This window comes from Macrosteles quadrilineatus, unplaced genomic scaffold (assembly GCF_028750875.1).
Source record: "Macrosteles quadrilineatus isolate MER2022 unplaced genomic scaffold, UCM_ALF_1.0 Scaffold_1__1_contigs__length_201487025, whole genome shotgun sequence".
NCBI classification, from domain to species: domain Eukaryota; kingdom Metazoa; phylum Arthropoda; class Insecta; order Hemiptera; family Cicadellidae; genus Macrosteles; species Macrosteles quadrilineatus.
The window spans coordinates 183,321,347-183,465,525 of NW_026542594.1; the positions used below are offsets into that span (position 1 = coordinate 183,321,347).

Genomic DNA, 144,179 nt, shown 5'->3' on the forward strand with positions numbered 1-144,179 from the left:
TCCTGCCATAGGACTTGGATTATAAAACCATGATATTGACAATGTTAAAAGAACAGAATGTTCAAGTGAACAAAATTCTAGAGCATAAAATTTGTCAGTTGGTTGATCGTGACCCTGATGAACATATGGCAAAATGTGATTCAAATAAAAATATGTCACCGAGAAAATTGATCAATTAATTATTTATGAAATAGACCTTTTAACTTTTAGTAGCTAGCAGACCTTACTTCCAGAGAAGTTACTTCTGACTAAAATGAGTATCTTACCTATCTTGCTTATTTTGTCCGTAAGTTTATATTTTTATATTTAGCCTATTCTAACTAAACAACAATGTTGTAGTTTATTGTAACTTTATTGTGTAATTATAAGCATATTTTTGAATGAATGGTATAATTTGTTTCAATAATCATTTATAAAACTATCAATTCATTGTTTAAAACATGGTTTAGTTTTTATAAATAAAACCCCGTTTGATAAAAAAATTACTAAAAAGTTTCCAATTTTATTTTTATTTTATTTTTTCACTGATTACAGGAACATAACAGCTCTCCATTAAGTTATGTAGATTATTATGCTGACTTAGAAATAGTTAAGTTTGTTATAAATATCAAAATTTTAAGTCACCTAATAAGCTAGGGAGATTATTATTTCAGCTTTATTTTTGAAACTCCAAAAAGGAGAACCATAATATTGTTAAATGTTTTGAAGTGTAATTTTGTAAACTGTTTAAGAACAAAAAACTTTAACAATTTTAAAAGTTATAATATTCTTTTACAGACATTCACGATTTGTGACGCCATTGGTAAGTAGTCCTAGAAACATTTAATTTTAATTTTTAATTTAACTTTTAAACATTTAACTGCCGATAGAAATTGTGGGTTTTGAAGCGGGTCCTAAACTTCAATTATATTCAATTCAAATTATCTTTATTCATCAAGTACATTAGGAATATATACATGAATAGTGTCACATTTCTTAATGATAAAGCTATAATAAAATATACATGCTTATAGTAAATAGGAGAAAAATTGTAAAAGAACAATGAACCAACAGAAAATGATATAAATAAAGTTAAAACATACTTTGATTAGAGGAGAAAGAGAAGTCAATTACAGTCCATCAAATGAATAAATATAGCCCTGCTAATGAGAAATCTCTTAAGTTTGTTTTTTAAGTTTTTTATATTTTCTTCTGCTTGTATGTCCTTTGGAAGTTTATTATAGAATTTTGTACTGGCGTATTTAGGTTTCTATTCAAAAAGGTGCAATTTATGAGGACTTAATGCTAAGCTGCCTCGATTTCTTGTAAGATAATCATGTTTCTATCCAACCACAGCTCTATTTCATGTAATCTGTTTTAACTGATACAGTACCACAGTTTCAAAAACATAGATAGGTACCGAAAACTGTCATTATATTTTCTGATTTAAACTTTCTCTTAACAGAAGTTCTATGTAGAAGGTTTAAAATTATTCTTATAGCTATTTTTGCATTCTTAATGTAGATTTTAAGTTTCTCTTATTGGTTGAGCCATAAATGGAAATCCCAAATGAAATCACTGAATGTATGTATGAAAAGTAAACAGTAAACTACCTTCAAAGTTTCTCTTTCGCAATAGTTTTTAAATCTAATTAAGGCATATAATCCGGAAGAAACTTTTGAAAGTACTTTTTCAACATGACAGTTCCAATTTAGTCTTTTATGTATTACTAATCCTAAAAATTTAGTACTACCCTTAACTTCAATGGTTTTAGGCCGTCGACACACGGGAAGACTGTTCAACTGAAATCGGCAACTAGTTGGACAAACTAGTCGCCTGCGTCCCGACCAATGTAGTTAGGTGGGACAGTGCACACAGTGCACTTTTTCAACATGACAGTTCCAATTTAGTCTTTTGTCAGTAGACAAACTGCCGAACATTTAACTGTGGGTTTTGCAGTGGGTCCTAAACTTCAATTCAAATTATATTTATTCATCAAAGTACATTAGGAATATATACATGAATAGTGTCACATTATTCATTCAAACTGATATTTATTCATCATGAATTAATAAAATAATTCATATTATTGAGTTTTTTTTGCAATTTTTTTAATTAATTAAAGCATAGTTAAAGTTCTTGAGCAGCATTAAACTTATAAGAGCAATAAATTTCTTCTGCTCAATATATATATCCAACGGTATTAGGATTAGTAATAACTAATCCTAAAAATTTAGCACTTCTCTTAACTTCAATGGTTTTATTGTTAAATTCAATAATCGGCCAAGGTTGCTTTCTGGTTGGTCGAGTTTGAAAATTTATGATACTTTTTTTATCAACATTGAGATTTAGATTTTGGGAGTTTAAAAAATCATTTAAAACTTATATGTCTGATTTTGCCTTTCTTTCTAATTGTACATTGGTTGGGGCTACGATTTTCAAATTGGTATCATCAGCATATGAGCAGAGTTTACTTAAATTACTGAGTTGCAGAAAATCTCTTAAATAAATGACAAAAGAAGGCCCAGAATGGATCCCTGCGGAACCCCATATTTAAAGTCAGTGGTATAAGATTGATATGGAATTTTTATAGTTTTTACGGTTATGATAGATAATTTCAACAAACTGTCTTCTGTAAGAGAGATAAGATATAAGCAAATTTAAAGCAGTCCTCTCTATACAATAATAATAATAATACTGTAATAATAATTAAAACCTGTCGAAATCGACGGTTACTTTCAAGGCTTACGCTAATTCATCTAACTGCGATAAATTGAGTGAAATTATACATATTTTGAGCATTTAGCATTGTTTAAAGAGTAATAAGTGTAAAAACAATAATGATATTAATTGCGTTAGTTACCAAAAATGGTTGATTAATCAATGAATAAAATATTTCCTATACCGTACGTCATCGGAGTTATTATTAGTATGTTATCTGGTACCTCTTCCTTTGGAAGAACCTTTAAATAGTATTAAAATCGTATTGGTGGATCTTTTGTAGTTAAACACTTCTGTGATTTCATCAGTGTAATGCAGATTAATCTATGATTTTATTTGAAAAAAAAAATTTGTTTGAGTTTGTTGGGCAGACATGTTCTAACTTCAATGGGAGGTACATATATCCGATACAGTGTACGTTTGATTTTTCCTTCATCACGTTGCGTCAGTTCATATCGTACTTCTGTGCCAATGAATAACCCTCTAGCACAGTTTTGAGAAATTGGTTGTGGGGTTACTGTTCAAGCTGGAATTTCTTGACATGGGGGATGCCAGTTAGTTGTATCAGCCTTATCAATTTCATAAAGTAGTCAATATAATCTCTCTACGGAACGTTAGGTGTAGTGGAATATACTTGAAGTGAAGTTGGCTTTTATTCTTGAACTGTTAGGGGCCTCCTCGTTTATATGGTCGTGCGGCTTCATTGACAACAAATAATGCAAATGAAATAGCAATGTGGCATTTCCAAAAAGCAAAAAATAATGTAAATTGGCTGATACGTAAATATTGACGTTTACATGCATTATTGTTAATCAACATATCTTATAAAGGATGATGTGATCTAGTTTAAAAGGAATATGACCTTTCTGTCATGACAGTAGCTGCTTAAATAGTATTTACTCATTGGGCAATTTTTTACAGCCAAAATGTCGTGTTATTTTCAATAATGTTACCAACCCAGTGGGCCACGGTCCGTAGTATAGGCCACTGCAAATAATTTGTCAAGATAGGTACCATTTTAGGCAAGGTTTCTGTGTTTGGATGTTATTAGACATGGTAAGAGCACAATAAATTTCTTCTGCAGATGAATTATCTGTTGGAGAAATATAAGCCGAATTATAAATGTCACAATGCGAGTTTGAGCATTTTTTTAGGCTGCTGCTCAGTGCACTTTAAGAATATATTTTTTTGAGATAAATGAAATGGTTTTTGTTGCCGAGTAGCGCTAGTAAACATGCAGAAGACTTTTCGTTTGTCTAATAACATTCAACGGCTCTCTAAGAGTTCAAGTTCTTATTTGTACATACCTATCTATATTATGTTTTCACTTTGTCAGTCACCTCAATAGATCTTGTCTACTCAAAACTGTTGTTAGGAATTGCTTCAGTGGTGAGCAATTGAAATTGGCCTTCATTTTCTTTAGCAGTTGTACATTCAAATACATTTTTTTGCGAATTGAAATAGGTGAGAATCCTTTTCCCATTATTATTTAGGTGCATCCCGTGGCGTGTGAAGTGCTGTCTATCAAAGAGGTCAAAATAAATAATATGTCTGTTGTTAATGGGAGCAACCAACTCCCGGATGTAGTTATTTGCCAGAGGTATATGTTGTAGTGTATGACGTCATCAGAAGATTTATCATAACGAGTAGGGAGGGTTGTTATAAATACTGGTCTGGTTTTACTAATTTTTTTAAATTCACCTTCCATTTTTCCATATACAATGCGAGGAGAGTTCACTGATACATCAATTGTACCAGCCAACAAAATTAAAGGTCTCGTCTGAGATTTAGCAGCTTGATTGTATATGAATTCAATTCCCCGCTCCTGGTTTGACTACCCCATCCATCAGGACTTTACCCTGGCTGCACTTAGCAACAAGCTACGAAACCCCTTTTCCTTGGCTGTCCGCATAAAAAATAATTTTTTTTCTTGGCAAATTTATTAATTTTATACTAAGCTATTAATATTTTACTAAAAACCCCACTTTATTAGTTTCCTTGTAGCAGCAAACCTAGGTACTCGTTAACCATAAATGTTAATTTTATAGATTAATTGAAAACCAATCCAGACAAATAGAAATTTTCTTAGTCGGCAGGTTTTTTGCCGGGGGGGGGGGGGGGGTATTGTTAAGGTTATGAACTAGCGGAGAGAGACACGAATAGTAACTCAACAGGAAATTAATTCCCTTTAGGGCTTCGCCCCTCCTTGCGTTTGATTGATTTCTTGAGTTCGCTTTCAATGATTCAGTGATGCTGACCCACTTTCTTTATATCATATTCTTATATTAGCAATGTTTGCTTGTATATGTATGTATGCTTGCTTAAAGATCTTAAAGAAATTATAGATATTAATTCAGAAAAAGTGGACTTGGTTTTCACATTGATTTACTCACTCAACTCATATTGTATTTACATTTTTAAGTAAACTCTAACATTTTTTAATAATTAGAAACACATGATTTAAGAAAGAATTGATGGTAAAGTCTAACCATTCTCCGCCCCTTGAGATACCCTGTATCTCAAGATCAGTCCGTTGGAATCACAATCAGTTTTGAGATGGATCGTTTGATTATTCCACTTGTTGTTTTTAAGGTGACCACACGTACTATTCCATCAGATCCTGGATGTACTTGTTCTACGAGGGTTGTTTTTTTTTTCAACCTCCGATAGGCTATGAACAAAAGACAAGTTCATATAAAACATTAAATTTATTACCAAAAGTTTGGTCCATTTATGGTTACTTTTTGACATAATCACCAGAGAGATTGAGACATTTGCTATATCTGTGCACCAGCTTTTTAATATAGAAAAGTGGCCGCCAGTACATTCAAAAACCAAAAAATTCAAAAAAATGTCAAAAAAATAAAAAAATCAATAAAAAATAAAAAAAAGACTTTAAAATTTCTAGAAATTCAGTAAACAAAGCAATAATGGTGAATCTGTGGTTTATTTAACCATCCTGTCAAACTGTTTAACCAAGTCATCTGAAACGACAGTAATGAGCTGGTTCAACAAGTTGGCAGAATGGTTAAATAAACCACAGATTCACCATTATTGAATTGTTTACTGAATTTCTAGACATTTTGAAGTCCTTTTTTTATTTTTTCTTGATTTTTTATTTTTTTTTACATTTTTTTGTTTTTTGAATTTTTTTTTGTTTTTTGGAATGTACTGGCGGCCACTTTTCTTGAAGAGGGTATTAAAAAGCTGGTGCACAGATATAGCAAATGTCTCAATCTCTTTGGTGATTATGTCAAAAAGTAACCATAAATGGACCAAACTTTTGGTAATAAATTTAATGTTTTATATGAACTTGTCTTTTGTTCATAGCCTATCGGAGGTTGAAAAAAAAAAACAACCCTCGTACTCTTGCAGTGTGCCACTTACATGGAGGAATATTTTCTTCCTTGACGATGACTAGATCTCCGACCTTTAAATTCTTTGTTACCTCCATCCACTTGCTTCTTTGTTGTAAATTATTTAAATATTCTAGGGACCACCTCTTCCAGAAATGTTGATTCATTTGTGTTACAAGTGTCCATCTTTTTACGTGATTAATTTTATCACCAGTCAAATCTCGGTTAGGAACTGAAGTTAAAGGAGCAAAAATAAGAAAATGCCCAGGTAAAATAACATTTAAGTCTCTTGGGTCATTAGACATAGGGGATAGTGGTCTTGAATTAAGGCAAGCTTCGATTTCAACCAGTAAAGTGGAAAGTTCTTCGAAGTTTAACACTTGATCGCCGATTACTCGAGTTAGGTGAATCTTCATAGATTTAACTGCTGACTCCCACAATCCACCAAAGTGTGGAGATGATGGAGGAATGAAGTGCCAGTTGATACTTCGTTCTTGAGAAAATCTCGAAATTGAATCAGACTTGACAAATTCACGGTGTAGTTGGTTATAGGCACCTTTAAAATTGGTTGCGTTGTCAGAATACATGTCGTTAGGAAATCCTCTTCGACCAACAAATCAGTTGAAAGTGCTCAAAAGCCGGGTTTCCCTAGGCGCGGAGTCGGTGAGCGGAGAGCGGACTCCACTTTTCTTAGGCGATTTAATGTTACTGTTTTCCTAGAAGCGGAGCGGAATGCCATGTTAATTTCAATTCCGCTCTCCGCGTTGCTCTCTCCGCTCGCCGACTCCGCGCCTAGGAAAACCCAGCTAAAAAGGCATCTGAAGTTAAATCGGAAACTAACTCAATGTGGACAGCTTTGGTAATCAAACAAACAAAGAGTGCAACATAACTCTTTAAAAATACTTTTACTCTTCCTCCCATCCTTTTTGTAGTAATAGGACCGGCAAAGTCTATTCCTGTTTTACTAAAAGGCTCTTCCAACATTGACTCTGGAGATTGGTAAATTACCCATTATATTGGAAGCTGTTGACGATTTGTACCTGATACATGTTGTACAACTCCGAATAACTGACTTTATTTCATTCTTGATGTTAATAATCCAATACCTTTGTCGTATTACATTCTGAACCAATTGACTGCCAGCATGTAGATGTCTGATATGTTCATTTCTAATCAGAAGTTTTGAGAAATGATGCTTTCCTGGCAATAACAATAATTGATGTTTCATGTCAAACGGTATATTTGCATTTGTCAATCTGCCTCCAACTCGCAAAAGAACCTCCTCGTCCAAAAATGGGAATAGATTTTTCAGTTTACTCTTGTTTTTGACATGTTCATGTTTTTTTCAGTTGCTTTATTTCATCCTGAAAACATTCTTCTTGGATAAGTTTGAAATTTTTTTTCGTAGACTTCTCAATTTCACTGCTGTTTAAAGACTCCTTTTCTCTTTCTTCTACAGGTTTTCTTGTGTTATTTGCAAATCTCAAGATATAAGCAACAATACATATGATCTTGAAATAGCTTGAGAAGTTCATAAATTTCTTAAGCAACGTTGACTTTTCTTGGGGAAAAAAAATTTGAGTGGATGGTTTTTGTAACTCTGGGATTTCCTTTAAGTTAATATTCATGTTATTTTGAGGCCAAATTGATTTCTCTTGCCTTAGCCATTCCGGCCCATGCCACCAAAGACTAGATTGCTTCAGATGATAACCAGAAATGCCTCTAGTAGCCAAATCAGCTGGATTTTCAAACAAACTAACATGATTCCAATTTGAAGACGGAATAGTGTCTTGTATTTCTGACACCCTGTTAGCAACAAACGTCTTCCATTTATTTGGCAACTGAGACAACCAACACAAAACAATTGTGGAATCAGTCCAAGCACAACACTTATTTACATCAACATTTAGAGAAAAGGCTACCTTACTTAATAATTGAGAAAGAAGCAAGGCACCACAAAGTTCTGATCGTGGTAAGGAAATTTGTTTGGTTGAGCAACTCTTGTTTTGGAACAAAGCAAATTAACATTTACCTCATGATTGGTTGAAATAGATCGCACATACACGCAGCTAGCATAAGCTTTCTCGGATGCATCACAAAATCCAATAATTTCAATACTTTCACGTAATTAATTGTGAGTTGTGACTTGTCTTGGAATGAACAATTTATTGATAGTAAACAGCTCACCTTTGATTTGATCCCATTGTTTTGATATGTCTTCACTCACCGGCTCATCCCAAGTTAGTCCAGTTAACCACAGTTGTTGTAGCATGATTTTTGAAACTATCACTTAAGGACTTATTAGTCCCAGTGGATCAAATACACTTGAAATAGCCCTCAGAATTTCTCGTTTGTTTAAACTGTATTTATTTTGAGTTGTGACATTGATGTTTACTTGAAACATGTCTGATTTGGGATCCCAAACAACTCCTAAAGTTTTAATAGGTTTACTCTCTTCTAAATCTAAGTTCATAGAACCAACCTCTTTGTCCTCTTTTGGTATCCTGTCTAGTACAGCAGAACTATTGGAACACTACTTACGTAGTTTGAAACCTCCTGAATTTAAAAGTTGATCAAGTTCTTCCTGCAACTGTAGAGCAGCCTTCTCATCGTGACACTCGGTTAGTAAGTCGTCCACATAGAAGTCCGTGCCTGCAGCAGCGCAAGCTGTAGGGAATTGTGTCTTCTCGTCTTCTGATTATTTTTTCAAACACCTAGTAGCTAAGAAGGGAGCACTAGCGGTGCCATATGTTACTGTTTTCAGTTTATATACTTTGACAGGCTCATAACTGTTTGTCCTCCACAATATTTGTTGAAACTTACAATCATTTTCATCAACTAACACCTGGTGATACATTTTCTCACAGTCAGCAACCATAACTATTTCATGTAATCGGAAACGTGTTAGGATGGAAAACAAGTCCTGCTGGACGTTTGGACCTACCATAAGTGTATCATTCAAAGATACCCTTGTGCTTGTAGGACAGGATGCATTAACAACCACTCTCAGTTTGGTTGAAGAGCTTGACTCCTCTATTACTTCGTGATGAGGTAAGAAACAATTTGTTACGTTACCTGTGGTGGTTACTGATTCACTGTAATTTAGCTTCCCTGTTAGTTCCATGTGTCCTAGGTTCAGATACTCCTGTAAGAAACTATTATACTGCTGTTTTCTCTCGGAATTTAATGACAATCTTTGTTCAACTTTTTTGAAACTACCCAAAGCTATAAGTTGTGATTTTCCTCATTTAGACGTTCATTGAATGGTACCGTAGTTTTACAATAAAGCGTCCAGATTCATCTCGTTTGACATTTTCCTTGAAATGCTGCTCACAATATTGTTCCTCTTTAGTGAGAACAGGATCAGTAACAACTTGCTCGATTTCCCAGAATCGCTTAAGTTGACTCTCAATAGTCAAATTGCAAGTTGACTCAGTCTCATTTGGGCACTGCCCACACCTGCCAGCAATAATCCAGCCCAAAACACTATTGTGAAGAGTAGGTGTTTGTGTGGCACTTGATATCTTTCCTTCAATGATAAGGTCGAAGTAAACTTCTGCTCCCAATAGCAGATCGACTTCACCTGGTTTGTAGAACTCCGGGTCTGCCAGGACAAGTGTAGAGAAGTGAGACCAGTTGGTGTGGTTAATAGTCTCAGCAGGTAGTTTAGTGGAGATGGTTGGCAAAACTACTGCTGAAATGTTGGTAAAATACTCACTAACTCTTGAAAAAATATTTAATGATACTCGTTTTGTTGCTTTTGTTTTCGATTGTCCTATATCATTAATAGTTATTGAAGAGTTTAAAAGTTTTAAGCCAAGTCGATCAGCGCATGACTTTGATATAAAGTTAGATTGTGCACCTGAATCAAGTAGTGCACGCACTCTTACACGTTCTCCTTTATTATTCTCGATTAGGACTAGCAGTCGACAGCAAAACTTGTGATGATGACATTGGGTCCTCTGCATTACTTAGATCAACAGATTTAGATGCAAGGCCTTGTTCATACGCATTATGACTAGCAGAGTTAGATGTTACCTACTTTATTCTTGTCACATGTTTTGCCAATTTCCTTTTTCAATTCAATATGAATCATTGTGTCATGGTTTCGGTTACACAGTTTGCAAGTAGAACCATTGCAATCAGTAGCAGAATGGTTGGGTTTTAAACAATTAAAACGTAATTTACGCTTTTTGACAAGATCTATTCTGTCAGATACACTCATGCTACTAAATTTGTCACACTTATAAATTGCATGATTAGGTTTTTCACAGATTACACAAACATGAGTAAAAGAAGACTTTCCCTTTGCTTGGTTAGATGACCCTTTACTTTGAATACCTCTATTATTAGAATGACTAATGTTGGATGCAGATGTCTTAGATATGCTTGAGGATGCCAAGGCATTAATTCTTTAGATAAGAAACGATTTTAGCTGCTCAAAATTAGGACTATCCTGTGTAGTTAAGGACATTTCCCATTTTTTTCTAGTCTCACTATCTAATTTGCTTGTTATGTACACAAGTATATGCTATTCCATTCACCTACATATTCACCTGACACCTAACGACTTTAGAGCCCTAATATGGGTTTCAGATTCATGTGAGGACTCATTTTGTAAAGGTACTTGACTGAATAATCCTTTTAGGTGAGAATTTACAATTAGCCTTTTGTTGTCATACCTGAGCTTTAGAATGTCCCAGGCCTCAAAATAGTTTTGATCTGTAGACGGAAGTGACTGCAATAGTTGGTGTGTCTCCCCTTTTAGACAAGATTTGAGATAAAATAGCTTTTGGATATTTGGAAGCGACTGGCTGTCATGGACAATAGATATAAATAACTCGCTTAATGAAGGCCATTCCTCAATAATATTCCCATTAAATGATGGTAGATGTAAATTAGGTAATTTGACTTGAGGAATAGGGTCAACCGAAACACTTTGTTGAATAGAATTAGTCGCATGAACGGGAACTAGATTAGGGACATTAGTTTGATATTCACCTAGTAAATTTAATAATTTAGCTTTAGTTGCAAAATAATCATCTTCAAAAGCTCCTAAAATGTCATCATTAGCTTGTACCTCATCTATATTGATAATTGCTTCACGAATTTAAAGATACCAATCAAATAGTTCATCTAACTTTTCTTGCCTTACAATCAGGTTTGCCCTATCTGTGTATTGGTATTACTCACATTTTCTATGTAGGTTTTGATTCTGGTAAGGGATGATTTCACTGTACTCCTCTGTTTTAATAATGTTGTTACTCTCTCTTGGCTCATATCGCGTGGCGTAGAAGGACCATAAAGAAATTATAGATATTAAATTCAGAAAAAGTGGACTTGGTTTTCACATTGATTTACTCACTCAACTCATCATATTGTATTTACATTTTTAAGTAAACACTAACATTTTTTAATAATTAGAAACATATGATTTAAGAAAGAATTGATGGTAAAGTCTAACCAGGGGCCCTATTTTTGAAATGGTTGACAGTTGAGTTGAGTGTCGAGTCATTCTATTTCCAATCGTTTCGTATTTTTGAAACGATTGACGGTGGACTATACAACCAAAACTACTCAACACCTATCGAGCTGTTGAGTGGAGGTTGACTGCATTTTCTTCTTCCTCTCTTTCGGCAAAAATTGCTGTTTTTGAGTCGACGCCATATTGTTTGTTATTGCTTTAATTTACTAACTGCGATTTAGAGGTCATGTATTTTGTTGTCAATGTATTAGCACCCAATACTTTATGCGATTGTTTTCTGTAGAATAATTGCATTTTAATTTTATTATTAGACTACTGTGTCAATACTAGACTAATTAATCAAGGGGTTTATCCTTGTTGGTATGTTTGAAATAGACTAGGCATACTAATTGAACTTATTATAAGATAATTATTGTTATTAGACCTATGATTTAAGGTATTAAAGATTGTGGTAGAGAGAAACAATATCATAGTTTGTTTCAAAACCATTCACCTACTAAAGGGATCAAATTAATTTAAGTTACGGTATGCTTTCAGTGCAATGGCAAATAGCCGCTTTAACCTAAATAAAAACACAATTAAAAATAACATCAAACAAACCGATGAAGGAAACTAAAATAAGGTGATATGTTTCAAATAATAATGTATTTAGGATATGCCTAAACTTATAATTAGCTACACCTTAAAACAAACATCCATAGTAAATTTTATTTGTAATTCTTAAGTTTATTTTATAAGTTAAGGTACTTTTGCAATCACTAAGATTGAAGATTAAGCAAGACATAACCTCAATCTCTCAAGAACGGAGTTGACAGTTTACCTCAGCTCAGTGTCTCGAAATATGGTAGATTGAGATTAGCTGCCAGATTTTAAGAAGAGGTTAAATCGAAGATCGCAAAAACTCTGCATTGTGATTGGTTGAAAATGACGTCATCTGAATTTCGTGCGGTCGTATGCTCTACATTTCCACCACGAGTCACTCAACTAGTGATTCCCAACTCGCTTCCCAACTGTTGGGTTTCAAAAATACCAAATCCTGTTGTTGGTTGAGTTGAGTGCTGACGATCGACTCAACTGTCAACCATTTCAAAAATAGGGCCCCAGATCTCAAAAACGGCTTTAGAGATTTCCTTCAAATAAATGCTGTAAATAATTTATATTTGGTCTAAAAACGTGTTTACTGCAGTTAAAACTGCCAACTAAAATCTAATTATGTAAAAAAATTAATTGAAATTCAAAATTTAACATATTGGCCTTATAGGTTGCTAAATAACCATGTTGGCTGAACAAAATAACAAGGAAACATTCAACAAAATACTTCAAACATGTGTTTATAACAATCCATCCACCCATCCACAGTTTCTATAGCAAATTACAAAATGCAATACAATGGGAAAAACATCAGTTGTTACTATTGAGCAACGATTACACTAAAGATCACTCGATATAGTGGTACAATAGGAATAAACTATACTTAAATACTTTAAATTGAAATGGCGACCATACTAATGTAGGTATTTTAAGCCAAGTATGAATGGAGATGAGTGTTCGATGAGTGCTCTTGTAGTCTTGTTACTAAGGCCGATATCTTCCCATTGAAGTAAATATAATATATTTACTTCAATACATGCTCCTTTAGACAGGACTGTTAATTAATATCCCATACAGCCACAATGACAACTAAGGGACCTACAATTTATAATGGAATCCGAACCACATTTTTGCCATGTAATTTACGAATTGGTCTAATTATCAGGATAGTACTGTGGATAGTCGTAGTACCGAGCCATGGCTCGGTCCCCAGGTACTAAAGGTTTAAATGCGAATTGTAATTCAATATGATCGATCAGTTGAATGTTTGACCACAGCCAGAATGTAAATAAGAGACAAACAAGTTTATGAAAATGGGTATTAAAAGCTAGTTTCTTTATAATTGTAACCTGATTGTGGTAGGTAAATGGTATAGATCTTTATGGTAGCCTAGACAGGGCCGTCCCTAGGGTTGGCGGGGCCCCTAGCAAACGTAGTCGTGGCACCCCCTTCCCCCCAGTAATAGTTGCATTCGCATATTTTAATACTATGTAAATACAATAATAGCCGCTTCGTAGCGCCCCCTCTGCTACGGCGCCCGGGGCAGCTTGCCCCGGTTGCCCCCCCCTTTGGACGGCCCTGAGCCTAGATATAAAATGAACAAATTAAATTGATTGTAAATTACTGTAGTAGTTTTATTCAGATTAGGCCTATGTGGTTGACTCAGTAACCAAAAATTCATTGGGGGAGCGGGACTCCGGTTCCTGGGGTCCCGGGTTCAAATCCCGCCAAATTACCAATGGATTTTATCTAAGTGATGATGCCGTAACCCCTAGGTCTAGCCTGAAGTAATATGAAAAACAATTCCGGGCTCGTGCCTAGCGTCCTAGGACAAAAAAAATTTGGTTGACTCAGCTACCACAGAATAAAAATTGTATCGAAAGTAATTAAAATTTGATCTTAAGTAATTTTAATTCTGTCCTTGGTGGGTTAACTGTCTTTGCCTTGGAAGTCCTGCAGCAGCTTTTGAGTAAAGCATATAAATATGTTATTTTTGCAAAGCTCTTAAAACGTCCAACAGCCTTTTCCATAGGTTGTTTCTGATGTGTATCAACAAAACGGTGTTAACAAAAATAACACATAAATATTGAAAATACAGGTTTTTGTCAAATTACAAAAATTTTACTAAAAATACAACAAAAATGTGTAATGATCTTTCAAACCAAAAAAGTCTATCCCGATCCGATACATGGTATGCGAAATACATACTTTAAAAGAAATCCTTTTCCGCCATATTGATGACGACATAGCCGGAAAACGAGAGGGGTAGGAGGTAAACACCCAGGTTTTTTAAACTCCCTAGACATTAAACTAAAAGGTTATGCAAAAATATTTAGTATACGCAAGTTTGCACACTAAAGTGTTACAGTAGGAACACAAACATAGACGCTCCATTATGAATTAGTGCAACAGCTGTTCTGGTAAGCCGAATCTGCAGCGTTGCCACTATTGTCTCACCACTGCCTTGTTTTAGAGAAGACTAGGAAAAACTAAAACCAACCTTGCTTGATTTTATTTTTTTTAGTGGTATCTTTGATCGAGGCTGGAGAATTGAGTACAAGATTGAAACACAAACCAACGCAACGTTCACAATCTTCGCATGACAACGACATAGTTGAATGGACCTGCTTTGAGGAGAATTGGACGGATTTAGACTCCAAACCCCAAACAGCCTTCCTGGCAAAGCTGACTTACAAGGAAAATCAGAAGGTTTTGCTGGACTGGTTTCTTGTAGACGAATGCGAATACAATAATAGTATACTAGAAGTGCGACAATATCCGAAGTTAGCAATCACAGTAAAATTCCGTACCAAGAAGTATGTAAATGGCTCTACTGTAAAAAAATTGTTCAACCGCATGTTTGGCATTTCGTATGAAGATTTCATTTTTGTTGCAAAATACGTGAACTACTTTCTCCAACTCGACCCCAAGTCTGGTACTTACTCCGTACGTCGTCTGGGGATTTCGTGAAGAAACTGGATGTATAAGGTTGGATTAAATCTTTTTTTATGAAATGCATTTGTATCACTCCTGTATTTCATCCCTGAATAGCTTAGTAGAACGAAGTTGTTGTTAAACGCTTTTATGTGTTAAACCTCTAACTATTGGTAACAAAATGGGAACAAATCTTGGTTTCCATAACCTCACAGTTAAGGGACAACAGACAACAATAACAATATTTGTATTTGCTTGGATAACATGGTCATAAGTGCACTATGAACGGTGTTTTTATTTCAAATGTATCGTCATTTTCAGAATCCACATTAAAAAATAAAATATAATACAATAATTGAATAATTTGTTGTAATGAAATGCTATGTGAATGAAGGAAATCTGTAATAAATAACACAACTGTGTATTTTTTAAAATATTTATGTAGAATTTCATTTGACTAGGAAGGTAATACAAATAGCATGATAACATAAATCAAAATACAATAAATTGAATGAGATCAATGTGTAAGAAACCTTACATAGCAATTTTGCAAAACCTAGCGTAAACTACTGGTCTTTACATTATTACATAAATCTCTAAAATTACCAGGTAGATAAAAATAGATATTGATTTAATTCGTTGAATTTGCTTGTTTGAGGTTTATAATATTACACACACACTTTGAAATTTTCAAGTCAGTTTTGCAACAGTCGGAAATCATCACAGCATATATAGTGTTTGAAGCCAAAATATGAAGCCATCTCTGACATTTTAATATTGACTCCTGTTTATAATGATTTGATTTGAATAGCTTACTTTTGTAACATTTAAAGTACATCTTTCTATGGTACCTGAGAAATATGGCTATTAAGATTTTGGGCTTCAAACCACATAAAAGTAAGGTACAGGGGAAATAACATTCAATGATACACTTAAGTGGTGTCTACCACTAGTCGCTGGTGTCTAGAATTAATCCGACACCACCCGGCCTCCTCGCTCTCATATACAACAACGCTCATGGTGGAGGAAGACCCTGTGTGATAGGAATTTCCACACAATGCTCGCCACTCGGGGTCTTCTTTGCTCGTCACAAGTATATTACCGGCACAACATACCCGGGGCTATGCAACACACCAGAGCTGTAAGCGCATGGTCGTCACAAAGTGTTTACCCTCTGTACCTTACTCTCCTCTATGTTAAAACTAAAAGGTTTTTGAGTTACCTGATAACTCACCTTACACTACAATGTTTTGAAATGGTTTCCACTCTGAATACAACTAAATAAGCTTGACATTTTCTGGTAAAAGTACTCATTCCAATTATAAGTATATGGTTATTACATTGTTTGAAATATGCTATATACAATACAATATGTATGCTCTTTTAAATTAAATATTTCAATATGAAAATTGAGTACATGCTTGAGAAATTACAGAGACAACTCTTTTCCATCTTTGTTTTTGTACACCACTATGGTGGAATCTTTGCTGAACTATAAAATATTGCTTTTATGTTTGATAAATAGTGGGGTTCAACATCAATCCATTGTGAATAATCGACTCATCACAATGGCTTATCAGTTGCCTAAATGTAAAGGTTAAAAGAGCATACACTGGAATATACAGATCTATTGAGTGCAGTGGTGCAATTAGGTGGCCAGCACCCAGAGAAACTGTCAGTGACCGGCACCACAGTTGAAGATAGCACGCTGAAAAACCAACTTGATGGAACTAAGTGCCTAAGCTTTTAAAAATTGCATTACAATTGGATAAAATGTATTAGTTGCAGATGTTTTTCAAAAAATCGAGAATCTCCATGGTTTGCTTGCATGTGACCCACTCTGGGCCGAAGAGATATTCGGGTCCCATCCATACCCTTTCTGGTAAGGAATTTTCCTCTTCCTTGGGTCCCCAACACACCTAAAATCTCTTTTTCTATAGCATCCCTCATGATATTTCTCATTTGGCATTATTTGGTAGTACTCAAATTTAATTTTGGCAATAACTTCATAACCGTCTGAGAAAAATCAAAAGGAAACTCCAACACAGCAGATCATAAGATAAAATAATAAGGTTTGATTTTTCAGCGTAGCAACTATATATCTAGTGAATATAGGTGCCTTATTAAATAGCTAGTTGCATTTACAATTATTCACATACCACACAAAAACAATCCTACACCACTCGCAAAGCAAATAACACATTACTGTAGTTTGAAATATTTACAAATCACAAAGATACATTTAAAGCACATTTAACAGTCATTTTGTACATCTTATCTTCTAATAAATTCTATAAAAATATCACTTGTTTGATTTGGTGTATATTGACAACCTGCTTATGACATATTGAGATCAATGTGCGGTTAAATCTTGACTAGAACATTTTAATACTGTAAATTTTAACCGTCAAATAAATATTCATTGGAATAATTTAATTTTTTATTCCAACTAATATGACTTACTTTACAATATCGTGTATAATTGTGGGTGGTTTCAGGCGGTTTAAAAGGGCGGGGACTGCTTGAAAATAATTTCATGAACTGGGAGTATGGATCTTTCTTAAGGAACTTGTGAACATAATAACATGTATTTGGGGCAATCTGTAGCATAAAGTAGTAGAGTCAAATTCAAACATTTTCATGCTTATTTTTTAGTTTATGATTAAAAACTAAACAAAATAAATGCTACTTCAAAAGGGGGGCTGCTGCCCCCAAAGACCCCCCCCCCTCCCCCCCGGATTCCCCCATGTGTATGGCAACAAAATTCAATTGAATTCATAATCAATACATGTGTTGAGCAAGCAAGCTACAGTTTAAGTCTGTGACAATTACTAAGTTCTTAATTGACTTTATCCACTACGATTACAACAGGTTCCAACCATGATGAAGTAGCTATACCATGGACAAAAGGATTAAATACAGACCGGCAGTAGTGCTGCAGTTAGTATATATTCTGGCGTCCACCTCTAGGAGTGCCATAGTTTCGGCGCACACCGCTGCAGTGTCAAGCGCTAGCGAGCGTTGCCATGACAAGTTGTTAGTTGGAGCCAGAGGGCTGTCAACTTCTGGAGAATTCCCGAGAATCCCGAGAATAGGAGTTTGTTAAGTTTTTTCTGTGTTTTAAAAATTACTGGGGATGGGAAATGGGTTGTTCGGTTAAAGTGACAGGATTTCAGAATTTTTACTTTACCAATACTGATTACTGAATAGTGGGTCTGATACGTTAAGACGTAAGTCGACGACGGCAGCAAATCGACGAACACTGAGCAGAGCTCTAGTGGCACATTGCGGAACCTTCATTAGACAGTATATACTTATTCTATTTGTTTATGGTTATACTGTATAGTCTCATCATAGCAAAAAGACACAATGTTAAGCAAAATAGACTGTAGGGCCAAGTATGAATTACTTTCAGTGATTAGATGTCAGTGATTTAATGCATCAGATTCATAACCAGGTGTACGGTGTGGAGGAGTTTTGGAGGTGATCGTAAACATTTTCACAATGTCAACGGCGTTTTGCATAGTGTGCGCTGGCTTCTACCATTTATCATTCTGATTCAAAGCATTAGCCAAATGTAGGGAAATTTTGCACGTGGACCGCAGTGTGACTGAACTAGAGATGACTAGTAGTGTCATCGTTGTAAAAAAAAAACAACGGTAAATCTTGACAATTTGAAACATGTCAGAGCAAGCAAAGTTTTCTCTACTTTAATCACCGTCTCGATTGAATCTAATGAACACACCCTGCAGGGAGTATAGCCACTTATGCAACTTTTCTGTGTACAACCAATTTCTGCGTACACATCTGCCTGGCGACAGATTTCAATAGGGATTGACCACCGTTCCACAAAAACATAAACGTTATTTACACTTGGAGGGAACGTCAATCTTACCATACATTGTTTTCCGCTACTGACGACACTCATGGTTACATATAGGTGGGAACCAACTGGAATAATAGTGGATAAAGCAAAGAGCATGGCTTTTCAGATAAGAACTAACTTGCTTGGCTGTGACATGAGATTGGCGGAGATCTTAATTTATGGACAGCTTTTGAGGACCTTGCAGAATGTGTGCCAGTGTGCCAACTCTGATAATCACAAGGAAACTTCCATCAGGTTATAAAAGTGATCAACATGTGTAACTATGGGACTTCTCCCTCTAAATTAAAAATTTTGATAGTTTGCACCCAACACAGTAAAAAAGACTTCTTTCATTAAGCTAAATGATGTATTTATTTATATGTTATGAGTAAAGTAACCTACTATTTGAATGTAACAGCACTTACTTAACATCTACTAGTATCTAATGATCAGGTTGAACTTTTCAAAAAAATCTGTGAGTATCAGTGTGTCAGCTTCTAGATGAAGAAAAACATATTTTATAGGGATAAATAATTTATTGCCAACCAAAAAGCTTAGTGAGTTCTGGACGAGAAATGTATTACTCAAAATAAAATAATCTTGAACCAATATTTCTGAAAATCTAATCCGGAAGTCTTCCAACACTCAAACTTTTTCATGGTCCCAGCAAAAAATATTACATTTCTATCTTACCCAAATAAACCTAGATTTACAATAATTACATTCATCTAACAATTCCATCATCGATGGGTCCTCCGTTTCACAGATGTATCCTTTCTACCACATTCTAAAGGTGTTAGTAGGATGTGGTTGTTTCTTGTACCCTCTGCTGAGCGCTGACTACAAAATCTGCAGTAAAACCATGGAATCAAATCCACAGACCACAGACAAAGCTTTTCTTCAGCTCTGCATTAGACCATTGTTGAAATCCCAAACGGATCTTCATCTTTCTACACTTGGGTTCCAGGCTCATCTGCCTCTATCGCAGGAAGACGTTGTAGCCTGAAACGTTCTCTTCGGTTTTCTCCAACTTCGTGCAACCGATCCGGCGCCTCCTGGAACTAAAAGTAAATAGTGATAAAATTTGTTTCAAACATGTAAAAAATTACTTATTTGTACAATGCATCTTGAAAATAAAAATTGAAAATTAAACAGTCAAAAAAACATAGTAGCTCAAAGCAGAATTTTTGTGAAACGTAGGGTAGACAAGGATGCAACTGCGTCTGGCAGGCAAAACAAACAAAAAATGTTGGAGTTACGTGTTTTCATTTATCTTAGCAAGTTATGTACCAACTAATATTAAATGAATACATGTATTTTTTGGAGATATATCTGTAACTAATAACTTTAATTTGACACTCCAATATAACCGCTTCTTTTTTAGGCAACCCAGCAGCTGTATTTGTACTTGTATTTTCTGCGTCCCCAATCCGCGTACCCGCCAAACCTTTCTAATGTATATTCCTGAGCACAAATAACACACAGCAATGCAACACGACACACAATTTCGCAAACAAAGGGGAATGTTTTCTGGATTGGAATTTTTCTCAAGTCGTCATCAACTATTGGCTATGAAGTTGTATGTATTTGAACCCTTTATATGTACTTTTAGTAGTTTTAGTATTGAAAAGTAAAAAACACTAACAGCCCAACAAAGACCTTGATACAAAATTTAAACCAACAACAGTTTGAATTTAAACTGACTGCTAAAGAGCTGTTTCATACAAATTATGAAATATCATCTTATAAAATTTCACAAGCACAATTTAATAATGCCCATGTTCAGTATACAACAAGATTTTCTTTTGTCTTCAAAGACAGTTTTCGTCAATTTTTACTCTGGCTCAAAGTCAAAAGAGAGTGATACTTAAAGTGTGGAGTTTTAGAATTCCCTATGCATTATTTAGTCATACTTTTTGATGGTTTATATATTACAGAATTGACCATAAAAACTGCACGGATAGAAATGAAAAAAAATGCAATAAATGCTGTATCTAAATTCTTTTGAACCTTGGATTTGTCACTGTGGAGAGAGATCATTCTTTTTGAGTTCAATGACTCAGATGTATTGTGTATCTTGCATGTTTTTCTCTAGTGGCTGGTTGACCTATACCACAGAGAAGTAGGCTACAGAGAAAATTTAAACACACTTATGGAACAACCGTTCGCTTTCTGCTCTAGTATGTTGTGCCATAGACAAAAAGAATTAAATATTGACTGTCAGCCCTGCTGTGGTTACCATGGTTACGGTACCATAGGTTCTGGCGCACAATGCTGGGAGCGCCGTGTAGTTACGTAGTGTGTGTAGTGCGCTCCCAGCGGTGTGTGCCAGAACCTATGGTAACCGCAGCACACCCGACATTCTACATTTCTTTTTGTCTATGGTTGTGCCGGAAATATACTTGACGAGTAAGGAAGAGCCAAGTGGCAAGCACTGTGCAGAAATTCCTATTGCACAGAGCAGAGGGCCTTCCTCCGCCACGAGAATTGTAGTACATGATGGTGAGATGGGTGGTTTTGGACTTTGCCCTTAACACCCAGCGACTAGTGCTGGACACCACTTACGTGTACCATGAATCATGAATGTTTCCTTTGTAGCTTAATTCTCTAGGCCTATACTATGAAGGTGATCTGTACCTTGAAAACTGTGGTCTTGTCGTCGCTGTCATTGTTGTTGAAGTGCCTAGGGGTGGAAGGCTCACTGGCAGGTCGCTGACGCCGAGGTAGGGGAGTCAGCAACGGATGTCCGCTGCCTGTAGACGAGTCGGAGTTCTGTCTCACACAGGTTTGACATCTCCGCTGCGCCAGACGGAACGTCACACTCTCGTAGCGCTGTGACTCTCCTTGGATCTGAAGGAACATTGACCGTGGTCACAAAAGTATATCCTAAGTAAGATATTTGTCCAATTGTCATTATTGTCATGTATCATTAGCTGAGTAAGATATAGTGAAGCTTGCCAGTTCAATATTGAGAATAGTTTTTAATGGTTCAAAACTAGACCTAGGTGTCTTTGACCATTGTGTATTTAAAATTAACCAACCAGGACCATATTTTACCGACGGAGGACATAGCGATTGCTGAGGGTCTTTGCCTAGAAAGGTGCCTCACTTAGAGCCTCAAACGAATTATTTTCTCTTGAAAATTTAATCTAACCAATAATCTTTTGGTTGGTTCATTTCTCAAGCCAAGTTTTTATTTTCGCAACCGCTGAAAGAGTTCATGAAAGGTGCACAGTAAAAAAAAACAATTATGTAAGATCCAAGAGACGATGATGAAGTCTCCGCAACTGCAAAAGATGTTCACAATTCCTATGTGTGACCACAGGAAACAGACGATCAGGATTGCATCACAATCTTGTAGATGATGATGTTGTTTCCACAAAAAGGATAGATGTTCACTATTTGAGCTTCCCCTAAAAATATTTGGGGTCCCAGGAATAATTTTAACACCTACCAAAAAGTACACTTATTTACCAGACTAAATGTGTGCAGATTTTAGTTACACTGGTGTAACCCATTGATAAATTAGATGAGGGTATCCATACATTTTGCCTAACTCTATATGTTATATTTGAATTTTTTACCGGGTTGTAAGTGGTGACAAAGTCCGCAGGGGGAGGTTCCATGTGATGACACTCTGTTGTGGACATCTGGAAGCTCTGGACACTCATGGAGTCGCACCTGGAGGATGACTGGTGACGCACCCGTGGGACAGTGCCCGGGGGCTGACCCGGGGGACACGACGGTACCCTCCACCTGGGGGACAGAGTCACTCTCAAGATCTCACATTAGTGGGACAAAATACCCAAATATCACATCAATCTGTACTGAGTCTAAAGTATTGTTTCTTTCAAATATAGCTGGGGTCCAAAAAATCCTCATCTCTTAATATGTAATTGAAATATATCTTTTGTGTAGCCAGTATATAACTGTGTAACAAACATACTATGAATCTTCATGTATGTTTATGTACATGGAGTAAAATATTCTGTCATGTAGCTATCGTGTTAACATATTTAAGCAAAATTACTCAGTGTACTTTCCTTGCATTTTGTGTAGTTTATAACTCAGGATTTGTCTTTAAAAGACTGTTCGTCAGGTGAAGAATTTGCCCACTTAACAAGATTGTGACAGAGAAGTAAGGTACAGCGGAATTTGATTATGAAACCATGCGCTTTTCAGCTCTAGTATGTTGTGCCGGAAATATAATTGTGACAAACAAGGAAGAGCCCGTGCGGCGAGCACTGTATAGAAATTCCTACCACAAATGGCACAAGGTCTTCCACCATGAGCGTTTCAGTACATGAGGCAGAGGTGGGCTTTACCCGAGACACCAGCACTAGTGCTAGACAACTCCTTATGTTTCCTCTATGCCTTACTTCTCTGTGAAATTATTAGATATGATTTGTCCTTATAGATGCCGTTTATATTTTGCACTCACCAACAGACTACTTTTGTGGCTTCTTTGCGCACTGACTCGTTGCGGAAAACATAAACAAACGGATTCAACGAAGACCCAGAAATGGCACAAATTGTAACTAGTGACCTGAAAACAATAACATAATCAATGAAAACAAACAATCTCCCAAAATATATTTTCTAGATAAACAAACTAACACAATACAGTAGGTACCGTAGTATGGATTTTGTCAAAAGGCTACTGTATCAGTAGTTTTTATATCAGCTTTAACAAAATTTAGCACCCTTTAACAACTTTATTGCATGATGGATAGCTTCTGGATCACTAAAATTAGCAGAATATGGTTTACTTTACCTTGCCTAAAATGATTCTGTTTAGTCGTCAAACACGACAGCTGTTTCGTGCTACAATGAGCACATCTTCAAAGTGAAGAAACACAAAATCAACACATTTCGCCCGCGGTTGAGCACAACAAAAACACATAAAGTACATGAAGTTGGCGGTACTTGGCCAAGTGTTTTAATATGTTGTGTTTGTGTGAACTTCATGTTCTTGATGTGTTTTTGACGTGCTCAACCGCGGGCGAAATGTGTTGATTTTGTGTTTCTTCACTTTGAAGATGTGCTCATTGTAGCACGAAACAGCTGTCGTGTTTGACGACTAAACAGGATCATTTTAGGCAAGGTAAAGTAGACCATATTCTGCCAACTTTATTGGTTGAATATTTGACCAATTAGAAGACACTACTGAGAAGTGACCCCCTTTCTATCAAAGTTGTAGCCAATTTTAGAATAGCAATTAACGTAATTGAATTGAACCTTTGACAGAGTGTCATGCTGTCAATTACCTAGGTACTGATTTCTGACCTCCACATCAAACATTAACAGAGCCAAATGAAAATGGACAACTTATTGCAAGCTGCAGCACATTCATGTTGAACGGAGTTGATTCGATTGATTGATTCAGTGTTGATTGACGAAAAGAGGTATTCAATTTTTACAGTGGTACACTTTTTAGAGGCTCATTTAACATTATTCCATTTCAACAAAAGATTGTTACCTGGCCTTGAACTTAGAATGGGATATGACTGAATGCTAAATGGGCTGGAGTATGAATGTCTCTAGTTTAAGAGACAATGCTTGGATGCAATATTACTTTTGGTCGAAAAATAAATCTTGTATATGTCAGTAAAAATCAGGGCCGTACTCATATCAGTTTTCCGGACAGTTTGACCAGGGCCCAAGTTTAAGGGGAGGGAACCGGGCCTAAAATCTTTACGGGGGCCTGCCAAAGCTGGGTACGGCCCTGATAAAACTTTTAAACGAAACCAATTATTTATTTTCAAATACTAAAAAACACTATTTCAGTGCTTTAAGCAAAATATCTCTTTTGGGAATTACAAACATTACATTTTGAATTTAATCTTTGATTACTATTTTGGGTATATTGAAATATTAATCCTCTGCAAAATTTAGTCAAGGTTTTTCAATGAGTACCGGTACAGAAATATAAACATTTTGACACTTGTCTTCAGTGAAAACATTGCATGCTGTAAAATAAAATTCGAGTTGGTTGATAAGGTAAACACAATATAGATAGGTACTCATGTTCTTCATGATTTTCATCTTGTTTCTTATGTCTTCAAGAAGAAGTATATGTAAAATACTGAATTGAAGAACATAATCCAGATTTTATTATTTAAGTAATACAATCTGGAAGTACGTGATGCGTTTGATGAAAACTGGGAATCTGTATGTTTTAAGGAAAAATCCTGAAAAATAATTTTGAAGAATTTCAAAACCCATAACACTATTATTTTTGTGACCCAATCTTTTAACGAGTCACTCTCAATGAGCCAGAAGACTTTTATTTTTTACAAATATCTAGAATATAAATATAATAATGAGTTATGCATTGAAATAGAGGATTGCATCAAATACTCCTGCATTCTTCTACTTTCAGACTAATCAGATTTTCCACCTGTAAATTAATAATTTTCATAAAATATTTAACTTAGAAATTCACTCCACCTACCTGGGTAACGATACTCCACCCCAGGTTTGACTTGTGGAGGACACAAAGTATGGTGTCCAACAAAACAGATAAGAGGCTATAACCATCACCTGAAAAAAAAAACAGTCAAAAACCAATTAAAGAAATGTATAGTTAGCGGTTATTTTTCTCGGTTCCAACTTTACTGTATTAACTATACATGGATATACATGGATTATAGCCTTGAAGTGAGCCCAAGAATTGATGTGTGGTTTTTTTTAGGACTTCACCTTATCTTCATTAATGCCAGTGAATTTTTCTGCTCAAATGAATGCTCGGTTGTATAAATGTGACATGATTATGGCCTTACAGACAATTGGAGGCTGGAAAAACTTCTATTGGGTCTCCCTGCAAAATTGTTGGCCAACCAGGTATTTATTAAGTTACCGTACTTTTATGGTAATCAAAGTTTTATTTAATGAAATAATTCTTATCTTTCTCTTTAATTTATGAAGAGAACAGATTCATCTAGTTCAAGTGGTATTTATTGCTACCAAAAACTATGATTAATAATATGACACCAGTCGCAAGCGAACTGGGAATACACATGCATGCACCCCAAGTGAGTCCTAGTAAATATACAGTGACTTGTTTGTTATCTTTGTATTTATGTGTCATTATGTTCAATGTATTTGTGTTCAATGTAAATTTTACCTCATAAATGTAAGCCTACCTAAAGATGTGGTATTTTCTACAAAAATAGTACTATAACAACTTCCTGGGACCTTGGACATTGTAAAGGTATGTCAAATGAATATTTTATACTAGGATGAATTAATTACTATTCTTAACTAGTTGATTTAACTTACAGCAGTCTTAACAGCACGACCTTCTTCACGAAAGAACAATGCAGAGAATGTCGCATTGGAAGTCCTTCGAGCCAACTCCAGATCTGTTGTCATACTTTGTCGTCTCGTACGCAGGCTGTTCCTAAAGTCAGCAAAATTGGAAATAATTTTACTAACCCTGTCTTAAGGCTGTTGTATCTAATTCAAGATCTTTATTAGAGTAACATGGCCATACTTCAAGTATAACTACTGCAAGTATAACTCAACAAAACACCTGAAGGTATACTTGATATGTACTTGGGTGTCAAGTTTATAACTACTAGTAGGTTTGGGCTTTTGGTTGACCAGTGTTGTTTTGTTACTGCGGCAGATTGCATTATGGTCTGATCAATAGCTTCTGCACTGAGGTAAGTAGATTTAACTTCTAGGAATCTCAGTTTATAAAACAGTCAGTGTTTGGCCTTTGATGTATTTAAATAAATAATGCTTTCATGTCCATTGTCCTTGTGCAAGCATTAAGTCTACTACTCATGAGTGTGGATGAGATGTGTACGATTAAATAAACGCTATCATCCATCTGACATTTATTTTCCCCCATTATCTTGATAACATTCCTTATCATAGTGAAGCAGAGTAGGTATTTATGTTTTTTTTTTTTTTTTTTAAACACCCAACAAATTTCCATAATTTTAAACTCTAACTTTGACAGCAATAAGGGTTGTAGGTACAATTTTTTTTTAAAGGAGCGTACATAATGGATTTCAATAAAACTCATTTGAGCAGTTTTGTAAAAATCTTATTATTCATTATTTTTATGAGTTATCATATTAAAAAAAATCCAAAAATAAAAATAAATGCCTGAAGATGCTTTTAATTAGTACCTAAATACAAAATTGATCAAAATCAGACCACAGGATATATATGAATTTGAACGGATGGTGTTTTTGGCCTCTAGAGACCTCAAAACTAAAAAGTAAACCAGTCCCGGATCCAGGTCTTACCATTAGTACTACGGTAATAGCTTATTCCCTATAAGAGAAATTCGCCAAAAGCTTGCTAATACCAAGGTGTATTGACCAAAAACATATTTTACCTGTGCGCCGCGACGTACATCCTGACATAGATCAGCACCAGAGCAATAAGAGGAAAGGTGAATCCCAGCAACAGCACGACAAGAGAGTGAGTCAGCCAGAAGACTGGGGTCTCACATGTCATGAGGAGGTGAGGTGATGCCAGCAGTGCAGAAAGACTCCACGTTACACCAATCACTAGAGAGCCGAAAATATAAAGGTTACAATCGCAACATAGATGTTGAAGTCAAATAACAAAGCCGATATACTAGTCCAGTCCTTTTTCAAAATTTAAGGAAGGTTTCTTGGGTCCGCAACCAATTTTTTCAGTTGAATATTTGACATGTTGATCAGCTGTCGTTTGTTGTATCATTGTTAGGGTGAGATAAAGTCCTGGCATGGAATAAATAGCTTCCCGTCAAACCACGTACATTTTTCGACTGGAGTATAGTTATGGTCAAACCACGTACATTTTGTGACTGGAGTATAGTTATAATCAAACCACGTATATTTTGTGACTGGAGTATAGTTATGGTCAAACCTAGAAATTTAGAATACCAAAACCCAAATAAGAAACCTGTTTAGTTACCTTGCTTGGCACAAAAAAACACGGGTATGTTTATGTTAACCTAAATTCAAGAACTTGAATTGAACTTTGAAGAACTTGGATTTAACTTTGTTGTTGTTGTCAGAGCTCTTGTGCAAGAAATCAGGCAAATGTTGCCGATAGGAGTAGTTGGTTGTGTTGCTAGCCTAGTGGTTAGCATCTCGGATTTCGGTGGGGGAGGGATGGGTTCAATCCCCGGCATATCCACAAAACTTTAATGGGTTTGGACCGCTTTCCCTTAAAAGTGTTTGAAATGACTTCATAACAAAAATGCCACTGGCGTAGATACAAGAAAAAAATAGTTATTTGTGTGCAAAGTGACACTTTGCTGCACATGAGAGAAAGTTTCTTGGGTGCAGCAAAGACAATTTGCGCTCGTTACACATTATATTTTTCCCACAGTTACTATAAAGCATAGAAATACTTATTCTTTCAAACACTATACAACACGTTTTTAGGTTAGGTTAAATCCAAGCTTGAATGAAATGAGAAACACTGCATCAGCTGTTCATCTTATAGTCATACTATCTTTAAGTGATGACAACTCATTTTCAAGAGGACACCATTACGTGCCTAATAAAAGTAAACTGTTTTGTGTTGGTTGGAATAATGGAATGCAGCAAAAAAAGAGTGCGGAAAAAGTAAGTAAATGCATCAATTAGCAACTTTCTGTGCTATACAGTGTCAGGTGAATGTAGGAAAAACAATTGTAAAACTATAAAATGTTTATTATGCAATCAAAACTGAAATAAATTGACTCCTGACATACAGATACTACTGACACTAACAAAAACATTAACTATCAATATTTATTTGTTTTAAAAATATTTAGGCTTATATGAAACTATTTATTCTTCGTCGCAGTACTAGTATTTATGATAATTATTGCAGTTCAGAATACAATTTACTAGTTTCATCAGTGATGATGGTTATCTCTTTGCTCCATTGCTGCCAGCCTCTCTGTCTAAATGGTGTTACGTGTATAACACGAATACTAAAACAATAATTACGCAAAAATGTCAGCAGTTTCAAAACAAAACGGCCAAAGTCTTAAATTTCGATTCTTATGAATTTCGAAACGAATCTAGAAACCGAAACTTTTGGTGGTTTTAAGTTTTGGTTTTGACACATCACAACTTTGCCATTGAACAAACAGGAAATTTACGACGTCAATAAATTAATGAGCAGTTACCAACATCTGGACCAATAATCCTCACAAATCAGCTGATGCAATAATTAACAACTAAAAAGGAATGACGAATTACTTGTCACAGTAAACTTGTGACGAATGCGCGAGGATTAGCAACAGCTGATAGCTCGGTGCATGTCACTGGCTTAATCCTTTTACCGATACGCCAGAAACAAAGGCTGCACAGATGACGGATTATTGTATAGGGAAGGTCAGGTCGGTTTGTGTGTCAACACTAATTTGTATTTTTTGAACGATTGGATCCAACTGTAAAAGTTATTTGAGTTTTAGTTGGGCGATGGATATTGGGTGAATATTAATTACTAACAGTTTCTTTATTTGAGTAAAACTGGTACTAATAATTAGAGATTATAGACGAAGTTGCCAATACAATTAGGTATTGTTTACACTGTACCTAATGTGAAAACTTAAAATGTTTAGAAGTTTAGGATCTTCTGTATAAATAATTTATTCACGTGTACAGGATATTTTCTTTAAGAGATTAGTTACAGCTCTTTCTGGATTATAAGTAAAATTAATAGAGTTGTAAGAAATACTAAAAACTTTACTGAAACTTTACTAAAAAGTTCACTCATTGCCTACTAATGGAGAGCTAAAAGGTCAAACACATAACTTCATAGATTGTTTCAGACAAATAATACAATATCAAAACGTTGTAAGACTTACATATCAGGAATTTCTGACATTGATTAATTCCTAGAGAAAAAAAACAACAACATCTGGACAGAAAATCATTATAAACTGAGAATGTATTTCAATCCGTTCTTGATGTTTTACATTTTCGTTACAACACAGGGCAATAAATTTGTAATAGTATATTACGTTACGGTACTAGTCCTGAAAATAGGTGTTTACGGACGAGTGGGGTTGTTCCCGTGCAAGACGAAGTCGAGTACGGGATTACCATACGAGTCTGGTAAACACATTTTGGACGAGTGACGTACGATAGTTTACGCCATACTACTAAATCCGTACAAATCTTTAACCGCTTGATGACTAACAATCACTAATCATAATCTCTAAGAGAGGTTATGTTTTTGTTTATAATCTAACCACTCTCACTCATTGCCAAATACAGTATATAATCAGCTGATTAGTGTCCGGTAAAACTCATTACAATACAGTAGTACGTAATGAACACCCATTTGATTAAGCTGACGGCAAACAGTCTTTTTTCTGGACTAAATCCTTGCGTGGGAAGTACGTCAAAACAGTGTAGTGTGGTGTAAAAAATATTTTGTTGGCAGTACCATTGATTTTATGCTATACCACTTTTTTGCTTATTAGACAGCCATACAAGAAAATACACCGGTATTGCCATTTTTGTCTTGCAGCCTTGTATTACAGGAGGCCATGGTAGTACTCATGATACACTTAACACGAACTCGTGAAGAAGCAACTATCTGGAAATCTAACCTGCCAGACTCCGTCTGCGGGTGACTGTCATGGCGTAGTGCAGGGGCGAAAGGACGGCTCGGTAGCGGTCCAGCGCGATGGCGACGATGGAGAACACAGTGGAAGTGGCGACCAAGGCACTCATACCTGCCGAGAGCCAGGGGACTCTGGACACCAGCACGGGGGCGAGAACCATGGCGGAGATTAGGTTGGAGAATACTAGGCTTCCTACGAACCTGGAGAAAAGAAAGTACACTGACTTTGGCAAAACTTCTCTATGTAAATTGGAAGAACAGAAAACTACTTGCTAAAAAGTTAAAGCAGGATTTTATTCGTGCATTTACAACTAAGATTGCTCTTTGAGATAAGAGTCCTTGGAGGCCAGCGGCCATCTTGGATTATTTCAAACAGCTGAAGGGTATTTATCATCCAACAATGTTTGTTCGAATATCAAAGTGATTGTAATTTAAATATCTAGTGCCCTGTGAGATCAGAAACTTCTTGTTTTCTAATTGTTTTCCAAATGAGTCCATGGAAGCTAACGGCCATCTTGGATTTGCCCTCCGTAAGAGCAATGTTAATTTTGTTGATTTCAAACAGCCACTCAAGAGTTGTTTACCATTTCAAAATATTGTTTCAAATACCAAAGGGATTTGAAGGCTAGCCTAATCCCTTACCCTTAACTAGTCATCAAATTAAGAGTAACAAAGACTTTCTAATCAAACCTCCCGTTAATCTGTTTAAAATATCATTTCCACAACTTAAAACGTATTGGATTTTGTAACCCAAGATTCACTATTATAAAATATAACCTGCTCAATACTGTGATTGTAATTTATATTTTTTGTGAATTCTTAGTTGTTCTAAATCTTAAATGAAACTTGGTAGCTTTGTTTTCAATGCCAATGTCCACTTCAAAGCAAATTTTATATCACGATATCGTAGAGTTAAGCTTAAGAATGCTTAAGCAAGCCGACAATTCTGATCCTAATTCCTCTGAACCTAAATGGTACCCCTTTAGTAGAATATAGTCAAGATATATATAATATAGTCAATATCAATATCAATCATTGAGATGGGAACGCCACCTAGGTGCGTATTTTAACCCAAATATGAGTGAAGAATGGTGTGAGATGGTCTGTGTAGCTTTGTTACTGACTATGATCAGCTGTTTCATTAGCCAGGATCATTTAAAGCCCAATGATCAGGAACAGCTGGGTCTAACTATTAGTGTGATAGTCCACAGCCTTGTCCAACACCTTAAAAATGCATATATTTTGTGAAACTAGTCATGCCAGTTTGTCCCAAGTGCCTATAGTTACCGGTTAGACGGAGAGCGCAGAGCAGGCCTACGATAGAACACGATGAGGACGAGAGAGTTGGAGATCAATCCGGAGACGGCGAGCACAGACAAGCAAACATCTACGATGGCTGCAACAACAATAATGGGTAGTTAGGTTAGGTTGGAAAAGATTAGCTGCGTTTAGTTAGAACATCTCAGCACAGACAAGCAGACATCTACGATGGCTGTACCAACAATAATGGGCCAAGAGTTAGGTTAGGTTGGAAAAGATAAGCTGCGTTTAGTTAGAACATCTCAGCTAAAGCACAGACAAGCAAACATCTACGATGGCTGCAACAACAATAATGGGTCAAGAGTTAGGTTAGGTTGGAAAAGATAAGCTGCGTTTAGTTAGAACATCTCAGCTAAAGCACAGACAAGCAAACATCTACGATGGCTGCAACAACAATAATGGGTCAAGAGTTAGGTTAGGTTGGAAAAGATAAGCTGCGTTTAGTTAGAACATCTCAGCTAAAGCACAGACAAGCAAACATCTACGATGGCTGCAACAACAATAATGGGTCAAGAGTTAGGTTAGGTTGGAAAAGATAAGCTGCGTTTAGTTAGAACATCTCAGCTAAAGCACAGACAAGCTAACATCTACGATGGCTGCAACAACAATAATGGGTCAAGAGTTAGGTTAGGTTAGGTTGGTAAAGATAAGCTGCGTTTAGTTGGAACCCCTCAGCACAGACAAGGGAAATGCTCTCAGCAAGCTACAACTGTAGGTAGCACTGAACGAGATTGCGAGACGTTGTCCACAATTTTTACCAGGGGATAAAGTAAATTGTGCATAGCACAGAGCTAGGATTTTGTGGGATGGATACCTTAAGAAGTTATTAGCTTTGACTATCAACTCTATCATAGTAACATCGTACTTACTGTCGGACATTATAAATTATATAATAATGTAAACTAATTATAAGCAGTAACAACTCGCAACGAAACATAAGCTGCGACGTTCCACGATTCCATTGTTGCGACGTTCCGCAATCCCAGTGACAGACGCGTCACAACAATGCTTGTCAACAGATGTTAAATCACGATCGTTAGAACAGAAACGGTATGCACCATAAATATAAACTAATGACGTCACTAGCGTAAACACAATTGAGCATTACCATTGACTATACCTACCTGTAGGCATTACTTAAAAGGAACTGTGAATACAGTTAGTTATGTTTGCGAATTTCCCATATAGGGAATAAGCTATTAATGATATTAGTATAGGATTAGGATGTTTATGATTCATACAGTTTCTGTTCCAACATTCGTTTGTTAATATTATGAATTTCTTGTAGAGTGTTATTGTAGACATTATAAATATAGATCGTTCGTCGGTACGAAAATTGTTATCAAATAAAAAATGAGGACGGGTCATCACTAAAAGTAATTGACATTATAACTTTATTAAACGTAGTATAACTGAACATGAGAATGATTTACAAGTGAAACCAATCATTTAAAATTTTTTAATGGTAATCCAGAAGCTTAGGAAGATGCTTTGGATAGATAAAAGTCTGGCAAAATTCGGGTTGACAGAGCCAGACACGAAGAACTTTGGAAACATAAATATATTATTAGTTAAGGTTTAGTAGAGGCTTAACGCAACCAAGCACGAAGAACCACGAACGTGTGTCAAGAGTAAATTAGGATGGCTTTGAGGTTATAATTGGCGAGATAGAAATCGTATACATTCTAATTAAGTTCCGAGAACTGAGTGAAGCAAATACATATGACGATTAATGGAGAATATGTAGTTTCAGTAACATTTGCAACTTGATTTTAAATTCAGTCTGGAATTGATTTGAAATGTTTAAGATTCTAGCTAAACACCTTAAAAGAAGTTTACCTTCAGTTAAAGATTCATTACATCCATTCCCAAGTATTAGCAAGTGATTTTACCCTCCCTGATGCAGCAAACCTAGAGTACTCGTTAAACTAATTCTATTTAAATAGGAAATAAATGTGATATTTTGAAGGAGACATTTTAGTGTAAATCCAATCAGGCAAACAGAAATTCGCTTAGTCTGCAGGTTTGCTACGGCGGGGGTATTTCATTTGTGTGTCAGCGCCTAGAACTAGTGATTTGTTAAGCGATAGTTAACTTCCAAATAATACACCGTTTATTCCAGCCTAAACGCATATGAACGAGTTTCACATTTGACAAGTAATGTCAAACACTTGAATTTTTATGTCTTAAATGTCTCTCACATAAAAATACGACTCCTTGTTTTAGCGTTATCAATGATCGACTTCCATCAATAGCATTAGAACCAATAGAAGAAGGACTCTAAAGGAAAATTATATACTAACATTTGATTAGAAACAGTGTGTGTTTTGTATCTTATAGAGGTAGCATATAGAGGTAACAAAAAAATATAATTATTAAGCTACACCGCATCAAATAACAACTCGAGCAAAAATGATCCGATTTTGACGAAATTTGGTACAAACGTGTAAACCTGCATTAATTTGAACGAGTTCGCGAACCAGCATTATCGGACTTTGATAACGGGGTTTTATCATCGATTTCTATTACTACAACTGTAGTAATAATATAAATCGATGGGTTTTATGGGGGGTTTTATTGGGTAAAAATTGGGTTTCCCATTTTTGACCCAAAAAACATAAAATCTAACAGTTTCTCTACAAACCATTTTGTAGAGCAAAAAAAAACAAAACAAACAAACAAATAATTTAGTATATTGATCCGTTATTATGCGCCTACGGGTTACGGAGAAAATTAAAAAAATTGTATCGCATTTCCATCAACAGCATTAGAACCAACAGAAGAAGGACTTAAGGAAAATTATCTACTAACATTTGATTAGAAACAGTGTGTGTTTTGTATCTTATAGAGGTAGCATATAGAGGTAACAAAAAATATAATTAAGCTATACCGCATCAAATAACTTCTCTTAGAGTGCACTTTGATGCGAGATACCTCCGTAAATCCAATAACCCCAGTTCGTGCATCGCTTGGAATGCATCAAAGAACGGAAATGGGAAAATGCTGCTGCAGCGATGGCGGAATGAAACAAAATCCAATCTGCGCCAAGGAAAAATCGTTTCATACGTTTTATTTTGGTTCATAACACTACAGGGTAATAGTGTTATAAGTTATAGTTATTTGAAAACCTCCTTTGAATAAACTAAGAAAAAATAAGAATTTAGTCGTTAAATTTGTGAAGTAAAAAAGTATTAGTTTTAAAGCTGAATGCGAACTCACATTTCTAATGTACGCCTGTTTTAATTAAGTAAAAATATTTATCCAGTCCATAAATTTAAACATAAATAATTTTAAAACAATTTTGAAAAAAATAAATCATTTTTTAAATACTGTACTTAGAGGATAAAATCAATAAATAGTTTTTACATTTTTTTACTTTTAATAGCTAGCTAGGCAATTGAGTAACTTTAGCCACCATATTAATAAGAATATTAAAATCTTGATAGCAAAATAAAGAAACAACCATTTTGGCCATACATAGTAATGATGTATTATTTAAAAATTAAACGAGCTCAACCAAAATGTAAAAAGTTATTTACACGAAAGAAATAGAATCATGTGTCCTTATATATCACTAATAAAAAAGCATTTTTGGAATGTAACATTTGGACCCTAGACTCTTTCATTAAACTATGTTCTCTTTCAGTAAACATCATGGCATCTACTAGTCTATATAAACAACATGTGTGCTCTTAAATACAGAAATAAACCTCTCTAATAGTTATAATTATTCTGATCTTAACTAATAATAATAATGACGAGGGACAGAGGTTTTAAAAATATAATGTTTAATGGGACATTAACAGTTATTAAAACTAAGGCTACAAAATTTCTCAGGGGCGGGAATATCCATAGTTTTGTTTAGCTTTGTAATAATGAAATAGAAAGTTCACACTAATCTTCTATTTTAAGGAGTTTGTCTTCAGGATTATATAATTATTCTTCTTTCTTCAATTTGGTAATCAATATCAACACTTTATTTTAAAATATACCTAATTTGAATTTTACAATTTAGCTATCACAACTATATTTAATAATTACTGTTGATCTGTTCTTCTTGGAAACCCTTTCCACCTGTTCATTGTTGTGAATCACCTCTTCATTTATTATGAAAACATGTGTTGAATTTTATTTATAATCTTCAACAAAGATGCGTTGTATTTTAATTGTAGAAATTGTTTGGAATAATAATTTTGATAAGCCAATGAATAAATTTTTATTATAAATCATAATTTAATGTTAAAACAACATTTTGTAATCTATATATAAAGCCAAAAGTACCCATGAACTTTTGAGAAAACTACAAGTCACACCCCCCTAAACCATATACTTAAAATGTTCGTCATGACGAGAAACCATGCGCAAAATTATCCATTATTTCATAAATTGCCCTATAAGGTCGTAATTGCTTTCCAAAGGGAACTTTCCATTTACCTAATGTTAAAAATACCTCAGCTGTTATTATTTGTTTGCATTACCATTACTGTATTCGGCTTTGTTCATTTCAGCTTAACTTAACCAATCAATAGTTTTATTAATACTTATGTAGTAAACGGGGTGGAGCCCGTGGGTAACAGCTAGTTAATATTAAACACAGGTTTTGGGAATCTTGGCAAATACATTTTTACATTATTTTCAAAAGATGAACATGAAAAAATATTAAAATATAAAAAAGATTCAGTTTGGAATTTAATTAATTACTATATTTACAAACAATGGTTTTTGAGTCATTACAAAACCCAATGTCAACAGTGATAGAATCTCACCTAAGTATGGAATGTATGAGATTTCATAAAAACATCTCACAAATCTACACGTAATTTCACTCAAAAATTACTTGTATGGAGAATGTTATGCAGTTGACCTCAAATGTGACGTAGTCTTTAATGAGTTCTATATATAATTTTAATGAGATGCGTCATTTGCAACCTTCCACTGAAGCATTCATGATACGTCCAGTCCCCCTTCAATCTACCATTTTAGAAGTTTTATTTTATTCTTCGTCATATCTCAAAATGGTATAACGTAAGATGTAATGTGATAGGTAGTAGGCCTATGGTATGAAATGGTATGGCCCGATTAAGTTTAGATAAAACATATTCCTTAGTGTTGGTGAGTCTATCGTAGTATTTCATAACAAAAGTTTTGTGGGTAGGGTATTTATTACCTAAATTTTCGGGAGTGAAAATATGTATATTTGCTACATGTTTGGAATATTGTTCAAAGAAAAAAAAGGCAATTGGTATTTATTAAACAGATTAGTCGCGGTAAAGAATGGGTTTACTCTATGTTAGAATAATAGTATAGTAAGTTTCGTTGCATCAGCATTGTATTGTTAATTACCACTTGTAAGTATTGTCTACTGGATGCTGTATATGCTATACCCATTATTAGGTATTTTAAAAGCAATTTGTAACTAATTTAATAAACGTAACTCAATTATAATTAATAGTAAATAAATTCATTGCAACAGTAAACAACTATTTATCAATAATATTTTACTATCAAGCGAGTCTATGATGGTTTCATGATAAAAAATACAGATTTAATTAGATTTAGTGGTTGAAAACTGTCAGGCATTTCAAGAAGTTAATCTAGAATATAATTTCGCCCGCAGTTGTGAAGGTGATAAAACGCTGGCGACTCGTCAAATCTGACAAACATTTCAGTAAATCTCCGGTTTCATTTTCTCTATCTCTTTACTGCATCTGTGGGCTTATATAACGTCCGCGACTCGTCTTTAAACCATGAAATAGGAAGAAAAAGAAATAATAATTTTACAATCTTAACATTTTAAACGAACAAGAATGTCATAGAAAGAATACCGTATAAAAATGATTCACTCTCTTACATGAATAATTGTTTTTTAATTGAAACATTAAAAAATTAAATTTATCATGGTTTCTATCTTCATTGTTGATAGGGTTTTCTTGTTCTTGTTATTGTTATTTATACAGAATTCAGACATAGCCTTTATTTGTTGTTAATAATTTTAGTCTGATAGCTTTCTTACTGTACCTCTTGTAAAAATTGTGTCACAGTGGAAATAAATTAAATGAATTGAAAACACCAGTTTCCAATGAAAAGTCTGTTAACAAAACTGTTAAAAAGAATTTAAATATTTCCCGCTTCTAACTGTATAAAAGTACTTAATTAAATATTGCCTTACTTCTGAGCCTAGATAATGGTATATAATCAAATATAAATGAAAGTATTCAAATTGTATGCGTAAACCTATAAAATCGTAAAAGCCAAATTTGTACATATTTTGAAATGAACATGTTTTCTCACTAAATTGCATTGTAAAAATTTAGTAATATGTAATTTAAGATAGGAATAGGCCTGGTTAATAATTTAAATTCATGATTAAACCAATGCTTTAACTGGGCGAATGCGATTATGGTTATTTAAAATGGCACTGTGGTTTAAATAGTGTTTTTATTTTTCTCTTTTATTCTTGGGATTTCTCCATTGTTTTTATGGTGGGAATACAACCATAAACCTACCAATAGACCAGCTCACTCCCCTACAGGATGCATTAATAATAACTTTAAAAAGATATATTATTGGAAACATATTTTACTTTTAATTATTTACAATAACACTTTACATTACTCAAATACCATTTAACATTATAAAACATTTAATCTCCTTTAAATACATTTCTAACAATATATGAGTTAAATATTCTGTTCAAAATATCAAGATAAACTAAACTTTAAAATATCAAGAAGCTAGAAACGCAACATGTTGATTACATTAAATCTTCGCAAACTTCTAAGTTGTTGGCTTACCCTCAAACTGCAAAACATAAATTCGCTCTTTTATACTTGTAATACAGCAAACTTTTAACAACCAAAATCCTCAGAACTTTCAAGATTAAGTATTGTAAGAAATGAATTAATGGGTTTTAAACTATAGTTTCAGAAAAGTTGAAAAGTTTTAGTTGTCATAAGAAATTTGAAATTTAAAATTTAAATTTTTGAAACTGTTGTTTGACAAAAGTTTAAGCCCCCTCTTAACACGTGCTCGCTACTGAGATAATGTACACGAATGTAGAACAATTTTGTTTACAATCTCAATATGTTCGTCTCTTTAACGTATTCATCTACATGAAATCGTGATAAAACATCGTACAGCGAGATTTGAACATGTAACATTTTGGAATTGTGGATTATTTAGATTCAAACTACAAAAGTGTGTTAGCACTTATTCATCCACTAAATAACGCAAACAGTATTCTTCAGTGTTCTTCTTATATTTTTTTTGCATCTATAAAGTACAAATATTGCATGGCAAATGTTTGTAGCGTGGTTTCTTTTGACCCCCTACGATTAAATTAAGAACAGATAGATGGGACCAAAATCGTATATTTCTACGGTTGCTACCAATTAAAAATCATTAAAACATTAAAAAAAAAAAACGCTTGGTTTAGCGACTCTCCATCCCCATTATGTAAAGGGGTTAAAAGATAATTATTGATCAGTAATGTAGTTAAAAATAATGTTAGTGGTCAGTGGTAGTGATAAGATACCATTTTTCGTTAGTATTGGTGTAATCTACAACACACTTTTACAGGGTTCACTGGGTATTAGATTATCCAAAATTTGTTAATATAGAGTTCAAGACAAATAAGAAAGCTGGATATATAATCAGTACAATAATGGTCATGGTAGAAAATTATATTGTTTTGGCAAGAAAGATATTATTGTAAATTATTATGATATAATATTTTCTTGTAATTTTCAAAAGGGGATATAGTCCAGGAGCTGAGGGGGGTTGAGCATGCATGAAAGTAGTACGCAATGTTATTGCTGATTATTGTAATATGGACTGTGGTGATCAAAATTACGTATGTCGCCTATTTCAAAAGTGGTCGATAAGGTGGGGGGGGGAGGGGGCAAACATGGCGGTTTGCGCTATGCGTTAAAACGCTGATAGTTCGAAAACGGTAGAAGATAGAACATCGGTTAAAACGTCGTTGTAATCCTAAAAATGTGGACAACAATAATGGTCATTGGGTCCGAGGTCGTATCTCTATAAATAAACAAGTTATTGTATAAAATATGTAAAAATGGACTTTTCGTGTAGATTTTTTAACGAAAGTAGAATTAATTTGTGAGTGTCGCAAAGAAGTAATATCAAATATCTTTGCTGATAGTTGTAATATGGACTGTGGTGATACAAAATACGCATGTCGCCTACTTTTCAGGTGGTCGAGAACTTGGGGGGAGGGGGGCAAAGATGGCGGAACGCGCTATACATCGAAATGACTGTAGCTCGAGAACGGTACGAGATAGGACATCGGTTAAAACGTAGTTTTAATCCAAAAAATATTACCAATAGAAAAGGTCATTGGGTAAAAAGTCGTATCTTAACTAATAAAAAGTTATAACAATAATAAGTTTAACAAAATCTACATCGTACAGCTATTTTTTTCGAAAATCGTATGGATTGTTGATAAATAATAGTGTAATTACTTAATTACTCGGCTAAATATTAACTAGATGCATTTTCTTATAAGAAAAAAATATATTATTACGAATAAAATGTAAAACACGGCCTCCAAACTACATATAATACTTGGGGTTTCGCCGCAATCAAATGCATAATACAGACTACCACTACAAATCCAATTTTAATTATTATAATGTTGTAGGTTATTACAATATGATTATGTAACAGATTCTTATTTAATACAGTTATATGAAATAAAAAAACATTACTACAAAAGTAAATACCTTATAATAAAAAATACGGCAAATCTCTTCATTCTATCCATAACAATTACACTGGTTGTTCATATTACTTGTTGAATTTAAATAGGTACCTTTTAAATTTCTCTTAGCACCTGTAATACAAATACAAAATTGTAAATATTTTTTTTGATACAAATGTATATACATCTATATATAATTAATGCATGACAGCGGTCAAGAAATTTAAAGTTTATGGTGTTTATATTTACAATGGAATTAAACTACTATATATTATATTTCATATTTAATTATTATCTTATTTGTTTGATTATTTATTTATCATTATTTCATTTATATACTCAGTGTATAATGAAATACAAAATACAAGCAATCATTATTTTAAAAACAGCAGCAATTATAACGCAACCTAACGGACGAACCCCAAGGCGTTTGGAGGCCGTGTTTTACATTTTAAACCATATGTATTCGTAATAATATATTTTTTTCTTATAAGAAAATGCATCCAGTTAATATTTAGCCGAGTAATTAAGTAATTACACTATTATTTATCAACAATCCATACGATTTTCGAAAAAAATAGCTGTACGATGTAGATTTTGTTAAACTTATTATTGTTATAACTTTTTTATTAGTTAAGATACGACTTTTTACCCAATGACCTTTTCTATTGGAAATATCTTTTGGATTAAAACTACGTTTTAACCGATGTCCTATCTCGTACCGTTCTCGAGCTACAGTCATTTCGATGTATAGCGCGTTCCGCCATCTTTGCCCCCCTCCCACCAAGTTCTCGACCACCTGAAAAGTAGGCGACATGCGTATTTTGTATCACCACAGTCCATATTACAACTATCAGCAAAGATATTTGATATTACTTCTTTGCGACACTCACAAATTAATTCTACTTTCGGTTAAAAATCTACACGAAAAGTCCATTTTTACATATTTTATACAATAGCTTGTTTATTTATAGAGATACGACCTCGGACCCAATAACCATTATTGTTGTCCACATTTTTAGGATTACAACGACGTTTTAATCGATGTTCTATCTTTTACCGTTTTCGAACTATCAGCGTTTTAACGCATAGCGCAAACCACCATGTTTGCCCCCTCCCCCCCCACCTTATCGACCACTTTTGAAATAGGCGACATACGTAATTTTGATCACCACAGTCCATATTACAATAATCAGCAATAACATTGCGTACTACTTTCATGCATGCTCAACCCCCCTCAGCTCCTGGACTAATAGCCCAACTCCGCGCGGTGGTCAGATTTAAGATGAGGAAAAGTTGTATGGCCCGAAAGGTCCAGTCCAACTCCGCCTCGGTCAATTTTAGTGTCAAGTTTAACTCCGCGCGGTGGCCACATCTAATCTCTACGCTACCCATCAACCTTTTTGTACTTGTTGTGCTTGGGATTCAAAAGTACAACAAATTACAAAATACAACAAATTACAACAATTTTTTTTTAAGTAGATGGCTAATCTAAATACTTATAGGAAAGCAGGAGCAAATTTTGAATGAAAATCTCTAACTTTACATGGCCAATATTCACAGCGTACAGCAAGGGAGCAATCAGTCGTGAATATTTAATGAGACAGTCAGAATGTTCCGTGGTTCATAATATACCTTCCTGAATAGCCTAATACCTTACATACATTCTTAATCGTTAACAACTCAATAATTTCTACTACGAATAACACCTATGTAATTTTTAAGGATTGATTTTCATCGGGGGTAATTCTCAGACAGGGAGACAGCTCCCCCACTCCTAGCTAAAAACTCACCCTTTTTTGATTTCTTGACAACAAATATACAGATATACAGCTTTAAGGTTACCCTCGGGTGGTAGATCCTCAGGTGGACTCCGAGATACCGGGTGTCAGATTTCATGTCCCTAGTGAAAGAGTACATTGGATGGATTTGAACCCAGGGCCACTGGCACATAAAGACTGACCTCTTAATACTTGACAAACCACCCCCCTTTCCAGATTGTCACACGGCATAGTTTAATGTGGTTCCTGCTAAATACGTTATTATTTATAGAGATAACAAGCCATTTGGTATTATTTTTTTTACATGTTTTTGAGCAATTTTTAATCATTGGAGGTCCATTTTAAAAATTGATGGTTCCAATTAGATGAGGGGTACCTTAGTCTGGTAGACCCAAACTGTGTTATCAGGAAGAATACACACAAATTGTAATTTAATTAACAATATAAATATTTTGTTTAGTTTGATGAGGATACATTGGTTAAAACTACATTATTTGAAAATGTATAGTGATCAAAAGTAAAAAAAAAAAAAAAAAAAAACACTATTTACTTTTGTCAACATTTTACAAGTCTTTACAATTATTAGAAAAAAGGGATCTGATAATACACAGGGTTCTGAAATGTTGAATACAACAGGGTATCCAAATAAAAAGTGAAAAAGTACATAATTGAATAAAAGACAAGCTTTTGAAATTTTGTAAGACGGAAAATTCCAGACATTTTACTATTATCTTTGGTTTTATAAGTTTTTGAATATTCTCGAACTCCATGAAGTATTTTTAACAATTAATTTTCTGTTTTGGGTTAAACACTGGCTATCAAAACCATAATGGGTTTGAGAGTTGCCTCATATACCTAGAAGTGTCGGTCCTACCAACAGCTGGAGAGGAAATTTTATCATTTTGTGTTGATTACGATAAGTTTTTGTTTGCACTTAGCAAATCTACTGGATAAAGGGGTCAGTTAAATTCATGAGATGTACTTTTTTATTTAGGAAATAAATTAATTTTCATTTATTATCTTAAAATTCACACAAGAAAAAAGTTCTTATTACTTAATTAATGGTGTTACAAATCAGTAAGCAAACCAACTAAACTTCAGTGATCCCAGAGACAATTGAAGTTGTAAACTAACTTAAACACTATTCGCCATCTTGTTTGGCTATATTAGATGCAAGGGAGTAGTTGAAACGACAATTTAACCTGAATAATGGTAACTGCAGCAGTATATCCCTCAGGGCAGGATGTGCAATTAAGGTCTGCAAATACAGCCTTGTTTGGGAGTAATTTTGAAAGGTACTTTAATGAAGTATTTTAGTGATTTTTGGAAACTAATTAATACTTTTATTTACGTTCACTTGCAATCAATTAATACATTCATATTTACAACTTTTATTTATAATTTGTAATCTATCTTTTCTTCCTTAACAGTGTTATAGGCTGCAACTCGCCTTTGGCTCGCTGGGGGCTCCGCCAATTGAGCCAAATTTCAGATCTTTAGCTAATCTAGAAGTGGGTAAAATTGATTTAGACCGATGCACCTGTAGGAATAACATTGGGGGGATTCTAATTTTCGTGGGGGGGGGAGTTATATTTGTAAAATGTCAATTTTGAAAAGGGCGCAAGATCAACAATCATGCCTAATTTCAGATATCCAGTTAATATAGAAATGGGTAAACGTGATTTAGACTTATGCACCTGTAAGAATAACATTAAGGGGGGGGAGGATTCAATATTTCGGTGGGGGGTTGAAAATACGACGCCCCCAGGTCCCCTTTTTTGGTTGGGGGTAAATACAAATGGGCCATGGCGCAAGACCTACAATTGAGCCAAATTTCACATCTAGCTAATCTAGAATTGGTTAAAATTGATTTAGACCGATGCACCTGTAGGAATAATATTGGGGGGCCCCAAATTTTGACATTAAACCTAAGTTTTGGGGGTCAAGGAGTAAAGTTACGAAAAAACACGTAGTGTTTAAAATTTAAAGTTAAGTAAGGAGAATACAAAGCAATATTAATTTTTGCAAAAACAAATTATTTAAGTATGAAAAATGGCGAAAACCGGTAAAAATTTAAAGAAATTTACCAAATTTTGAAAGTAGGGCGTTTTTTTAAGGTTAAGGAGTGTGATTTTCGGGAAACACCTAATAAAGGTTTGTAGAAAATTTGATTCCCGTTCACGAAAATCCTTTCAAATCTTTTCTATCTCTCACTGTTTTCGAGCTATAGGCGATTGAAAAAAAATGTGTTTTGTCGTTTTTAGAGGTCCGCCAGTTTGGATTTTTAAGGTGGGTAAAATTTAAAAATGGGACTTTTGCAAAATTTGCCATACACTTATGATCCCTTACTACAATAGTACCAAATTCCAAGTCTCTAGCACGTTTCTAAACGATTCATATGACCATACCAAAGTCATTATATTTTAATCTTATTCTCCATAAGAATGACATGGGGCTCGTAAAAGTGGTAAAAAACCTTCAAATTTTGAAATGAAACCTAAGTTTTGGGGGTTAAGGAGTAAAGATACGAAAAATTATTAAAGGAGTAGAATTTAAAGTAAGGAGAATACAAGAACCAAGGAGAATACAAAGCAATAATAATATTCGCGAAAAGTAATTATTTAAGTATTAAAAAATAGCGAAAACCGGTAAAAATTTGAAAGAAATTTATCAAATTTTAAAAGTATGGCATTTTTTGAAGCTGAAGGAGTGCGATTTTTGGAAAACGCAGGATAGGGTTTTGTAGAAAATTTAATTTTCTTTCGCTAAGATTCATTCAAATCCTTTCTATCTCTTACTGTTTTCGAGCTACATCCGATTAAAAAAACTTGTTTTTTCGTTTTCAGAGGTCCGCCATTTTGGATGTTTGGGGGGGTTAAAATTAGAAAATGGGACTTTTGGGAATTTCACCAGTAATGTAAGATCCCATACTACAATACTACCAAGTTTCAAGTCTCTAGCACGTTTCTAATTGGTTCAGATGAGCATACTAAAGTCGGCATTTTTCAATGTTATTCTCCATAAGAATAACATGGGGCTCGTAAAAGTGGTAAAAAACCTTTAAATGTTGACATTAAACCTAAGTTTTGGGGGTTAAGGAGTAAAGTTACGAAAAAAGACGTATTGTGTAAAATTTAAACTAAAGTAAGGAGAATACAAAGCAATAATAATATTTGCAAAAAGGAATGATTTAAGTATGAAAAAATAGCGAAAACCGGTAAAAGTTGAAAGAAATTTACCAAATTTTGAAAGTAGGGAGTTTTTTGAACCCGAAAAAGTGCGATTTTCGGAAAACATCTTACAGGGTTTTGTAGAAAATTTAATTCCTGTTCCTGGATATACTTTCAAATCTTTTCTAGCTCTTACTGTTTTCGAGCTAAATCCGTTTGAAAAAAACGTGTTTTATCGTTTTCAGAGGTCCGCCATTTTGGATTTTTGGGGGGGTTAAAATTTGAAAATGGGACTTTTGAAAATTTCACCATTAGCTTATGATCCCTTACTAAAATACTACCAAATTACAAGTCTCTAGCACATTTCTAAACGATTCATATGACCATACCAAAGTCATTATATTTCAATCTTATTCTCCATAAGAATAACACGGGGCTCGTAAAAGTGGCAAAAAACCTTCAAATTTTGAGATTAAAAAGTAAAGTTTTGGGGGCCAAGGAGTAAAGTTACGAAAAAACATGTGATGAGTAAAATTTAAAGTAAAGTAAGGAGAATACAAAGCAATACTAGTTTTTGAAAAAAAAATTATTTAAGTATGAAAACATGGCGAAAACCGGTAAAAATGTAATAAAAATTTACCAAATTTTGAAAGTAGGGCGTTTTTTGAAGCTGAAGGAGTGCGATTTTCGGAAAACGCCTAAGAGGGTTTTGTAGAAAATTTAATTCCTGTTCCTGAATATACTCTCAAATTTTTTCTATCTCTTACCGTTTTCGAGCTACATCCGGTTGAAAAAAAGTGTTTTTTTCGTTTTCAGAGGTCCGCCATTTTGGATTTTTGAGGGGGTTAAAATTTGAAAATGGGACTTTTGCAAATTCCACCGGTAATATAAGATCTCATACTACAATACTACGCAAATTAGAAGTCTCTAGCACGTTTCTAAGCGGTTCATATGAGAGTACCAAATTCGGTATTTTTCAATGTTATTTCCCATAAGAATAACATGGGGGGGGGGAAATTCGAAATTTCGGGGGGGTTAACATTTGAAAATGCGACTTTTCGGATTTTTCCCGGGGGTTTGGGCACTAGACCTACGACCACCGAAAATTTCAAGTCTCTAGCTCATCTAGAAGTGGTCTAGAATTTGTATCCCTTAGTTACATATGCGGCTGTATAGTATTTAGACTCGCCTTGTGCTCGCTGGGGGCTCCGCCCCCAGGCCCCCTTTTAATAGTAGCCGTGATGAGAAATGTTCACGGGGGACAGGATGTTGTCCGGAAACATTTTTGCGTAAAAGACGTAGTGATAACTTGGCAGTTGCGAAGTATTCCATAGGGGGATTGTTTTGTGCAAACCAAACAAGTCTTGACATGTTAGAGTCTCGATGTAGGGCCGGTGCTATGATAAATTAAATTTGCTAAGTCCCAACCTCAAAAACTTTCTTCACATCAACAAGCATCGATATAAAGTCTTAGGAGTTAGAGTGAGGTAAAATATTATTTTAAAATTATCTTAGGCCCCCTTCGGGGGCGGGGGGTTGGTAAAAATTATCTGCATGAAGAATGGACCCCTTGCGCAGTAAAAATCACCAAATATAGGGAAAAAGGTAAAATTTCAGGTTTAAACACTAATTTGGGGTGGAGATGGGAAAAAATTAAACTAAACGCATGGCTCAATCAAATCCTGGTTGAAGTTCGTTCGCTACACTCACTCACCTCTAGGTTGAAGTTCGTTCGCTGCGCTCACTCACCTCTAGGTTGGAGCTCGTTCGCTGCGCTCACTTGCCTTCAGGTTAGCTCGTTCGCTACGCTCACTCACCTTAAGGTTGGAGCTCGTTCGCTGCGCTCACTTGCCTTCAGGTTAGCTCGTTCGCTACGCTCACTCACCTTAAGGTTGGAGCTCGTTCGCTGCGCTCACTTGCCTTCAGGTTAGCTCGTTCGCTACGCTCACTCACCTTACGGTTGGAGCTCGTTCGCTGCGCTCACTTGCCTTCAGGTTAGTTCGTTCGCTACGCTCACTCACCTTATGGTTGGAGCTCGTTCGCTGCGCTCACTTGCATTCAGGTTAGCTCGTTCGCTACGCTCACTCACCTTAAGGTTGGAGCTCGTTCGCTGCGCTCACTTGCCTTCAGGTTAGTTCGTTCGCTACGCTCACTCACTTTTAGGATGGAGCTTAAAAAAGAGTTTAAAACTACATTTTTGATTGAAAACCCGCCATTTAAATTTTTTTTGTACGTTGAAATTATAGAAGGTCACTCAAGGGACTTTATTTTAAACGTTAAAACCATAAAAAGTACAAATATATGTACGAAAAGTCGATTTATAAACTAAAAACACCAAAAAAATCAAGGATTTTCACAATTTTTGGAAGTAGAGCGTTTTTTGAAGGTGAAGGAGTAAGATTTTCGATATGACCCCTTCTTTGAGAAAACTGTCTTGTAGAAAATTTGATTCTGAACCTACGATTTTCCCTCAAATCGTTTCTAGCTCTTACCGTTTTCGAGCTACAGCAGTTTTAAAAAAACATGTTTTTTCCAAAAAAAACTAGGGTTTTAAAGGATTTCTTTTGGTGGGTTTCAGTTGGAAAAACTAAATTTTGGGACTTTCTGGGTGGTTTGGTACCCAGACAAACTTTTACAAAAAATTTCAGCTCCGTAGCTACTCTAGAAGTGACAAAAATGCTTTTTCTGTCGCCAAACGCCCATATTTCACCTACTCACACTTACTTCTAGTTTGCTTGTCGTAGCATGTTAATTCTCCATAAGAAATACATTAAAAAAACGATCTTTTTGATTGAAAATCCGCCATTTTGAATTTTTTTTTTAGGTTAAAATTATGGAAGGTCACTCTAGGAACATTCCTTTCAACGTTGGGAGCATTAAAAGTAGAAATATATGTTCAAAAAGTCATTTTAAAAATTAAAAACACTTAAAAAAATCAAGAATTTTTACAATTTTTGGAAGTAGGGCGTTTTTTGAAGGTGAAGGAGTGCGATTTTCGAAAAACGCTTAATAGTGTCTTGTAGAAAATTTAATTCCAAACTCACGATTTTTCCTCAAATCGATTCTAGCTCTTACCGTTTTCGAGCTACAGCCGGTTTAAAAAAACGTGTTTTTCCCAAAAAAGGGAGTTTTTAATGGAATTTTTTTGGGGGGGTTGCATTTTGAAAATGTAACTTTTTGGGATTTTGCTGGTGCTTTGGGACCTAGACGGACCTCCAAAAAAAATTTCAGCTTCCTAGCTATTCTAGAAGTGCCCAAAGATTTGTATACCTGATGAATCAGTCAGTCAGTCAGTTACACAAGCGGCTGTATATAATATAGACTCGCCTTGTGCTCGCTGGGGGCTCCGCCCCCAGGCCCCCTTTTAATAGTAGCCGTGATGAGAAATGTTCACGGGGGACAGGATGTTGTCCGGAAACATGTTTGCGTAAAAGACGGTCACGAGTTATCACCCAAGTAATTTTTTATCCACCATTATTAATTTTTTTGGAGGGGTTGAAAACTGAAACCGTCACTTTTCAGGACTTTCCCGGTGGTTAGGTGTGGAGACCCGTCATCGTGCAAAAGTTTGATTCCTAGCACGTCTGGATGTGCCCAAGGCAACTTTCTTTAACTTCTTAATTTTCAAGATGATTTCGTTCAAATGGCTCAATCACGTCCTGGTTGAAGTTCGTTCGCTACGCTCACTCACCTTTAGGTTGGAGCTCGTTCGCTACGCTCACTCACCTTTAGGTTGGAGCTCGTTCGCTGCGCTCACGTGCCTTCAGGTTAGCTCGTTCGCTACGCTCACTCACCTTTTGGTTCTCGTTCGCATGGCTCAATCACGACCTGGTTGAAGTTCGTTCGCTACGCTCACTCACCTTTAGGTTGGAGCTCGTTCGCTACGCTCACTCACCTTTTGGTTGGAGCTCGTTCGCTGCGCTCACTTGCCTTCAGGTTAGTTCGTTCGCTACGCTCACTCACCTTTTGGTTGCAAAATAGCTATTGTCATAAATATAAAAAAATTAGTGCTGCATCCTGTTGCTAATGGTAAAATTTTATTAATGGGGATGAAAGAGAGGGGGTTGGAATGGGATTGGTCTAAATGTCCATATTTCACCTTCTTACATTTAGATCTCGTTTGCGTGTATAAGCATGTTAATTTTCTAAAAGGAATACGTTTAAAAAAAGAGTTAAAAACTACCTTTTTGATTGAAAACCCGCCATTATAAATTTTTTAGTACGTTGAAATTATAGAAGGTCACTCGAGGGACTTTCTTTTCAACGTTAAGACCACAAAAAGTACAAATATATGTACAAAAAGTCGTTTTATAAATTAAAAACACCAAAAAAATCAAGGATTTTCACAATTTTTGGAAGTAGAACGATTTTGAAATTGTAGGAGTAAGATTTTCGATATGACTTCTTCTTTGAGAAAACTGTCTTGTAGAAAATTTAATTCTGAACCTACGATTATCCCTCAAATCGTTTCTAGCTCTTACCGTATTCGAGCTACAGCAGTTTTAAAAAAACATGTTTTTCCCGAAAAAACTAGGGTTTTACGGGATTTCTTTTGGCGTGTTTCAATTGGAAAAACCAAATTTTGGGACCTTCTGGGTGGTTTGGTACCCAGACAAACCTTTAGACAAAATTCAGCTCCGTAGCTACTCTAGAAGTGACAAAAATGCTTTTTCTGTCGCCAAACGCCTATATTTCACCTACTCACGTTTACTTCTAGTTTGCTTGTCGTTACATGTTAATTTTCCATAAGAAATACGTTAAAAAACGAACTTTTTAATAGAAAATCCGCCATTTTGAATTTTTTTTAGTAGGTTTAAGTTATAGAAGGTCACTCTAGGGACTTTCCTTTCAACGTTGGGAGCATAAAAAGTAGAAATATATGTGCGAAAAGTCGTTTTAAAAATTAAAAACGCTTAAAAAAATAAAGAATTTTTACAATTTTTGGAAGTAGAGCGTTTTTTGAAGGTAAAGGAGTGCGATTTTCGAAAAACGCTTAATAGTGTCTTGTAGAAAATTTCATTCCAAACTCACGATTTTCCCTCAAATCGATTCTAGCTCTTACCGTTTTCGAGCTACAGCCGATTTAAAAAAACATGTTTTTCTCAAAAAAGGGCGTTTTTAATGGAATTTTTTTGGGGAGGTTGCAATTTGAAAATGTAACTTTTTGGGATTTTCCTGGTGGTCTGGGACCCATACGGACCTCCACCGAAAATTTCAGCTCTCTAGCTATTCTAGAAGTGCCCAATATTTAGTATACCTGATCAGTGAGTGAGTCAGTCAGTTACACATCGGGCTGTATATAATATAGACTCGCCTTGTGCTCGCTGGGGGCTCCGCCCCCAGGCCCCCTTTTTGTTTAGGGGGTAGTGGGAATGTACCTCGGGGGACAGAATTTTGTTTAGGAATATTTTCTGCATTTAAAAATAATAATTACTTTGTAGTTGCTAGGTAATTCTTAAAGAGTATTTTTTAAGGGGTGATCAAACAAGCCAAAAATATTAGAGTCTCGATGTGTGTTTGGTGCTCTAATACAAAAATTGTTTAAAGAAATTTACTGTAAACCTATATTTAGCCAGTTCGCTGCACTCACTTGCCTTCAGGTTAGCTCGTTCGCTACACTCACTCACCTTTAGCTTGGATCTCGTTCGCTGCGCTCACTTGCCTTCAGGTTAGCTCGTTCGCTACGCTCACTCACTTTTAGGTTGGAGCTCGTTCGCTGCGCTCACTTGCCCTCAGGTTAGCTCGTTCGCTACGCTCACTCACTTTTAGGTTGGAGCTCGTTCGCTGCGCTCACTTGCCTTCAGGTTAGCTCGTTCGCTACGCTCACTCACCTTCAGTTTGGAGCTCGTTCGCTGCGCTCACTTGCCTACAGGTTAGCTCGTTCGCTACGCTCACTCACCTTTAGGTTGGAGCTCGTTCGCTGTGCTCACTTGCCTTCAGGTTAGCTCGTTCGCTACGCTCACTCACTTTTAGATCGGAGCAAGTTCGCTGCGCTCACTTGCCTTCAGGTTAGCTCGTTCGCTACGCTCACTCACCTTTAGGTTGGAGCTCGTTCGCTGCGCTCACTAGCCTTCAGGTTAGCTCGTTCGCTACGCTCACTCACCTTTAGGTTGGAGAAACGCATGGCTCAATCAAATCCTGGTTGAAGTTCGTTCGCTACGCTCACTCACCTTTAGGTTGGAGCTTGTTCGCTGCGCTCACTTGCCTTCAGATTAGCTCGTTCGCTACGCTCACTCACCTTTAGGTTGGAGCTCGTTCGCTGTGCTCACTTGCCTTCAGGTTAGCTCGTTCGCTACGCTCACTCACTTTTAGATCGGAGCAAGTTCGCTGCGCTCACTTGCCTTCAGGTTAGCTCGTTCGCTACGCTCACTCACCTTTTGGTTGCAAATTAGCTATTGTCATGAATTTAAAAATTTTAATGGGGATGAAAGAGAGGGGGTTGGAATGGGATTGGAATACGTTAAAAAAATCTTTAAAAACTCCCTTCTTGATTGAAACCCCGCCATTTTTAATTTTTTTAGTACGTTCAAATTATAGAAGGTCACTCAAGGGACTTTGTTTTCAACGTTGGGACCATAAAAGGTACAAATATATGTACGAAAAGTCGTTTAAAAAAATAAAAACACTTAAAAAATCAAGAGTTTTTACAATTTTTGGAAGTAGGGCGTTATTTGAAGGTGAAGGAGTCAGATTTTCGATATGACCCCTTCTTTGAGAAAACTGTCTTGTAGAAAATTTGATTCTGAACCTACGATTTTCCCTCAAATCGTTTCTAGCTCTTACCGTTTTCGAGCTACAGCAGTTTTTAAAAAAAATGTTTTTCTAAAAAAAAACTAGGGTTTTAAAGGATTTCTTTTGGTGGGTTTCAGTTGGAAAAACTAAATTTTGGGACTTTCTGGGTGGTTTGGTACCCAGACAAACTTTTACAAAAAATTTCAGCTCCGTAGCTACTCTAGAAGTGACAAAAATGCTTTTTCTGTCGCCAAACGCCCATATTTCACCTACTCACGTTTACTTCTAGTTTGCTTGTCGTAGCATGTTAATTCTCCATAAGAAATACATTAAAAAAACGATCTTTTTGATTGAAAATCCGCCATTTTGATTTTTTTTGTAGGTTAAAATTATGGAAGGTCACTCTAGGGACATTCCTTTCAACGTTGGGAGCATTAAAAGTAGAAATATATGTGCGAAAAGTCATTTTAAAAATTAAAAACACTTAAAAAAATCAAGAATTTTTACAATTTTTGGAAGTAGGGCGTTTTTTGAAGGTGAAGGAGTGCGATTTTCGAAAAACGCTTAATAGTGTCTTGTAGAAAATTTAATTCCAAACTCACGATTTTTCCTCAAATCGATTCTAGCTCTTACCGTTTTCGAGCTACAGCTGTTTTAAAAAAACATGTTTTTCCCAAAAAAGGGCGTTTTTAATGGAATTTTTTTGGGGGGGTTGCGGTTTGAAAATGTAACTTTTTGGGATTTTCCTGGTGGTCTGGGACTTAGACGGACCTCCACAAAAAATTTCAGCTTCCTAGCTATTCTAAAAGTGCCCAAACATTTGTATACCTGATGATCAGTCAGTTACACAAGCGGCTGTATATAATATAGATTGATGCTGATAAGAAAACCTAATGTGTTTATTTAATTTATTAGTGGACACATGTTTTTATAAATATTAATTTTTGTTTGTATTAAAACAGAATTACAGATCTGTGTTATATAATCCCTGGAAATTTTGGTTATTTATAGTCTTTGATGTTTCTGATTTGAATACTGGTTGGCATTAACCAGTCGTCATAATTTTCTTGAATATAAATAATTCTAATGTACATTATTGTAAAAAATACTGAATTGAGGCTTGAAACTTTTAACGGTCTCTCACATTGCAGGTTTCTAAGCCTATAATCTATTATACCAAGGTTGAAAAATGTTTTTAACGATTTATCTTGAGTCTTCATTCCTTTATTAAAAATAAAATAATATTGAAATAGCTATCGTATCAAAATAATAACTCACATAAAGTAGTACAAAATATTTATATAAACACATACACTAATAGGATTCCATACAAGGTACTTTAAGAAAAAAAATACTAATATTTTGAAGTATTTTATTATATACCTAATTAACTTTTTATGGATTGTTTTTTGAAAAAGCTGGTAAGTAATTTTTTTCAAACGAAATAATGAATTTTTTTCCCATCATTTTTATGGTATATATTTCAACATCATCAACACGATTGATGAATAAAAGGGGAAAATTGACGCACATACACTCACACAACCAACCAATTTAAGTTTGATTTTAGTTGTCTTTTTTCTTGACATTAGTTTCAAATATGTTCACTAAATAACTTTTTATATGTTTACTTATTTAAAAATTGAAGAGTCGTTTTGACAAATTGAGGTCACCTGATGCTGAGCAAATAGGTCAGCAGGATTCAGCAAAGCGAAGCTCGGAATCATCAGCCTCATTGTTTTATCCATAACTCATCAAAGTCCTCAAACACAGATAAATTCTTTCTATTTTATTCTTGCATTTTTCCATAACTACAACTTAGCACATTTATTAAAAAAATCTAGATTACCTAATGGTGTAACTTATATTGCTAAATTTGTTGTACTCAAATTATGATGTTTCGATTTGCATAGCATTTCCTTGATTGTAACTAAAATATTGTTGAATTTTAAGGACGAGATTATTAAAGCAATACTATGAAGAATATCATCAAATAATCATTAATTTTAGCTTGACATTTTATTTACCAGATTACTTACTGGGTTAACATAATCTATACGCTAACATTGAGTTGTGTTATTTATGATTCTAAAAATATTTAACGCATTTGTCAAACTCGACAGATAAATTAAAATGATTAATGCAATCAATTAAAGTGTATTAACCTTTATTATTTTTATATACATAAGTTGTTGTCAAAGACAAATAACAATAACAAATTAAACAACCCGTCATAGTTTTTGCCTTTAATCAATATTAATTTGACTCAATCGAGTTAAAAACAAAATATTTTGCAATGAAAATGCTATACACCAAACTATGACGTTCTCTTGAACACCAAAATCTGTTTTAGACGGGACTTGTGTACATTGCAAAAAATTATTGTAATGTTCAATTTAAAAGTGAAATACTTTTGAAATGAGTTAGTTTTATGCAAGAAATCTATCAAAATTACATATGCTATGTTTTTGTTTGATAACGTGTTTGAAGTAAAAACAATTTTCAAAGTTATATAATTAATAACAATAATTCACGAAATTAACTAAATATTTGCGCTTCAATTGTCTATGACATTGTTAAACCATATGGAACTAAAGTTATAGGGTTTACCTATGGACTAAATCTTTCCATTTCAAGAGTATAAACGTGTTGAAAGTGTAGCACCAATCTTAAATCTTAGATATTCAATATTGTATTATAAAATAATTTTACCTTACAAAATGTTATAAATTTATATTTTTCTGAAAATGACCACCTAGTCATTGTTCCTAAACTGTTAAGCTACTTAAAAATCCCATTTTCTCTTACAACTTTGAAGTAACAAAATTTCACAGGAAGCTATGAAGGAAAGTTCTCAGCCGGGTAAATAGGATCTGTTGATGTTCTGGTTTAAACTTTTGATGGTTGTTGACTCAGCGATGTCTTCTTCCAACCTCATCTTGGACTTTGTGTTGATTGATTCAATAACTCTTTGACTTTATTGATTTCCTGTCTGTAGACTTTAATAACACTTAGACTTTTCAAAAAGGTGTCATTTCTGACTTAAAATATTTTAGGACATTTTATGTGATACATGTAACCATATTCGACGATATTGAGATTCCTTTAATTTTTATCATTATTTTATGCGATTAAACTGCCCTTTTTAGGTGATAAATGCCTGTAGATGATTCAAATAAAAACTATTAAATATTTACTAGCCCTAGAGTATTAGTTTGGAATTTTAGTACCATTTTCGTGTCAATAGTTTTAAAGCAAACATAAACACGGATTCACATACATCCTAATATGCAGGTTCTATGTCCGGTTATTGCTGAAGACCAAAAAGTCCTGATTTCTAAAGAAATATATAAACGAATTATTTTATTAGTTTTGTATTCGTCGATGATCAAACTACATTGATATTATCAGTTTTGTTTGATGACTGTAATAATGATTATGGGACTCACCAATGAAGTATTCCATTGAATCATTGTGAAGAGTAAAAACTTTGACTTCTATGAATTATAATGTTATAACTAAGTTTGATACAACAAAGTGAGAGGATTTCTTCCCATTGTTTAATATGAAGGAGGTCAAAGCGGTTAAATTTGAAATAAAATATGGATTTAAAAACAACATGTTTAAACATCATTTTTGTGAAGCAAAGAAAACGTATTTTTAATGTTTACATGTGCTTTGTTTTTTCGTTTCATAATAATTATACAAGTAACGTTAGGACAAATTAATTCGTTTGTGGTTTAAAAAAACTCATATTATGTATGTTATAAAGTGAACATATTTTAGATATAAAGTATATATACATTAGATATTCATGATATAAACGTCATATAAACGTTATATATACGTTAGATATTCATGAAACTCACCCAGTAATACTATTCCTGCGTTGTAAGAACTCGAATATAATAAAAACCGTGTTCTTCATGGTAACAAATACTTTAAAAATGTCCAAACACCTATAAAATGACCAACTGTATGAAAAAGGACTTAACACAAAATTGGAGTTGGCTAAGTAGCCAAGCCACAAAAAACTTTGGTTGTAGATTCAGGATTGCTCTTGTACCTTCGTTAAAAATATTGCTTCTACTGTTTACTATCCAAAAAGTTTGAAGTCAATGAACTGAACATGGTTTTACCAAGAAAATATCCTTCTTAGCATAAATATAATATTTAATGCTTATTCTCGGAAAATGCAAAACATTTTCATGTTTAGAAGTTAAAACTATGTTTCTTTGTATATGCTAAGACCTTAACCTATTTTATAACCTACTATTTAAAAATACAGTGAATATAAGTATGTAACAAAATATTGATTTTAATACTATTTTACCATCCAATTTTATACAAAGTTTTATTTTATACAAACCACTTTATACAAAGTTATTTTGTCTAGTAAAAAATTTACATTTTTTAGGTGAGTTATGATAAGGTTCACCTATCGGGTCTGATAATTGGAGTGCCCAGTCGAAATCGACCATCACTTACCATCTTTTATATGTATTTTTACCGTCTTGTGAGTCAACTTAGTGTAAATAAATATTTAAGTGTTATTAGACGTTTTTTGATTTACTTTCTGTAATATTTGGAGAAAAGAATTCATACATGGAAATCCTATGAAAAATAGAAGGAAATCTGTATGAAAAAAAATTAAATGCTTTGCAAAGAGGAATTATGATTAAATACATTTACTAGTTTCAAGATAAATTGTTTCTCTTCTACTATAGCATGTATGATATATAACTCAGAGAATATTTTTAAAGTTTGTTTTTACTGCACTGAGATTATTAGCATAGCACCCATTGTATTCCACAAGAACAACACAATGTTTATAATCGTGCTTAAGAGGTAGAACAAGACATTGTATCTTGTAATGAGCGAACTCTTATCCTCCTCTTTGCTTCCAAGAGGGAAGTAGGGGTGGAAGTAAACGTTGAACTCGAAACTAAATTCACAAAATAACGTGATATATCAGTATACAATGTGGTAGAAAAGTCCCGGAACGGTTAAATATATTTATTACCAATATAGATAAAGTGGTGATACTTGGTATATAAATAATAGCTATAAATGTCTACTGCGTTAAGCTATTATCACTTTTTTATACGTTAAGGGGAACGGCCCACGAGGAGTTAGACAAAATTCTTAAATAGCAGCATAGGTCGAGTTTGGTATCTAAATTAAAGGTCTTAGTTTGTAGAAGATTGCCGCAAACCTGAACTCAAAAGGACAACTGAGTCAAAAATGACAGATGTTCAAAGATTCGTTGAATTTACATTGCTATTCTACGCTACCTCCTCAAGGGGCAACCGCGAGAATTCGGAAGGAAATCATTAACGTAAGCATAGGTCGACATGCACATCAAATTAAAGGTCTTATGTAGTAGAATACAATACCGCAAATCTGAGCTCAAACCGAGTAAAAAATTAAAGCTGCTCAAAGATTCAAAATGGCAGATTAAAGAAATTGTTTAACGGCTGCCATTTGTGACTCAATTATCCGTTTGAGTTCGGGTTTGCGGCAATGTTTTCTACAAACTAAGACCTTTACTTAGATACCAAACTCGACCTATACCGCTATTTAAGAGTTTGGTCAGACTCCTCAGGGGCCGTCCCCCTTTTGGCATAAAAAGGTGATAATAGCTTAAAACAGTAGACATTTATAGCTTTTATTTATATACCATGCTATCATTACTTTATCTATATTGGTAACAAATATATTTAACCGTTCCGGGACTTTTCTACCACACTGATCACATTATTTTGTCAATATAGTCGATTTAAACTGATCATTTAAGTCCTGAATGTGTCACTGTTCGGTCCTGTTTTATACAATTATAAAAAATGTATCTTTACGTAGTCGTCTAACTCAAAAACTCAACAACTAACTCAACAAAATATGTTTCGCTTATTAAGAAATTTCAAGTGATGTTTCAAGAGTGTTTTATCGATTAATAAGGTTGGCAATTACATAAGATCCTATATAACACATATGACGAAACAAGAAACGAAAAACCCCTGCAAATATTCAAAGTAGGCATCTATTAACCTGTTACGGTACGGAGGAGAATACTGTTGGAGGTTATAACTTTAACTGATCAATAAGATAATTAAGAGCTTAGAGCTATTTTATAAAATATAAATAACCCCACCCAGTATAATAGGTTTACCTTACACAAGACTTTGTAAAGTAGAAACAAGGTTTTATTAGAACAAGGCAAACTTTGTAACAAGAAACAGATTGGTAAACAGCAAACTTAAGTAAAACAAGATTCCGTATAACATTTTAAGTCGGAGAACATTATGTTAAAGATTTAAATATTTATCAACATCTGATAATAGAAAACTTTTGTAGCGTCATTATGGATCTTCACATCACCTATTTCTAATCAATATATACTTTAGAGCGAGCTGGTCTAGGGGTCTAGCTAACATTGGTACCTGAGGCCCCGGGTTTAAACCCTTCAAAATTACCAATAGAATTTGTCTTATTGAAATTATCGCAACACCTAGGCCTAGTCTGAAGTATTGTGAACAATGATACCAAGACAGAGCCTAACATAAAAAAATCAATGTATCCTTATCGAACAATAACAGATATATAAAAGTTCAATTTTCATTGAGATCATTTCCCTTCCAAAGTTCAAACATTCTTGATATTTTCAATTAAAATTGTAAATGTAAATTTCTGCTACTATTTACCCTATCATTGAGGATAATACCTCACAGCGAAGCGAACATTTAGGCAATGTATTTGACCTGATAACGTGGTTAGAGTCCAACATACTCACAGAGGTATTTTTCACCCAAACATTTGTTCCAAAAACAATAAAGATCAACGCTCGCTCCTCTCGCCTCATCTTATCGGGACCCTCAACACCATGAAATTCAGAAACACTTGACAAAGTTAATTTCAGAATATTTTTCGCCTCCATAAATTATTACGTTTTCAGGAGTGTGTATATTTCGTAAAAACAACATAATAGTATAAACTACGACATACGTATACTGTGTGACGATCTGGCAGGAGACGTGGTTGGTCTAGTCTTAAGAGAGCAGGTTTGTCAGAGTGGCGCGGGTTCGTATCCCTCAAATTCCCAATGTTGACTTTTATTAGTAAGGTAAGTTGGGGTAACTGGGCCCAGGGGGTAACTGGGCCCAGGGGGTAACTGGGCCCAGGGGGTAACTGGGCCCAGGGGGTAACTGGGCCCAGGGGGTAACTGGGCCATTGGCTGCTATTTCTGCTATTGTAAGAGTATTTTGGTTTTTGGGTGTTGGCAGCACTGCTAGGATGTATTTCCTGTCTAAAACATCAAACCTAACATCTTTTGTGATTGTTGTCCTTTTAATAGGTGCATTTGAAATGTTTGTTGTTTTTTTTTCTGAAAACATCGCAGTGTGATGACAACTTTAATATTATTTTGAATATTCAATGTAAGTGTTTTCATAATACTCGATACTGTAGGTCTATAATACAATATGTAATTATCATTATTACATCTAGTTCTGCACATGTGTTCAATAAGTTTTGAGGTTAGGACATGTAGCCCAGTTACCCCAAATTACCTTAACATGAAATCTGACACACAATATATCGGAGTCTTTACTTTAAGCTATAATTTTTTTATCTAGAAAACCAAAACGATACCTTTTAGGGGAGGAGAACTGACTCTCTATCAGAGAATCACCTTCGATAAAAACCGATCTTTAAAAATAAAAGGTCATGTGCGTTATTAGAATTAGATTTAAACATTTATATGTTTAACAACTAAGAAAGTAGGTAAATGGGTGATTAGGCTATTCAGGAAGGTATGTTATGAGCCACGGAACATTCTGAGTGTCTCATTAAATTTTCACATATGATTGCTGTTCCTTGCCGTGAATATTGGGTATGAAAAGTTAGCGATTTTCATCCCAAAATTGTTCCTACTTTTCTAAACATGTTTTTGATGAGTTATTTAGCGTTGCTACTTTTAAATACCAATTAATCAACGCCTAAAATAAAAAAAATGTTCTCTCTAATTATGTAAATTTATTTTTGCAACATCACCATACTTTACTATACTGACTATACATTCCGCTACTCATTTGTCTTAACGAATACAATTTTTCCTAGTTTGGGTAACCTAATTGTTGGTGAGTCGGTGCCTCAGTTGGTAGCGTCACGGACTTCGGGCCTAATGGCAGCGATGTCGTGGGTTCGGATCCTGGTCACTGCCACTAAAATTTATCAGTACAGTTCACCTTCGTACTGTACCGGCTCACCCCTTGCTTGTATACGTTCCACGCAGATATCTGTAGTCTATGTGGACGGGCAAATGCAAGCTTAAAAGAGGCCACCAACCTCTTCGAAAAAATCTGAATAGGCTGTACCCTTGGTAATGAATTATGACACGTATAACAAACAATGGTACCTTAACACTATTATTGACCAATAATAATATTATCTTAACTACTTTATCTAGTTAATCACTGATCAATCATTAATTACGCCATTACAATGTGAATGGGGATTTCCTTTAAATGTAGTGTTTTTGTGTATCTGCGACATTGGCACTATTCACAATTTGTCCAAGGGAATCATCCAAACCTCGAACACAATCTAATGGCAACTTTGTACATTTTTGATCCGAGTCATCTATCATTGGTTTCAGAGTGTGCGAACAAACCCCCTCCAATTCGCTTTGATAAAAAACCCCTATAAAGAATTATACTTGGATAATTTGCTGAATTAATAAATAAGTGCCGACACAGTTTTGTAGTTTGAATCTAAATAATCCGCGTTTCCAAAATGTCACATGTTCAAATCTCGCTGTACGATGTTTTATCACGATTTCATGTCGATGAATACGTTAAAGAGACGAATACATTTAAATTGTAAACACAACTGTTCTACATCCTAGCACGGGTTAAGACAACGCCCTAAATCTTTATCAAATAATAGTTTTCAAAAATGAATTTTTATATTATAAAAATTCGTATGAAAAACTGATGTTTTTTAGACAGTCTGAACTATAGTAAAAATAAGTTTAATACATATCAAACATTGCTTAATGTGGAAAGTTCTCTGGATTTTGGTTGTTAAAAGTTTGTTGTTTTACAACAAGGGTAAATTTATGTTTCGCAGTTTGAGGGTAAGCCAACTTAGAAGTTTGCAAAGATGTAATGTAATCAACATGTTTCGCTTCTAGCTGATTAATTCTTTAAAGTTTAGTTTATCTTGCGTTTTTGAACAGAATATTAAAAATGTGTATTGATAAATCTATTTATAAAAATATTGAATAATATTTGAAATGTATTTTATTTAATAATGTCATTTTATATAATATAGGCCTAAAGCTTGAATTTAAAAACGTCAAAGTACAATTTGGTTCTATTGACTTGAATATTTTATCATTAGTGTATTATCCATCTTGTGGTTCATATTAAATTAATAATTCATCGTAATTTTCAAAGATTGAAAATGGCCTCAAATTTGTGTTTTACCAGGAATATTCTAGTAATAGTTTCTTCATTTTTGCGATATTTTATTACAAAAGATATGTAACAAAAATCTTAAAAAAAGAATAGCAAAATTCTTGCAAAAGATCATAAAAACAACATAATGTTCCACAACTTACTGTAAAAACTATAAAGCTAAAAAAACAGCAGATCTTAGGTTATACTATTCCATTGTTGACTCTCAATTTATTATAAAATTCAAAGTGTTTGTTGACTAATTAATTGGTACTAAGACTAATCAACTCATATAATTAATGTAAATGTAGTGTTTATTTTTAAAAGCTAATTTTATATGACAATTGAATTCAACGAAGAGTATTCTATAAGTTCTGAGAATCCATCAAGTGCGTCTCATTAAAATCACACAACTCATTACAGAAGATCCCTCCACTGAAGAATTCACTCTGTAAATGACCTGTTCTGAATAACTTACGAGTTCACTCCTTGCTTACTGTAATATGTAATCGTAATAGATGAAGAGCCGATTATTACTAACAGAAAAACATAGTTTATAATAGAAATGTGTGTTTTACAAAATAACTGAATTTTTGTGTGTCTTGTTTTTAAATGTGCTAACAATAAATTCTTTATTTATATTTTATAACAACAAGTCTCAATCTTTAATTTTAATTACTGTCATGGATTACGAGAATTTTAGGTTTTCCATTATAAAGTATCATATTATATTATTAGTCATGTTAAATGCAAAGCAATAGATATACCTAGATTGTCAGCAATAGACATACATTATTTAATACAACTAAAAATAATTGTGATTGAAATATTTCCAAGATTTTATTAAGTTTCACTTTTAATTGTAATCGTGGGTCATTAAATGTTATGTTATTATAAAAATCAGTTTATTTTAGTACAATATTTAAAATTATAAAATGCAAGTGCATATTAAAAAAAATATTTAATAATAATTGGTATGTCTATTACATGGATTATAGAAGAACCAAAACCAAACGCACGAAAGAGATTGAGAAAATAAAACCAGTGGTTTAGTAAAATGTTTATCAGATTTGACGACTCGCCAGCATTTTATCACCTTCATTTACAACTGCGGGCAAAATTATGTTTTAAATTAACTTTTGACAGCTTGAAAGCCCGGACAGTTTTTAATCACTTAGGGTAATTAAATCTGTAAATATCTCATCATAAGAGATTTACAATATCTCTTTTAAAATTAAAATAACCGCTCCACAGCAAACCTGCAGACTAAGCTAATTTTCATTTATCTGGCTGGGTTTCTACTAAAATATTCGCTTAAAAATTTTCAGATTTATTTCCTATTTAAATAACATTCATCATAACGATACCTAGGTTTGCTGCTACAGGGGAAGTATAGAGGTGTGTTTTTTTTATTGAAATGTTGATAGCTTAGTATGAAATAAACAAAATTGCCAAATTTGATTAAAACTATCCATAATCAAGCAAACTACAACAGTTTATTTATTCTCCATAAGAATAACGTGGGAATTTTAAATTATTTTTTTTTATCATCACCGTAACCGTTAGCTATACACAACGCTTCAATATACTAAATTATTTATTTTTTAAGCTGTACAAAATGGTCTAAAAAGAAATTGTGATTTTTTTTTGTTTTTAGAGTCGAAAATGAGAAAAACCAATTTTTACCCCATACAACCCCGTTCCCATAGTCCGATCATGCTGGTTCGCGAACACGTTCGAATAAACGCAGGTTTACAACTTTCTACCAAATTCCATCAAAATCGGATAATTTTTCAAAATCGATATCAGTCCGTATATTAAAATATGTGATTCCGTATGCATGTATGAATGATAAACAATGCCCTGAGGTTAATGTATATTTAATATTTTTATTTTATTTAACCAAAGTCTTACATTTATCGCATAAAAATCTAACAAATTTAGGATTAATTTAACAAGTAGGCCTACAGCGTAATTAAGTTGAATCATGATAAATATGAAAATTATCTCAACATAGTCGAATATGGTAACATGTATAACCTAAAATATTTCTAAAATATTATATTTAAAGTTGGAAACAACACATTTTTAAAAGTCTAACTGTATTAAAGTCCACAGACAGGAAATCTATAAAGTTAGAGTCATTGAATCAATCAACACAAAGTCCAGGATGAGGATGGAAAGAAGACATCGCTGAGTCAACAACCATCAAAAGTTTAAACCAGAGTATCAACAGATCCTATTTACTCTGCTAAGAACTTTCCTACGTAACTTCCTGTTAAATTTTGTTACTTCAGAGTTGTACAAGAGAAAATGGGATTTTGGAGTAGATAAAGTTGTGTTTAGGAACAAGACAAGGTCTTAAATAAACGTGCTACTTAATAGTTGATCCTAGTTAGTCAAGATATACATAATACTTCTCGTGAACTATATATATGTATGTATATATGTTATATGATTTTTGAAAAAGCCACCCTCATGGTTATTTGGATATGAAACGTTTTAGGGCGCCATTTTGTTATTAAGTGTCCCATTTTGGTTTTCTTTGTGACAATTGTTTAGTTTCGTCAATACATGTAAAATGATACCAAAATCGACTATACTTGCCGTTTGACAAGTTTAAGCTACTGTTCAAGTTACAAGTTTAAACTTGTTCAAGCTACAAGTTTAAGCTACCTCGTACCTACACTACCTCTAAGGGCAACATTTTCAAAACTAACCATTATTATTGTAGCCCCTCATATCTAAGAAGGTTGCCACAAACCGATTTCAAATTTCTGAAATGGTTGAAAAGGTGAAAAGGGGGGTGCAAGTTACTTTTCAGCCACCCTGTATAAACACAAAGTTAAAATTATAACTGTATGATGTATTAATGTTGATAATAAAACTTTTGACGAAACTGTATCCAATCAGTCAAAATGTCTATAGTTTTTAAGAATTTTATTATAAATATTGTCAGTTGTTTTAACAAATGTGTTAGTTATGTTTGAAATAAGAAGGAAAGTCAAATTGTGGATTGGAAATAAGAAAACATACAGTTAATGAAGTTTTATAAGATATCACTATTAATACGATTTAGGTTAGATAATTTAGGCTCGAACTCTCCCGTAACTATTAGCTACCAATTAAAATAAAGCAAGAATTTAATTGCCCGATAAAGACTCATATAAAATGCCATAAGTTTAGCACTATTAGTAAAGTTTCTCTAGGTTGGGTTAAGTCTTTTTATTCTACCATACATGAGCTGAAATGTAGCTAGGAAAAATCTGCAATAGAACATGGAATGAATTTATCAGTGTTTGAGGACTTTGATGAATTATGGATAAAACAATGAGGCTGATGATTCAGAGCTTCGCGTTGCTGAATCATGGTGACCTATTTGCTCAGTATTAGCTGACCTCGATTTATAAAAACGTTTCATCAACCTTTAAATCAATAAAATAAAATATTTGTAAACTAGTTAAAGTTGAACAATTACTAAAATAAAACTAATTTATTGGTATGTGAGCGTAAGCTTTTTTCACCTTTTATTGAACATTTAAATATTTTATTGATCTCTTCATATTAACAGTAGCACAGTTTTTTCCTTTGATACCGTATAAATATATTAATATGTGTGTTTATAGGTATCGTTTTACTGTTTAAAGTACTAATAATAATGATACTAGCCGATATTATTGGTACATTGCTAAAGAGTACAAAAATTGCTTAACGACAAAGAAAGCTTAACTATCTCAATCTAAAAGATAACAGGTTAATAACACTGAAATGTGGGACACCGTTTCAAAATTCAAAGTTCATTTAAACCTTAAATTTAATCATGTTCACGATTGTATATTTTATTCCTTTGATAATCAAGCAAAACATTATTAAACTTATCAATACCAGTATTCAAGTAAGAAGCAACAACAAATAACAAAATTTTACTCAAGCTTAACAAGTATTACTCAGGTCTGCAAACATTTTTTAAGACCAAAATTGTAAATATGAAAAATAAATATTGAGTAAGAAATTAAACAAATAGTATTATTGTTTGTTATTAACATCAACTAAAGCATTCAACCTCCAAGGCAGAAGAGGAAATAATATTTTTAAAGTCTGTAACAAGTTTTAAATAGGAGTTTATTAAAAGTGAATGTAAATAAAAGTATTGATTAACCTTCAGAAACTAGAAGAGATACCTCATTAATATAGCTTTCTAAATTAGTCATAAACAAGGTTGTATTTGCAGAATTTAATTGCACATCCTGCTCTGAGGGATATACTGCTGTTACCATTATTCAGGTTAAATTGTTGTTATAACTGCTCCCTTGCATCTAATATAGTCAACAAGATGGCGAATGGTGTTTAAGTTAGTTTACAACTTCTATTGTCCCCGGAAACACTGAAGTTTAGTTAGTTTAAAAAATTAATTTAGTTTTAGCAAGCTTTGACAAGTTGGATACTACTGATATTTTCGTTATGTCTCATTAGGATAAAATCTGTTACAAAAACGGAACATTTATATATACTATTGAAACTAGTTTACTAACTAGTATAAGCATTGGCTGAAAGATTAATTGGATATTTGAAGCACAGTATACAAAAAAACTTAATATTCATAGTTTTTTTTATTGGTTCACGTCAATATACGATTACTTATTTGCAAACTCGCTTTTAAGTCACTTGAATATTTTATATCTACAAACTTTATAGTACGCTCCCAAATACCCAGAACAAAGTTTGATTGAGTTTCAAATTGAGGAACCATTTCCACGAGGATTTAAAGTGGTGACGTCAGCAGCTCGTTCCACGTGATAGAGTGATTTCACTGGGGATTTGGTTCGTGACGGCTTTACATTTCCAAATAAAAACCTGATCCACGGATTAACATACGGCATATGGCATATGGCGTATGGCCTATGGCGTATGGCGTATATGGCAGTATAATATTTATAGTGAAAAATCTTATGTTAAATTTAATTCTTGTAATGTTTCTTAGCTTGGGAGCAAACGTTGGATCATAAAAAAAAATCAATTAAACAATATTTGCACTAAAACTGCCCTAGCTTCTAAAACACTAGACAAAAGATTAAATATTTTACTAACTGATACCAAAGGCTAAGTGATAAAAGTATACTTTTCATCCTATAGTCAAATCTGAAGTTTTTTCACTAGTGCATGTTGGTAACACTGGGCGCTAGATTCGACCTAATTTTGTTTCCATTATTTTAGGTTATGATTTATGCTTTACATTTTGGTTACATAACCAGGGGAAGAGCTGTTTTTTATGGTTAGATAATATTTGGTTAAACTATGTTAAACAGAAATAACAAGACACAAATCGTAAACAAAACACGACCCTAGCGGCACGAGACGGAACTATCAATACCATTGTCTTCAGCTGATCCATAAGGATGACAAATCTCCTATAGGAGTATGTTTTATATATGCTGACACTTAGTATATTATTTATACTTACTATCAGCTGTGTCAATGCTCATGCTGTGACCACCTCCCCGTGGTGATCATCCGATGCTGCCATAAGCACCTGCAACATCATTGCAAGCATGATTGTAACCTCTTGCAATAACAACATAAACTAGGTGGCGTTCGCAGAGGCATCCACAAAATTGAGCGGAGTCATCAAGGGTTCATATTATATTGTTTTTGTCATACTGCAGTAAAAACATTCGTCATTGGTGCATGCTTTGCGGGTCTAAAGTAGCATTTTTACTCTTTTGGGAATAAAATTCGTTTTTAGCCTCTACGGAGTAAAACTCAGCTGTTGTCAACTCAGTTGTAAATTTCTATTGTAAACTATTGAATACGTATCGAAATATGTAACGATTCGTGCTTCATAATAATTTTAACCTACAGTCTACAGTCTCTTCCCATAGCATTTTAGCATTGCAGATACATTAATCCATTCCCACACTCAACACTGCCCACCTTTACTACTTCCTTCACCATCCCCTTCGTCGTGGACCTGTTTCCCTCTCTTCCCATAGCATTTTAGCATTGCAGATACATTAATCCATTCCCACACTCAACACTGCCCACCTTTACTACTTCCTTCACCATCCCCTTCGTCGTGGACCTGTTTCCCTCTCTTCCCATAGCATTTTAGGATTGCAGATACATTAATGTAATTGCCAAAGGCAGTTCCCACACTCTGCACTGCAAGCCTTACTACTTCCTTCACCATTTCCTACGTCATAGGCCTGTTTCCATCCCTTCTCATAGCATTTAAGTATTAGATACATTTATCTAACTGCCCAAACGGTTCCCTTACTCTGCACTGCCAGCTTTTACTACTTCCTTCACTACTTCCTACGTCGTGAGGCCTGTTTCCTTCCCTTCTCATAGCATTTTAGGATTGAAGATACATTAATATAACTGCCACAAACGGTTCTCACAATATGTTCATGCTTTACTACTTCCTAAGCCACTTCCTACATCGTGGACCTGTTATCATCACTTTCCATAGCATTTTAGTATTTCAGATACGTTAATCTAATTGCCACAAACATTTCCCACATTCCACACTGCTAGCCTTTACTACTTCTTTCGCCATTTTCTATGTTGTGGCCATGCTTCCATCCCTTCTCATAGCATTTCAGCATTGCAGATACATTAATCTAACTGCTACAAACTGTTTCCAGTTCCCAAACTCCACACTGCTCACCTTAATTACTACTTCCTTCACCTCTTCTTACATCGCAGACCTGTTTCCCTCTCTTCCCATAGAACTTTAAGATTGTAGATACCAAGATACCTTAATCTAATCGTCATAAACAGTTCCCACACTCCGAAAAACTCGCCTTTACTGCTTCCTTCATCACTTCCTACGTCACGGACCTGTTTACCTTCTGGTCTAATGTTATCGGATCGTTTTACCATGGTAGAATGGGTTTCAAACAACTTCTTAGTGACTTAGACACTTTTTAGTAACGGTTTGTGTTATTAGTTTGATGTAAAATATATAAAACTACTTGAAATATAACATGAAACATATATTTACACCTATACTATTTTTAAAATACGATAAATAAATATGAAAGATAGGGGTTTGATCGATTTCAAATGTCATTTGCCTATTAGGTTTGATGATAAAATTGTCAAATCAAAATTTTTTCACTATAATCTTTCATATGTATTTACCGTCATGTAAAAACAGTATTAAATACATGTTTCGAGTATTGTTTAACTGTTTTTATTTACTTCTTGTAAATAATTTATTATTTGAGTTGTCAAACAAAAGAGAGACAAAAAGTAGTTATCAACGTGCTATAGACATTACTCTACCTAATAAATGCCTTGAAATAGTATTCAGTTAATTCACAAGGATGAAAGAAGGTACATACAATCTGTAATCCAGACTAAGAGTTATGTTTTAGCTACAAAACAATCCTTTGACAGGAATCCTGGGATGGCTATAGAAGAAATGGAAGACCGACAACCATATAGAGACAATTTGTAGAAGAAACGGCAATGAAACGGACAAGACGTGACGTGAAATAAAGAATTAACAAACTATTTGTAAAAAGTGAACAATCTATGCTTCCTCTGGGAACTTAAGCAAATTCAAAATTACATCGAAGAATTACATACAATGATTAGAGCATCATAACCAACAAGTTCAGTTGTACCATTAGCTATATGTACCTATAAGTATATAGTATGTTTATACCTGTAGGTATAGTCAATGGTTGTATCTTGCACTGAAAATTGCTGAAATGCGTCCGAAAGTAGGACTTACTCTTTGTATTTTTGTAAAAAAATACAACAAAAACACTTTGAAACCTAAAAAGAGTATAATAAATCCGTATAAAAATGGATCAAAAATAGTCATTCAATTATTTTTACTAGCTTGACAGAAGGTTAATTATTATTGGAAATATTTAGTCATATAACGGCAACGAATTTAGATTGTCAATTATTTCTCCGTGTTGAAGCTAAACAAATTGACACCGAGCAACAAAAGAGGGCAAGTTTATAAAATATTTTCATTAGTGGCGTTTGGAAATTTACTGGTTGGTTAGAAATAGAATGGAAATTTAATTTCCTCCTCGCCAGCCGTATTTAATTAAACCAAGTGTCTATCATCGGCTGTTCGGTTACTCGATAGAATTTTATCGAAGGGTAAGAATCTTGTTCATTAAGTTTCATTGATTTCTGGGGTATTTCGCGTCCACAAATGAAGGAGAAATAATGTGACAAAAATGTTAAATAAATATCTATTTATCAATAGGCTAGCATGTTTCTTTAAAACCTTTTTTTCTCAACTTGTGTATCCCAGGGAAAATCTACACATACAGTTAGAAAGATATTTTCCTGTAGGTGTGTAGAATCCCTTTATAAATTAAAATAAGTTAAAAACTAAGCACAAAAATTATTTTAAAACTAAAAAATTAACATGGGCCTTATGGGTTGCCATGTTGGTGACAAAATAACAACGAAATGTAAACAGAAAATCAAAACAAAATTGAATAAATTCCAATTACAAGTTTTATTTACAGCGTGGGGTGAAAATAGAGAAGTCTGTAAATTACATAATATCACTGGACGACCTAAAGTATTTATTAATAGAAACCGTACGACAAAGAACATCAACAGAGTATCTAAATTTATTCAAATAAAATTGCTATTTCTTGGTTTGGTAATTGCAAAGCTGGACCCAAATATTTTTGTACTCTTTAAATATATATTAAATATATTTCTTTCTAAATGTTTACTACATAAAAATATGTTTTAATTACTTCCATGCATTTGGAAAGAAGGTAATAATCCCCCCGGCTTTTACACAGATTTCAGCATATTATTTAATAGTTCTGTAAAATAAGTACATTAAAAAAATTTCAGTTTCATTCAGTTGTCGACACAATTAAAAATGAGTTGTGAAGGTTCAGCAAAATACTCGTTTAGTTAAATATTCCTTCACCGTAAACAGTTAAATAATATAAAATTAAAAATATGAATAAAAACATACTGTTTTTCCAATAAAATATATTGAGTGTATTCAAACTGTAAAAGTAGAATAACAAAGTAAGAGAACAAATATATCAGTCGACCTAAATGCATTCTGTTTGATGCATCTGTCTCTTTCCAATAAATCCTTTTATCTTGTCTACTGCAAAGTTCTCCGACAAATCCAACAACTAAAACTATTTATGTGCTTTTGAGTGAAGGTTTTATTAAGGGATGGTTAGTATTGTGACCCAAAACCCTTAAAAATGCAAAAATTCAAATATTTTTTAAAACTAAAACTGTTACATTTTTTTGTACTACGACTATCCGCAGTACTACCCTGGTAGAAAACAAATCGTTAATACCAAGGCAAATACGTGGTTTGGATTCCACTATAAACTGTAGGTCCCTTAGCTGCCATTAGCTGTATGGGCTATTAATTAACAGCCCAACACAAGCGAAACAGCGAAAGATAATAATTAACTTATAATAGTTAACTAGAGGACCCATGGTGATTTTTGATTGAGTACTACAGTATCTTGAGCTTAACTGATTTAAACGTTCAATAGCTCAAATCAAAGCCTATAATTTACTGATTATTTTGAGTAAAGAAAAAAAACAGGAACAATAGCTACTGATTTTTATTCATAGAATATCCTAATGAATAATAATTCTTTTTATTATTTATGCATTTTCATACAAAGAGTTGTGTAGTTTTTAACTTCACGAATTAACTCACGTTACAACTGTTATCTTATAACATTTAAAGATAGGAGAACGTCAAGGTTATTGTGTCGTTTGCAGAACTCGCTGGGATGATGACGGTCTTACATTTTTATCAAGATTATTGTTGAACAAAGGTCCACTGTCGACAACCTCTACTACATACGAGTACATACGATTGGGAAAAAAACATAATGGTCACAACGATTAAAAAGTTAGATTTTCTTTTAAATGTGTACCATTATTTGTGAAGTTATTCTATAGTTGAATAATGATAATAATTTTTAAATTTTATTATAGCACTATAAAAACAAGATTGTTTGTGTATCAAACTTATTTATTTTGTCACTTTAATGCTCTATTCCACGAAAAAAGTATGTAGCATTATTACACGTATACGAATTTGAACGGATCACGGCCTCTGGTAACATCAAATCGAAACAGAAAATAAATAGGTCCCAGTTCTAGTCTTACCGTGTGAGACCTATGGTAATATCTTATTCCTTATAATGGGAAATTAAAAAATATGTCAATTCCATGATAAATACGATTCTCTTTTGACATTTTCAGGTCAAACTCCTAGCCAGGACAAATTTAAGAAATGATACTCTTTGCGTATGATAAGAAATTGAAGGATTTTTAGAACACTGGAAGAAGGAAGTCTATAAAAAGTCCCGCGTATCCGAAGTATTTAGCACAAACTCAATAGGGTTAATGGCAAAGTAATTTGAGAAACCCGGGCAGAACAAGAGTTAAGGCTAGGATAATGAGTAAGTAGGCGGAACAAACTTCTTTGCCTCAAGTAACCTACTTTGGTTACTTTCTTTAAAGGTCATGGATATATTAAAATGAATGGGAATCAGATGGACAGTTGGAAATGGTTTTTTCGTCGTACTGCAGCAATAGAAGTCGGTTTTAATGCATGTGTTGCGGGTCTAAAGTAGCATTATTACTCTATAGGGAGCCAAAATCATTTTTAGTCTCTAGGAAGTAAAAATCAGCTGTTGTAAACAGTTATAAATTTCGAATGTGGCAACCGTATAGGTCAAAATTATTTATTAATTGATTTATTAGGTAAGGTTTTAACCTATTATTTTCGATTGCTCAACATATGAATCACTTACCAAACAGCTGCTTGTTTCCAGTAGCAAATTAAATAGAAAACAAGTTAGAATTAGTTTTGAGGGGTTACTCTAAATGAAGTTTTGTACCATAGTTTGTTCAAATAAAGGTGCAATATGACGAAAAATATAGTTCACCACACGGGCAAAAGTGACCTTTTAACCTTCGCTTATTTTCCAACATCGGCTTTGCCTCGATCGTAAAACTTGACCTCAGGTCAAAAAGAGTCTCTTTAAGCCCTAGTGATGAAAATATACTATTTCTAAGTAAGTATGTAATATTTTAAGAATGGAACTGAATTGTGATAGCTGAATAAAACGGCCTTTCTATTTGTAGTGCAGATTTTGGTTATGAATTATATATTCTTTATTTAAGCGGTTAGATAAAAAAACTGAATCAGCAAACTGACGCATACTTTCTCCTACCAGCTTGTAAACAATCGTTATAGTAAGAGGTGGGAGTAGCAACGATATTTTATTATATATATATATATATATATTATGATATATATTAGTAAATGATATTTAAACCGTAATTATTACAGCATTGGGCGTCCTACCAATTTTCAGGGATTAAAAATACCACCAGGTATTGATGTCTTCTATATATATAAAATCCAATGTATGTATGTTTGTTTGTTTGTCCTTTATGGACTCCGAAACCGTTTAACAGATTGTAATGAAACTTTCAGGCATTATTAAGCATTGTTCAAGGATGGTTTGTGTGAAGTTTGGTGCAGATCCGTCAAAAGAGCTCTGCCCCAGTGGCTCTGCAGTTTCCCATGTTGACCTTATTAGTACTCACATTCAAATGGAATTAAAGAATCTTTACAGCTGGTTCAACTAAACAATTTGATTCTGCGATGTTCAATAGCATTAAAAAGTTAATAGGTTTACCAACAGGGTGCAGCGCTATTATTTTTTTTTAGTTTATGACAACAGCTAATTTGCGACCAAAAGGTGAGTGAGCGTAGCGAACGAACTTCAACATGGAGGCGAGTTAGCGTAGCGAACGAGCTAACCTGCAGGCAAGTGAGCGCAGCGAACGAGCTCCAACCTAAAGGTGAGTGAACGTAACGAACGAACTTCAACCAGGACGTAATTGAGCCATGCGAACGAGCTCATCTTAAAAATGAACGAGCATTTGACATAAAACCACGTTAGGACAGGACGACGTCTGTCGGGCCAGCTAGTTATGAATATTTTTAAAAAGTGTATATTTTAAAGCTCTAGAAATTTAGAAATCGTTTTTATAGAGGTAAAATATAAGAATTCTCTTTGTTTAGCATAAAAAGAAACTGACTAGTTAGTAATCTGATTCATTAAATGACAAAATTAATTTGGATTTTTTTGTAATCTTTATTCAAAGAATACACCGTTTGATCGTATATTAATTAACATATACTATAAATATATGTATTGTATTTTAAAACTAAACTATTTATTACATATGACACATTTAAGCAATATTTTCCTTTGCCTTATACAAACGTACAAGACGAAATACCAAAATATCATTGAATTAATCAACACATTATTGAAAAATGATTTTCATACAAAGAATAGTATATTGATAAAACGAAAACTAACTGAAGGCTTTTGAAACCTTATTTAGATTATAATGTTGATCAGACAAAACATTATAGTAATTAAAATAAGTGCAATTTATTTATTTTCATCAAAAATAATATTTTATATTACATGCGTCCATGACCTTGTCTTTGATACATTTCAAAGTCAATGTGTACAAGTTTCATTTGGCCTTTGACTTTGAGCAAAAGTCTCGCTTTAATTGGGTTGTAGTAGTAAAGCATGTGTCAATTATAACACGATGGTCAATTAATAATATTTAGTATACAGAATGACTTTAATTAACTAAATATTGGCAAGTACATGTTGAAACGTAATCACATTAACATAACTTGAAAAACTTTAAACATAAAAAAACGAATAGTTTAAAACATCAATTTTAATTAACATAACAGCTATTTATTTGTTTTCTATTAAGTATAATTATTTCAAATATACTGTTTTCTTTCTGACCTTTAACATAATAAATGAAAGTCTGTGGCAAGTAACAATTTTGCCTCTAAAATTAAAGTACATTAGCAAACAGTGTTATTAGCTATTTCCAATGTAAAAAATTCCTTTTTTCAACTTTATAAACCTTGTTTGGAAAAACCACATGAAGTTAAATAAATAGATTGGTTTTCACTATAAAACTGTTATCACTATCGTATGCTCGGAATCAAATTTAGTTTGGAAAAAGGTAATCAAATTTGACTTATTGCGTTATAAGAGTTTTTTGCGTGGGTAATACATTTGTAGATATAAATAACATATAGTGGAATTGCAACTATGTTGTGTTCTGGTAACGATTTACTTCTATATTATTATAATAATATTTTTACAGCCCTGTTCAATTAAAATTGTTTTATAGACATTTCTTGACTCGTGCTGTAAAAACCAACAACTCTGTGGTTTAGGAAAAAATAGTATAGAGTTTGGTAGCTATAAACGGTTATTCATGGAATAAAATATAAAAAAATATAAAATATTAGGTAGAGTTGGCGGGAAACACCAATGAATCGATTATAAGTAAAACAATATAATTGCCTATGAAATAACCTACAATAAATAAAAGAGCTGACAAGCATAATCTGAAACCGATCATTAACATCATTTTTACAGTATTAAAGTTAAAAACAACTTTTAAAACACCTAATATAAAATACGTTAATTAATTTTGTACAAAGTAATACAAGTGAAAAAATATATGAATAAGTAAATTTAACTCGTAAGAAAATTTAGGAAAATCGAAAACCATTAGAAAGTTAGATAATGTCAACAATTAGGTCAAAATAAATGATAAAGCTGAGGAGATTCTAAAAAAATATATGAACTTAGGTTGATAAAAAAAAATTTGTCCCAACCTACGAAGTTGAATTATTTTATTGTGGACGATATAGTAGAATTCTTCCACTTAAATAAGGCTACATAAAGTCCAACGTCCTCCTTATTACAATAGCTATGTTGACCCCAAAACCTGACCTATTTCTTTGACCTGCAAAGAACATCTTATACGCTTAAAGGGTAGTTTAAACCCAGGGGTTGAAGGGTTGGGGTATTGGAGTTACACATATATTATCTAAAACACTTTCATCGTTCAGTTTTCTAAAATAGACTCCTGTTAAAAATTATTCTTTATTCAGGAAGTTTAGACACTTCTGGAAACTGCTTTAGTGTAAATTAATATGTTTTGCTATACTGATTTTTAGACGTCTGAAACCCAATTTGGCACCGGTAGCTTTGTTGTAAAGGGTTATTCAATACCTGTACTAAGAAGAAGAATTTGTGCACTACATTTGAAGAATTAGTTCGGCTTTTTTTAAGGTATATTTAATTTGTAAAGTAACGTGGAAACGGTATTAAAAGTCATGTGCTTAGTCATCGAAGATGTTCGCAGTTTTGGCGAAATAATGTCTAAGATTTGGTTACAATTAGTTGCAGAATCATTCTTTTGCCCGTAAATTTTCTTAAAAGAAAAAATACTCTTGCAGCGAACCTGCAGACTAAGCGAATTTCCATTTGCCTTAGGTTGCAAATTAATTAAATTTTTTAATTGCGCTTAGGTAATGCAACAGGGAGAGTAAAGAAGTGTTTTTTTTGTCAAATGTTAATATTTAATAGTTAATAGGCTATTATGAAATAAATGCATTTTCCAAATTTCATCTAAATATGTTCATAAACAAGTAAACTGCATTATTCTCCATAAGAATAACATGGACATTTTAAATTAACAATATTTTGAAATTTTCTCCGTGACCATTAGGCGCATAGTAGCGCTTCAATATACTAAATTATTTGTTTTTTAAGCTTTAAAATATGATTTGGAAATAAATTGCTAAATATTTTTTATTTTTGGGTCAAAAATGGGGAAACCAACTTTTACCCCATAAACCAACTTTTACCATAAACTCCCGTTTCCGTAGTCCGATCATGCTAATTCGCAAATCCGTTTGAATAAATGTGTTTACACGTTTATACCAAATTTAATCAAAATCGGATCATCTTTCCTCGAGTTATCGTTCTAACGGACACGTATATTTAAATATGAATTTGAACGGATGGTGTTTTGGGCCTCTAGGGACCTCAAAACGAAAAATCAAATCGGTCCCTGGTCCAGGTATTACCATGAGTACTACGGTAATAGCATCATTGCTTAAGAATGACCAAGCCTCAAATGCCAGTCAAATTATTCACTGTGCCGTTTATATAATGAAACTTTCGCTAAGTGTTTTTGACAGCGTCGAATACCTGTCAATATTAAGAGCCTACTGTCAAGTAATTTGAGCAAACTTCACTTAACAAGACTTGCAAACTTGAGTAAGCGGAGTTAATCGGAACTTTGTTTAGCCGTAAATAATTGTTCGACCTACAACAGGTTTGAACTTGAAGCAAAACCATTGGGAAATTGTGTTTAACACAAACTACCTAATCCTAATAATACCAACAGTGATCTGCAGGCTTAAGACAAACAGGTAAAAAGAATCAAATTAAAATTTAACGTTACGAAGCTAAAAACTGCATACAGATTTAAAGTTGTTTGTGAATTTTAAAGCAGGGAACAACTTTTTAGCACAAAATGTTACTGGTATTAAAAGTTTCTTTCATGACGAAGAAGTAACTCCAATTTTTGTTCAAAAGTAATGTATGTTAAGAGAACTTTTGAAAACTATTTAACTTGTCAGATGCAACCGTAAATGGTTGAAATAGGATTTTCATATTTCATCCAAAATTTAGTACAGTAACATATATTTCAAATAAAAACATAGATTTTATTCTGATACATCTAATTATTGTAATTAAAATACCTAATATTTTATATAATGCGTGAGAGGTTTATAATTCTTGCATTATATAGCTCAAAGAGAGGTCGTTAAGGATATTTAGGTTATACAAAAATATATTTATGAGAAATTTTGTGATAAGAAGATTTAGACAGTCTTAAACATGTCAATACAAAATATCTTAAAAGCAAACTTTGAAAGGACTTAACAAAATACATTATGGTTGCAATCCAAGAAAATTTATATTCACAAGAAATAAATAACTATATATAAAGTAAATATGTATATAATGAATAGATATGAATGTATATTCATGTATAAGAATATAATATGACGAAATAAATAACATACCTATGCGTGATGTTTCATTTGGGCTGTTCATTCATTCTTCAGCAATCTGAAAAAGTATAAATATTATATTAATTAATATTAATGTTAATTCGTAGTAAAACCAATATAAGTACGATTATCAACTAGATTTATGAATAAATTAGTTCATATAAAATCAAAATAATACTGTAAATATTTTGTTAGCTTAGTAAATACAGGGTGTCCCAGGGTGTACCTCTCTACCAAAGTTTTAGAGTATTGTTCCTGAGTAAGAAACGTATCTAAATACCATATTTAAATTGTCCAAAAGTCTTAAGTTACTCACACAGCCACCATTTTGTTGATTAGACTTTACTAAATAAAAGAGATGAAAAACAATAGATGGCTTATTAGCATGGTTGAGAACAAAACTGGAAAAATGTAAACAAGTAATATAAATAGATCATTACAATTAATAAAACATATAGTTTTATCTTCAAATGGCAGGCAGTAGAGAATATACATACAGTACTTTCAACACATTTTTTTTTTTTAAGAATGGTTAAACATACGAAATTGAAACTTTGCACAAACATTTATGACAACTAGACAAAGCTAGAAAAAATTATGAAAAGTTTTTAAATTCATAAAAAAAATGGAGGCTATTTAAAATTTGGTTTCGGGACACCCTGTATATTGTCAGAAAAACGTTACTCCAACTACAATATTAAATAAACGTTATTTTACAAAGTCACATAAACAACCTAATAAAATTGATGTGGTTAAATTAAGAGAAACAAGGATAATTTAGAAATAAACTGTTCTTGATTGGGATATTACGCATTTAAAAAATCATACTCAGCAATACACATTCAAAAACTCTTTTATGCATATGATGACAACGATATGTTTACAAGAGAAAACTGTCATAAAATCCGATGTCTTTCAATATCTGTAATTTGAGAACTCGACTCATTGAACAGCAGTTCCCTAACAGTTGTATAATAAACAGAGATATCGAACATAAAGTTTTACAACTAACAGTGAAGGCCCGTTTTATTTCTGAAAAGGCTTTACTGCATGTGTCTTGGTTGTTCCAGACATGATTTGGTAGCGAAGCTTCAATTATTTTATTAAATAAGTATACAAATAGCATTCCACAATAGTTTCTCTCGAAATTGATTGTGAGATATATAAATTCGCTAGAAGTATATTCACCAGCGTTTGACCATTATTTTCACATTATATACACAATGAAAAAATCACTTGTGATATTTAGGCTGATTTTAACATACAAGTAAATATAAAAATGTTTAGATGTATACATATTTTATTTACTCAACAATTAGCAATGCAATTTACCTAATTATTTATCGAAACCCTGATAGAACGCTCTTGTTATCAGAAATAAACAATATAACTACTGTACAACCATTTATGATAGTTAACTTATAATTTACCGCAAGTATTTATTAGTGAATATGTGTGAGTGTTTGCAAATTTGTCAAACACGAATTGTGCTGTACTGTAAATACTTTAGACTTCTACTTAATAAATTAATATAAATGTACGTTGTTTTGAGATTGGTTTAAATTTTATTATTTATTCATAATATGACATTTATAAAAGTATGTAAACATATTTCATCTTACCAAAAGTTAAATAAGATGATAATGGAAGTAATGTATTAACAATTGGTTAATTTTTATTGCTGTAAGTTTATTTGACAGATTTTTTGCTAAGCAGACAATTTATTTTACAGATAAAGTTTTCATCGAACACTTTATATACACTTTTAAGATCATTTCGTAAAACTGATACACCTTTACAGCCTGAAGAACTCTTTAGAAAAAAGTCAATCAAATTTGGTGTGTATAGCCGAACCGAAATATTAATTAATTACTCTTAAAATGTACTGAATATTATAAATACAGTGGGGTTATATGTATTAAGAATAATCCTGAATATCTATCTAGGAGTAATTTTTAACACGTTAATTGTTTGAAAGAAAATTGAAACTAAACTCATGAAGATGATTAACCTTTCTTTGAATATAATCTTACCTTTTTATTAAAATACCCCGCTACAGCAATCCTGCAGACTATATTACCCTATATTACCTATATTATCGAGGATTTTTGAGGTTTCATTAAAAAATTTTCCTTCTCCAAAAAATGAATGTAGAAGACAACAACTACACAATACAACGGTTGGAAATATTTATAAAACCATTAAAATTATTTACAAGTATAAGATTAGATCATTATAAGATTATTTGATATCGTTTGACTACAATATATTGGCATGCCTGCAAGGCTGCTTCTGTAAGCTGCTTAGCTTTATACTAATGTGTTATTGATGTCGATGATGTCCTATGGGTATGGTAATGGTAATGTAAAGCCCGCTCCATTGTATGGGCTCGGCCTCAATTCCCCATGCACAAATTGATCAATTACGGGCAATAATCACGTGACATATTTCATATTTGGTTAACAACCTTCAGTGGACATAATTTTAAGATTTTTTTATGTTAAAGTATTGTATTTTAATTTTTTGAATTGTCAGCCACAAGTTAGCAAAAAGTGAAATTGTTTAACACTTCATTAACATTTGGCCCGTCATAATTTTCAATTTCCGTAATCTCTATGCTAACCAATATATTTTCCAAACGAACTTTACCTCAGTAGTTTAACGTTTTTAATCTGATGGTCACTTAGATAATTAGATATCGTTATCCTCTGAAATTTACCTGCAACAGGAATAATAAGTAACAACAAACGGTATGTAGTTTTGTTTTTAATTTACCATAACAATAATATAAGATATAACATAAGAAAAACCTGTAGAACTCACTATGTCTATTACTTTGCTTCATTTAAACATCACTTCACTGTTTAGCTATAGTTATTTAAATTTTTAAAATTGCACATACAACAAGCTTTTCATCAGACTATGCTATTTGTAAGTTCCAAAGATCACAAACATGTTCAATACATGTTTTTTTGATACGAAATTAAAATTCACAAAATATACTGCAGCGTTATTAACAAGATTGGATTCAAGATCAAATAAGGAAAACAAATCGTAACGTATATCGTTGCATCAGCTGAAAATAAACTTAATTGGAAAACAAAATAAGATGGAGGTTTAATATTTACAAAGGTTCGATCCCGTTTAATATCAAACTTAATAAGAAAGGTGGTATCGTGTAACGTATATCGTTTGATCGTACACTAGAGGAGGTAGCGATGTTTTCAGATATTGTGTATTTCATAAAGAATCCTTTAAGTAAATTATTCTACCTCTACTTTACCATTATGGCTTCTCGAAATTAGATGCCATCTTAGAGACAGTAAGGTGTTCTGTGGTCTGTGGAGGATGTTCGGGAAGTTTCACGTCACCCTCCTGGGGATGTTGAGAACACCTAGGTAAGGGAGGAAATTTGTTGTGGGCGATGGAACATACAGTACAAGGTCCCTGCTTACCCTTACTTAGGAAACGAAATGTTCTTGTGATAAAGTGCGGGGCTTCGTTTCTGGAGGTCCCGGGTTCAAATCTAGACAATCACCAAGTGTTTTAAGTGATAACGCCACCACTATCTATAGACATATCTTGGAATAATGCGAAAACGGCCCCGGGCTAGAGAGTAGGGTGCGAAGGCGGACCAAAAGCCCACAGAAAAGGTCAAGGATCATTTTTGGGCTTCTACAACTTATAGGGAAGTGCAAGGCTAGACAAATTTAAGTTATTTTTTTCTATCCATTGATTGTTTTAACATTTACTTAAATACTTAATTTTTTAAGTAACTACTAAAGAAACAATTTATTAAGTACAATTTAAATTTAATCAAGTTAATCGGATATTCCATAAAGTAACTAAACATGGTGCCGTAATATGATATTAAAAATAAAGCAATCATTGGAAAACAATACAACTACTCGAATAAAGCGATGCACACAAAAAACCAGGAAACGCAAAATGTATTTAAAATAAAATATTATGGAAAAGAATTCACCCTCGTATTAAATATCATCAATATATTGCAGGTAAGAAAGCTTTGGTGTACTACAGTAATCACACAATTTATATGAAATACTGTGATGGATACTAATGGATTGTATTGAAGATTTCCTATATTTTTGGGCTAACCAAGTCATTACTTGTGCGAACTGTAAGACCATCACACAAAAAGGAGGTTGAACACCCATTAATGTCTCCCTTGACTCAAGGCCTTTCATTATGGTCATCAGAGTGTATGTGTAGATTTAGGAAAATATTATCTTGGAGAGAAAAATGTAAGTTGAGGAATCGAATATGGTAGTAAATAAAAGTTGTATGTTTATTTTTGAAATGAAAATATGTGATCATAAATATTTTCCAAATATGTTCTCCATTGCTGTACAGTATAATCATAACAATAAGACGTTCAGGAAATTAATTATTTAAGTACAAAAATCTACAATTATTCAACAATATACTTAATTTTTTTAAGCTAATTTTCAGTAATCACAACTGTTTGTTAAGTTATTAGTCTGTAGGATAGTATAGAATGTTAACGTAAAATGTTAAAAAGAAATATCAGCTTCCGTCGGGGTTAAGTGTTATAATTATAAATACAATTTTCCGTTCACTGAAATAAAAAATAACTCCACCCCTCTTCAGAGAAGTTCTGAGAAAATCATTCAGCCAGTATTTTGTTGAAAACATTACTTTCAACATTCAATGGCTACAATTAGATGGTGTATATTTTCATCAAACAGTATCAGCTAAAGTAATTGAATGTGGTATATTGTATAACACTTATTGATCAGCTTAAACAATTAATTACTCGGTTGTCTGGTAAGCTTACACAGTGTAATTTGGCAAGAGCAATAGTCTGAGTGTAATTTGGCACAATATCCTACGACTATTGCTTCAGTTAAGTAATTACTACATGAGCTTTAGGCGTGACTTGAATACTAGTGCATGGCCAAGTAAATGAAATAAACACGAGATAATACTTACAAAATAAGCTTACGGATATAACAGAAAAATATCACGATTGCATTTGCATTATTAACGTATCAACATTAATTTCGTCATCATAAATTAGAAACAAACAACATTATTTTAGTTACAGTATAATCTAATGTTTTATTAAATAGATAATGTTTTTTAGCAATGACTTAATTACATTGAAGGGTTATTTATCATCCAAAAAGATTCTTTTCAAATACCCAAGTGATTCTAATTTAAATATCTAGTACACTGTGGGATTAAAAATTTTGTTTCTACTTTTGTAATTGTTTTATGAGTTAGAACGAGTGGGTTGGGGGTAAATATTTTAGGAAGACATGTGTGTGTAAGTGTGAAAAAATGTGTGTGTAGGTATGACAAATTTAATTAAACCATAGGAATTGGGTAGGTAACAATGCTCGGTTGCGGTCATAATATAATCGCATCGTTGGGGTCCGATGCAGTATCAGTGGAACTGGAAGTGTGGTGAGAGGACAGAGAGTGAAGAGTTAAATAAAGGGACTGTGTGGTGTACGTGTAGGTACGTGCGCGTGTGCGCTGTAGCGATCCGGCAGCACGGCGTACTCTGTCTAGTGTCTGTACTGTACTGCGACTACTGCGAGGGCGCCGAGTGCGGGCCGGGCCGCCGGGCGCCGAGCGCCGGGCGCCGGGCGGGAGTGCGCTGCCAGCACTCTCTGGCAGAGAAGGAATAAAACAATTGACGCACGCGCTGTCTTTCGGAGGTGCAGACCAACTAACTGAACCCACGGACCTGGCTCAGCTCCGACCACTACAATGGGCCCGTATGTATGCGTTGTCTTTTAAGGATTCATTCAGGCTAGACCTAGGGGTTGCGGCATTATCACTTGGATAAAATCCATTGGTGACTTGGCGGGGATCGAACCCGGGACCTCAGGGACTGAAGTCCGGCGCTCTAACCACTACGCCAGTTCGCTCTCCCCCAAAAAAAGGTACTATTAAAAGGGTACTATTAAAAGGCACATATATTTTAAACCGACATTTAGATTGATAATTAAGTACCTATTATACATATTTTTAGATAATTCAATTTGGGATTATGAAAATGGTAGTGAATTTACTGAAGAAAAGGGAAATGGCAAAATGACGAGCAGGTTGACATTTTTCGACGAGGACCTTTTATAACACTTATTAAATCTTCATCAGACTCAATGTGACTATTTACCTTTCACATTCTGCATGGTAAAGTTTAACTAATATTCTTTAGATACATCATAAATTGAAAGTCTATTTTGTAAAAATAATACAATATAAGTATTTGCATATCAATCAAGCTGTTGAAACTTCCTTTAAAAGCGTGCATGTAATACATAAACCGTAATACATAAAAAATAATTACAAAAAAATATACATTTGGCAATTTTTACAGGACTCTTGACTTACAAAAACAAATCCCTACGAAATAAGTATTTCCTTATACTAACCTGTAAAACAGTATACAATATTTTAATTAACTACTATACATTTTACATTTGACTCCAATAAAATAATAACGGGAATTTCCAACACACCTTAAACAGTTTTTACAGTAAACGTACAAGGGTTTGATAATCATATAATTAATAAAAATCCAACAAGGTTAAGTGATATTCATAAATACAATTTTCCGTTCACTGAACTAAAAAATAAATCCACCCCTCTTCAGACTAGTTCTGAGAAAATCATTCAGCCAGTATTTTGTTGAAAAATTTAATTTCAACAATTCAATGGCTACAAAAATAAGTTGGATAGGTATTTTTATCATACAGTATCAGCTAAAGTAATTGAGTGTGGTATATTGTATAACACTTATTGATCAGCTTAAACAATTAATTACTCGGTTGTGTAGTAAGCTTACACAGTGTAATTTGGCAAGAGCAATAGTCTGAGTGTAATTTGGCACAATATCCTACGACTATTGCTTCAGTTAAGTAATTACTACATGAGCTTTAGGCGTGACTTGAATACTAGTGCATGGCCAAGTAAATGAAATAAACACGAGATAATACTTACAAAATAAGCTTACGGATATAACAGAAAAATATCACGATTGCATTTGCATTATTACGTATCAACATTAATTTCGTCATCATAAATTAGAAACAAACAACATTATTTTAGTTACAGTATAATCTAATAGCCCAATGTTTTATTAAATAGATAACGTTTTTTAACATTGACTTAATTACATTGAAGGGTTATTTATCGTCCAAAAAGATTCTTTTCAAATACCCAAGTGATTCTAATTTAAATATCTGGTATAATCTACACTGTGAGATTATAAATTTTGTTTCTACTTTTGTAATTGTTTTATGAGTTATAACGAGTAGGTTTCAATGACTCTTAAGGGGGTTAATACAGGAAGACATAGTTGAGTGAGCATTTGATATATTTTGCTAAAAGTAACGATTGTTGATGTTACATAATAGCTTTAATAATTTTGTCTTTTAGTTGAAGAGTATTTCAAAGTATGTGAACTACACTAGTACTTACAACCATAAATAACTAGTTTTATGGGACCATTAAATAATAGTGGTTTATGAATTTGTAGGTTTTAAAATTCAGTTTTATTCATCAACAAACAATGTTATTTGTTTATATGATGATTTTAAAAGGCACATATATTTAAAACCGACATTTAGATGGTTAATTATAATACATATTTTTAGATAATTCAATTTGGGATTATGAAAATGGTAGTGATTTTACTGAAGAAAAGGGAAATGGCAAAATGACGAGCAGGTTGACATTTTTCGACGAGGACCTTTTATAACACTTATCTTCATCAGACTCAATGTGACTATTTACCTTTCACCTTCTGCATAGTAAAGTTGAACTGATATTCTTAAGATACATCATAAATTGAAAATCTATTTTGTAAAAAGAATACAATATGAGTATTTGCATATCAACCAAGCTATTGAAAAATCCTTTAAAAAAGCCTACATGTAATACATAAACTGTCTAAAAAGTAATAAAAAAATATATACGTTTGGCAATTTTTACAGGACTCTTGACTTACAAAAACAAATCCCTACGAAATAAGTATTTCCTTATACTAACCTGTAAAACAGTATACAATATTTTGATTAACTACTATACATTTTACATTTGATTCCAATAAAATAATTACGGGAATTTCCAACACAGCTTAAACAGTTTTTACAGTAAACGTACAAGGGTTTGATAATCATGTAATTAATAAAAATCAAACAAAAATTTGGTTTTAATCCATCCAATCAATTGAACGCCAAAAATAAATATAACAAATACATTTATTAAAGACAATAATACCCAGTACGTTGGATTGGGAAAGAGAGAATTTATACGGTAAATATTTATCAGTGGTGAGAAGCATGACTTGCCTGCTCAAAAAGATCTTATCTTTCGGGACATGTACTATCCATTTGTTCTCCTAATGTGGATATTTTATAGGTGAACCAGCTTTCTAATAATTACCGTTTACTAATTTTTTTTTCAAATTCCGATTGAAATACCATTATGGTTTACTAACAACTAGTATATTGCATGATCCTAAACTATCCAGTGTTGAAAAGTGCATTCCGCCACTTTAATATAAATATAAATATTTATAATTAAATTATTTTACGAATGAGAGAAATTTTAAATACGTACGATTTCTATGTAGGAGTTATAGAAAGTTTAAGTCTACAGTGGAATCCTAACCACATTTTTGTTTTGTGATTAACGAATTTGTCTAATTATCATGATAGCACTACGGAAATTCGTAATACTAGTGTGGACGTTAATCCACAACAGAGATTATCATATTCACAGGTCAAGCCATAAATATCCACAATTCATGACCTCAATAGACTGATGAGTGTTTATGAGTATTTTAACGTTTTTACCTTATCATTACTATAATATAAAGTTAAATACAATTTTATTTTAAGAAAACCAACAAAACATATATTTCAAAGCTATAAAATGGTAAAAAGTGATACATAATTCAGGTATTAAAAATATTGAACTTATTCCACTTAAACCCAAATGATAAAAACAAACATGACTCTAAATGAGACGAAATAAAATATGATCCTTAAAGGTAAATGATTTTAGTTTTTTACTACGTTATCACTTCAAAAGCCTCTTCTCCCAAAAATAATCTTTCGACCAAAGAAAATATCCTGAGAATTCCCAAGAGCGTCAAACCAAACTAATTTAGGCCAATATTCCAAATCCGACATCGAAATTGCAGGTCTACTAAGACTTTGATAGATTTATACGTGTTAAGTCTTCTTTATCAGTTACTCTCTTGATGTTAGATGCTCTAACCTCAAAACCTCTTTTCAGGCATTATCTTGCTTCGAGTTTGAACTTTGGCAAGGTTTTGCAAGTGAATGGAACCGTAGTATATTTAATCACCTATACCCTCTTTTTATCGATTCTTATATTCTTATAAATATTGTAAATGTTTATATGTATGTATCAACTACTTACGTTGGTTCCCTTGTGGTTCTTTCATGGACCAAGAGAAATAATACGGTATCTTAAAAAATATTTATTTTGCAGACATAAACCATTATAGATGTTTTTAAATTACGTATGATAAAATACCAACCACATTGAATTTATATTAATATAAAAATAGACGTTGGTCGAGAGTTAAGTCTCCAATATCACTACTTTATAGACAAAATAGGAATAATAGCTAAATGTTAAAACATAAAAGACTTACAATAATAAAAAAAATTGTATACTCTCTCATCGTAATAGATATGAATATTTTGTATTTGCTTAGGGAAATCTTTAAAAGACATAGGCTAACCTTCAACATTGCGATTTTCATCGTCAGAAGTAGGGTAATTTGTTGCCACAAGGTTTCCCACCCTGAAGTAATGCTAGTGTGCTTTCATGTCATACTTCTTACATCCTTAAGAAACATTACTAAGAAAAACACGGTTAAGGTGGTGGATGAGTTTTTCTGTTAATTTTTATGAAGAACAAATTTAAATTGTACATACTATACGTGTTATAACTATACAATTGCACAATACATGTGAACCTATTTTTCAAGGCAATCTGTTATTACTCTGTCTATACAGCAAAATAATCATGTTTTTAGATCACTTTTACAAATTAATTACTCCTAAAATGAGGGTATATACATAAGAACGCTTAACCCTGTTCTCGTTTTTGTACTCATTTTAGAATATGCTCCTTCTGGAGTCTTGTTTAGAATTATATTTGAATAGAATTTGTAATACTCAAATATTTGAAGCTATTTTAATAAAACTAGTGTCCCTGTTGCTCGAATTCGAGCAATTGCTGGCAATATTACAGGCGTTATTTTAAAACGAACCAAGTCAGCAAATGTATGTACTGTTAAATTAGCAAACTTATTAACTGTTTATAATTACATGCTCTTCTTCTCACTTTTGATTTCTGACAACAACTGGAGTTTCATAAGAATTTTTGTTTCCAATGTTAATCTTATGGAGAAATTTAAAACTTTAAAGGGCTTCAGGGCCTCACTCTCTCAGTATTTCCCTAAAAAGGAAGTTTCCTGCACAACTTCACGTTACTCTCTTTCCAATGACACCAAAAACATGACAATCGGTTCAGTAGTTTCGGAGGAGTAATTGTCACAAAAAATCTGCTTGCGTATTAAATAATCATAGATATAGATAATTATTTTTTGTTATTTAGATTTTTCATTACATTTTTAAAAGAATACACGTAAAAGGAATTACACGTTAAATACGTACTTAATAGAACGTACAAACTACAATGCAAAAAAAAAAAGAAAACGAAGCTTGACCAAACATTTTCAGAGACTATTTTCTGTATTTTTTATGTTTTAAAGTTTAATTGTTCTATTGGTTATTTGATAAAATAATATTTTTAACCATGGCAAACAGAATCATTCGATGTAGCTTCAGGCAGGAAGTCAATTATACAGCCGATAAATTTGGAATGGAACTGTCACTGGCCCAGATATCCTACTGCAGCGAGAATCTATTGGCAAATGCATTACCTCAATAAATAAATCACCTCAACTTGATAGCCGTATACCATATATATACCATAAATATGTATGAGAAATGCAAAATTAATATATTGATTTAATGTAAAGGGCAATAGCAATTTACCTTATAAGTGTAGTAAGAGCGTTTTTACATCACGCAGGTGAATGTTGTGTAAAGAGCGGAAGCGAGTTGCATAATTCAACTAAGTAGCAAAACAATTTTTAAATAAATTTTTTTTAAATTCATTTAGCAACTTTACGTGTCATGCTGATTAGAAAAGATATTTGTTTTAGATAGTAATAAAGATATTATGTTTTAAATAAACACGCATAGTATAGTTTACCACATATGTATTTTAATTAAATGCACATTTTAAAATGATGCAAATATTTAAAAACAAACTTAAATATTAATATGTTTACACAAATCTGAACGGTTGAAGGGAAATATTTTGATTATATTTAGTTTATATAACAAATTTATAATAATCTAACTTAAACAGAGTGTGTGCCAAATATTAAACAATGTTAAGAGGTGACTAGAGAAAATATTTTAATTTGATAAATAATCTCAATACAGTTGATATAATCTCTTAACTTAGTAAAAATACTCTACCAATAAGCATACACCAAATACAGTATACAAAAATATAAATTGGATATGTACGAAAAATAGTTTTAATTTTAACAAACGAAAATTCGTTTGAATTTGAAGTGAACGGTAAACTCCACATACATTCTTGTAAAATGTTAACTTATAAAAACCTAAATAACTGAAAATAATCATATTTTAGATACCGTCCAAATATTTAAATATTTTAAAATTCTATTCAAATATCATTCTGATCAAAGACTCCAGAATGAGCATTATCTAAAACGTGTAATAAGACCAGATATTTAGGTTTTAAACAAAAAAAAGAGTTAGGCGTTCTATAACGGGTCTTATGCACCAACTCTCGTTTTTATGACTGATTAATTTGTAACATGGAGGTAATATAATTTGACGTAATCATAAGTCTGTAATAATAACCTGTTCATCTTAATAGTAATGCGTAAATAAATATAGTGGCATAAAATATGAGTAGAGTAAAAGTCAATTCCCATATAAGTGGAATATAAATAAATTTGTTGTACAACATAAGATTACAGTGTTTGAATATGTGTAACATTTTATAAACTATTTGCTAACACTGATATTTAAAGTGTTGTAATTATTAAATAATAGCTTTATTTCTCCTCGTCACTTTGGTTGTTTGATTATAAAATATTACGACACGGAAAATGGTGTAAACAATGTAAACATAGCATTGTTGTCGGGTCATTGGATATTCAGGTCACCTTTGATGTCGCTTAAGACAGGTTTTTTGATACCGTGTTGTGATTGAGTGGCGCCAAAAATCGATTTGTAAAATTGACCTGTATATTATATTAGAGCGAAAACACATATATACAGAGCGTATATAAATAACAAGTTAATTGAAATTAATAAAACATTTTTGATATTTAACTAAGTAGTTAGGTGTAATTAAATAGGGAATTCTAAAAAAACTATTGTTTAGGCTACACAATAATACACACATCTTTTAAATCAACACAAAATGACGGTAACCAAAGCGAATAAAGAACGTTGAGGTCCGTTGTAAGTTAAGTAATTTATTTGAAGTTCATTGTTGGTGATGGTAATTAAGTGCTGTTAGGTGATGGTAAGTAATTTAGTTATAATTTTAAATTTAAAGGGTGAAGTTATGTTTGGTAAATCTGGTATTTTGATTACATAGAAAATTGTTTATATTTCTTAAATCGTGCTTTAATATTAAGGTTTCACGTACTTTTAATCACATACTTTGAAGATTAAAGCAAATTTTGGTCGGATTAAAATTAAAATAGAATATTTGGTTGGTTTTTTTTTCAAGAACAACCATATTAGAAACAATCTTTAGAAAAAAATTAGCTATTAAAATTAGTTGATGAATTTGAAAGTAAAACTCATTTAGTTATGAATCATAATTCATTTTCACCGGTTTTTGGCAAAAATAATGCGGTTTCGGCCAACGGCGAACGCTGAGTTTCATTTAATTTATTGCTCTAATTCCTTTCCCGCACCTGCTCTGACTTTTACGAGTTGAACTTTGTTGGCAGATTACAGAAGTTACTGGCTGAACGTGTGCTAATATTCAGTAGAACCTCGATAACAAGTCACCCTTGATAACAAGTGTAATTTTCAAATCCCCTTGAAATTATTTTACCCCTAATCACATGTTATTGCAAACCTCGATAAGAAGTCAACCTTGATAAGAAGTCTTATTTAAAATCCTTATGCGAGTCTTGTTATCAAGGTTCTATTGGATAAGTATTTCTTTGAAATGTAATCGGTTTAGTTTTGTAATTTGAGCAAGGGATTTGGTTCAATTTATTGTATTTATTCAGATATATAAGGTCAGGCGTTAGAGCTATTAAGAAACAATGAGAAAACGGACATTGGATTTATAAATTACGAAAATGTTAAATTTAATAATCTAAGTATAAAAAATAGGAATTTTTAAACTCCTCTAGGTGTGAAAATTAAATATACGCTCACAGATTTTGGATTGAACAATCTAATTTACGAGTATTTTGTAATCCAACGTGGACTGAGTCATACTATGATAATACAATATTTTCATAAGTTGGTAACATAATTGAGGTCAAGATTCTCGTATCCTTTCCAGTCAAGAGTAATTATAATCTTTAAGGATCTCTTAAAGACAATTTCTGCTTTGAATGGTTCAATTTTGGTTACTTTAGTGCAATGTTTTTCATCGACCATATAAACCATTGTTCAGTAAATTTAAACAATATACATATCCACCATTTTTACATTATATTTAACAAAGATAGTACATCATTGCCTGATTTAGGCTATTACTATTTTTAGGTTTATGATTAAGTAATAGTTTTAAAATATGAAGTGAGATAAGATGAAAAAGTATGATTATAGTGATTTAAATAGTTTACTTCAAAATGTAAACTCAGGAAAAAATATTTGATAGTAACAATGTCTGTGAAAAAAACTCACATTCGTTAACCTTTAGACGGTTTTTACTATTAGGATTTGCAAAATTTAAATTTTCCTGAGAAAGTAGTAATAATAATACTTTTAACGGATTTTTTTTTCGAAAAAGAAGAAGACATTTGTTCATTATATTGTTCATTATATTGGAAATCAATACTTCTTTCATAATATGTGGGTGGTGGTTATGGGTATTTTTAAAAAATATGTCTAATGTGACTTGTTATAGAGTTTTTTTACCAGTAGCTTAGTATAGAATAAAGATATAAATAAAAAATGTTTATTTCCTGTACAGGTTTTGCAACATCAGCGCTTTATTATTCAATATTGATCGTTAAGTCAGATTAATGTTGTGAGTAATATTTGTATTTTTGTTTATCTTAAAACAAAATATAATAGCTTATGTAATACTTATGTACTATCTCAGTGTATAAAGATATATTGGGTTTAAACTATTGTATTATCAAACAAACAATTACGAAGTCATTTATTAAATAAATTGTCATTGTAATATGGACTTTATAAATACAAAATAGGTACCAATGCATTCTGTAAACGGTGAGTTTGGCTAGGCTTCATTATACTAAGAGCTCCGTTAAATTAGTTAAACTATCTTAGTAGGATTTTTGTTAGGAATCATCTTTATAAGTAATTAAAAGTTGAAAGAGCGCAAAATACTGCGGTAACTAAAATATATAATCGGCTTTGGCTTTGAGTTTGGATTTTCTCTTTGATCTCTACAAGAAGCTTAACACCTTGTAACTAGAAAAGAGAAATAACTACTGTACTTATTTTAATTAAGACTTATTTCTATTAAATTTAACACTCTTCTGTACATTACTAGATTACGCGGTGTGCAGTATACGAAAATACGTTATAATACATTTAATTAGAATATATTTCTACTTTTATAGATGTTAAATGGCCTGCCTTAAAAAAGTTGAGTTAAAATACAATCCTTCATTTTATTCAAAACCCTAAATCTTTTACTCAGTTTTTATACTACTTTAAAGTTGTACTGGTCATTGACAGATTCACAACAGATATTTCAGCTGGGACTTCAGTGACATATTCGTCCTTTGACATCAATTTCCTATGTCTCTGCCCTACTTTTCTGAACTTTTCCAACAATGGCATGGAGCATATGATACTACTACTACCCCCTTCTACTATTGCCCTTCTTCTACACTAACTTCCTTTGTCATTGCTCCATATAACATCCTATTGTTTTATGCAAGTGATACTACTTTTGTGAGCCTTGGACCTCTCAAAGTTCAATTTGGCATATCAAAATGTTATGTTGATTGTATGTATTACCTTCCATAAATCACTGCCTGGTTTGAGTAACTGTCAAATTCATTAATGTGTCTGAAATTAAAAACTAAAACGAAACTAACACAGAGACCAATTTGAAAGTAATAAAAGAGAGGATAATTCAAGAACTAACGGAGTTAGAATTGAAATCTTTAGTTATCTTACATTTTACATATATATAATATTAAAAACCGAAGAGATCCCGCATCAGGACATCCCAACTCTTTATTAACATTCTAAATTATGTTATTGACAACTCAATTATGTTATAAACAACTAACAGTCTCAATTATGTTATTTATTTAACTGAAATCCATTATGTTCATGTATTTATTGTCTTCTTATCTATACATGGATAGCTTAAGAAAACGATAAAATGTTGAATATTTTCCCAATCTTTCTACAATTGTGACAGACGCCAACAACACAAGCATCTGCAGCAAACGTAACTAAAATGGTTGCCATAGCAACGTGACGATATACATTTTGAAGTAGGCTTTAGTAAAATATTCAGATTATAAAAAAATGTAATGTATAGTAATAGTACTATTTTATGTATAATATTGGCATTTTAATCATACAAATATGATTTATTATTGTGTAGAGCTAAACAATTTAATTTCTACAACCAACTATTTTTTTATAGTGTAAACCAAGGACTAGTTATACAAGAAAGCTTGAACGTGGGGAATGAGATCGGTCAAGTTAAAATTGGTTATTTAAATATATTTCACCCTTTTTAACCACTATTCCTGGATACTGTGTTACCACAATATATTAATTTCAGATGTATTTTTTATGATTTTTTAAAATTAGATTTTGTATAGTTGAACTCTTTGGGTGTAATTATTTTAATACGTTCTTTCATAGTTACCTCAAATATTACCAAACGCTCTTTTTTCACTGAAATGTTGATACAAATTAGTTCAACAGTAATTTCTCTTATTTATGGGGGTACGAGTAGTTAAAATTTTAAAGAGTATATTATTACAGATGGAAGCTATAAGACACATCCTAAATTTAGAAAGAACCTCTAGCGAAAATTATTTAAAACAATATTTCAAAGATTTGGAAATTTTAACAGTTCCGTGTTTATGTATCTATAAAACAACTCTGTATGTAAAAAATTATAAATCAAGATTAGAGCGACTACAGGATATCTACAATTACGATATAAAAATCATAAAAAATAAAAATATAAGCAAAGTCCTCAGTATATTGGTAAATTTATCCATCAACTCCCAGATGGCATAAGTAAGGAGTAGAGCACAAATAAATTTAAAAAGAAACTGAAAACATTCTTAATAGCAAATAATTCTTTTAAATATTTTTTAATTTAAGTAATGTATTTATTTTATCTAAAAACTGCTGTTATAGGATTTTTTACTTTAAGTAATACACTTATTTTGTATAAGAAAACAACATAATGGCGCAATCATGTACGATATATCTGTATGTTTAAAAAAGAATTGATTGATTGATTCTCGATAAAAGGTGACATTATTTACACACCTAAATTGCACATCCTACTATTGAAATCTCGGTATTAAATCGAAAGCATATCGTGGATGAATAGACAATCTCTCTAGGTGTATTCCGGTGTATTCAGACAGGAAACTAAATAATGCAGTAGATGCATTTGGAGTAGAGCACTCATTGGCTGCAGTGACAGCCTATTAGAAAATACATCACGGCGAATAGCCGAATGAACCGCATTCGAGAGCTTGACAGTATGCAATTAATTTTACAGGAACATATTTAATAATGAAACTTATGAATAACCTAAATCGTACATCGAGCAAATGTCACATTTGCGAAACCAATGTTGGATGTTTCAGTTATAAAACCTGGCGTGGATAAATAACTTTCCTGGCCGTAGCAAATTTTATAATAAGGCTCATTATGTATTTATTTGTACAATACCAAGTGTATATGTCTAAAAGTTTGTACTTTATACTAAGCGATCTGATCACCATAAATTCGTAAAATGTTTTGCTTTGTCAAATTCATTTCAGAATAAATCCAGTAACAAGATTCAACCATTAAGTCCTAATACATTTATTAGTTTCTAGCTTAAGAGATTTTGTTGAATCCTTAGTGTATAGACGTACAAACCACTTTTGGCAACAACCGCTAAATTAATTGAGCGTAGTTGACCGATAGCTGCAGGCTAGTATACAGCTTATCATTTGTATTAAATCTAATATCATTTCTGATTGCACACGTTTTTAAAGAAAAGAGTTACGGTTTCTATTTTATTTCTTAATCATATTGCTTTTTACCATTTGGTTTGGCCTTCTTGATTCTATAGATTTTAATTGACATTGGATTCAGGACAAAAGCTATGCCTTTATGATATAGGGACACTTTTCAGCAACGAAATTTACATTTGTATATTAATTCTGAAAATCAACTGATATAATTTGTGTTTATACTGATTGCAAATATATAACATATTATGACTCCACAAAATATTTTGAATTAGAATGATTTAATTTATATTAATTTGAAGTTATCGAAATTAAAACTAGTATGGTTAAATATTATTACTACGAGCTACAAAAATATGGTAATAGATGTATAAAATAAAATTAAACTAACTTTGTCCACTATTTCAAACCATATCCACATTTACTTTAAGTATAGTGTGTTTTGCTATATTGCAAAATACAATTTACTAATTACTTTTAGAGTGAGGAGTGAATTCTATGTGACATATCCTTCAACAGCTTAATAAAGTCCTGCACATGAGCGTGTTAACCTAAATTACTTTTTGTAGTACGTTGGACTCTCAAGTAAGTTAGTTGTGTGACAGGTACCCTTTAACCTTAACAAAGTTTAGCGACATGCAGTCAATGACCTTGGGATGCTTTCAAATTATCGAGCCTAAACGAATATCGAAACCACATATTTAATTGGCGTGAACATAATTGTGAGAATTCTAAAGGAACATTTAGAAAAATAAAACTAAACTACTTTATCCTAATTTTATCGACAAATAGAAAGATTTTTTAAGCAAATAAATTGTTTATTTAGGAACATTTAAAAACAAAGATAGATAAAATAAATATGTCTTTTATTTTAATCCAACTGAAATGCCTGGCAAAACTATTCTATTGACCGTGTAATTTATTCTCGAATTGTAATCCTTAAAGAAGCTCAATGATGGTTTAAATTTAGTAAGTAAAACATTACTAAATAATGAGAAATATTTAGACATTACTCTGCTGATGAGAAATATTTAAACATTACTCTGTTGATGAGAAATATTTAAACATTACTCTGTTGATGAGAAATATTTAAACATTACTCTGCTGATGAAAAATATTTAAACATTACTCTGTTGATGAAAAATATTTAAACATTACTCTGTTGATGAGAAATATTTTAAGTTCCAATATTTAAGGATCGTGTCTGCTATCCACACTAGCTTTTTTTTGGCAAATGGTGAATACATATTATATTAAGTGTTCAATAACCTCTTCACTAAAAAAAACCCATCTAAGTACGCATAAAATTAAAAATAATTTTTTTACTGGTTAGCTCATTTAAAGCATAGACTAATATATTGCTTGATGTATTACAGAATTATTTTTAAGCTATCGACATTTTAAATATTGGCTCAATACATTAAAAATAACTCTCAATAATTAATCGAAATCAAAATGAGTGTTCATACATCTATAAAATGAAATGAAAGTGACATCAGTGTGGAGTAAATTTGATTTGTCCAATGTTCTGGTTAAAGGTTTATATGAGGGGATCCCTACATAAATTACGCATTTTAATGAGGTGGAAAACTTGTTTCCAAAGCAGAACGAATGATGCAATATCCTTTTTACCTTTCAAAAATTACTTTGCAGCCGAAAAATTACATTCCAGAAAACCTCGTCAATATAACATTAAGTGATTAAGTTAATTATTTAATTAATAAAAAAATACTAATTTACGGTATTTAAAATATGTCAACCATATACTAAAATAATCAAGAGTGGCTTACTAACTTAAATCAGGCTCCCTCTATAAATAAAAGTAGTCTAATTTTAGATAATTTTTCCTAACTGTTTTGTTTTATGTTTACAATTTTGACTGGATTTTAAAGTTCAACTTAAGGTTCACCAACTGTAAATTGAAATTTACATTTGAACCAGTTTTAAATAAAGTTGATCAGCAAAACCGTACCATTAGGGAAAATAATTTAAAGGCTAATGGGGCGAAGCCCTAAAAAATAACCTATTTAATTACAATTCATCCCTTCACCAGATCACTAGATTATAAGCTTTGAAAGAAAACCTTAATCGTAAAATCAGTTTAGTAGGATGGGTGGAAAAAGTTATTAAAGCTCCTATTATATTTAGTAATTTTTTTCCAGTAAAACTCTATTACTTGCTTTAATACTGACAAACTATTGGTTGTTTATCCACCCATCTGTAACCAACAGAACAACAACAATGAATTAAATGGACCGGGGTGCCAGAACTGGAGCAAACGTTATAAATAACTATTTTCCACCCACTGGTCATTGAACTTCTATATTTTTAGTTAGGGATATAACATTATTTCTTTCCTCCACCTGCTACTCGTTGGCGGTGTTAATTTGTTACTTAATAGCTTGTAGTGATTTAAATTAATTACAATTAAATGAAATCATGTCTTTGACTTTAAAATAAAAATGTAATAAACCATACAAATATCTTTTCAATGGACTTTCATAGGGCTTCAATAGACTTTCAATATCTTTTCATAGTGACTTCAATAGAAGTCACTCTATATACAAAATTGTAGGGACATCAAGGTAATTTTTTTTATTATTTTTTTATTACAGAGGTTGGCGGCCTCTTTTAACCTTGCATTTGCCCGTCCACATAGACTAAGCGCCCGTGCGTGGATCGTTTACAGCAAAGCAAGGAGTGAGCCGGTACAGTACAAAGGTGAACTGTACTGATAAAATGTTATCGGCAGTGACCAGGATCCGAACCCATGACACTACTGCCTTGAGCCCGAAGTCCGCGACGCTACCGACTGAGCCACCGACTCACTAAACTAATCACCAACCTAGAAAGGAAATCTTTTCATTGACTACGTTAAAAGAAAAATACTTTTTCAAACTCGTCCTTGTTTAAAATAGTAGGTTTTTGCTGCGATCCTATGGTAAAGTCTTTAAGCCAGTAAAAGGTGTATTATCACATCAGCATTTCACATATAAAAATACTCATGAATTAAAGTTTAAGAATGTCTTACTCAATAACTTAAGTTTTGAAAATGTTCAATCTAACGAGAAAACCACGTTTTGTCAACGTTTGTGTACGTATAAAGTGATAAAAGATGAAGAAGCAAACAGGTAAAACCTTGAACCGATACAAATAGTCTTGTGTTTATACAGTATGTATTATTTTCTGTATAAGCTTTTTTTCTGTACATGTTACTTCATACTGCATAAGGTACTTTTAAACTGTATGAAGCACCTTCATGTTGTACCAACTGTATAGAACCAAAAGTCCTTGACATATCACGTGACATGTTTATCAGTTAAGTGCCTGTGACATTGCAAGGCTATCTTGTGATGAATGGGGAAGGTAGGTGATTGATATTGTATCCCAATCTTGATTTAACTTTGTGTATACATCCAGTAATTTTGGACTACGGAGTCAAACTGTTTAAGGAAATAATGTAAAATTTCATAATGCTATTTCCTTTTTTAGAGAACGACTTATATAGGGGATAAGGTATTACCGTTGGTTTCATGGTAGGACCTAGACCCGGGACCGTTTTACTTTTTCTTTTGATGTCCCCAGTCACTAGTTCAGTTCAATATTTCTGTGAAAACCTGATCAGGAAAATGGAAATTTGCTTAATCTGCATGTTGGCTGTGCATGTATTTAAATTTGTACTGAATATCAGTAGTTCACCTTACTTTTAGAATCAAGAAGGGGATAAACAAACATATTTATAGTTTTATCATGAAAACCTGTGAACATTATTACCTTTGAAAACGCTTTTTTATTTGTTATTAATTTACTTTTACTTACGGCAAATAATATACAGGGTGTTTTTTTTTTAAACTTGCATCTTTATTTATGTAAAAACCGCAATAGATAGAAATATGCAGTTGGCGGGAATCATCTATTGACGTAGGGGGCACAATTTTTTTTTTTATTCAACGTTACATTCACATTCCCCCCCTTTCCCCCTGCCACCAACTTAATTTTTTAAATAGCAAGGTACCCCTTGTGACATATCAAATAAAAGAGCATGAAAAAAGAAAATGTTTGATGAAAAAAATTTAAAATCGGTTCATAAATTTGTGAGATATTCCCCCCCTCCCCCCGGAACTTAATTTTTTTTTAAAGCAAGGTACCTACCCCTGCTGACATATCAAATGAAAGAGCATGAAAAAAGAAAATTTTTGGTGAAAAAAAATTGAAAATCGGCTTATGAATTTGTGAGATAATCCCCCCCTTCTCCTATTCATAAATACCTTGCTATTAAAAAAAAAAATAAGTTGGGGGCAGGGGGAGAAAGGGGGGGAATGTGAATGTAATTTTGAATTTAAAACAATTGGCCCCCCTACGTCATTAGATGATTCCCGCAAACTGCATATTTCTATCTATTGCGGTTTTTACATAAATAAAGATGCAAGTTTTTAAAAAAACACCCTGTATAAAACTTAATATGGGGACTCAATATGGTTATGGCCTATTCAAAAAACTAAAAAAAAAAAACAATTCTATCGTTATAAAATAAATCAATAGAAGGATTCTATGCATGATTTAACTAATTAATTATTGACAACATAGCATATTTTCAAAATTACATGGTATTTAATAGCCTTCTGTAATAAAACATTTTTAATCGCTGTTATCTGATTGTATTTTGTATTTTGTTTTGTCATAATTGTTTGATGACAACATTACGAAATCCCTGAAGCAGTGCTAGGAAACACCACTTCTAGTAGAAGGCAGACAACGTTTATTCAAGGGCTCGGTAAATTATCCTTCACATGTAATGGATGTTTAAACAGCTGATCCTCGTTTGTTGCTTCTAAGGATCCCATTAACATGTTTAGTTGAAATATTCTATATATTTGTGTGCTTGAGCTGCATGAAGAAACTAAATTGGCAGAAGAAAAAAAACTATAGGTTTTAAAATTCATGTATTTAGAAAGTAAACTTTTATGAGACTCGTCTAACAGTCTCCTACTGAACTGAACTAGTGACTGGTGTTTTTTTCCCGAAAGGGGACATAAACAAAAGTAAAGCGGTCCCGGGTCTAGGTCTTACCATGAGACCAACGGTAACACCATATCCCCTTATATGAGTCGTTCTCCAAAAAAGGAAATAGAATTATGAAATGTTACATAATTTCATTAAACAGTTTGACTCCATAGTCCAAGAATAAGGGATGCATTCACAAAGTTAAATATAGATTGTGATAGAATATCAATCACCTACCTTCCCCATTCATCACAAGATAGCCTTGCAATGTCAGTCACTTAACTGATAAACATGTCACGTGATATGTCAAGGACTTTTGGTTCTATAAAGTTGGTACAACATGAAGGTACACCTCTGATGATTTACAGGTTTTTCCATCCGTACGAATCCTATGATTGAGGAGGACTGAGTTCACTTTCAAACCACCGAGAAGCAATCCTTATCTTAATGATTAAACGTATATTTAAAGCCCAAAGCTCTGACAACAAGTTGGATTTGATTGAAATAAATTTGAATGGCTAATTTTATAAAAAGATTTATCAGTAATAATTTGTACTTACAACTTGAGTATTACTCCTAATTTCTTACCTGAAAATAAACATAATATTAGATTGCAAGAATTAAGCAAATACCAACAAATGAATGATTGTTTTTACACTTGATTTTAAACAACTGATCAAAATTTATCAGATATAGCATAAAATATACTTATGCCATTATAATATATACCTTAAATTGTTAAGGTACATTGTTAAGGTGAGAAGTCAATAATTCTAAAGGTATACAGGGTGATTGATATAAGTGTGCCAGCCGTTTTATTCGAAAACTATAAGAGATATAAAAAAAGTTAAATGGTAAGTGCCTTGGATTTTTTATTTAAAAAATTGTAGTCAAGTCAAAAAAAATATTTTAGCCGCCATTTTCCAATATGGCCACCAACTTTGATTTTTCTTACGGAACACCCTGTATTTTATGATGTATTCTGGTATAAAAAGTAATTTTAAGACGATTTTATTCTTGTGATTTTTTTATAAACTTAACCGTTTCAAAGATAATAATGGTTATAGTTTTAAAATTTCTGCATGAAAAGGAGTTTCGATAAAGGCCTAAGCAAGCATGCCAGCTGTTTTGTTCGAAAACCATTCAAAATTTCACAACTTAAACCATTATTATCTTTGAAATGGTTAGGTTTATGAAAGAAAATTACAAGAATAAAATCGTCTTAAAATTACTTTTTCTACCAGAATACATCATAAAATACAGGGTATTCCGTAAGAAAAATCTAAGTTGTCGGCCATATTGGAAAAATGGCGGCTAAAATATTTTTTTTTACTTGACTATAATTTTTTTAATAAAAAATCCAAGGCACTTACCATTTTTTTTTATATCTCTTATAGTTTTCGAATAAAACGGCTGGCACGCTTATATCAATCACCCTGTATACGGTTCAGTACCTCAATGAAACATTGCAGATTAAAAAAATCACAACTGTGATGTTGCAAATGAGGAAAAAAACAAATTAAAGTTATTTCCAGATTTTTTCTCACTAAAACTATTGTTATTTTATAGAGAATAATACATTTTTAATAAGATTTATTTAAGTTGGTCTTATTGGATAAGTTAATCTATTTCGTTGAGGAAAAATGTTTCATTAATGACAAACATTTAAATTCGTAAAGAGATATATATATTTTTTTTTAATTAAACTATGTGTATCGATTGGGTATGAATTACGTAAAAATACTAAGCCTAAAATATATCTAACTAATGCTGTCCAGGTAAGATATTCAATTGAGTAAATCTAACAAAATTAATCTGGTTGGAGTGAAAAGTTGAAAAGTTTTACAGTTTTTGTACGAATGAAGTTTTTTTTTGTATATAATTACATTATATTAATAAGTGTCAAGTCAGGTACGTATAAAGATCACCACCTACGAAGATGTCGCTGCCACTCTCTATGTTAATGGCCTATGTTTATTAATAAGCCTAAAAATATAACCCTCAACTTAAATTACTTTGCTCTCATAGTTTAAACCGTAAAATTAATTATAACAAAATTTAATTTACGTTGCTTTTACAATTTAAATTTATTAATACCTCCAATTTCACAATCATCGTAATCTATTTAGACTACGAATCTCTTTTATATCCATTAGAATGTATAATCATAAATAAGAACCAAACTCTTTAAAATAAGTATTACCGGTACCTACGTTATAGCAAATTCAAATTAAATAGACACCAAAACCATCTACTTAGAGACTGGGCAATCTCAACATGTATTTAACTGTAAGTAAGCTAGAGTATAGAATGGAAATCTGCTAAATAAAAAAAGGATTCTTATGTACTAAATTTGTATAAAAATCACTATTAAGTAATCATAACTCAGTACTTTGATCATGCTAATAATATCATGGTAGACTAATGTGCAGTTTGTGTTAATCAAGTAACAAAAGCCTTTATTATTTGAAATTATAGTTTAGGTGACCGATTATTCAATAGAATTCAGTAATGAATTACCATTCTTTAGTAATTTTCAACTATATGTTTAATTTTCTATTATTATTATACGTTTATTTACGACTTGGAATTTTCCGACGTTTTTCTGTAAGGAAACTGCCCAAACCTAGTTTTGTTACTCTTCTTTTTGACAGATAAGTCCAACGTAATTGCCGTTGTTTGTGGGAGGGGTATGTATTATTTGAAAGCCCATTGACAAATTTAATGGTTCTGGGTACAGAAAATCTAATTTGGAATCAATCCAGCGCCTTTCTAATCATTGTAATTTACAAATTCTTCCACTTTACAATAAAACCAACTAATTGTTACAAAGATTCGAATAAACAAATACAAATTATAAACAAGTAGTTCATATAAAATTGATGGTGAAGTAATTTTTATTTTGGTCTATCATGCTTCTTTTCACTCTAATAATGTATATGTATGATCAATGAAATGAAACTCTAAGTATAAATCATTAAATACATTTTGTCGTTAGATTTTTTATTTTATTTTTGTGAGAGCCAAAATCTACAAAGACTAATTTTGAAATATCATTGCAGGGATGCCCGAAATTAATATCTAAAACAAATTATGCGATAGTACAAAAGTGAGAAAAGAAAATTAAACCAATAAAGCTGCATTACTGCATAAAAATACCTTGTGCTGCGAAACAGGAAGACTGCATGGGTGTATATTAACAAAAGGTGGTCGTTTCAATATAGGACTTTATATGAAAAGCAGTCTCATGTAACGTATATCGTTTTGATATTGGAGCCCTAGGGGTGGATGCGCTGTACCTCAAGTATTCGGGTTTTTCAAGACTGTATATATACGATTCCCGGTGTATATAGATGTATGTGTTATCGAAACTTAACCATACTGTAACCGATTGGTTTTTGCGCTATTTAGAAATAGACATACATGCCGTGAAATACAATGACTTTGTAAATGGATACTTATTGTTGAAATGTGTCAAATGTTTAAAGGAAATGCTAATTATAGACTACTGCAGAATTATTTTTAAGCCTTGCGGGTCTTAAATAAAATAAAAATCTCTTTTACCCCCTTGGAGTAGCTTAATGCTGTTTCCATTTTTCCATTTCGTTTTGTCATGAGAGCCGAAACCCCCTGACTGATTAATACACTTGCTTAATGCTGTAGTGATGAAATATATTATTGTGTATAAAACCACTATATTGTTTATTATCTTTGATAATAGGCCTAAATAAAAATCTATCCACTAACCCCAAGCCAATAAAGTGGTAAGTAAGCACTAGAGAAAATAATTTGCAATCCAATGTTATTAAATTTGGCTATTCAAGATCCTTACTAATTATAATTCAATGTCCCATCAAATATTAAGTAACTTAGGCCCTATTTGTATTATAAGCGCATGTCTATAAAATAACATTGGTGTATTTTTGGACAAAGAAAACCCAATATCTTACTAAAAGTTGAAATATTTGAATTTGTATAGCTACAATAACCTAACCATTACTTATTCCTCTGAAATGTACCTTTTAATCATAAACTTCATATCTGAAAAGAACTTCATGTCTGTCATATAAAAAATGCTAGCCTCGTCGTGGGACCTACCTTTAACACAGGCAAGACTTTAAACCTTACTTACTTTTACTCCCAGGGTCATTTATATCGGAGGTGATATTTGGCCGCACCAACAAATCTTCGACAAAGTTAACCGGTCTTTCACATCATCCTCCGTAGCCCCAATTATCTCCAAATAATCTTGCACTTGCTTCCACCACCTCTCCTTAGGTCTTCCCCGGGGTCGTCTTCCTGTAGTGTTTCTCTTTAAAACTCTTCCCAGTCTACAATCTTCACCTCTTCTTAATACATGACCAGCCCATCTCATAAAAAAATAAACAAAATAGTTAAAAGTCAAAAAGTTTAAAGTATTTTAAGACTTTAAACCTAATCTCGAAAAATACTCCCATTGTTCTAAATAAAACCAGAGGAATGCGAATTACGAAGTTGTAGATTTGTAATTAAACAGATTAAAATAACTTTTTATTAACGGTTTTTCTTTTATATACATTTTTCTTTGCTTAATCAAACAGAAACTGAAGCGAATCGTTGGGCTTGAAACAAAAAGAGGTTGAATGCCCTTAAATGGCTCCCTTGAACCAAGGCCTTTCCCACTGGTCATCAGCGTGGGTTGTATAGGATTTGGTAATCCATTTATCTTATAGTGAATAATATAAGTTTGGAAGTTTGCTTTAATTTGACGAAAAATTGCATTTTGTTATAAAACCAGTCTTATAATTGTTGTAAAAACTATTTTTAGTCATAATTCCTCGATTCAATAAACCAATGTCGTTTTAGCTAATTATGACTAAACTATAAGAGAGTATAGACTATTGGAGTGCAATTAATACTGGTACGTAAAATATCAACTGTGAATAAAATAAAAATAGAACCTGATTAAGTCGGTGTTATATGATATTGACGCATACGGTTTTCTATTCGGTGTACTTTTAAGTACATCATACCTATTCTCATTGTATAGGTCGGAAGAAAACAATATAGCTAACATATCTGCTTTGGAATAGAGCCTATTTATATTAGGCTTATAATTGAGCACGAAAGGAGTAAATACAATTTTTCATTCGTGCTCCCTATAGTGTATAATGTTAGCGCATTACTACATTTCACCTAGTAACTGTTAAAATGGTATACTTTATTTTTATTGTTTCACATTAACTTAAATTCTTAACCGTGTTCAAATATTTAAAACAGGGATCAATATGAAATACTTCCGACAATTAAACACTGCCATAGTGATCTGTTGGTGGGGTTACTAAACGATTACTAGTATTAGTATTAATAGTATTATTAGTACTAGTAGTAGTCATTGGGGGAGCGAGCTGGCGTAGTGGTTAGAGCGCGGGACTTCAGTCCCTGAGGTCCCGGGTTCGATCCCCGCCAAGTCACCAATGGATTTTATCCAAGTGATAATGCCGCAACCCCTAGGTCTGTGCCTAGCGTCCTAGGACAAAAAAAGTAGTAGTCATTGCGTTGAAGCTATTTTCACATATTAGGACCACTAAATTTCCATTCTAAATAACAAGAAAAAAAAAGTTCAGTAGCTGGGTTATGTTAGGTATTTATGATTGGATCTGGACCCTTGATAATGTCATGCTGATAAAATTATTGATCTTTTTTTACTTAATGTATTTAAAAAAATAATTTGAACAGTTATATAACAAGGGAGAAAGTTTTGAAAACGAAATATGATGTGAAAGTAGCTCCTCTAATCACGAATACAATCACAGAATTGTTTAGTGTTGAAATTACAGCTAGCATGATTTCCCTGGACAGTGGTCCAGACCGCCTACACCAGGCATTTTCTGATTGAAAACGTTAGAATCAAATCTACAGAATACAAGCGTACTTTCCACGCATAAAATGTGTTTTTCCGTAAAGTTTTGTATAGCTTTAAGGGTTTTAGAGAAGACACTTAACTGGCTCAGGAGATTAACCTTTGCTCTTAACTTGGCAGCGATTAGAGTTTTAACTAATGAATGGTAAAACCAAGATAAAACTCTTTGAAATTATATATTCTTATCTAACTTTTTGAATATCCTTCTTTTGGAGAATTTTTTAGTTGACAAAGCAAAGATTTTCCGAGCATGTAAAAGGTATGCAATATATGTATAGTATATATGTAGTATATGTATATATGTATAGGTATGTATATAAAGGTATGCAATTTTAACAATACATTAGACTGATTGAATTGTTTTTTAAGTAAATTTAAACATATAAAATACAAAGTTGGATAGTTTATAAAAAAATATAAATAGTCTCTTTAAATGATTGTTTGCAAGGAATTTAATATTTAAAAATGGTCTTTTAATGGTATTAATTAAACCTGAACACTGCTAAGCTAACATATTTTTCCACATATAGTAAAAATTATTATTTCAAGTTTAAAAATATATATTATTTTAATATATATTATATTTACAATATTATATAAAAATCTGAATTGAAAATCCATAACTTTACAAAGACACCTTGTGGCAATAGCTTTTAATGTGCCACTTAAGCTAATGGATTTCATGTAAATACATAAACAAGATAGGGTTAAACTCAAAACCTAGGACTAGGTTTCAAAATATCAGCGTTGAAACGGTAAAATATTCTGTAATAAAGATTTTTATCAGCAAAAGACAACAACAATGAATAGCGTCAAACGATGTTTTGAAATATTTTAACAGTTTGTTGACAATATCTTATGTAAAATATTTTTAATATTATTTTTTAAGTATATTTTGGAGTGTTTTTGGCAGCACGAACTTCATCAAATACAATTCGTTTTACATAGTAATTAAGTAATTGTTATGATTTAATATACGTGATATGTATATAGGAAAGTGTTACTAAATCTATTTGCATATTTATGCAAATTGGACTTGCAGGGTGAGATGATGCAATTTCCCTTTGCTTTGGTGTTCTGTTTTGTTGCGCAAACAATATTAATTGTATTACCAGTAACAATATTTGCATATCTACATATCTGAATAATTGACTACTTATTTTATTTATATTTGATTTATCTATATTTATAAAAAAAAAAAAAAAAACTTAGTGTTTATGATTAAGTGGTGTTTTTGACAAGAAAAGGGTTTTCACACTTAAATATTATATATCGTTTCAGTTTAGAATATTTTATTTCTAGATAACTGTTTGTATGAAAACCTAAGGATTTAAGAAATTCTAAGTCTTGTGGGGTACATTAGCGTATCCATGGGATTCTGACAAGAAATAGTACACGAAGCATAACTGTGTAAACATCCTTTGAATGTTGAAGGTAATTTACTGTTTCAAGGTCTTGCTTCTGAATAAAGTTTTACTGTCATCTCCTAATTCTATATGCTTCTTTTAACACTAAAACTGTTACCAAACAAATACTGAACTTATAGCTGGATAGATATTTGTTTATATGACGTGCCTGGGGAGCAAAAGGCTGCTGGTTCAATGCTGAAACAAGTCCAAAACTGTTATTGACTTAGACGTGAACCAATCTGTACTTGATAATATTTTTTTCAATAAACACTCTTGAAGGCTTGTTAGTGACTAAGGCCGACATACTCCTTCGACACAGCTGTTAATTAATAGCCTATACAGCTAATTATTTTTACTATATTACTAGGCCTACTCATGTATTTAATGCCAGCTTCCTTATTTATTATTATTGCACGATTTTTGCACACACACACACACTCCCACAAATTATACTTTTGTTAATACTTCTGTAATATTTTGCTGTCTTTTGTTATTATTTTCACAGTTTATAATTTGTTATCTTTGTTGCCATAGTCTATTTTGTTGGTCTTATTTAATCTTTGTTGTTATTGCCTGTTGTAAAGTTACCGTCATTACTGCTTGTTACTTGTTACCATTATTACTAGGCATAGTCTTCTTGTTGTTATTTATTGTAGTTTTTAGGTCCCACTCATGTATTTATTGCCAGCTTCCTTATTTATTATTATTGCACGATTTTTGTAACCACTGATATTAACTTATTATTTGCTACTTATGTATAGTTCATAGTTTGACAAAATTGTATTAATGGAGAAACCGTTGGAATAAATAAATAATGCCAACTAAGGGACCTACAGTTTATGGTGGAATCCGAACCAATTTTTGTTTGCCTCTGTATTAACGAATTGGTATAATTATCAGGATAGTACTGCGGATAGTCATAGTACTTAGTGCGGACGTTAATCCACACCAGGGAGTATCCACAGTGCATGCCTATAAATATCCACAATTCGTGTATGTATTTTAATGTTATAATCATCGATATTAATCCAATTATAATATTTTAGAATAATATAGATTTGGTTAAGAATAAATCTGGCCTTATTATTAGTATAATGGTTTATGTATACAATTTTATTCTGTAACATACTGTAACCTGTTAATATTCTGTTTCTGTTTGATTTATTTTGTCAATAACTACATTATTTAAAAATTGTACTTACAACTGGACGAGTTCACTCAAAATCACTTACCTGAAAATAAAACATAAAATTAGATTGCAAGAGTCAATTAAGATTACAATTAGTTGATACCTATAAATTTTAAGGTAGAAATATAATTATTAAGCCTTTGGATGGACATTTTCGTACGTTTAAATGACTGAATGTTATCTTTAAAAAGGAAGAATTCATTCTTTTGCTTAAAAAATACACACCGTGCAAGTAACCAAATTCGTTCCTTTCCCTCTGAAATAATGATGCATGATGTTATGTGTAAATATTTTTTTTAAATTGTTTATACTATTATATTTTAGTTGTATTTTTTTGCAACTACTTGCCACTTTTCACGTAAGAATAATCAAAATTTGTTCGCCTATTTTCTGTCTGGCCTTTGGCATATAAATAAATATAAAAATGATATCTTCCAAAAAATAATTTATTATGTACTCTTCCCCAATATATTCTTCAAAGTTCAGTGTCTAAAATTTATATAGCTGTTTAAGTTTCAGTATAGCGAGAATATGAAATTTAGGGGATTGTCTTGAAGATGTATATAAAATTAATCTTTAAATCTTAAAACCTTATGAACGAACAAAACTACACCGGATTTTCGTTTTTTTTTAATTAAACCAGAGGCAAAGCAAACGATAAGAGAATTTCTGATTGTGCTCTTACAAAAATTGTTATGTAACATAAAATGAGTTACCATTAAATATATATTTTTTTATAATAGCTAAAAAGATATATTGATTACGTATTACTAAAAGATTACAAGCAAGAACTCAGAAAAGAAAATAATAACTTTTGAGAACAAAGTTTTGAGAACTATATATGGGCCAGTATGTGAAGATGGAGTATGGAGAATCCGCCACAACCGGGAGCTAAGAGAATTATTTCAAGACCCTGATATCATTGGAGAAGTTAAGAGTAGAAGATTAAGGTGGGTTGGCCATATCCTAAGGAGAAAGGAGGAGAGTCTACTGAAGATAGCACTCAGAGGAAATCCGAGGGGAAGAAGACCAATAGGTAGACCGAAAGCCAGGTGGTGGGGTCAAGTACGAAAAGATTTGGAAAGGATGAGGCTTGTAGAGGAAGATGCATGGGACCGAGACTATTGGCTACAGCGTGTTGGCGAGGCCAAGTACCAGCTAGGGTACAAGTGGCCATGGCAGTAAGCAGTAAGCAGTAAGTATTACTAAAACGGTAAGCAGTCAATCGTTTTGAAATTTAACTTATATTCGACACAATTAATGTTTAAAGTATATAGAATAAAACAGGTTGTTTGAATGAATAGAACTACCTTTTTTTAGAACGAAGAGTGAACTGATATTTACAGTATTTTGCTCATACAATTCAAATATAATATCCGTCAAGTTTAAAAGGTCACAGCCAACGAAGATTTCGTCGCCACTCACTATGTTAATATTCTATGTTTATTAATGAGTCTAAAAATATAACTCTCAAACTAAAATAATTTGGTGCTATGGATTAAACCGTACAATTACTCGCAATATGGTTTGAAACTCAGCTGAGTGATTTGAGCTGTTTATTTTACTACACTAAAGTACTACCAAAGTCGTAGTACTGTAATGTGAAATACCGGTAGCGTATGTTCATATAATTCATAATTAAATCATAAAACATAAAAAGAACCAATGATTCTTGAGTTTCGACCTTGAAAAAATGTACACCCTTAATATAAAAGCCAACAGCATGATGAGATGACAAGGTATCAAAAACAAATTTTACTTATCAAAATTACGTCTATAGAAAGATAGTGAATTTTCCAATTGAAACCAGCTGATTACGAGTTAGAACTAATAAAAATTACACATAAAGTGTTATAAAATATTTTCTAAAGATTGCTTTTGTTCAACCAAACAGAAACTGAAGAAAATCGTTGGGCTTGAAACAAAAAGAGGTTGAACGTCCTTTAATGGCTCCCTTGACCCAAGCCCTTACCCACTGGTCATCAGTATAGGATTTGGCAAACCATTTGTTTAACAGTGAACATTTCAGTTTGAAAAAATTAATTTAGTAATAACTATCTTGATTTTAGTATCTTAGTATCATTCTACAGAATTCATTTGAGTGATGCCCTTATTAGGTATTTTGGTAAAAATGCATGTGGTTAAAAATCCTTTTCTTCTTTTTTTTTAAGAGGTTGACGGCCTCTTTTAACCTTGCATTTGCCCGTCCACATAGACTACAGATCTGTGCGTGGAACGTATCCAGCAAAGCAAGGGGTGAGCCGGTACAGTACAAAGGTGAACTGTACTGATAAAAGTAAGTGGCAGTGACCAGGATCCGAACCCACGACACTACTGCCTTGGGCCCGAAGTTCGCGACGCTACCAACTGAGCCACCGACTCACCTAATCAATTTATCCTGACTCTTTTATATTAACAATTTTAACAGAATCAACAAAAGTTTCTTTTTAGCAACCTATAGATAATCTGTAAAAGAGCTATGTGGTATGGAATCGGCACATGAATCCTTATCAGCGTGGAAAATTAAGAAAGAAACTTCCTGATTACGTTAGAGTTAGGCGATGTTGAAAATTACGATTTTACATTCATTGAACAAAAAAACATTTCCTTCCTTTTCGTAATGGAAAAATAATTCAGTTAAAATAATCAGCTAGCGATACAATCTATGAATAAATTGCGTGAGACTTAAAAATAAACATTTCATGGTTAGTGGAGTTCTTCATAACAAAAGGTCTGGAAACCTCAAAGATTTACTTTTTCTTTTATATTGTTGAACCTACAGTTTTAAATAAGTATGAACAGCTAGAACAAGGTATGCTCGCCTTCAAATCTGAAGGTCACTAGTTCGACTCAAAGTGATATCTCTATAACATACTACGATGTATTCCAGCTGATCGATTTAGCAGTGATGCCTACTTGTTTTCAATCAAACGCGAATTACGAGCCTAATACGAGCACACTATTTTTGTCGGTTGCAATACTGAAGTGCGAGAAAGTAAAATGAGTGCGACAAAGTGAAATGGGTGTGGGAAAGTACGTAAATGCAGGAATCAGCTACTTTGCGTGCTATATACAGTACAAGAAAGCCCGCTTTGTCAGGTAAATATTGACAAATATTTTGTGAAAATCCTTCTCTAGTATTACAATTCCCAAGATAGTTTTAACTGTTCAAATTACAGCTAGCGTGATTTCCCTAGACAGTGGCGTAGACCAATTCACTAAGCCTCGTGTTATCTGATTCACTGGTCTGGAGAACCCTGCATCGATTTGACAATTGTATTACTGAAGTATCTAGTAAAAGCCCCTTAACTTGAGTTAAAGCATTGAGTAGGTATACTACTGTAGTTATTTTAGAATGGTTTTATAGTCTTGCTAATAACTAGGTAACTGTTGTAGGATGAATTAAGCAAAAAGAACACTTTTATTTAGATTTCCTTTGGTCTTAGCGGTCATTGTGATGATTTTGATAACTTGAGGCTAATCTGTTATAATTTATAGTGATGAAACCTATAGAACTATGTTCAGCAGATTTAGAAAGTATTTTAAAACTTTAAGAATGATTATAAAATTAACCTTTAGATAATTAAACAGATATTCAAATGAAGAAGTTATAGCATTGGGTATAATAATTAATTAAGATTATAAAACTGTCTTACTTTTACAACAATGATTGTATTAAAGAATGCAATTTTGATTAGGCATCGATAGCACAAATGTTAATAGTAAAAATTGTTTCGAACAAAAATGACTAATGCTCCGAAAAAAAAGAAAAAGAAATCTAATTTTCTAATACTAATACTCAGTTCTCTTGGAGGGGAGAAGATGTTACAATTTATTGCCTGCCTTTGGTCTTTCTGAATAATTAATTGATACTTACAACATATGTTCTTAAAATTATTGTAAATATTGTCATTGTTCCCTTTGTTTTAAAATACAGATCAAGTTTAATAATTGTCTTACGTCTTGTCTTTGATAATTTTTAACATTTTAAGCTGCATTCACACGTAAATAATATTTTGGGTAATTTGATCCTGTATATGTTTAAGTTAAAGTTTTTCACTTAAAAGTGTGATCTTAATTTTAATGTTTACGTAAACAAAAAACAATTATGAATATTTGTCTTTCTATAAGAAATTACACTAAACATTTTTATTAAAAACTAAGCTGTAAGATAAAAAAATTACATTTTGAACAGCAAATCTTCAACAACTTCTGAACTATCAAAGGATCCTTTTCCTATATTAGACCTAAATATCACTCTTATCCCAAAACATTATCCTAGAAGACTAATGTCAGTTCTTTCTATTTAAATGGTTTGTTCTTTGACAGCTAGAATAATCAAGGTGTTTTCATGATAATTAAGTCAATGAATACAATTTTCATTATAAACCAGCAATTATTTTAACTATTCAAACGACACAAATCGCAATTTGATAGAACAAAAATGATCCAATTTTGATGAAATTTGGTGATTAATTTGAACGGATGGTTTTTTTGGTCTCTAGGGACATCAAAATGAAAAAAGTAAATCGGTCCCGAGTCTAGGTCTTATCATGAGACCTATGGTAATAGCTTATTCCCTATATGGGAAATTCCCTAAAATACAATACTTGTTACGCATGAATTGAGTTTCCTTCCGCGTTGGTAATAATAGCTTAAAGGGGATTTAGCTAAGACACTTAACTGGCTCCAGGGATTAGCCTTTGCTCTTAACTTGGCAGCAATTAAGCAGTTTAAAATAATAATTGCAAACATAAATAAAGACTCTTTAAAATATGATACGCATTTTCTCCTTAAATATTTTTATATGGGTGGTTATGCTAATATACATTCAATTGTACTAAACTACCATGATCAATAGTTTGTGAAAGATGGTTTAACTATAACTATAACATTATAACGATTGCTGTTAAGCAACAAATCAATGGACATAAACAAGGGCAATGGTTCTCGAGGCTTATACAAAAATAATATCGATTACAATATACAGGGAGTTAAATAGTATACAGATAAATTGAAATAAAATACGCAACTCTAATAGTAACGTCTCAATCCTCCTCCCTACCACAGCATTTTTTTATATTTTTCAAAATGTTCATCCAACAACCAGCATAATTGTATTGTTACTGACATAGAATCTACTGTTTTAGAATATACATTGTATACTTTCTCCGAAAGAGCATAATTTGTTACAGTCGAATCGATATCAAACCTTGAAATTTCAAAACACTTTGAAAAATCTATAAAAAGGATACCACAACTTTCTTAGGAAAATTATTTAAGGTCTTGTTAACAACTGTCAAATGTAGACCCTAAAACGTCACAGAAAATCGTAATATTGTTTAATATTTTTAAAACAAGATGATATTTTTAAATCTTTTTTGAAAAGGTGATTATTTCACCAAGAAGGAGAAGTGAGATGTGCATTTAATCCGAATTGCGTATAATTATCGCAATTTAAGTCCCTAAAATTGTTGACACTGAGTACCGAACTCCCTGTATATTTTAAATAGTATAAAATACTACGCCAAACGCATTACTTTGGAATAATAAACAAAACAATGTTTATTTATTACCGAATTAGAGACCTTGTAAAGTATCATAGTCTATAGGGTTGTCTAAACGATTTTCAATAGTTGGTTTTATGTTTTCCGTTTACAAATACAAATTCTATATTTTAGATATATTTTACAATTTCTATATTTTCATCTACATTTTATATATAAAAATTTAATCACTAAACAAACAAACAAAAATAGAAAAAAAACAGAAAGTTGAGAAGGCATATAAGAAAGCAAATATGAATTACAACACTTTTTATTTGTTTCAAAAAATCCCCTTCGATACAAACTATAACTTGAGAAGCGAAAACTATCCCGAGAACTCTCTAGAACTCCAACCCAAGCTAATTTAGGTTAAAGCCCCAAATCCCACGTCAAGATTGCAGGTTTATTAAGACTTTGATGGATTTATACGTGTTAAGTCTTCTTCATAAAGTTCTTGCTCGAGACTTAAACCCTCGAATCACTCTGTGACTTACATCTGACAATTGGAAACACTTAGTATCAATTAGAGAATATTATTCAATGAGGATATACTATTAAGTAACTAATTCAAGTAGTAAATCAAGTAGTTAATAGTAGTAGTAGTAGTAGTAGTTCAAGTAGTTAATGAAGTAGTAGTAACTAGTTCATTAACACATGAACGAAGGCAAATTTTTATACAAAACAAAATTGTTTGATGTAAAGATAGTTTAAAAACCCGTCGTAACGTAATTTTTGTGGATCTTTGGAGAATTAGGTTAGACATTAAAAAAATTTTAAATTGATCAAGTACTTACCACAAGTATTTTGTTGGTTTTCTCACGCCCCTCCTTCATAATAATTAAAATGATGTTTTACACAGTTTATCTTTCCTTTCTAAGAGTTAATTTTTCTTTTTAGTACTTTTTGTTCTTTATATCAGCTCAAAAAAGCATAGACATGGTGTTTTTTGGGAGGGGTGTATCAAACAATATTATAAGGCTTCCATAAAATATTCTTAAAATCAATTTAATTAAATTTAGTCAAGTTATTCGGTGACAAGCAATAAACAAAAACTGATGAAATTTTAAATTTTCTGATGAATTTTCTTATTAGTGTCCTATTACATTACTAATAGGCAAGTTCTTCGTTTTGTAGATCTATTTGTGTATTTTTATATCTAAACCTTTTACGCTTTAAAGTTGTAATAACTGGTGATTAGCTGTATTAGAACCCGACCCTTTCAAACAGAAGCTTAGCCCTTTAATCACTTTGCAAACCACGGCCATATTGACGGTACTAATTTAGGCATTTAAAATATAAAATTACCAAAGGATTATTATTAGTTTCTTCGTTATACATCTATAAGTATGATTAAAATATCAGGAACAGTTGTGAATAGTTGTGGTTGTTGTAAAAGTACTGTAAAGAAATGGATATAATAGTCAATTTGTAAGATAAAACACAAATTTAGCATAAGAGAGGATTTGGTTTAATTTATTCATTTAATTTCAGTTTTTTTTCCTGCTTATTAATAAACATGAGACATTAATGTCGCCACAGCCTTTACGAAGAACCTGATTTGACGGATATTGATAAAAGGTATTTCCATACTCAAAATATTGTTAACACCTGTGTTAAAAATGGATTAATTTTATGGGTTTGATGATTATTTGTTTTAGTACTCAAGACTATTTCATTTTTACCTGCACATTAAAAATATTATTTGTTTATTTCTAGAGTGATTGTAGAGTGGTCGTACGATTATCATACGTATTAGGAATGTCTGGAAATGACAATGGGAACAGCTGTTTACGGGTGTTTTATGGGGTAGAAATCGTTTTTTTTTTAATTTTTGACCCTTATAACACAAACTTGTCCAATTTCCCTCTATACCTTTTAAAAGAGCTTAAAAGACAAATAATTTAGTATATCAAAGTGTTTTTGTACGGTTATTGGTAACGGTGAAAATTGTAAATGTTTAAAAAAAAATTTTAAATTTCCATGTTATTCTCATTGAGAATATTGTAAAATGTTGTAGTTTGCTTTTTTATGGATCTGTTTTGATCAAACTTTGCAAACATATTTATTGTATACAGTACTAAGCTATTCATTCATATTTTACCAAAAACCCCTACTTTAATAGTTTCCTAAGAGCAGCAAACCTTGGTAATCGCTAAACGTAAAGTTATTTAAATAGATTTAATTAAAATTATTTCAGATAAATGGAAATTCGCTTAGTCGGCAGGTTTGCTGCGGCGGGGGTATTTATATTCAGTTCATTTAAACATCCCAAATCAGACTTTTAGGTTGAGAGATGATGTCATTTTCCTAATCTTCAGTGTACAGTTTTGCTGTTAAACTGGATTAGTTACAATTGTGTTTTAACTAACTCTCTTTTTGGCAATATACAGTATTACCGATAATATTGCATATTTACATATTTGCATTAATTAGCTACACAATTTGTTTGCTAATGAAAAACGTTACCCTAATATTCATAATAAATACGTACATGTAAAAAGTAATTAATGCTTGAATATTATTTTACATTTTCTGTTATACACGGAAAGTATTACTACTATAGTTCGGCCGCTTAGAAAACGACCTATGCGTTTACAGCTGAAGGATCAATGAGCACACAGTTATGTAGGGTGTCGCATAAACATATTCGGGGGATTTTGGCTAGGAATAAGACACGAAGCACATCTGTTTAAACAACCTTTGAATGTCTAAGGTAATTTACATCTCAAGGTGTTACTCCTGAATAAATTCTCACAGTATTCTCTGTATTTAACATGATGTCTCTTTTATCATTAAGTATACAGGATGTCCCATGAAGGTGTTGAGACATTTGATTTTATATTACTAGCCCATTTATGCATAGAAAGTTTTTTGAAACCATACAATTTAGCAATTGTGTTAAAAATAGTGTTCTAGAAAATTCAGCTTCCTATCATTTGTAAAATAAATGGTGACATATTGGGATTATCACCAATTTGGATCTTATAAGGATTTCTTTCATAAGTTAGTACATCATTTGTTTGGATGTTGAAATTTATCACATAATATTACTAATAAGTTCCATTCAATCATCGAATAACAAATAAAAAACTTATCGTGCTTATAGACTGCAAAAAGAGGGAAAGAGGTTTTTATTAAGACTCAAAACGAGAATCTTTATTTAACTGAATGATGAGACCTTTGGGATTTTTAACTACAGTTTTAATAAATTCTTCCTTTCAAGGTCTTTACTGTGACAGTATTCTTAAAGTAAGTGACAATTTAATTCTTGTGCTGTTTAATATATATATATATATATATATATATATATATATATATATTATGTTTAATATTTGTAGCTTAATGTGTTATGCTTTAAAATATTTTTACTATTGTATTTAAACTATGGTCTGGACATATTATGCTAAAGGTACATCAACTCTCCCGTATATACCACAAGAAGAATATTAAATGAGAAAGTCAATGATGTTGATAAATATTTAAAATGGATCCAGTATGAACAAATGAAAATTATATTCCAGTAGATATTTCAAATCGTTTTGAAATTTTTAGCTTGAAATGCAACTTCTTTTAATTTGCATCCTTCGTATATGTACATGCATCTGTAGTGATTTATCATGATAAAGAATGTGTGTTATTGGAAATGGATGACAATTTTACAACGAAAGACCAAAATATGAGAAAAAAAAATAAGAAAGAACAAATAGCCCAGCATTTAAGTTTATTTTCCATAATGACAGGCACAATACATATACTTATATACACTCATCCTATCTACCATAGTAATCTTGGCATGTTGATATTTCAGTTTCACAGGTATTTTAAACACTCCACATCCTTTAAGAGCTGAATGCACTTTTGTGAAAACTCGGAAAAGCTTTTAATTTTCAAAGACATTTCGCTTAAGGAAAGTGTTTTGAAAGCTGTTATGTAACTGAGAACATGAGATGACGTCACAGGCTGAGACGCTGTGGAGTGACAGAGACAGAGATATTATGGAAGGAGGGTCCATTTCTGTCAACCTGGAAACATTATACTTGTGGAGAAAGAAAAACATTCAGCTACAGATAATGCAAGAGTTCATCCTAGTAGGGGAGGTAAAAAAAAGTATAATAGGAAAATGTATAGCCATCTGAGGAATAGTACCTGTGTTTTACTAAATACTCTTACATAAGTTATAAGTGCAGAAAAGACATTGTAACAAAGTAAATAATTCAATGAATCAAGGGAAATAGTATTAACGAAAAACTAGCTGTTACCCACGGGCTTCATCCTGTTTGACTTCATAAGTATTAATACAACTATTGATTGGTTAAGTTATGCTGAAAAAACAAAACAGAATACAGTACAGTAATAGTAATGCAAACAAATAATCGAATTTGATTTTAATAAGGTAATAAATTGAAATAGAAGAATAACAAACATAATTTATTTTTGTAAAAAAATACAACCGACTTCAAACGCTCTAAAAAGAATGAAATAATTTCAATAAAGTAAACTGTTGTATTAGGCAAGCTCACGTATAAGTCGGCGCGGCTCTATGATGATTTTTGATACAAAATTGAAAGAGGGTGTCCATATTGCAGGTGACTATCTATAACTAAAGTTGTTAATCTGCATGTCTTTTTCATAGCTATGCGTTAAGTGTTATTTTATTACCGTAATCAGCGATCGGCATCATAGTGGTATTAACGAGCATCTTTAATAAGATTATAACACATTTGAATGTTTCTAACATGGAAAAGTAACGTTTTAATACCAAACTAGCTTATTTTACCTATCATAATATCAAACTAAATTATTTTCCTATTCATATAGAACATTTGTGTGTGTTATTTTCATAATGCATTTATTCTGAAGTAAACATAAAATACAAGAAAATATTTCCTTTAATATATAAACAAAACAGTTCAGTATGTTTTTTATATATTTATGTTATCCAGCTACAACTTATTGATTTTCAAAATACACAAACAATATTTAATTTCAACCATATTTGCAGTTTGAGCCGCGCCGACTTGAAATACGTGAGCCTGCCTAATACAAAAGTTTACTTTATTGAAATTATTTCATTCTTTTTAGAGCGTTTGAAGTCGGTTGTATTTTTTTACAAAAATAAATTATTTCATTATTTTTAGTGGATGTATAATTTTTTATATATTAATTACTTGAGGTTTTTTGATAAGCAAAACTGTTTGAAACAATCAAAAGTTCCACAGAACAATCATTATTTTAAAACTGCTTGAATCACCTGTTCAGGTTACATAATCAATGGGTATGAAAATAAACATTTTTAGATATTCCTGAAGAAAGAAAGAGTTGTCCATTACATTAGGCCTAATGAAAAACTAATTGTCTTTTCTTGATACATTGAAATGTCAGACATCATCGTTTCCTGCAATCGGTGCACTTCTACATTATAAAAAGAAATATAGTAACGTCTCAAGCCTTTTGGAACAATATGAAAGTTATTCCTCAGCTACCAGCACTAAAAAAATCCCTCAAAAGTGGAAAATTGGTCGATAACACGTATAGTACCTTTGGAAAATATTATATGAAAGATTGGTGCAGCTAAAAGTGGTGTAAGTCATGTAGGGGGTTTTGTTTGCTCAAGATATAGCCTGGTCGAAATTGCAAATCATCTTCCTCTAGGACTTTCCGAAGCAGGCATAATAGTATTAATATGATATATAACTGGGTAGAGACTATCAATAAACATTCCACAACTGCAAATGCATGTTTAGTACATAATTCAAATGTTTAACACTTTTAAGACGATTGACTATTATGCACACTTCTTAGGTCGTGTAAGGAATAATTGCATTTAATTTATATTTAGACCTGTTTTACGAATGCTTTGGTTTTCACAATACACCTTTATTTGTCAATATCATACAGCTATTCACTGAAACATAAATGTTTTTTTAAGTCAGAATATTCAATACTAAAAACAGAATTACTGTACGGTATACACAAATCAGATCAAACGTTAAAATACATTTTTTATAGTAACCAAAACAAAATGCATGGCAAGAAATAGTTTATTGATCAATATGACACAACTGTTTGATGAAGAATTGTCTCTAGCTTCATTTAAATGGTTTCAACTAACAGCTGTAGGAATGTTATCATTATTTATTGCCTTCTCTGCACAAATGTAAACAATCTGCACAAATGTAAACAAAATAAATGTTGAATATTTAAGGTTTTCAGAATTTTTAACCGAAACAAATATTATACTTAAACATAATATATAAGGTACCAAATAGAAACTCTCCTGGTTATTTTGGCGGTGGAACCACACTGATCGGTAAAAGAATCACAGAGAAATTGGTGAACATACATAGAAAAAAAAAACATCGCCACAAACAAATTGAGAACCTCCTCCTTTTGTTGGTAGTGGGGAAGTCGGTTAAAAAGTACAGCTGAGGTAGTTTTAACATTAGGTATATGGAAAGTTCCCTTTAGAAAGGAATTAAAACCTTAAAGGGTAGTTTTCTCAAAAGTTCATAGGTACTTTGGGATTTATATATGGATTTATTTTTATAAACTAACTTTGGATGTTTCAGAAAAAATCTACTGTTTTGGTTATTATAAACTTTATAAACTACAATACCCCTGTTTAGAAACAACAATTTATAGAGTAATTATAGTGTTTTCCCTTAGAAATAATGAATAAATAAATGTTGTTCGCAGAACTTGATTCTTTTGGGAAATAATTAACACTAATGAAGCAATAAAAAAAGAAGAATGTCAAATATGAAAATTTATTTCTTAGTTTTAAACATAAAAATCATACAAATTAGTGTGTTTATGCGTGATTGGTTTTTTATCATTATTTACTATGTATAAGTTAATAATAATTATTTTCAACAGTTATTTTAGAAAAACATTATTTGCGCAATTTGGCACAATTTTGAAAATAATTTTTCACTAAAACTATGGATAAGGGAAATATTATAAATTTGAAATACAAACTTAACAAATATTTATAATTTCATAAATAAATAAATAAATAAATAAATTTCATAATAAAATTAAAAATTCAGAAATATTGGTGAAGTTTTTATTTCAAATTTATATTAGTTCCAATATTACCAGTTCTTCTTGAAGAAGGGAAATATTGTTGTCTCTTTTAACTATGTAGATATTACGACAAAGTATGATCCAACTAAAACATACCCTTTATAGTTAAAATTAAACTTGAGATTTATTTCATTGCTCTTCTTTTAACCCGAATTTGCAACTTCAATAATGACAAGTCATTGACAGATCCACCACATAAATGCCACAAGCGATATCAGTGACATTTCCCTTCCTTTGACATCAACTTCCTTTGTCCCACTTTTCTTAACTTCGCCAACATCTAATGCTGTGGAACATGTGATACTGGTACTATGACGTCATAAGTGCAATATAAGATATTCAATGGTGTATAGTATTGTAACCTTCCATAATCAGCAATATTCGTTTTCATGCACACGTCACAACTTGTGATTTATAAAAACATTGTTTGTAATCTTGTATTGATACTACTCAACGGAGAATTTAGCCTAGTATAAGAATCGTTTTATCAGTAGACAGCTCCTGTCCTGTTTTGACCAAAATTTGAATTTCTCATTGAGGACAGATATAGAAGGTATAAAAGCCATAATGTCAAAAGACCAAACCAAACACACAAAATAACCCCTAATTAAGTCAAACCCACTAATAGAACATAGTCTTGTAACCTGAACTATGGTTATCTAGTAAATAACACTGAACGAGCTGTTATTCAAACAACAGTTCACTCAGTGTTATTATAATCCAATATAGAGAATGTTCATCTTTCAAAATTCACCTTCTATCATTTTTTCATAAATAATAAATAGATCAAGGTAGTCTGTGTAACACTAGAACATTTTAATATGTATTTTGTATCGACCCACTCCATGTCTAACTATCTAACTCAATATGGTTAACAATTGCCACTAGAAAGAAGTTTAGCTTTCTTATGTACGCACAAGACATTTTTGTTCCATTTTTTATGAACCATGAAACAGTTACGTATTACCATGCAGATAAAACCGATATTCTCATTCAAATATATATTATCAATAATACAAAGACATATTTATTACCGAGTATATAACTTATTTTATATTTAAGAAAGTGACAATATGCTATCAAAAATTGTTTTGACCTAAATATAGGTCATAAGAATAAAAATTTAAACATATAAATCCTAAAACAGGACTTCATTGGAGTATTTTCACCAATCACTGTCAATTACACCAAGTTTTTTATTAGGTTTCCCAAATCATCTTGTAAGTAGGACAGGCGTCACCAACATAAGCCTCTGCAATCCTCGCTTGAATGGTTGTCATAGCCACGTCACAGCATCCGCTCTGACGTACTTGGAATGATATTTTATCAATGTAAAAATATTGGTACGGAAGTAATATCATATGGCTTCTGCAAGCAAGTGATTTTCAAAACTGTTATTTCAATTGAATAGATTTTTGTTGGCTTATAAATTTGTGAGATTTGTAGATTCTAATAAAATAGCTTCTTACCCTAAAAGTAATTCGCTAACCATAACATTTTAATAACATTGTTAATCAATATAGTGTGCAAAGGGAATCTAACAACTTTATCTGAAACTCACAAATAAAAAAGTTTACCTGCAAATAAAATTTCCGACTTTATGAGAACTGTCAAATTCGAATACATTTTTATGTATCTGGTTTAGGCTTCTGAACAGTAGATAAGAAAACATTCATGATTAATTTTAAGAACCAAACTCGTACACTGATAATTACTTTCATTTATTCAAAACGAATAAAACCTTTTTTTCTCCTCATATAAAGAAAAAAAAACAATTTTGAAATTTTTTATACTTTATTTTACATTTCAAAACAATTGCTAACATTATTTTTAATCCTTAGAATACCAATTTTATTTTTTAATATGTTATAACTTACAAAAAAAGTATTCTCTAAAGTAAATTAATTGGCAAACTTACAATTTTGATATATTATTTGAAAATAGGCTTGAATTTGAAATATCGTCCTACAACAATCTCGATTTCAGTAATTTTTTAAGTTTCAAAAAAGTTTTCCTGTAAGATTCAAATTTAGCTTAAAATATTGCATTTGTTGTATAAAAGTTGTATAGTACATTATAAACATAATTTAATAATAATAATTAATAATTTGTTTCGCACAGCTACAAGTTAATAGTACAGAATTATCACTAACCGAGCTAACCAAAATATTAGGTTAAACCTCTTAAGCCAGGAATCTTTTTACCAAGAGGTACTGAGAATTTCAAGAACCCTTGGTCATAAGGATACTAGTACCTGATGAAAATGCAACAGTATAATCTAGCTCTTCTTAACCATAATCATTAAAGCTTATAATGAAAACTGTGCAAGCTTAGAAATATTACACAGTGCAAATATCTAATTAATAAGTACCTTTCCTTTTTTGTAAACATTTAATATTTTGATACTTAAACTATAAATACATTATGTAAACATTATTGAAAGTTTATGATTCATATTTTATCACGAAAACATTTGCCTGGTAAAAAAAAGAATCTAAAATTGAGCACAATACAAAGTAAAAAATCCCATTGCACTTTAGGTTATTTATTATTGAAACCAGGAAATTACCATAATCTTCTTTTAAAAATTCACAACTCATTCTATTAAAGTTGTTTAGCGGTTTGAAAATAATGGGACAAGTTCGAAAAGTTTAGTTCTAATCCCTTAACAAAGTTAAAGCAATAAAAAAGAGCAGGTGTGGAAATTGAATTAAATCCAGTGCCGGTCAGTGACCTAGATTCCTAAAGTAAAAAGATCTTACCGTATATTATTTCGAAAGTTTTCTTGGTATGAAGATTTTATAGGAGTTTTTCCAATATGTATGTTATTGTATTTATTAAAGAATGTTATATAATGTATTCAAAGGAGTTACATACAGTAATGTATTATTACTAATGAAAAGTCATTACTCCTCTTTTTATGTTTTGTTTATTCGTAAAATAGTGTTCATGGTAAGACCGTACTTTCAAGCAGTTATACCAACCTTGGTACCATGTATATTGCATTTAATCATTTCGCATATGCAGGGTGTCCAATAAGAAAAAAATTGGGAAATTTTCCTATGGGTAAAATAAAGAGGAAATCAAGTTACAAATGTTTTCCCAAAAAATCTTCGTCAACCAGGTAACCACACATTTAGATTTTTTCTAACCGATCTTTATGAAACTTGGTATGTATTTCATGGTAGAAGAGACCTATGCTAAAAAAAATCAAGCTAGTTCAGTTAAAAATTTCAAAATGGTGACCATTTTAATTTTTTTAACCTAAATTACAAACAAATTATATAAAGTACACTTCATTTTACCAATTAACCTTCCTATTACACAACACCAAGTTAAACAGATATCAATTACCTTTTTGGTTTTTGTTGCCTTGAAGTTCTTGTTGATTTTTGATAGCTGATGCGCATTTCGCCACAGGTTGTGGCATCTTCAGAGTTCACTATCCTACACTTACATTCTAATATATACACAGTTTATATACACAGAGTCTCTGTACCGGTTCCGCGGCTACAACCTGTGGCGAAATGCTCATTAGGTATAAAAAATCAACAAGAACTTCAAGGCAACAAAAACCAAAAAGGTAATTGATTAAAACTGTTCTTGAAACTGGGTTATATCATAAATTAAAAAGATATGTTTTACAGGTCAGAGTTCTATACAAACTACATGTTTTCACCCAAGCAATCGGATGTACGCCTCAGAACATAAAATACCACATCAAAGGTATCTTAAATGGTCAATGGCTTACAACAAAAACACACTGACTTCCTTAGGGGCGGTAATTGTGTTTTATCTCTTTAATGTAAAATATTTTCTATAATATAATTTTTTAAACGTTTGCGTCATTAGTTTTACAGAATAGTACACATGTGTATTACTTATACATCAATAACTAATCTACTTATCTACTTTTATGCTGTTATTGATTTAGTTATTTTTTATAAAAAAGAAAGATTTTTTTTATTTAACTAGTTTATTTAAGTGTTGAGGACTGTGCCATGTACGATTTAAAATGTGTAATAAACTGGATTAAGAATATAAAATCTTGATAAATAGTTGATGTATAGATGGATAAATCATAGATATATGTTGAAATTACAGTTATTTCACAAGCCCATACATCTAATGTTAACTAAGAGACCTACAGTTTATAGTGGAATCCAAACCAAATTTTAGCCTTGGTATTAAGGAATTGTTCTAATTATTAGGATAGTACTGCGGATAGTCGTAGTACTCACTAGAGTGGACGTTAATCCACACCAGGGAGTATCGCATCCACAGTACATGTCTATAAATATCCACAATTCGTGACCTCCTAGTTCGGCCGCTTAGAAAATGACCTGCGCGCTAATGCTAAACAAACGCTAGAGGAGGTCGCTTTCTAAGCGGCCAAACTATAGTAGCTGGATTACAGGACGACGCCACCGTCCCAGTCTATAGCTTGGTTATGGCAAACCAAATCGAAAATAATATTTTATATAACTATTTTTTTATTGTAATTTTCAGATATTTTTGTATCTTTAATATCTTTGTATCTTCAGATATATTGTATCTTATAATTGTATTAGGTTGGAGCTCGTTCGCTACGCTCACTCACCTTTAGGTTGGAGCTCGTTGGCTGCACTCACTTGCCTTCAGGTCGGTTAGCTCGTTCGCTACGCTCACTTGCCTTCAGGTTAGCTCGTTCGTTACGCTCACTCACCTTTTGGTTGCAAATTAGCTGTTGTCATAAATGTAAAAGAAATAATAGTGCTGCACCCTGTTGGTAATCCTTGTACCTTTAATGCTATTGAACATCATAGAACAGAACCAACTTGTTTAATTGAAACAGCTTTTAAGATTCATTAATTCCATTTCTCATAAGGTTATTCATGGGAAACTCCAGAGCCACTGGGGCGGAGCCTATTGGACGGATCACGAAATTGATGGTGTATAAACCTATTCCATGAAATTCGACACGTATGTACCAAGTTTCGTGGCAATCGGTTCAGCGGTGTCTGAGTTTATCACTGCCAAACAAACTAATATATATATATATACAAACATCCTCTTTTATTCTTATAATTGTATACTTAGGAGGGTGCATAAACGAATTATTAGTTTTAAGTACATTGCTTTTAAAATGATGATTTTTACATACAATGTGTTTTTGCAAAATGAATACTTTTTTTGTTTAATTTATAAACATTCATTTAATGCATATGAATATCTGATGTTTATTGAACTCAAACCAGATAATAGGTTAACGCTGTAGCGGAATATCTAGAACAATGACAGTAGTTGTATTCCTTATTTATCGGATGTGTAATTGACTTCCTGTCTGAAACTACATCAAGCGAGTTTACCTGTTCAACTTTGTAATACTATCTGTGTGAATTAATAAAATTAAAATTTAAATCCCTAGTTTACTAATAAGAAACTACATGCATCGTGCCCATCGCCTCAACAATATACTGAATAGTTTGATATGCCTATCATAGAAGTTGGGCAGATTTAATAAACAAAACCAAATGAAAACGCGTTATTATTATTATTAGGCTTAAAAAGCTAAACTATTGATATACTAAAAGCATCAAAGCTTTTCAGGGTTCGTTAAAACCTAGCGTACTAGTAAAATAAAGTCTAAAAACAACAATTAAAAGAGGGATATTTTTTATCTCAAAGCTATTACCAAAGGCTTGTTTATATTATACTATTTCCAAATAAAACGTTATCTTTTATTATTAACTGTAAAAAGAGGATGGCATTTCTCCGCTGAAATGATGGAAAATTGTATTCATAAATAACACACAATCCTGTCACTGTCCATTGAAGCGTCCTTAATTTATTTATGCGTTTCGGCATTTTGGAGATTGCGCTTGAGGTTAGCATTATTTATTTTGTGCGTGTTTAAGCTATTCTTATAACAACAATGAAGTCAAGTTCTTGCCCTGACTAAATTGATATTGATATTGCATTAATATGTTTTATTGGTACACGACGCAGTGGAATTTTGATACAAGTTTATTACATGGGTATTACAACATTTGGAAACCAAGGCACGCTGCATGCTGAGGAAATAGATTTTATAGAACCGAGTTTTAGCAAGATAATTTTTTTTATTAAATTTATCACGACAGTGTGTCATACTTCCCTATTTATACTGTATATCGTGTAGCACAGAGAAAAGGTGTAAAACTTGACTGAATATTTAGATTTTCTTTAAATGTTTGTTGATACGGACTTATTTATAGTGTAATACTTCATATTATGTATTTATAGTACTGTATTTAAGTACTGTTTAAGCAGTACTGTAGCTGTATTTATAGTATTAAACTGTTGTAGCAATATATACAATATATTGTAGCAATGATGTAAGCGAATCAATTTGATCACAATAAGGTTTATATATAATAATAAATTTTTAACCTAAGTCGTTGAATAATACGTATCTGCTAACTGGGATTATGTTTATAGATTGAATAACACAGTGATCATTTGTCTTTTATGCACAACTACAAGAATAGTTATTCAATTTAAACATGTAGAAGCTATGGTACTGCTTAGATGACACAATTGGCATATTTATAACTTATTTATAAAATTAGGTATATAATAATTATTTATTATACTCAACCTTGTCAATTTTATTTAGATTATTGTTATTTGTAATTATACTATTTTGTTAATACTAAATATTTTATAGCAATTATTTACTAAGATACTTTATATATATATATATATATATATATATACGAGAGGTCGTCCAGTGGTCGAAACTCGACCAAAAATATGTAATGTACAGACTTCTCTATTTTCTCCCCACACTGTAAATAAAACATGTGATTTGAGTTTCTTCTATTTGTTTTGATTTTCTGTTTATATTTCGTTGTTATTTCGTAACCAGCATAGCAACCCATAAAATCCATGTTAATTTTTTCAAATTTTTAAACTAATTTTTTGTGCTTATCTTTGAGCCTATTTTAATTTATAAAGGGATTCTGCACACCTACAGGAAAATAGCTTTCTAACGGTATGCGTAGATTTTCCCTACGATGCACACGAGCTGAGAAAAAAGGTTTTAAAGAAACATGCTTGCCTATTAATATATAGATAGATATATATATTAATTGTTCTGATTTCTTCCATTGTTTGTTGTTACTTAGCACATTATGTCTAATTCACCGCTGTTGGTTTTATGATTGTTGTATAAGCAGCCGCCTTGTTAAAAAAATAAGTAAAACAATAATCTTTTGGTAAAAAAACTTTCTTACCGTATAACTTTTACGTTTCTGTCGTGTGTTGTTTCATCGTTAATTATGAATAGATTTTCATTATCTTGTACAATTTCAATATTAATTTTGATATATGCGGCTAAGTTACATACATTTTTCTTATTTTATTGTTGAATTTAGATTATACCAAACAGTACTCATTATGGAATAAATTTGCTTCGTTTCTAAAATGTAAACAATCTGTATCCAATGTATGAACAGCCTTTATATTTCACTATATATATTTTCTGCCCTACCAATTTAAAACTATGTTACTGCCAGATGTATGGTTGCTCTTGCTAATTTCTAATGTTCCAATCACTCAATAACAATTATCATGAGTTAAAATGTCATCTAGATAATCCTAAGCCATTTTTATCATACAATTGAGTTTAGTAAATAACGAAGTCTAATGTAAAACATTTCCTAAATTCAGGAACGCATCAGAGACCCAGTAAACCTCGACGGAATCGGTAATGGAACAATTTGCAATCGTTAAAGCTAATGTCTTCCAGTTCAGGGTCTTGCGGATGTTAATTTAAATTTGAACTGTTGTGCAGGTGATTTAGGTTTATTGTGTTATGTTTATCCGTTACATGATTATATTTTACACTCCTCGGAAGTATAACCATTTGGTTTATCATGGGAGTTCTGAGAATTCCTTTCTCCGTAGCGTAATATAATAACAGATTCCTTTCCTTGTCCATCAACTGGTCTGCTACGCAGAGAAATATCAGAAAAAACAGGGAATATGTTTAACAATGTGTTCATACTATTATCTGAAATTAAAAAATGACAATGAAACTCTTCTATTGACAATCTATTACTATTAGACTAGATATAAAATATCAAAACTGAATAGATCCAAAAATTCAAAATTGGAAAAAATAAGTTTTTTTATGAAAAACTAAGTTTGGAAAATATTCAGTGTAGCAAATGTAATTGGAGGTATTTTCTATGTTTAAAATGTAGGTTGGTAAATTAGGAATTCAGAGATAATATGGCTACCATGGAGATTTGGTTAGATATTTCCCACAAAAATATATTTGTATCGTCCTTTATATAAGACACAGTGACCAAAATGGTTAAGCCTTTTTGGACTTTAGCAATAGCGTTAGGACTCTTTATTGTTGGTAAAAATTAATGAAAATGCTTAACTTTCTGGTCATTACTATTTCATGATTCATTGTTCATGACTAATGAATAATTGAAATTTGCCTGGTAGGTGTTATGCTATTATGCACATGTATCACAATTTTGCTTATTTATTTATCCTATGCATGCTGTTTTAAATCACACCAATTAATGAAAAAATATTGCTAACTAAAGATTATACAGAGCCAACCAAAATATTAGGTTAAACCACTCCGACCAGGAAACTCTCCTTCAAGAGGTCCTAGAGTTTCAAGGACCCTTGACGGAAAGGATACACGAATCCAGTCAAGCACGGAGATTAAGATAAATATGACCTCATAGTTACCTCGTTATACCAGATTAAGAAATAGTCGTGATTAAAATGGTCAAACTATAAAATATTCGACATATACATCCATGATAAGAAACAAAATTGTCAATAATTTCACTGATAAACCTTTTTCACAACAATAACTTAATATACACGTGTATAAAGTATGTTTCTTTAATTATTTTTATTATATTCAACTTTTTTTATTTTAAAAATGTTATGCGACGATTTTGTTTAATTTGTCATGAGTAAATCATATTTTTATAAGCAATGCTAATGGAATAGAAAAAATGTTACACTAGTTGTTTTGTATAATTGATAACTTACCTGGATAAAAACTTTCGACTCTTGTAATAATGGCTAATTTAAAGATAATATACTTCCAATCTTATAGAGTTAAAAAAGTAATATAACTATAAATATTGAAAAAAAAACTATGTACTACAATTAATTGGCTTATATTGACTCTTAGGGGAAAACATCTGGTTTATCACAAGGATTCCGAAAATCACGTTCTCTTTCGCGTAATATAATCATTTTTCCCTCCTTGTCCACAAACCTTGCCAATTTTGAAAAAATGACACGTATTTGATCATTTAAATGGTTATAATTTTACACAAAGTGTGAGCACAAATATTATGAAGGTATAAATGAAAACCAGTATCGGCAAAAGGCCAAGACCAATACTTTAATTTAGCAACAAAATCCTTCCATATGGATTATAATCAATAACATCATCTAATATTTTATGTTTACATATATAGTAAGGTAAATAATGATCTATGATATGTTTATTAAAGGTCACATTCTGCAACTCGTATCATATGCATAGACTTGTTTTATGGACAGATTTATGTGAGTGAAGTAAACTAATATTAGTTTTTAATCGTATTGATGGCAAACTGTCGTATCGATATATTCAAATCAGCTGTCGTAAAATAAGAATAATAATCAATCAAATTCAGTCACTAATTTTTTAACATATTTCTAGCATGTTGTAATGGTGTTGAATCATATCTCGTGCTCAATAAAAATTAACTATTATATTCATTATTGAATGATAACTTTTGCAACGTCTATTCAACTAGCTTGTAATGTATTTGGTAACAAGCTACCGTACAGGCCGGATATCTAGGTCAGTGGCAGCTCAATTCTAAATGTATCGGCTGTATAATTAACATCCTGTCTGAAACTGCATAGAGAGATTCTGTCTATTCAGCTGGCTTAGTGATATACACAGAACATTGTAAAATATAAATATGTAATACTCGTTTACAAATTTACTTGCATTATAAATCGTTACAATTGTTACGCTTCGTAAAAATCATTTAATGTTATATCTTTGTACTTTGTTCTTTGTTATATTATTTATTGTTAGTCTATGGGGTATAGAATATATGTTTCAGTATTTTGTTTTGTTGCAACCAAATTCATCTATGTATTGGCAAAGCTGTCGACATGTATAAATAACATAAAAATTATATCAGTTAATACAATTATACCCCGGCCACAGCAAACCTGCATACTAAGCCAATTTCCATTTACCTGGCTAGATTTCCACTAAAATATTCCCTTAAAATTGTCAGATCAAATGTCAATTGATTCAAAAACACATTGACAATTCATAATTAAAATAATCATATAGATTTTTATATTACACTGACAACAGAGATAAATTATTTCACTTTCGAATTATATCATCATTACACTTAAGCTGCAGGGTAAAAGTATTAAATGTAATATTTCTAAGCTCAGTGGATGACAAATTATATCCTGAAATGTCAATAAGTTCTGTCACTGCCCAATGAAGCAGTCTTAATTTATTTACGTGGTTCGGAATTCGCGCTTGTGGATAGCGTGTTATTTATTTACTGGTCGGGGAAGCTATCTTTGCGTGACAGCAATCCAATCCCAGATTATTACCTAAACTGCTATCTATATTTTTCGACATATCATAGCTCCATTTTTTCACAAAATATTCAGTGTATGCTTTATAATATTTGTATGTTGATGAATCATTATTTTACTTGCATACTACTATATCACATATTTAATTATTTGGTTGAATAATTTTTGTATTAAAAAATTATTAACTTATTGACCTTATGTTATTGAACATGTAAACAGTAAAGTACTATAAAATCTAAACATAAACCATCATAATACAATAACGAATCTTGCATAGTAATACTATATTAAAAATATACCACACAGTATTTTGCTATTAATATATTTTGTAACAGATAATTGTTTTACGATAATCCAGTTGATATTGTCACATACAATATTTTACACAAGTCTTCTATTTAAAATATCCTTCCTGTATGTTATTGCAGTTCTTAAATGGCATGTTTGAACCTTTTACAACGTGTGTAAGTTTTTTCCTGATAAGACAAACATTATGTTTGTTAAGTACTTAAGGCAATGTTTGTTAACATCTGTTTTTTTTTTTTTTTTTACAAAAAATAAGACAATGTTTGTTTTGAATGATAAGTATTTGGACATCGATTTCGGTATCAAAATTAATATCAAAAGGCGTTTTACGCATAGGAATCATCAAATCATAAATATTTAATTATATTGCAAATAACTAGTCTATAAATTATGTAGTCTAATTTTAACATTACCTCAGCAAAATTACATCCAAGCATTAGAGACCCAGTCAACCGAATTGGAATCGATAATGGAATGATTTGCAATCGTTAAACGTAATGTCTTCAAATTCTAGAAAATCATGGAAATTTATTCAAAACCTCTGATTTGGCTACATAGCATAAGAAAAACATTTGATATACAATCTTAAAGAAATATATACAATAATAGGTTTGCAATGAGATAAAAGAAACTTGTTTTTTAAAACATTACTTTTTTGAAAAAGCATAATGTGAAAAATTCTAATTTTTCTAGGAATAATAACAATCGTTAATTGATTTATCGAGTTAAACAATAAAACTACACGTGATTTATAACAGTATTCAGTAATGTGTCATGGAATATTTAAACACATATTTAATCTTTAACTTAAGCAGCAATTTTCTTGGATAGACTATTAAAAAAGTCAATAAAAACTGTATCCATTTAAATGGATTGCTTCAAATCCCAGCCAGCCAGATCGAATACTTATATAATTGGTTCACATATTTTTTTGGACATTTGAATTTTTACGATGTAATACTATTGGCAGCTAATCAATTGATTCACTACAACATAATTTTGTTTACAAAACAATTTGCTTAGTAAATAAGAATACACGACACAATTTTGATACACATTTTTTGCTCAAACGTATAGTAAAATGTGTATTGGAAATTGGAAAATTGCATTTAAACTACTCGAATACGACCTTTACATATTGTTTAACGCACCATGTAGTAAAAAAAATAGTATAATTTAATAATAACTAGTGTGCAAAACGGTATAATTTAAATACAATAAAATAAGGATAATAAATTAGTATTAATTTGGAATGAATAAATAATCAAACGTCAATTTTCAAAGTCGAAAATTGTTGACTTGTTTTCGAAAGTAATTATTTCGATCCCGCAAAATTACTGTTTAAGATTTTGTCTCACTAACTTAAGATCACCAAAATGTAGATATTTTAACCTTCCACGTCCTAAAAGCACAGATAATTCTAAGCCTTGTTAAAGTAGTTGTTCTTTTAAGAATCTAAAGCTGACAAAACCGACGAGGGAGAAATTTATTTCAACTCAGAGAAGAATTCTTTACATTCCACCTCTTTAAAGGCTTTAAGAAATATTCATGTTGTAATTTCATAGCTCATCATGAATATGAGTAATATTATTTACTTTTATTTAATATTTTATGACTATGTGTTGTTTAATTATTACGTCCTTAGCTGTTTCAAATAAACTAGTTCATGGTAGAAAGTGTTTTAAGAGCTTTTAAAAATCCATATTGAGTTGTTAACTAATTTTATGCACGGAAGTCTAAAGAACTAGTAATAAACAGTAAGAATTTGTATGATAATATTTCAGTTGTTATACATTTAAGAATAATATACTATACATCAACATTGTATGTAGGTCATGAATGCTACATCATAGATACCATTTAAATAATCAAAAATGCTGAATTAGTTTTATTCCATTTATTGTAAGGGTATTCATATGAAGGTACCAATGATATAACCAACGTAAAGGCTTATACATTATTAACTTAACACAGGTACCTCATATTTTTTTCAACTAAAGCATTTATCGCTTCATCAAGAAACTAATCTTCGAGAAGGAAAGAAGAGGGTAAATGTTCCCAAAGGTGAGATTATTTCAAGCAAGGAAGCCATGCTTTCCTTTACTGTTAAATATTTATAGTTAACTCTCTGTTTCACCCCACCAATGCATCACTGGAAACGTGATCTTATACATCAGCTGATACTGAAAGCTTAGCGAACAAATCAGCTGATACTTTAATTTTGTTTGTTTATTTTATAAACATTGTTACATTGAAAAAATTATTTTCTACTCAAAGTTGCAGAATAATTGTTATATAACATTCAGATAACAAACTTTACAAATCTTAATACATCTTGTAGTACGGATAAGCTATGTATATTGTTGAGGGATAGTTGTGGACATGTTTCAACACGATTAGTTTCATGACGTTTCGGGATGTGGAATGTGACCCCGTCCTCAGATGAGATAGTGCATAAAACATAATAAGATTAGTTAACAAATCCAGCTTAAACTGGAAAATCATATCAAAATCCCATGTTCCCAGCTTTGACTTTCCTATTCTGAAACGTCAGAAACTGGGTTTTCACGAATCTTGGTGGAAAATGTTCCCAACAGTACTAATCCCTTAAACGCCATAGAGCCACAGCCACTAAAAATGATTTTAAAATATAGAAATAGAATTCGTAAATCGTAGTTTAGAGTTAATCATGTTTTGTTATTACTATACTGTGTATAGTTGTCAAATCCAATGCTAAATGTACAATCGTCAAACCCTGATAAAATAACAATATATTACTAATAAAACAAATAACTTAAATATTACAATTGAATTCGCCTAAAAATTCCAACATTAAGGCAAACTTTACTTTGGGAAACTTTCTGAATTCTTGACGTCTCAACTTGAGTTATGACCCTTCATCCGGAACATATGTTGGCCTCTCACTAGGTTTTTCTTCAAGTTCGTGTATGTTTGACAGTATAATATAAGGAATATCGACTGTTAGTGGTAATTTATTTTGAGATAGGACGCACTTTTATTTGTTTGTAACCACAAACTTTTTTAAGCATGGACTGAACAATGTTGAACCAAAATCAAGTCGATCTGTGATGAGAAAGAGTCATTTTGATCAGAAAAATCAGAGGTTAAAAATGTATAATTCTTGTAGTAAAAAATATTCAAAAATAATGTGTGACGGAGTATAACAAAGTCGTGATTGAACTAACCTTCGCTCAATTTATCTACAGTATATACCATGGACTATCTAGTACTTATATAATTCCCAATAATATACATAATTAAATTTAAGTTATTAACTTTATGGTGTAGGGTATTTACTAAAATAAAAAGGGTTATTATAAGTAATAATATTAATGATATTTTAAAAATTAAGGTCCGCCCAAGTAACTATTACGTAGACAAAAAATGCAGTCCTTAATTATATCAAGTTCTTTCCATGTTTTATCAACAATTTACATCAATATCAATAAACTCAGGTAAGCCAAGTTTTTTAGAAACGTACACTTTTGTAATTGTTAATGTATGTTTTTCCACTTCAAAATCAAACACAAAGAATAACCAATTAGTACCGAATTCAGCATAAATTTTTTAAATATTATTTCTATAATTTTTTTAAGTTTTGAATATATACTCTCATGTATTTTCCATTAAAGACTTATTATTGAAACAATTAGTGTGAGTAAAGTAGTTGGCCTACGCTTAGTATAATTAGAAAAAAAAAACAACTGCGTACAAATTTAATATCGACTTGGCCTTGTTTTACTTCCTCATTAGCTTAGCCGAAGTAGGCTGTTTTTAATTAAGTCTGGGTTCAAGGATTTTTAATTAGGTCTGGTTTTATAAGCTCTCTTCCAACCCCTATATCGTTGTTGGAGTTAGTTTGTAAATTAATTGCTGATGCCACAAATTAAGTATTAAAATTGATTAAAAATTCATTTACAAGGTGGAAAAACCCAACAAATTAGTAAATCATTGATCAAAAGCTACCTTTAAGTTGTGGTAAATTATAGCTATACTTTTTAACCAAAACATGAAAGTAACGTAAAATTAACACATTTATTACTACGGTACTGTAATCAACTCGTTTTCAAGGAATTCAAGTCAAACGATGATTCTATTTGTCGAGTGATTGAAAATAACAACTACAAATTAAAATTACTTTTTAGAACATAATTCAATCACAAGATCACTGTAGTAGGCCTACATATTAAAGTACCTTCTAGAACTCTATCCCAACTTCCCACCTAAAACAAATAACATTGTATTGAGACCAAAATAAAAAACCATACTAACACATCGAAAACTTCATAAAAATTACTACCAAAGTACCAGTTGAACATTGATTAATAAACAATATATTTTAAGTTTACTTTACTACAGAAACGGAGGACGACATCTAAACATTAACCATGCACAAGCTTAATGCTGTAAATATTCCTTTTTGCAAAAAGATTCCCTTGCATACAAATAATAATAAAACTCAGTAGGTATACTAAATATAAATTAGTTAAACACAACTGCACTAATCACGGTTCAAAAACAAATTGTAAGTACTTTAGTTTCATACCTGGTGACATTTTATTTATCATACTACCAAGTCTACTTGCAAATTTATTTATATTTAATTAATGAAATCCCTAGCAAATATGTGTGGAAAAAGAATACGCAACAAGGAGATGAATTCGTACAAAAATCCGCCAAAATAAATCTTTCGCACATGGCCTTTAAATTGTTTAATTCCCTAGGCTAACTACAAAAACCAAGATTAGTTTAGTCCTTTCGAGACGAAAACCTTTGTCAATCAATTACTGTTAACTAGAGTTTGTGTTGTTTAAGATTATTTGGAAAGTTTAAATTAACCTCAGACCAATTTAACTTGTAACAAGAGACAAACAGTTTAAATGGTTTATGTACTCAAACTGCTTACCATGCATTTTGTTTGGCATTAAGGTTTTTTTCACCAAAGGTCACTGGAATATAAGAGCCCCTAACAGCCTAGCTTGAAATGAAATGAAATGAAATGAAAATTCTTCTTTATTGAGGCGAACTTAGGACCACATGGTCCTACAGTTTCTTACAGTTAACCTCTTGACTATACAGCTTACCATAGATACCTATATCTTTCTCCATGTACCATAGATCGTATGAAATAGTATAAGGTATCCCAAAACCTCAATAAAGCACAAGTTTTCATGGTATTCCAAAATAGTACACAATGAGTAAAATTGCTAAAACAATCAAACAAAAAACCCCTAAAGTTGAAGATTGCGTTACAGATTAAATTAAAGCGTTTATCTTATCTTATCTTACTATCTTACTAATATTATAAATGTGAAAGTTTGTGTGTTTGTTTGTTTGAAGTTCAATCACGCATTAACTACTAGAAGGATTGGGCTGGAATTTGGCATGATGATAGCTCACTTTCCCGATTAACATATAGGCATATTTTTATTTTAAAAATCCTTCGGGGCTCCGCCCCAGTGGCTCTGTATTTCCCCATGTTAACCTTATGAGTATTCATATTTAAAGGGAATTAAAGAATTTAGTCAGCTGTTTCAACTAAAAACGTTGGTTCTATGATATGCAAAAGCATTAAAAAGTTATAAGATTTACCAACAGGGTGCAGCACTATTATTTTTTGCATTTATGAAAACGGCTTATTTGAACCAAAAAGCAACAAAAAACTGTGATATGCAATGAGAACTGCCAAAGTAGGATTGTTTACAGTTTTGTTTATGTTTTTAATTTTATGAATAATTTGTGATATTTTGAGAATTTTTGATAATTTATTTTTCTCTATTATTTAGGTGAAGTTGTAGAACGTTATGCCTATGGTAGATGTGTAATACTATAGTATACCGTAAATTTAAAGAAGCAAACTTCATTAAACTGTTATTTTGTCCTCCCCCCTTGCAAACGCAAAGCTTGAGTATAACTGCAATAAGCATTTTATACTTATATACCAAGCCCGTACGAAGGACGGGTACTCTGCTAGTATAATAATAAACTGTACTAGTTTAAAACTATCCTTATACGTTAAAACTATTGCGAATCTTAAAATATTTAAACTAAATAAGGTTTGTTGAATTTATCAAGAGTTTCGGATAGAACACCTGCATGTTTTAAACGCGAGATTAAATAAAACCTGTACAATGTTTATAAGGATAGTGCTCGACTAGAAAAAAAACTAGGAAAAAATACATTTGAGATTGTACTTGTTGTAAGATACAACAGTTCCCCACTTGACACAAATGTTTACAAACGTTTTCTGAGTTCCAGTTTGTCTTCAGGGAGATATTTACTCTGTTTGTATTTTTGCTCGAACTCGTATCTTTGTTATATGAGTTTTTTTTTTTAGATTTAAATGTTTTCTTAAGCCATGATGTAAAATATATTAGGGTAATAATAGTAATTGGTGTATTTTAGCATAACCCATTTAAAATATTATTGTTGTGTTTAAAGGACAACGGTATTTTAATTGAACGTTTTTCAATTACAACTTTTGTGGCTTAATTAAATATCAAAATATGTGTATTTATCGTAATAATCCTTTTTACTAAACAATGCTAGTTTTATCTGAGATTGTAATATGGCTGAAGTATGTGACACCATAAGCTATGCATTATACCTAAAATTAGCACAACAATACTTGAAAAGAAATAGTTTCCATAAATAAATTAAAAAATGATTCAGAGTTTAAATTGCAATCTACATTTTGGTGGTAAATTGGTAAAAGCTATTGATATTGTTTGTCAACTTAATTCATTTTAATACAAGATATGGCAACCCTTGCATTTTAAAATAATTATCTTATTTCATGGTGAAATATAATTTATGTACATGGTTTTTAAAGTGAAACGATTCTTCTTCAGATTTTTTAATCTTAGTTTTTCACTTTCATTAAGTAACCAAAATGAATGTTTCACCTACCTTGGTAGTACAGAAAAGTCTAAGATAACAAAAAGATTTCTATAAAATCTCTACAAACCATTCAATTACAAAGTTTACAAATGATTTTGATAGCAGGTATCCTTGTAATATTAAAATCTGGAAATGTAAATATTTATAGAGAAGGATTATTAAAATTTATATCATCTAATTAACAAACTACGTTTCGGTTTTATCTTAAGCGATCAACTATTTATTACAGAATTTATAACTATTACCTAACCCGTTGAAACAGTTCTTAGAAGTAAGTCACAACTCAACCAAGACACATTGACGGAGTACCTAGTTCAACTTAACAGTTGATTGTGAACTTTCCTGAACTTTGTAATCTACATTATTTGTTTCCGGAACAAATTATGACTTCTTGGTTGAATAACCTCTTAATAGCGTTGACTCAAATAAGTTGTTTGAAATCAATATTAAAATGATATAATAGCCTCATTATTTCCAAAATTTTTATATGGGGATATGTTGCAGGAAAGTGTTTTGAAAGCTTTTATGTAACTGAGAACATGAGATGACGTCACTGGATGAGACGTTGATGAGTGACAGAGACAGAGAGATTATGAAAGGAGGTTTCCTTCATGTAATCTGGAAACGTAAAACTTGTGGAGGAAGAAAAATATTCTAGTGACAATAAAAGTTGTCTTATGCTGGTATAGAGGACTATGGTATCCAAATAATTTTTAATATTGAATCGATTGTGTTTATAGAGCGTAAGAGTTTTGTACTATACTCCGTTCACAAAATGTAGTCGGTTTTAGGGGATGAAATCTATACCCTCCACTTGATCCTACCTTCAAAACAAGCTGAGGTTTGCCAAAACGTCAATCAGCTGCAGCTGAAGTGAGAAAACTTCCCCTCAAAATTCCTGAATTTTGTGAACGAACAATAAATTCAATAAGTCTAACGTTTTAAACCATAGCTGATCGTATTCAAAATTAAAAACTAAATATGAAAGTTTTGTTAACGTAGAATTCGCATTATCTGTAAGAAACCTCAGTTTTTTTTATAATGGAACGATTAATTTAGGCCATAGAAACTTTCTGGGCCACAATAACATTGACTATTGCTTTTCGAACAAAAACGACACAAACGAACAGTATGTTGAATGAAACAAAATATTATACCCTTTGTACACACTTAAGGGTGTTTGTGTGGTTTGAAATCTACATGTTTATGCCCCATACGGACCAATTATCAAAATTTCTTTTTTACAAAGCATACAGTTTCTGGTTCCATTATTATTTGGAAATCATTCACTTAAGATAACCACATACAATATTTCTATGTTTGTTATTTTTATTGTTTGTATTTATTTAAAAAGCGTGACGGTTTCATTTTTCCGAATAAAGTTTTAAAAATTTCCAGCTCTTGCACTAGGCGTACATTAACATTTAATTTTTTGTCAGCTTCAGTACTTTGAAGTTTTACATGCGATTGACAGGTGCATTTGATAAAGGTCAGCAGTGATATCAATGACCTTTTGCATCCTTTGTCTTGTCCCAGAAATACAAGAAGGAAAATTTCACCTAAATTCTACACCAGTTTTAACTCTACGTACATTGAGTTGGAACATGTGATACTGCTACGATAGTGATAGAAATTCTTTACAGTGCTTATTACTAAACATTCTTATTGAATATGTACTTTTCATCACTAGAGCCTGAAGAGACCCAAGGTCGAAAAATGAGTAAGGATCAAAAATATATTTTGGTCTGCGTGGTTAGCAAAATTGTCCGTCACGTTCAATGATTTCCTAAGTTAATTAGCTTTAATATTAAAATACAAAAACATATTTTTTCTTTATATTATGCAAAATTAAGCACATAGTAAAAAATACTTAAATGAGCCAACTAAAATATTTGATTAAATCTCTCCAACCAGGATACTTTCCGCCAAGATGTCTCGAGAGTTTTAAGGACCCTTGAGTAGAAAGGATACAAGAATCCAGTCAAGCACGGAGATTAAGATGTACCTAATAAAAATGTTACTCCTAATTTCAAAAAATAAACTAAGGTAAAATTTATAAGCTATTATTTATAAATATATAACGTGACCCGCTATTACATGACCTCCTAATCCTAACCTTATATACAATTTAATTAGACTATGTTTTATTTAACCCTATTGTGAAGATTATTGTAAAAACTTTATAATCAAACTATAACACTAAATACTTGCTCAAAATATCCAACTATCCTTATATTTTCTATATTGAAATCAAGGGAACAATTATTTGATATCCAACCAATTATTCAAAAGTTAAAACAAAACATAGACCACTGTTAAGTTTCATGTGATACTTGTACTTAATATACAAATCAAAATTTCACAATTTTCAATACATTGATTTAAATTAAAAGTTGATGAATTGGAAATAATGGAACAAGTTTGACAGTTAACTTTGTTTAGTTCCGATTTCCGAACAAAGTTGGAGCTATAATAGAGAGAGCAGGTGTGGAAAAGAGATTGAGGTAAAGATAAATTAAAACCAGCACCGGTCAATGACCTGGACCAAAAGGGTTTATTTTGGTAGAAAATATGCTTAAATTAATAATTTTTAGAATTAAGATGCATTATTTAGGTGTTTTTCTGATAAAACAATATATAATATAACGTTTTCAGATGTAAAACAATTAATTTTCTACATTATCCATTTAAGATAGTAACTTAAAGTTTGTAGCAGTATTACAATGATACTTTGCTTACTACGAATATTTGAAATTGTATCTACTTATTTACATAAATACATACATGGAAATATACAGTAATAATCTTTTAGCAATAAACTTTTTAGTTTTGTTAAATATCCTTTTTTATGTGCATGCTTCGTAGTTTAGATATTATGTTTTAGTTATATAACTGAAAGTAAGATAAGCTTTCACATAATATGGGTCAGTGTTATAATTCGAGTTTTTAAACTCCGAACGTTCAAAAAACTGCCTCTGAACATATTGTTACAACATCAAAGGTGACCTGAATGGTTAACAGCTTACAACAAATTAATCTTTACGAGAGGTATTTTGATTTTTGCTGGTCACAGTGATCATATTATTTTATAATAAGTACATGTTATAATAATAATAACTTACCAAGATAAAAATAATAAAATGCAAATATTGTAAATAATACAATTAAAAAATAGATAATCGGAATGATAATTTTATTAAATGAATCATACCTGAGATACATTTTTATAATTAAGTGATCATAATTACGGTGTATCGGATAAACGTTTAGGTTTTTAAAACAATTATCAATTATATAGTAATATTGGTACTTTACAGTTTTATACAAGATTAATTAACCTGGATCAAATTCAATTGATTTGACTCGCACATTTTCTTCGGTTATGTAATATTATAATGCATAGGTCCAATTTTACCGAAAACACAATTTGTATACTAATCAATTTTTGATATTATAAAAATGAAGACAAAGCGATTTTTTAGTCCTTAAAATACAGATAACTAAAAAGAATAACTGGTTGGTCTACCTTACTTAAAACTGTATTTAAAACATGACTAATGCTAAAAGACAACTTTTACTATAATGTTGTGAGCTGCATGAATGGAATTTAAGCTATCAATATGATTTATTTATTTTTAATTTTATGTTGGTTCGTATAATATACATAAAACTATCTTTAAATTTAAATAAACGACATAATTCACAGATGCAAAGTTTCTTATCCAATTGAATAAAACACATGTAAGAATTTTATACATCGAGCGATACACAAATATGTTTTATGTTGTTTAGTAACTGTAAAAGATATTACGCATAATAAATACTGCAATACATTTTTCAATGGAATAAATACGTCTATTATAGCAGATGTATAATGCGTTTGCTAATAGGCTTTTGCAGCGGCTGGATATTTAGGCCAGTGACAGTTCCATTCCAAATGTATCTGACGAATAATTAACTTGTCTGAAACTACGAGAGATTCTGTCTATTCAGCTAGCAGAGTTATACAGGGTGTTTTTTTAAAAACTTGCATCTTTATTTATGTAAAAACCGCAATAGATAGAAATATGCAGTTTGCGGGAATCATCTATTGACGTAGGGGGACCAATTGTTTTGAATTCAACGTTACATTCACATTCCCCCCCTTTCCCCCCTGCCCCCAACTTAATTTTTTTAAATAGCAAGGTACCCCTTGTGACATATCAAATAAAAGAGCATGAAAAAAGAAAATGTTTGATGAAAAAAAATTGAAAATCGGTTCATAAATTTGTGAGATATTTCCCCCCTCACCCCCCCGGAACTTAATTTTTTTTTAATAGCAAAGTACCCCTTGTGACATATCAAATGAAAGAGCATGAAAAAAGAAAAATTTTGGCGAAATTTATTTTTCATTTGATATGTCACAAGGGCGGGTACCTTGCTATTGAAAAACAAGTTATGGGTAGGGGAAAAGGGGGGTGATTATCTCACAAATTCATGAGCCGATTTTAAATTTTTTTCACCAAGAATTTTCTTTTTTCATGCTCTTTCATTTGATATGTCACAAGGGGTACTTTGCTATTAAAAAAAAATTAAGTTCCGGGGGGGTGAGGGGGGGAATATCTCACAAATTTATGAACCGATTTTCAATTTTTTTTCATCAAACATTTTCTTTTTTTATGCTCTTTTATTTGATATGTCACAAGGGGTACCTTGCTATTTAAAAAAAATAAGTTGGTGGTAGGGGGGGGGAAAGGGGGGGAATGTGAATGTAACGTTGAATTCAAAACAATTGGTCCCCCTACGTCAATAGATGATTCCCGCAAACTGCATATTTCTATCTATTGCGGTTTTTACATAAATAAAGATGCAAGTTTTTAAAAAAACACCCTAGTGATATACAGTATTAACAAAATACAATTTTGGAACGAATAAACAATGTATATATTGTATTGCAATAATTTATTATTTAAATATATATATTAAAAAAAAT

At 32.1% G+C, this 144,179-nt stretch overlaps 2 protein-coding genes across 2 annotated transcripts; one reads left to right on the forward strand and one right to left on the reverse strand.

The window, feature by feature from the left end:
* The first annotated feature begins 218 nt into the window (after positions 1–218).
* LOC128983312 (uncharacterized) lies at positions 219–15,146 on the forward strand. Its single transcript, XM_054402558.1, has 3 exons — positions 219–286; positions 778–802; positions 14,657–15,146. Exons 1-3 carry the CDS (start codon positions 254–256, stop codon positions 15,100–15,102), a joined length of 504 nt encoding a protein of 167 aa, XP_054258533.1. The 5' UTR covers positions 219–253; the 3' UTR covers positions 15,103–15,146.
* A 3,647-nt stretch (positions 15,147–18,793) lies between these two features.
* On the reverse strand, positions 18,794–77,727 carry LOC128983313 (beta-3 adrenergic receptor-like). The gene is made up of 11 exons (XM_054402559.1): positions 77,680–77,727; positions 67,147–67,215; positions 31,796–31,904; positions 30,495–30,709; positions 27,285–27,459; positions 26,213–26,333; positions 25,386–25,474; positions 23,373–23,477; positions 22,516–22,687; positions 21,569–21,781; positions 18,794–19,992 (listed from the first exon to the last, which is right to left on the reverse strand). Exons 2-11 carry the CDS (start codon positions 67,166–67,168, stop codon positions 19,882–19,884), a joined length of 1,332 nt encoding a protein of 443 aa, XP_054258534.1. The 5' UTR covers positions 67,169–67,215; positions 77,680–77,727; the 3' UTR covers positions 18,794–19,881.
* Between the last annotated feature and the right edge of the window lie 66,452 nt (positions 77,728–144,179).

Excerpts from the sequence above, each read along its gene's own strand:
- LOC128983312 (XM_054402558.1), top strand. The coding sequence starts at position 254 with ATGAGTATCTTACCTATCTTGCTTATTTTGTCC. Across the intron at positions 287-777 it reads CTATCTTGCTTATTTTGTCC|ACATTCACGATTTGTGACGC; the intron begins GTAAGTTTATAT and ends ATTCTTTTACAG. Across the intron at positions 803-14,656 it reads CACGATTTGTGACGCCATTG|TGGTATCTTTGATCGAGGCT; the intron begins GTAAGTAGTCCT and ends TATTTTTTTTAG.
- LOC128983313 (XM_054402559.1), bottom strand. The coding sequence starts at position 67,168 with ATGAGCATTGACACAGCTGATA. Across the intron at positions 27,460-30,494 it reads CCGCAGACGGAGTCTGGCAG|TGATTGGTGTAACGTGGAGT; the intron begins GTTAGATTTCCA and ends TCGGCTCTCTAG. Across the intron at positions 19,993-21,568 it reads ACAAGACCACAGTTTTCAAG|TTCCAGGAGGCGCCGGATCG; the intron begins GTACAGATCACC and ends ATTTACTTTTAG.